Source organism: Entelurus aequoreus, linkage group LG22, assembly GCF_033978785.1.
Source record: "Entelurus aequoreus isolate RoL-2023_Sb linkage group LG22, RoL_Eaeq_v1.1, whole genome shotgun sequence".
Classification (NCBI taxonomy): Eukaryota; Metazoa; Chordata; class Actinopteri; order Syngnathiformes; family Syngnathidae; genus Entelurus; species Entelurus aequoreus.
In genome coordinates, this window is record NC_084752.1 from 14,551,836 (window position 1) to 14,694,335 (window position 142,500).

General features: G+C 38.3%; 2 protein-coding genes across 4 annotated transcripts; both read left to right on the forward strand.

Annotated features, from left to right (window-relative positions):
• The first annotated feature begins 31,172 nt into the window (after positions 1-31,172).
• ldb1b (LIM-domain binding 1b) lies at positions 31,173-90,542 on the forward strand. The gene is made up of 11 exons (XM_062032807.1): positions 31,173-31,318; positions 54,066-54,168; positions 75,343-75,387; positions 75,585-75,660; positions 75,743-75,845; positions 75,955-76,127; positions 78,976-79,098; positions 79,178-79,261; positions 82,872-82,995; positions 83,064-83,212; positions 88,403-90,542. Exons 1-11 carry the CDS (start codon positions 31,285-31,287, stop codon positions 88,631-88,633), a joined length of 1,245 nt encoding a protein of 414 aa, XP_061888791.1. The 5' UTR covers positions 31,173-31,284; the 3' UTR covers positions 88,634-90,542.
• Positions 90,543-95,036: 4,494 nt separating this feature from the next.
• On the forward strand, positions 95,037-140,927 carry armh3 (armadillo like helical domain containing 3). 3 transcript variants are annotated; one of them, XM_062032806.1, is made up of 27 exons: positions 95,037-95,158; positions 101,404-101,513; positions 101,600-101,656; positions 102,039-102,185; positions 102,267-102,374; positions 102,449-102,541; positions 102,625-102,699; positions 106,056-106,142; positions 106,299-106,355; positions 106,470-106,513; positions 106,903-106,963; positions 107,316-107,362; positions 110,902-110,977; positions 111,284-111,377; positions 115,566-115,667; positions 119,214-119,272; positions 119,358-119,423; positions 121,625-121,694; positions 121,861-121,921; positions 126,129-126,217; positions 129,381-129,463; positions 129,580-129,706; positions 129,931-130,006; positions 131,465-131,543; positions 136,715-136,831; positions 140,167-140,262; positions 140,324-140,927. In XM_062032806.1, exons 2-26 carry the CDS (start codon positions 101,412-101,414, stop codon positions 140,257-140,259), a joined length of 2,070 nt encoding a protein of 689 aa, XP_061888790.1. In that variant the 5' UTR covers positions 95,037-95,158; positions 101,404-101,411; the 3' UTR covers positions 140,260-140,262; positions 140,324-140,927. The 3 variants fall into 3 exon arrangements, with proteins under 3 accessions (XP_061888790.1, XP_061888787.1, XP_061888786.1); XM_062032803.1 differs by having other exon boundaries at positions 140,344-140,927; XM_062032802.1 differs by having other exon boundaries at positions 140,167-140,927.
• Positions 140,928-142,500: the final 1,573 nt, after the last annotated feature.

Below are 142,500 nucleotides of genomic sequence, written 5' to 3' on the forward strand. Positions count from 1 at the left end.
GTTAGGTCTTTTGAGCAGAGGATGAATAACCGCTTTTTTGAATGCTAGGGGAACAGTGCCGGAGGAAAGTGATAAGTTTATAATATTTAACACTGATGGACCTAATAATACAAACAGTTCCTTGATAAGTTTCAGCATTGATAACAATGCAATCCAATTCCAAAACCAAACCCGACCCAGCAACACTCAGAACTGCAATAAACAGAGCAATTGAGAGGAGACACAAACACGACACAGAGCAAACCAAAAGTAGTGAAACAAAAATGAATATTATCAACAACAGTATCAATATTAGTTACAATTTCAACATAGCAGTGATTAAAAATCCCTCATTGACATTATCATTAGACATTTAGTTTATGAGATGCGATGCAAGTGTAAGCCACTGTGACACTATTGTTCATTTTTTGTATTTTTTTTTTAATGAATGTTTGTAATGATAATATCAAAGAGAGATTTTTAATCACTGCTATGTTGAAATTGTTACTAATATTGATACTGTTGTTGATAATATTCATTTTTGTCTCACTACTTTTAGATTGTTCCGTGTCATGTTTGTGTGTCCTCAATTGCTCTCAATTGCTTTGTTTATTCCTATTCTGAATGTTGCTGGGTCGGGTTTTGTTTTGAAATTGTATTGCATTATTATGGTATTGTTGTGTATTGTTTTCATTAAAAAAAATAAATTAAAAAAAATAAAAATAAAAAAATTTAAAAAATCGTTTTTGAATCGAGAATCGTGTTGAATTGAAAAAAAAAAATCGATTCTGAATCGAATAGTGACCCCAAGAATCGATTTTGAATCGAATCGTGGGACACCCAAAGATTCCCAGCCCTAGCAAATATTAAAAAATAGTTGGAAATTCATAAGAAAAAGGTCACAATTTCACAAGAAAAACTTAGAATTTTGGCTGTATTATAGTAAAAGTCGTAATTTTACTCAACGCAAGTATGTATGTAATGCACGATTGTACCGTTTTGCCTTAAAGGGAGTGGGAATAAGATAATTTATTTAATCCCACCCCCAGTTTTCCAGTCAGTGATTATTCACATGAGTTTCACTGTTACTTTGTTCAAGGATTATAATACAAATGTTGTATCATAGTGGCATTACCACAGGTAACAATAATTATTACACTGTAACAATAATTTGTATCAACAATGTAGGAATAATGAATATACCAACATTGGTAATAGACAAAATGCCAACAATGGTAATAGACAACATAGCAATAATGGTATGTAAACATTGAGCACATGTTAACACTTTGAGACAGAGTACAACAGCAGGTCAAATTAAAGTTCCTCATCTCTATATTTGAACCAGACCCCATGTTTGTATAATAGTTTAAATCGATTAATATATTGGCATTTCTTGTGTTGTAAGTCCAGTTTGTTCCATAGTTTTACTCCACATACAGACACACAAAAACGTTTACGAGTGGTTTGAGCTCTCGGCAATGAGAAATATCCAAAGCCTCTCAAGTTATGAGCCTGCACTTGTCTTATAAAAAAAACGTTGTAGATTAGGCGGCAATAATGTGTTAAATGCTTTATATAAGATTATTGATGTATTGTATTTAACAAGATCATCAAATTTGAGCAACTTTGATTGCATAAACAGATTATGAGTATGTTCTAAATAACGAACGTTGTGAATGATCCGCACTGCTCTTTTCTGTAATAGGATCACAGGATGAATTGTGTTGTGGTAAGTATTCCCCCATACTTCAACACAGTATGTAAGGTATGGGAGTACCACGGTGCAGTATAGAGTATGGAGTATATTTTCATTGAGGTATAGTTTTGCTTTGTTTATAATTGAGAGTCAAAATGTTACAAGAAAAACTGAACATTTGTGCAATATTATGATAAAAGTTGGGATTTTATTCAACAACACTCGCAATTTTACAAGAAGAGCTTAGAATTTTGGCAATTTTATGAAAAGTGTCGTAATTTTATTCGACAAAAGTCACAATTTTGTAAGAAAACTTAAACATTTTGGCAACACTATTATAATAATCTGACTTTTACTTGGCAAAATGACGACAAAAGTAATAATTTTACTCAAAAAATGTCACTATTTTACAAGAACAACAAAAAAATTGGCAATATGGTGATAAAAGTCTGAATTTGATATGACAAACGTCACCATTTTGCATTAAAAAGTAATAACTTTACATAAAGTAATAATTTTACCGGAAAATATTGCAATATTACAAAAACAGAAAGAATATGCGAAATTGTTCCCAATTTTATAAGAAAAAAGTCGACACACTGTGAGAAAAAGACTGCTTTTAGTAATTATTTTTTTGAATTTTTTGTTTGTAATTGGTTTTTAATCTTCATTAATTACTTCAAGTTATTACAGTATGTCTCTATATACATATTTATTCATTTATTTTTTATTGATTTTGGCCAAAAGGGGCGCATTTCAATTTCTTACACACACTTGTTATTTCATATGTTGGCTAGAGGGGGAGCACTTTTAAAACCGACACACAGTCAATTTGAAAAATCCCTCCTTTTTGGGACCACCCTCATTTTGATAGATTTCACCACCAGGGGTGCAATTGAGATCTCTATTTTTAGTTTTTTGTAATGTGTTGAAGGCCGATGACAAACGGGTCATGGACCACAGATGGCCCCTTTGCCGCACTTTGGGCAACCCAGCTGTAGCAGCTAACTGTTAATGGCCACTATAGTCTTAGTACCGCAGTGTATTTGTTCATCCTACGGTCACATATGGGATGCGGGTTGTCTTATATCAGGACCGGGAGTCGTAAAATCAGCTGTTCACTTGGCGGGTTGTTTCGGGGAGGAACAGGGAAGTCCTTCTTTAGCTGCCGTCTTGTTTTATCATATATTGCCGCCTTTGCACCTGTCAATGTTTACTTTTGTATGCACAATAAATCAACAACAAAAAAATCCTGACTTTGGAGCAATGTTCACGGACTCTAGTATTCGGCTCTCTATTATATGCAATGGTTTTCCGTATTGGGACCGTGATTTCGGTCCTAACTTGTTCACCGGGTCCTCATACGGACGGTACTTTTCCTCGTTGACGTCTCGAGAAGGGTAGAAGTACAAGAACACGCACATTTATAAACACTCAGCCTCTGGTTCCCTCCTTTTCTCTCTCTCCTCCCACCTGAGCTGTAATTTGCAGGGCTGATGAGGGCAGGACTGAATTGTGCTCACTCCATATAACACACACACGCACACACACGCACACACACACATCCACAGTGCTCCACAACTACAGAGTGGATCTGATCCTTTGTGTCTGCCTGTGTGTGGAAGCTCTCTTTTTAACCTTCCTGTCTGTCTCTCTGTTGCTTTTTGTCACTCTTTGGTCCTCCCTCCCTCCATCTCTCTCTGCTCCCTGGCTGTGTGTGTGTGTGTGTGTGTGTGTGTGCGTGTGTGTGTGTGTGTGTGAACCGTGGGGAAAACAGACGCTCATGTGAGCAACAGCAGTGACTGGTGAGAGACAGGAGAGAGGCGAGGAAGAGAGCAGGGATAACAGAGGCAACCGCCACCTTCCTTCTGATCGGATTCCCCCCAGACATGTGAGAAGATGTCCGTGGGCGGCTGCGCGTGTCCCGGTAAGTAGCGGTGCTGACGGTTGCCGTTAACGACAGCTGCAACCGCCGCCACTTTCTCGCTCCGGTTGCTGTATTTAGTGTTTTGGTGGTGTGGCCGAGGCTCACAGGAACAGAGAGACTGGCGCCCTGGGGCCCTGAGCTCTGTTTGCAAAGCCTCATGGGAGGTTTCCTTCTGTGTCGGCCTGCTGGGTCAACATCTTTTAACCCAAACTTTTTTTCTTTTTTTTTTTGTTTGCAGGATTTTGTTTCCTTTAGATGTTAAACGGAAACATGCTTTAGTGGTGCACACCTCCGGTACCTCTAATATTACCTGTTGTTGTTGTTGTTGCATGTACAGTCGCGATCAAAAGTTTACATACACTTGTAAAGAACATAATGTCATGGCTGTCTTGAGTTTCCAATAATTTCTACAACTCTTATTTTTTTGTGATAGAGTGATTGGAGCACATACTTGTTGGTCACAGAAACACATTCATGAAGTTTGGTTCTTTTACGAATTTATTATGGGTCTACTGAAAATGTGGGTCAAAAGTATACATACTGTCATGATCCGTGGCCCGGATCATGTTTTGGTATTTTCGGTTAGTTTTGGACTCCCTCAGTTCCTGTTTTGTGCACCCTTGAGTTTGTTTTGGTTACCATGGTTGCTTATTGTTTTCACCTGCCTCTGATTGGTGTTCGGGACGCTCACCTGTTCCCCGAGCACTAATCAGAGGCATTATTTAAGCCTGCCTTTGCCGGTCAGTCGGCCTGGCTTCTTTGTTTGCTTTTGCTACAGTTACATGAGTATTCCTTGTCTTCTTGCCTATGCTAAGTGTTAGCCTAAGCTTCGAGTGCGATTGGCACATTTTTCCTCCGGCTTGTTTTCTATTTTGGTACTTGTTTGAGTCTTTGAGAATAAATCATGTTCCTACCTGCACGTCCTGTCCGGAGTGGTCCGTTTACATCCCGGGGGAGCGAACCGCGCAGCAAGCTGCGACCCCCCGCACGTAACAAAAAACAGCAATGTTAATATTTGGTTACATGTCCCTTGGCAAGTTTGGCAATATGAAGTATAACCGATACAACACTAAATATTAAGAGTATATGAACCATTTCTACCTTGTTTACTTCCCTGACGATCTCCTTAAACTTTTGTAATCAATCAGAAATATCCATCCATCCATTTTCTATCAATTTTTGATTCATTGGACCATGAGTTTGAAAGGTTGTTTAAATTAGTACCTACAGTCGTGGTCAAAAGTTGACATACACTTGTAAAGAACATAATGTCATGGCTGTCTTGAGTTTCCAATCATTTCTACAACTCTTATTTTTTTGTGATGAAGTGATTAGAGCACATACTTGTTGGTCACAAAAAACATTCATGAAGTTTGGTTCTTTTATGAATTTATTATGGGTCTACTGAAAATGTGACCAAATCTGCTGGATCAAAAGTATACATACAGCAATGTTAATATTTGGTTACATGTCCCTTGGCAAGTTTGGCAATATGAAGTATAACCGATACAACATTAAATATTAAGAGTATATGAACCATTTCTACCTTGTTTACTTCCCTGATGATCTCCTTAAAGTTTTGTAATCAATCAGAAATATCCATCAATCCATTTTCTATCAATGTCCTTCAAGCTACTAAAATGTGTCAAACATGTCAAAGTGTGGAGCGTGTTTTGCATATTACCCATCAGGCCTAAAATGGCTAACTAAATGGATGTGTTTTTAAATTATATCTAGTAATATTAGACATTTTTATAATGGCTACATAGGTTTGTGGGAACGTTGTCTGTTTTGTGTTACATATTTTAACATTCTGTGTTGGTTTTTGATTCATTGGACCATTAGTTTGAAAGGTTGTTTAAATTAGTACCTACAGTCGTGGTCAAAAGTTTACATACACTTGTAAAGAACATAATGTCATGGCTGTCTTGAGTTTCCAATCATTTCTACAACTCTTATTTTTTTGTGATAGAGTGATTGGAGCACATACTTGTGGGTCACAAAAAACATTCATGAAGTTTGGTTCTTTTATGAATTTATTATGGGTCTACTGAAAATGTGACCAAATCTGCTGGGTCAAAAGTATACATACAGCAATGTTAATATTTGGTTACATGTCCCTTGGCAAGTTTCACTGCAATAAGGCGCTTTTGGTAGCCATCCACAAGCTTCTGGTTGAATTTTTGACCACTCTTTGGTGCAGTTCAGCTAAATTTGTTGGTTCTCTGACATGGACTTGTTTCTTCAGCATTGTCCACACGTTTAAGTCAGAACTTTGGGAAGGCCATTCTAAAACCTTAATTGTAGCCTGATTTAGCCAGTCCTTTACCACTTTTGAGTTGTGTTTGGGTCATTGTCCTGTTGGAACACCCAACTGCGCCCAAGACCCAACCTCTGGGCTGATGATTTTAGGTTGTCCTGAAGAATTTGGAGTAATCCTCCTTTTTCATTGTCCCATTTACTGTCTGAAAAGCACCAGTTCCATTGGCAGCAAAAACAGGCCCAGAGCATAATACTACCACCACCATGCTTGACGGTAGGCCTGGTGTTCCTGGGATTAAAGGCCTCACCTTTTCTCCTCCAAACATTTTGCTGGGTATTGTGGCCAAACAGCTAAATTTTTGTTTCATCTGACCACAGAACTTTCCTCCAGAAGGTCTTATCTTTGTCCATGTGATGTCAGTTTGAAATATTAACATTGCTGTATGTATACTTTTTACCCAGCAGATTTGGTCCCATTTTCAGTAGACCTACAATAAATTCGTAAAAGAACCAAACTTCATGAATGTTTTTGTGACCAACAAGTATGTGCTCCAATCACTCTATCACAAAAAATTAAGAGTTGTAGAAATTATTGGAAACTCAAGACAGCCATGACATTATGTTCTTTACAAGTGTATGTAAACTTTTGATCGCGACTGTACTTACTAACTGTGTTCTTTGGAAGTTGGCCTGGATGAATTTCTGTAAGAACTTAAAGTTGAGAGTGTTCAAAGGGAACCAGAGTTTGCAAGAGTCATGCAGGATTAGTTCTCAGTTAAATGTGTGTCTCCAAGTTAAAGGAAACGGCAGGCTGTCTTCTTCTAATGGATTTATTACAATCTTTGCAAGCTGAGTAACGTTTGCTGTGGTCTGGAACAACATGGCACACAAACAACTGACATCTGAAATGCAGCCAATAGATAATGTGTCATGAGGCATGCAGATATAAATTAAATACACAGAGGACATAGAAATTTAAATGAGCTCAAATATACCTACAAGTAAGGTATAATGATGCAATATGTACATAAAGCTAGCCTAAATAGCATGTTAGCACTGATTAGCTTGCATGATTAGCTTGCATGATAAGCACTCCAACAAGTCAATAACATCAACAAAGTGCACCTTTGTGCAGTCATGCACAGCATAAAACGTTTGGTGGACAAAATAAGACAAAGAAGGAGTGGAAGATTTTACATGTAAACAAACTGTTGCCACAGTCCACACTATGGAGAGTTCAAGAACCGCCGAAATTAGTAGGACAAAACGATGTTGACCAAATAGTGTCATCAGTGAAGCATACACACAGACATATTAAACAGTGGGCTTTCTAACAATTGGGAAGGTTTGTGTCATGTTTGTCTTCAAACAAAAAACATACCAAAACCCCAAAAATATTTTTGAACCATCTTTTTCCATTTTCAATCATTTTTAAAAAATGCTCCAGGGAGCCACTAGGGCGGTACCGGTCCAGAGAAAGTAAGCAGATATTAACAGTAAATGAACAAGTAGATTAATAATTCATTTTCTACCGCTTGTCCTTAATATTTTTTACAAAATAATAGAATGGAAAATGACACAATATGTTACTGCATATGTCAGCAGACTAAATTAGGAGCCTTTGTTTGCTTACAAGTTGTCTTGTAAGTTCACTATTTTATTTAAGGACAAACTTGCAATAAGAAACATATGTTTAATGTACCCTAAGATTTTTTGTTAAAATAAAGCCAATAATGCAATTTTTTGTGGTCCCCTTTATTTAGAAAAGTATCGAAAAGTATCAAAATACATTTTGGTATCCGTACTGGTACCAAAATATTAGTATCGGGACAACACTAGTGCAAACTATACTTCAGAATAAAAGTATATCAGTATCAACCTGTATTTTACAACATAAAGTAACAACTTTCAAGAAAAATACAGTCAGTATTTTTTTTTTGTAGATTGTTAGACAGTAGAAGAAAGATATGCGCATGGCGGAAAATATAAATTATTCAAACAACAAATAAAAATGAACTCGATACCGCATCGATAAATTGTCATGTCTGTGTGTTTGTTTTCTTCGTCTCTTGAAAGAGGGTTCATTATGTGCATCAAATCTTTGTTCTATAGTGGAATTAAATAAACAGAGTAAACCCTCTTGTCAGTCATCTACATTCATTGTCTCTGTGGGTGTAGGTGGGACCCCCTAGCTTACACACACAAGAAGCACGGACAACGCCCTGGGGACTTTTCAATCGCTACTGAGAAGCACAAAAAAATTTAAAAGAGAAAAAAATTAGGAGGAAAAAATATGATGAGCGGGAATATTTTTGCTTTAGACCGAATGAGGAAGATGAGCCAGTATGCCAATTTTTTTAGAAAGTGATGACAACAAAAAAGACTCAACCCAGTTTTTTCAACTGGGGGAAAAACTGCACTTTTTTGTTGTTACAATTTTTCCTAAAAGAGAGTGAGAGTCCATTTCTTTACATATTTAGGATAATAAAAGTTATTGACCTTCCAAATACAATGGCAAAAATACTATTAAGGAATCAAAGTTGATTGCATTTTAAAGGGTTATGAGCATTATCATTATGATATCATAATTACATCAGTGCTTAATTTTGTCTTGAAATAATGCTGACAATAATATTGTTTATCGGCAATAATGAGAGGAACAATACAAAATTTGTCATCATCTCAGGCCTGACAAATACTCTACATTTCTTGACTGTTAGATACGAGTTAGAGATATCGTAGGAAAACACAATGATAATAAAAATTTACACAAATTGAGGAAAACAATGCCAACAAACTGCCGTAGTTTGAAAAATGCATTATAATCGCCCATTTTCCCAAAGTCGCAAGTAAATGGTTCCTTTTGGTTTGGGTTAAAACCTGCTCAGTGGCCTTGTGGTTAGAGTGTCGGCCCTGACATCGGTAGGTCGTGAGTTCAAACCCCAGCCGAGTCATACCAAAGACTATAAAAATGGGACCCGTTACCTCCCTGCTTGGCACTCAGCATCAAGGGTTGGAATTGGGGGTTAAATCACCAAAATGACTCTTGAGCGCGGCTACCGCTGCTGCTCACTACTCCCCTCACTTCCCAGGGGGTGGAACGAGGGGATGGGTCAAATGCAGAGGGTAATTTCACCACACCTAGTGAGTACTTTAACTTTAACTTTTATGTCAACGTCAGCCAGTCCTAAGGCCATCGACCCTGTAGACCAGGGGTGTCCAAAGTGCGGCCCGGGGGCCATTTGCGGCCCGCAGCTAATTGTTTACCGGCCCGCCACACATTCTGGAAATGCTATTGCAAAAATTAAAAAAACATTTAAAAAAGTGGAATGAGGTGAAATCTAACTAGAAAAAGTTGCAATGTTGACACAAAGCTGCCATGCAGGCTTTTTTTTTCTTTTGCCTATCTTTCTTTTTTCTTTTTTTGCCATTGCTCAAAAAAAAAAAAAAAAAAAATCAATGTTATAATGAATTATTGACCTATTCAAGGCTCCAATTATTTCAAATATTTCACTTTAAAATGTTTTATGTGGGAAATATTGCATATATTGTGTGGTTGCCATACAAAACATCAACATTTTATTTGACAAAAGAGCATAAAACAAACAAAATAATAGTTCAAACGTAAAATCGACAGATATATCTGAAGTTGAGCTCGTAACTTAAGTGTTGAAAGTAAAAAAACCAACTAATAAAAATGTATCACTTTCTGAGTGGGGCACCTTTTGGATCCCAAATATATTTAATGGGATTTTATTTATCTTTTCACTGTGATTACTCAAAAATAATAATGAATTAAAATCAATGGTGTCCTGCATTATTGATATTTTTAAGGCTCTAATTACTTCACATCAAACATTGCTTTCTGAATGTTTTGGGCAGTGGGGGAAATACTGCATATTTCAGTTTTATTATAAAAAACTAAGTTGTCTTTGCCAGAAAAGGCATAAAACTAGAGATGCCGATATATGCGTTAAAATGTAATATCGGAAATTATCGGTATCCTTTTTTTTTTATTATTGGTATCGTTTTTTTTGTTGTTGTTTTTTTTTAATTAAATCAACATAAAAAACACAAGATACACTTACAATTAGTGCACCAACCCAAAAAACCTCCCTCCCCCATTTACACTCATTCACACAAAAGGGTTGTTTCTTTCTGTTATTAATATTCTGGTTCCTACATTATATATCAATATATATCAATACAGTCTGCAAGGGATACAGTCCGTAAGCACACATGATTGTGCGTGCTGCTGGTCCACTAATAGTACTAACCTTTAACAGTTAATTTTACTAATTTTCATTCATTACTAGTTTCTATGTAACTGTTTTTATATTGTTTTACTTTCTTTTTTATTCAAGAAAATGTTTTTAATTTACTTATCTTATTTTACTAATTTTTTAAAAAAGTACCTTATCTTCACCATACCTGGTTGTCCAAATTAGGCATAATAATGTGTTAATTCCACGACTGCATATATCGGTTGATATCGGTATCGGTTGATATCGGTATCGGTAATTAAAGAGTTGGACAATATCGGAATATCGGATATCGGCAAAAAGCCATTATCGGACATCCCTACATAAAACCTTTTTGTTTTTTTAAACTTTGTATCAACCTGAAGTTGATATACTGTACAGATTTACTGTAAGCGTTATATAATTTAAAAAAAAATAATTTGACTTGTTTTTAACATTTTAATGACTTAGACCCTTTATGGTCCCCGGGAGCCCTAAAGGTAAAAAACAAACAAAATCCATATATTTTGTTATGGTTTGAAAATGAAAAATATCAAAATGGCCCCCGCATGCTTTAATTTTTCCGTGTGCGGCCCTCAGTGGAAAAAGTTTGGACAGCCCTGCTGTAGATGGTTTTGTTGGTTTCTATAGGTACTCTGTGTCTTGAGCTGAAAATAGTTGGAGATTCTGATCTTTACAATACTTGAACTATTTATTTTTAAGGTCTGCGTCCATTTCTTCCCAGAATTCTTCCTAAGTTCACAGAAGGAGGGTCAGAGCGCGCATACCTGACTGGGCAGACATGCACTAAAACCGCCAATAACAACGCCAGAACTGAAAAAGAGAGCATTGCTCTTGACCTTTTTTAATAAAACCGTTATTATTGAGTAAGAGTTGTTTGGTTTCCAGGAGCCGAGCCACAGAGGAAGTAGAATCCGTCAAATTGAAAAGTGCAGCGGCTCGTCCGCCGTCTTTGAAGGATGCGGAACTCCCCGCAGGCTACATATGGTTGTAGTTGGCTGAGGGCAAACAGATAACTTCACTCATTTTATTGACTTTAATCACGCGGCGTCGAGAAGAAAAAGCTGGAATCAAGAGCTAGAACTAAAGCCTGCGCTGCTTTCCCCTCAGGCTATGTATTATTAAGTGTTGCTGCCATTTATGTCCCGCTCCTCATAGCACGTGTACACGTCAACCATGATCCAATAGCTGAAAAAGTACTACTTCATATTACTTGTACTCCGTGGCGGGCCGTGCGTTTCCCACCTAGGCTTCAGTGATGTCCGACTTCAATGATTACCTCTCAAAATACCATCATTTATGTCACCACATGACCATTGCTGGAGAAATACTATACAGAAACACATTTACGCAATACTGGACATTGCTTCATTCGTTAACCGTGTTACAAAAAAAGATCAATTAGACTGATACATAATGTTGGATATAGAGAACATACAAACCCTTTATTTGTTGAGTCAAAAATATTGAAGTTTGATGATTTGGTAAAATTGCAAACAGCTAAAATGATGTACAAAGAAAACTATAACCTGCTACCAAAGAATGTACAACAATTCTTCTCAACTAAAGAGGAGAAATATAACCTTAGAGGAAAATCTAATTGAAAACATTTGTATGCACGTACTACACTTAGAACCTTTAGCATATCAGTATGGGGAATTAAATTATGGAATGGATTAGGTAAAGAAGTTCAACAATGTACTGATATGATCCAGTTTAAGAGGTTGTTCAAATTAATAGGGCTCACAAAGTACAAAGAAGAAGAATTATGAGAAACACTTTCAACCTTATTGAAAACAGGATGTTCTTCATCTCAGTATGTTTATCATTACTGATTTAAAGGCCTACTGAAATGAATTTTTTTTATTCAAACGGGGATAGCAGATCCATTCTATGTGTCATACTTGATCATTTCGCGATATTGCCATATTTTTGCTGAAAGGATTTAGTAGAGAACATCGACGATAAAGTTCGCAACTTTTGGTCGCTGATAAAAAAAAGCCTTGCCTGTACCGGAAGTAGCGTGACGTCACCGGTTGAAAGGCTCCTCACATTTCCCCATTGTTTACGCCAGCAGCGAGAGCGATTCGGACCGAGAAAGCGACGATTACCCCATTAATTTGAGCGAGGATGAAAGATTTGTGGAGGAGGAACGTGAGAGTGAAGGACTAGAGTGCAGTGCAGGACGCATCTTTTTTTGCTCTGACCGTAACGTAGGTACTAGCTGGCTCATTGGATTCCACACTCTCTCCTTTTTCTATTGTGGATCACGGATTTGTATTTTAAACCACCTCGGATACTATATCCTCGTGAAAATGAGAGTCGAGAACGCGAAATGGACATTCACAGTGACTTTTATCTCCACGACAATACATCAGCGAAGCACGTTAGCTCCGTAGCTAAAGTGCTTCGCCGATGTATTGTCATAGCATCGGGCTTAACTGCAGATAGAAACAAAAGAAATAAACCCCTGACTGGAAGGATAGACAGAAAATCAACAATACTATTAAACCCTGGACCTGTAACTACACGGTTAATGCTTTCCAGCCTGGCGAAGCTTAACAATGCTGTTGCTAACGACGCCATTGAAGCTAACTTAGCTACGGGACCTCACAGAGCTATGCTAAAAACATTAGCTATCCACCCACGCCAGCCAGCCCTCATCTGCTCATCAACACCCGTGCTCACCTGCGTTCCAGCGATCGACGGAGCGACGAAGGACTTCACCCGATCATCCGTGCGGTCGGCGGATAGCGTCGGATCGCGCGTCTGCTATCCAAGTCAAAGTCCTCCTGGTTATGTTGCTGCAGCCAGCCGCTAATACACCGATCCCACCTACAACTTTCTTCTTTGCAGTCTTCATTGTTCATTAAACAAATTGCAAAAGATTCACCAACACAGATGTCCAGAATACTGTGGAATTTTGCGATGAAAACAGAGCTGTTTGTATTGGATACAATGTGTCCGAATACTTCCGTTTCAACCATTGACGTCACGCGCATACGTCATCATACATAGACGTTTTCAACCGGAAGTTTAGCGGGAAATTTAAAATTGCACTTTGTAAGTTAACCCGGCCGTATTGGCATGTGTTGCAATGTTAAGATTTCATCATTGATATATAAACTATCAGACTGCGTGGTCGGTAGTAGTGGGTTTCAGTAGGCCTATTACAAAAACTGCTGTATTAATCATTCATGGATGTCATTGGGCTACAAAAAGAAGTCAGTAAATGAACGTATATATTTGTAAACTCTCTGAATGTTATGATCCGCTGCCAGGATCATGTTCTGTTTGTTTTTTGGACTCCCTCAGTTCTTGTTTTTGTGCACCCTTAGGTTTGTTTTCTGTTTCCATGGGTGCTTATTGTCTTCACCTGTCTCTGATAGGTGTTCGGGACGCTCACCTGTTTCCCCAGCACTAATCAGAGCACTATTTAATCCTGCCTTTGCCGGTCAGTCGGTCTGGCTTCCTAGTTTGTTACTCGCGATTGGTAAAGACGGTTAGTTTTTTGATTCCTCTTGATATACTAGCTTCCACGCTAGACTCAACTTGGCTCTGTCTTCCAGTGCTATGTGCACACTTACTTTTTTCCCTGCCCGATTTTTTGTTATAATAAATAATTTTCCTACCTGCACGCTGTGTCCGAAGTCCGTCTGCATCTTGGGAGAACGACCCCCGCATCACTATGCGCCCAGATCGTTACACTGAAGTGGGAAAGGGGTAGGATTAAATAAGCTTTGCTTCTTCCTACTCCTTTTTAGACATGATTTAAAGTGAAATGATATAAGTGTGTTCATGTTCGAAATAGACTAAAGAAAGAAAGAACGAAAGAAAAAGAAAAACAACTTCAATGGAACGAGCGTAATATAACAAAGAGAATGTGAATACTTTTGGATATTTAGGTCAGGTAAATTAAAAAATACTTTTATCTTTAATTATGATCATGACTTCTGGTTATGTTAGGCCAGCAGAGAAGGTATTGCTGGCACACCACTGCTTGTACTGTCATGTAACAAGAAGTGGAAGTCAGTCTCTTGGAGGGTGCAGTATCACCCTGACGTGGCCTCTACTTTCCCTCCTGACTAGCAGACCACAGTTACTGTAGTGGTCAAAAAAACGGGAGAATTGAGCCGCAAGCTTTAATCATGAGAAGGAGCGAAAGACTAAATGTTCTCATGTTTGTGGTTTGGAAACTATTTCACTGGCTGCTACTTCAGTGCAGAGACAACAGGGTTTTCATCCCGAACCGTGAACAACCAGCCAAGCTTTGTCACAGAAAGCGACTATTGGCTTGGTGATTAAATCTCTGTGATTAAAGGTGCACGTGTGTTTCCAATCTCCGCACAGCAAATGGTGCCGCCGCTTCAGCCATTAAACAAGCTTGCACAGCCGAGGCGGGGGTTCTTGTTTAGAATAGGTCCTTGGCTATCTTGCGGTCAGATTGCATACTTAATCAACATGGTCATGGAAATTTCCCTAAAAGACGTCCGACTGTTCTGTGGCGGGCCTCCACTTTTGTTTTCATCATGTTTTCGGCTGATGTTTCGAATGGTCTCTTTTCAGCATGGTTTATTTTTAGCTCATTAGTAGCTCAATCAATTAACTGTTAAGGATTTAGTCGAAGGGTGTCAAACGTACAGCCCGAGGGCCGGATCAGGCCCAAGAACAGGTTTTATCCGGCCCTCGGTGTCATGATCCGTGGTCCGGATCATGTTTTGTATTTTCTGTTAGTTTTGGACTCCTTTAATCCCTGTTTGTGCACCTCTGAGTTTGTTTTGGTTGCTCATTGTGTTCACCTGTCTCTGATTAGTGCTCGCCCGCTCACCTGCTACCCGAGCACTAATCAGAGGCATTATTTAACACTAGAAGTCCCAGCATTTTTCTGTCTACCTAGAAGACCCAGAGAGGGGTCATTTGGCCCGACGCTTTTCCCGAATACACTAATCACTCATTTTGTTATGGTAATGAGGCTGTTAGGGGCAGTTTGTCTAGGTAGACAGAAAAATTATACATGTGGGAAATGCCGAAAGGAGCAATGGCAGTGCCAGGATTGTGAGTGACTGCTCAAATGTATGTCAGTCACGTTTACATGGACATGGTTTTTCATTCTTTGTAAATATGCTTTTTTCTTTGTAAATTTTTTTTTTTAAACTATTTTTGGCACACAAAAATAACAATTGCTTCTGCAACAACCCTCCACACCAAAACTGGGAAAACAGTTGCTTTTTCATTCTTTGTAAATATGTTTTGTTTTGTATTTTTTTTAACAATAAATGTCAGAGTGTTGATCCCTTCATTCTGTTGATCCTTGCAAAAACACACACAACCTACCTCAGAACTAAAGCTTGAGCTGTAAGGTCCCCTCCCCCACACAGGCTCAAGTGGCCCCCTGCCGTGTGCCACTAACAGCCACATTTTCATAACAAAAGGAGTGTCCACAGGGGGGACTAGGGGTCAAATGACCCTCTTGTGTGTTTTCTAGGTAAAAGTGTCAATTGACCCTTCTCTGGGACTTCGCGTGTTAAGCTTGCCTTTGCCAGTCGGTCGGCTGGCGTCATTGTTTGCTTCATGCAACCTGTCATCGTAAGTTTTGCTCGTCTCCTAGCCAATGCTAAGTGGTAGCCTTGTTTACGTAAGTTTAGCTTGTTTCTAGTCCATGCTAAGTGGTAGCTTAGTTTCGAGTGCGATCAGCACATTATTCCTTTTGCTTGTTTTATTTTTGAGAATAAATCATGTTCTTACCTGCACGCTTTGTCCGGAGTGGTCCGTCTGCATTTCGGGAGAACGAACCCCGCAGTAAGCTGCATAAACCCCGACGTGACACCCGGGATGAGTTTGCTAAGTATAAAACCAGAATTTTTGGAATGAAACTGACCCCTCTCTGTCAGTTTACGTGGCCTACCCTACCACTTGGTGACTGAGTTGCTGTTGTTCCCAAACTCTTCACTTCTCTTATAATAAAGTTGACTTTGGAATATTTAGGAGCGAGGAAATTTCACGACTGGATTTGTTGCACAGGTGGCATTCTATGACAGTTTCACGCTGGAAATCACTGAGAGCGGCCCATTCTTTCACAAATGTTTGTAGAAACAGTCTCCATGCCTAAGTGCTTGATTTTATACACCGGGCCAAGTGATTAGGACACCTGATTCTCATCATTTGGATGGGTGGCCAAATACTTTTGGCAATATAGTTGTATATGTGACAGCGACAAGCAAACTAACGCGTCCACAGTGCAATGTACATTTTAGCTAGCGGCTAACGTCCCTCTACAGCGCAAAGCCAGGTCCAAATCAGCAATCCTCGCCTCAACATAGTATGTTTATTGCACATGTTATTGCTGGAGAATGAAGAGTTGCTAAACATGTTACACTACACACAGTGAACAAAGTTGGGCAGATCGATACAAGTATCGACAGTAACAGTACAGAATCTCCTCTCTGGTCAAAAAACCCCGGATTGTAAATAATGTAAATAATGTACCGTATTTTTCAGACTATAAGTCGCATTTTTTTTCATAGTTTGGCCGGGGGTGCGACTTATACTCAGGAGCGACTTATGTGTGAAATTATTAAGACATTACCGTAAAATATCAAATAATATTATTTAGCTCATTCACGTAAGAGACTAGACGTATAAGATTTCATGGGATTTAGCGATTAGGAGTGACAGATTGTTTGGTAAACGTATAGCATGTTCTATATGTTATAGTTATTTGAATGACTCTTACCATAATATGTTACGTTAAAATACCAGGCACGTTCTCAGTTGGTTATTTATGCCTCATATAACGTACACTTATTCAGCCTGTTGTTCACTATTCTTTATTTATTTTAAATTGCCTTTCAAATGTCTATTCTTGGTGTTGGGTTTTATTAAATAAATTTCCCCAAAAAATGCGACTTATATATATGTTTTTTTTCCTTCTTTATTATGCATATTCGGCAGGTGCGACTTATACTCCAGTTCGACTTATACTCCGAAAAATAATGTAAATAATTCAATGTATATACTCTCATGGTTAACTTGTGGGATGACTGTATTATGCTGATAGTATATATTTGTACCATGAATTGATTTACTTGGACCCCGACTTAAACAAGTTGAAAAACTTATTGGGGTGTTACCATTTAGTGGTCAATTGTACGGAATATGTACTGTGCTGTGCAATATACTAAATAAAAGTTTCAATCAATCAATCAAAAACGATGCAAAGTATAGCATCTGATACTACAGTGATTAGATTGATAGTTTTTCAATCAAAATTAGAGATGTCCGATAATATCGGCCAATAATTTGCTTTAAAATGTAATAGCGGAAATTATCGGTATCGTTTTTTTTTTAAATTATCGGTATCATTTTTTAAAATTTAAAAAAAAAAATTAAATCAACATAAAAAACAGAAGATACACTTACAATTAGTGCACCAACCCAAAAAACCTCCCTCCCCCATTTACACTCATTCACACTCATTCACACAATAGGGTTGTTTCTTTCTGTTATTAATATTCTGGTTCCTACATTATATATCAATATACACTACCGTTCAAAAGTTTGGGGTCACATTGAAATGTCCTTATTTTTGAAGGAAAAGCACTGTACTTTTCAATGAAGATAACTTTAAACTAGTCTTAACTTTAGAGAAATACACTCTATACATTGCTAATGTGGTAAATGACTATTCTAGCTGCAAATGTCTGGTTTTTGGTGCAATATCTACATAGGTGTATAGAGGCCCATTTCCAGCAACTATCACTCCAGTGTTCTAATGGTACAATGTGTTTGCTCATTGGCTCCGAAGGCTAATTGATGATTAGAAAACCCTTGTGCAATCATGTTCACACATCTGAAAACAGTTTAGCTCGTTACAGAAGCTACAAAACTGACCTTCCTTTGAGCAGATTGAGTTTCTGGAGCATCACATTTGTGGGGTCAATTAAATGCTCCAAATGGCCAGAAAAAGAGAGCTTTCATCTGAAACTCCACAGTCTATTCTTGTTCTTAGAAATGAAGGCTATTCCACAAAATTGTTTGGGTGACCCCAAACTTTTGAACGGTAGTGTATATCAATACAGTCTGCAAGGGATACAGTCCGTAAGCACATATGCTGCTGGTCCACTAATAGTACTAACCTTTAACAGTCAATTTTACTCATTTTCATTAATTACTAGTTTCTATGTAACTGTTTTTATATTGTTTTACTTTCTTTTTTATTCAAGAAAATGTTTTTAATTTATTTATCTTATTTTATAATTTTTTTTAAAAAGGACCTTATCTTCACCATACCTGGTTGTCCAAATTAGGCATAATAATGTGTTAATTCCACGACTGTATATATTGGTATCGGTAATTAAAGAGTTGGACAATATCGGAATATCGGATATCGGCAAAAAGCCATTATCGGACATCCCTAATCAAAATCTTTGTTTGTCATTTTTGTTATTGTTTAAAAACTCATGAAGATTAAAAAACTAAACAATTGATGAATTAATGAATTCACCTCATCGTTTATTAAGGAAAGACTAAATAGTCCAATGCACACCCCCAAATTTCTCTAAATGAGACACAGCTTGACCATTGCCCGCTGGAATCAAAACACAGGTGATAGCTAGTCTCCCCCTCCTGCTTGTTTACATTCCACTGCCATGTTGAACGTCAAGGGACCCTCCCCTCCTTCTTGTGTGGGCTCTTTTGTGCTCGAGTGTACAATGTGTGTGCGTGTGCACATGTGGGTGACATCACACTTGAGCGGAATGTGTGATGCAGTAGAATTTGTGACGCCGCCATGCATTTTGTTCCTTAGTCTCGCCGATCTTTTGACCTTTATATCATATCCCTGCCCCCAGGCCTCACCTTCCTCTTGTTTCACTCACATCCTCCTCATCCTCCCCCCGCCCCCACTCGCTCTGTGATTGCTAACGTATGTTGCATGGCTGGCTGGGAAAGATGGGGAGGTCGAGGGTGAGAACTCGGAGGGGGAGGGACTTTGCCCTCTCGTGTAGGGTCACACGGCGTCCCTGATTGGAGGAAAATGAGTAACGACCGCAGCCTTGGCTGAAACGGCGAGAGACACACACAAAAAAAAAAGGCACAAAGGCTTAGCTGTTTGAAAACGGGTTGCACAACAAGCCAGCCTGAAGAGGAGGAGCGGCGGGGGGATTATGAAGGGGGGGGGGGGGGGAGAGGGAGTGCAGAAAGATGTGATTCGGGAAAGAAAGAGTCAGAGGGAGGGCCGAAATAGGCGAGTGTGACAGAGGGATGAGGAGCAAATGGGAGATGAAGGCTGCAGGGGTGCAGGAGGAGGGCGGGAGAGGCTGAGAAATCAGACTGTTTCTGTGTTTTCTGCAAGGCTGAGCGCTGACGTGATTGGCTGGAGGGGAAGGCTGGGGGGGGGGGGGGGCAGACCTGACTCTGCGATCAGAGACAGACAAAATGGCTCCCAAAGAACAGAGAACGCAGCATCAGGCCACTGTCATATTCTCCTCACACAGCTGTCAGTTAACACTGACACACACACTTGCACACTCAAAGACTAAGCCACATGTGCACAATTACATACATATATCATCACATCATGCATTTTTTTTTTGTTTAACACAAGCTCGTATTTTCAGGTGCCATCCTTGTGGTTTTGTCTGCAAATCCGAATCCTGAGTACTGATTTAAGCAAGTGGCAGACATGATGTTTGTCCTCCATCAGGATGAAAACAAACACAGTTACACAGGGCGGCCACACGAGGGCGCGCCGAGCAAAAGTCACACAGTCCGCCTCTGGTTGCGTCACAGCTATTCTGGTCTTCTCCATTGATGACGTATGTATGTATGTATGTATGCACTGTGTGTATGTTTGAGTGTGAGTTTATTTGGAACATGCATGCATGCAACATGATGCATCACCATTTCCAGTTTCTCTATTCAACATGTTCAAAAAGGAGTAGGAAGAAGCAGAGCTTATTTAATCCTACCCCCTTTTCTTTTACATAGCAGTTGCTAAAACTTTTGTTCACTTCCTGTTCTCAATTTATTCACAATAGACTCCATAAGTAATAACAATAAAAATAAATAAATAAATAATAATTGGTGAAGTAAGTTATATTTCATATGGTGAGATGAGTAAGATTATCTAGAAAATTAATGGATGGATGAAATAAATTGAGAATGTTTATCATGGTTCTTCTTCTTTGTACTTTGTAAACACTTTAAGTTTGAAGAGTTTCTTGAAGTGGATCATATTAGCACATTGTTAGATTTCTCTGCTTAATCCATTCCATAATTTAATTCCACATACTGATATACTGAAGGTCTTAAGTGTCATACGTGCGTACAAATTAAATTAAATTAAATTTTTCTCTAAGATTATATTTCTCCTTTTTTGTTGAGAAGAATTGTTGTATATTCTTGGGTAGCAGGTTATAGTTTGCTTTGTGTATAATTTTAGCTGTTTGCAAATTCACTATGTCGTGGAATTTCAGTATTTTCGATTAAATAAATAAAGTGTTTGTATGTTCTCTATATTCAACATTATGTATTATTCTAACTGATCTTTTTTGTAACACTGTTAATGAATGAAGTGTACTTTTGTAGTTATTCCCCCATATTTCTGCACAATAACTCAGATAGGGTAACGCTAGTGAGCAGTAGAGAATATGGATTGATTTTTGGTCTAGAATATGTTTTGCTTTGTTCATTATTGACATGTTTATTGGCCCTGTGATGAGGTGGCGACTTGTCCAGGGTGTACCTCGCCTTCCGCCCGAATGCAGCTGAAAAAGGCTCTAGCACCCCCCGTGACCCCAAAAGGGACAAGCGGTAGAAAATGGATGGATGGATGGACGTGTTTATTGCTACTTTATGTTGTTTATTTTTTACATGAGATTTCCAGTTCAATTTATCATCAATCATTATATCTAGAAATTTGTTTCATTTCATACTGTACATACTGTACATATGTACAGTATGTGTATATTTATGTTAAAAGTCCTCAATACAGAAGCAAAGTGATGTTTTCTGCAGCATATAGGCACACGTAATGTCTTCATGATACTTTCCATAATGGTCTTTAATGTAATGGCTGAATATAAATAAGGCCCGACAAACTATATAGTGTTAAATATAATAAAAAATAATTTTACCACAAAAAAGGTGTTTGTAGTTGTAGTTTCTTCATTAAATAAAATACTCCACTTCAAAATAAAAGTATTTTGTCACAGTCTTGCACATATTGATGGGCTGGGCGATGCTGCAAATTTGTTGTCCCTCTGGAAAAGCCTTATCCCTGCAGCTATAGCTGCCCTAATACAAGCCTGTAAATGTGTTGGTCATGTATGATGTCTTTTTCTTATTTTTGTTTGTGATGTGTAATGTCTATCGTTTAAATGTACGGCAGTGAAAATTAATTTCCCCAACGGGGACCAATAAATCTAACCCTAAACCAATAAATCTAACTCTAATCTAAATCTAAATCCAAAAATCTTATCTTGGTTAGTTTGCTCCAGACATGACCACAATAAATGAATCCCCGCACAGTAGGAATCATTCATTATACAACTAACATTTTCATAGCTAAAGTATTAAAGAAATGGTTAATGATCTGCTTAATACATTAAAATAGCACCCTTTAGTCACCTTTGCAATCCAATATAGTAATGCTGCTTGAGGCTGAGCCAATCAGTGGCCCCGATACTGAACAGCGCTCTCTTATTGGTTTGCTCTCCTCTTTATGGCCAATAATACTTTAGTATTGACATTTGTAGTTCATTTAGCCATTTTATGCTTGAACATGCCTAATTTAGGAACAAAGAGTTGTAGAATAAAAATGTACAGAGCATGTATACAAGCATAGTGAGGTTTCCTGCAGCATATAGGCCAGGGGTGTCCAAAGTGCGGCCCGGGGGCCATTTGCGGCCCGCAGCTAATTGTTTACCGGCTCGCCACACATTCTGCAAAAATTGCAAAAATTTAAAAAAAAAAAAATGTAAAAAAACATTTTAAAAAAGTGGAATGAGGTGAAATCTAACAAGAAAAAGTTGCAATGTTGACACAAAGCTGCCATGCAGGCTGGTTTTTTTTCTTTTGTCTTTCTTTTTCTTTTTTTTTGCCATTGCAAAAAAAAAAAAAGACTAAAAATCTATGTTATAATGAATTATTACTTAAAAAATATCACTTTAAAATGTTTTATGTGGAAAAAATATTGCATATATTGTGTGGTTGCCATATAAAAACATCAAAGTTTTATTTGACAAAAGAGCATAAAACAAACAAAATAATAGTTCAAACGTAAAATCGACGGATATATCTGAAGTTGATCTCGTAATTTAAGTGTTAAAAGTAAAAAAAAACTAATAAAAGTGTATCACTTTATTTACCTTTTGGATCCCAAATATATTTAGTAGGATTTTATTTAACTTTTCACTGTGATTACTCAAAAATATTAAAGAATTAAAATCAATGGTGTCCTGCATTATTGATCTTTTAAGGCTCCAATTACTAAATACTGCATATTTCAGTTTTACTATAAAAAAAAAAAAGTTGTCTTTGACAGCAAAGGCATAAAACCTTTTTTTTTTTTTTTTTACTTTATATCAACCTGAAATTAATATAGAGATTTACTGAAAGCGTTAAATAAATAATAATAATAATTTGACTTATTTTTAACATTTTAATGACTGAGACCCTTTATGGTCCCCGGGAGCCCTAAAGGTTAAAAAAAAAAAATCTATATAAATTGTTATGGTTTGAAAATGAAAAATATCAAAATGGCCCCCGCATGCTTACATTTTTCCGTGTGCGGCCCTCAGTGGAAAAAGTTTGGACACCCCTGATATAGGCACACGTAATGTCTTTATGATACTCATTTGCATAAAGCTTTCCATAATGGTCATTAATGTAACGGCTGAATAATAAATAAGGCCCAACATACTATATAGTGTTTAATATAATAAAAAGTAATTTTACTGTTATTATTGTATTTATTGTAATTGTAGTTTCTTCATTAAATAAAATACTCTACTTCAAAATAAAAGTACTTTGTCACGGTCTTGCACATATGGTAGGGCTGGGGCCCTTAGGCGCCGATCCCATGGGTGCTTCGGGGCCCGAGCACCCACGGACAATGCCGAGCACACACGTGGGATTGATGGCAACTTTCAATCTTTAAAATAACTTTAAAAAAAATCAATCTTCTTGTAGTTAATTTTGTGGCGAGTTTGGTCCGTTTTACAAAATAATAAAGCCACAAATCATATGGGATCTTAACTTCGCTGAATGTCTTCTTTTTTTTTTAATACACACACACCGAGCACCCACTGGCAGAAATGTAGATCGGCGCCTATGGGCTGGGCGATAAGCAAATTTGTTGTCCCTCATTTATCTCGCTTAGTTGGCTCCAGACATTCATTATACTTCTAATATTTTCACAGCTAGAGTATTACAGAAATGGTTAATGACCTGCCAAATATTTTTTTTTACATTATGGGAGCCCTCTAGACATAAAATAGCACCCTTTAGTCACCTTTACAATCCAATATAGTAATCAGTGGCCCCGATACTGAACAGTGCTCTCTTATTGGTTTGCTCTCCTCTATATGGTCAATACTACTTTAGTACTGATATTTGTAGTTCATTAAGCCATTTTATGCTTGAACATGTCTAATTTAGGAACAAAAAATTGTAGAATAAAAATGTTTTGGTATCCAAAAATGTTTTTAATGTGATGAAGCCACAATACATGAGGGGCAATGTGGCGAGGGATGACTGTTTAGTTCAGTTCAGTTCAGTTTCAGTTTATTTGGAACATGCATACGATACAATGTAATGCATCACATAGTTCCAGTTGTTTCATTACAGCACGTCCGAAAAGAAGTAGAAAGAAACTGAGCTTATTTAATCCTACCCCTTTTCATACCATAGCAATGTTATCCCATTTCCTTGTTCTCTGTAACAGAACAGTGAATACCAGCACATAATAAATAAATAATACACCATAGTAAGTAAACACATATTTATATACATAATTAATCTTTATCTAAAAATGTTTACTTTGTGAACACTTGTAGTTTGAACAATCTCTTCAACTAAATCATATTGGTGCTTTGTTTGATTTCTTTGCTTAATCCATTCCATAATTTAATTCCACATACTGATATACTAAAGGTTTTAAGTGTTGTACGTGCATACACATGTTTTAAATGAGATTTTCCTCTAAGGTTATATTTCTCCTCTTTTGTTGAGAAGAATTGTTGTACACTCTTGGGTAGCAGGTTATAGTTTGCTTTGTACATCATTTTAGCTGTTTGCAAATGCACCAAATTGTTGAATTTCAATATTTCAACATTATGGGATATAAGTATGTACCAATACTGATATTGACACTTTTTGCTTGAAATGTCTTTCAATCATTTTACTGATTTAGCCTCATACTTATAATCAGAATAAGACAGGACAAAGATTTTTAGGCACAAAAATATTTATGAGCAATTTAACAACAATATAATAGGAGCAAACACTTTACGTCACATTGAGCAAAATAAAATCAATAGTGCAAGGTAAGTAAACAAAAGTAAAAGCCACTGTTGGCTCTCCATCACATCCTTTGGCTTTTTGCCACCAAAGCCTTTTTCTGCATGTTTCCAAGTACTTATTCCCTGAGTTTTTAAACTGTATATTAATAACAATGTAACAATATGAACAACAACAAAAAAAATGTTTTTGCAGAGGCAGGTAATCATGAAAAATAGAAAAAAAAATAATGAAGACATAAAATATATATTTTTCCATTGAACTGTGCTGTAAATGTATTTTCTGAATGATTCCGATGGTTTTTACAATTTTCTTAACTAAAAATAGAACACATTACCTATCCGATATAGTACTATACCAGAGCTGGGCAAATATTTTGACTCGGGGGCCACATTGAGAGAAAAAATGTGTCTGGGGGGGCCAATGTGTTTGTGTGTATAAATTATATATACACATTTAGCTGTAAAAATTTGCTGTATAGTACGTGTGTTTGGGTTCCGTTTTTTCAAGAACACTAATAACAAAAGTCACAATTGTCAGGTTTGTCGCTGACAGTTTAGTTATGTTTTGAGTTTTTCCTCTGTTTGTCTTTATTTCCTGTTGGCGGACAAATAATTATGTTGATTTAATAATAAAATAAAAAATTTTTTTTTTTTTTTTTTTTTCCTTTCATAAAGAAATACAATCATGTGTGCTTACGGACTGTATCCCTGCAGACTGTATTGATCTATATTGATATATAATGTATATATTGTGTTTTTTATGTTGATTTAATAAAAATAAAAATAAAAATAATAATTGTATTTTATTTTATTTTATTTTTTTAATTTCTTGTGCGGCCCGGTACCAATCCGGTGGTTGGGGACCACTGCTATACTGTAGTTCAGATACAATACTTTATAAACGGAGTTGACTGGCCCGTGCCTGTTTCCATGTGTCCGAATGTTGCCAATATATTGCTAGCAGAAATATGTAATGAGTTTATTGTATCTCAAATCATGTTCTCCATTGAAACAATTTGAAATATATTTAATCTGTGGTCGGGCCTCAAAAAACACCACAATTTTAAAATGTCACCTGCTTTTTGTAAGAAAAAATATTTTTTGATCACAAATAAAAAACAATAGAATAGAATGTATTACAAACATAATGTAATAATAATGCTCAGCCTTTGTCTTTTAGAGCAGACTTCTACGGTATCTCCTTCGAGCTGCTTCTCCGTCAAACACACCCTCAGCAGCTTCTCTAAATTGTCATGGATAAATGTCCTGTTTTAGCTGAAGCTTCTCAATGGTGCAGACTAGCAATGCTACGCTTGCACTGTGCTGCTTCGCCAAGACGGCTACATACTCAGTTATGTTTTTTGATTATTTTTTTTTTTTTAATTCAATGAAAATCCTTTAAACTCACTTGCGAGCAACTTGAGGGTTCCAGGTTCGATTCCATCCTAGTCACGGCTGTTGTGTCCTTGGGCAAGACACTTCACCCTTGCTCCTGATGGTTCAGCTTCCGCCATCAGTGTGTGAATGTGTGTGTGAATGATGTGTGTGTAAATGGGTGAATGTGACTGGAAGTTGCTGCCTAACATTCCCACTGTCAGACACGGCACAGGAGCCAAGCGTGCAGGTTTTAACAAGGTTTTAATAATAATGCTTCAACAAAAGTTTTTCTCTCCAGTAGAACGTGACCTTTCAGTCACGTCCGTATCCTCTCTCTCTTCCTTCTGTCATGTCTGTTAATCATGTTTTTGTTTGGCCATGTGCTGTTTGTTTTTTTGACTCTTTTTAGTTCCTGGTTGTGCACTCTTGCTTGTTTTGTTTCCACGTCTACTCATTAGTTTCACCTGTCTCACGTTTTGCACTCGCGCACCTGTCACTAATCATGTCGGTATTATTTAAGCTTGCAGTTGCCAGGCAGTCTGTCTGGCGACATTACCTCCTTGACACCCATGCTATCTGATATCCTTACTACTCATGCCATTGTCATGCTGCCATAGTTTTCATGCTGCTCGTTTCTTTCCACGTGAGTTTTGTGTGTTCTGGTCACATTAAGTGTTTATTTGTTTCATGTTCATAGTTTTTTTGCCCAAGCGCTCATTTTGTTTTCTTAACCAAGTTTGTACTTCCACCTTGTGCGCGCCTTTTGTTTCTTTTGTTAGTGTAAAAAAATAAATATGTCTTTACCTGCACGTCTTGTCCACTCCAACCTTCCTTGCAACTCGGGAAAACGAACAACCCATAGTCCCTTTCTTGACACCTGCTCCCGGCCGCTTACTGTTAAAGACAACAGATGATTTGATTAACACGTACCACCTGTGAAATCTAATCACCTGCCAGCTGTGTCTCGCCGTCAGCACTGCCACGCCCCCGTCTAATGGTGCTCTGTCCTCAGCACCATGGACAGAGGCGGTGACCTTTGCTCCTGCAGGCAGCGCTGACAACATCTCCCTCCACAATGACGTATAATGCTTTGGGTATGATTCCAGGGAGAGTAAAGCGCTATATAAATACAGACCAGCTACGGCTCATAACTTGCAACCTAAAAGATAATTAGCTTCGGCCACCCCTAAGTGGAGGTACCATTGTATATACAGTATGTAGGGATGTCCGATAATGGCTTTTTGCCGATATCCGATATTCCGATATTGTCCAACTCTTTAATTACCGATACCGATATCAACCGATACCGATATCAACCGATACTTATGTATACAGTCGTGGAATTAACACATTATTATGCCTAATTTGGACAACCAGGTATGGTGAAGATAAGGTCCTTTTTAAAAAAAATTAATGAAATAAAATAAGAGAAATAAATTTAAAAAAAATTATTGAATAAAAAAGAAAGTAAAACAATATAAAAACAGTTACATAGAAACTAGTAATTAATGAAAATGAGTCAAATTAACTGTTAAAGGTTAGTACTATTAGTGGACCAGCAGCACGCACAATCATGTGTGCTTACGGACTGTATCCCTTGCAGACTGTATTGATATATAATGTAGGAACCAGAATATTAATAACAGAAAGAAACAACCCTTTTGTGTGAATGAGTGTGAATGAGTGTAAATGGGGGAGGGAGGTTTTTTGGGTTGGTGCACTAATTGTAAGTGTATCTTGTGTTTTTTATGTTGATTTAATAAATACAAAATAAAAACGATACCGATAATTAAAAAAACGATACTGATCATTTCCGATATTACATTTTAAAGCATTTATCGGCCGATAATATCGGCAGGCCGATATTATCGGACATCTCTAACAGTATGTAATCACTGCAATATTTAGTAAGTGTGACATCATTATTAACAATAATTGGATTATTGTCGTACAGCGAGGCTCACAGTATGCTACCATTTTTCTACTGAGAGGAAAAAACAACAACTATAATAAATCAAGGACTTTTACAACACATTGACATCTTTTCATGGAGAACAATGGTGCACTGCTACACTTTTTTGTAGACGGTTGTTGGAATTGGATGCTTGTCGCTACCGTGGGAGTAATAATTGCCTTGTTGTGCTTTGTGTGTTTATCAACTTTTTCTGCACATTGTATTGTTAAGTCAGAATTCTTTGTTGTGGCTCTCCATTGTGTTGTTCAGTTCAGTTGAGTTTAGTGAAGTATTGACTATTGTTCGAACAACTTTCCTAAAAGCAAGCTGAAGTGAATTTAAACAATCCCTTGGTGACTAATGATGGCCACAATACACTACGTGCGTTTTAAAGGTATGTTTATTGCACTATGTGCCCGTATTAGCCTCCTCTGCACTCTCTCTATTCGGAAATCATTACCTATTTGCTCCCTCCCTCCTGTCTCTGCAGTGCACATCACACCGCAGATTGGCATATTTCGTATAAAAGTATACAAGCAAGACCACAAATGTTTTTCAGTTTCATAAAACTAATCAGTCCCTCTAGGATTTTGCAGGTTTTTTTTGTTGTCATTGTTGCGGCCTAACATGCCTAAAATGTTGCCATATTTTGAGGCTTACTTTTGTGATTTTATGAATTGGCTATCGGTGTTATAAGTGTTCCTTGGCAGTAAAATCACACACTCAGATCTCATTGTCAAATTATGTAATAATTATGTCGAATTAATTCTAAGTGATAATTAAAAAATACTTAATTATAATTACAGAAAGAAACACCACCTTATTGTCCACTAGATGCAGACATTATATGTGGATGTTATGCACTTGGGAAATGTTTGTCCTTTTTAAAACATCAATTTATGTTTCAACACATTTACCGCCACACGTTAAGAGCATTTGTGAACTGTTGAGAGCAATCCATAGTGGTGGAGATTATCATCACATGTCAGCATTTCTGTCATGTAGATGCTACTACCTCTTTGCCAGGTTAGCATTGCAAATCGATATGTATTGGATTGTTTTTCTGGCAAATATAGATAAAAAAAACTCAATATCCAAATGTATATACTAGGGCTGTGAATCTTTGGGTGTCCCACGATTCGATTCAATATCGATTCTTGGGGTCACGATTCGATTCAAAAACGATTTTTTTTCCAGATTCAAAAGGATTCTCTATTCATTCAATACATAAGATTTCAGCAGGATCTACCCCAGTCTGCTGACATGCAAGCAGAGTAGTAGATTTTTGTAAAAAGCTTTTATAATTGTAAAGGACAATGTTTTATCAACTGATTGCAACAATGTAAATGTGTCTTAACTATTAAATGAACCAAAAATATGACTTATTTTATCTTTGTGAAAATATTGGACACAGTGTGTTGTCAAGCTTATGAGATGCGATGCTATTGTTCATTTTATTTTTATTTTATAAATGTCTAATGATAATGTCAATGAGAGATTTTTAATCACTGCTATGTTGAAATTGTAACAAATATTGATACTGTTGTTGATAATAATAATTTTTGTTTTACTACTTTTGGTTTGTTCTGTGTCGTGTTTGTGTCTCCTCTCAATTGCTCCGTTTATTGCAGTTCTGAGTGTTGCTGGGTCGGGTTTGGTTTTGGAATTGGATTTCATTGTTATGGTATTGCTGTGTATTGTTTTGTTGGATTGATTAATTAAAAAAAAGAGAAAATAAAAAATGTAAAAAATAAAAAAAAAAGCGATTTTTTAAAAATGAGAATCGATTCTGAATCGCACAACGTGAGAATCGTGATTCGAATTCGAATCGATTTTTTCCCACACCCCAAGTATATAGTATATATGTACAAATGTGTATACAGTATATAGGTATAATTATTTATATATATATATATATATATATATATATATATATATATATATATATATATATATATATATATATATATATATATATATATATATATATATATATATACACTACCGTTCAAAAGTTTGGGGTCACCCAAACAATTTTGTGGAATAGCCTTCATTTCTAAGAACAAGAATAGACTGTCGAGTTTCAGATGAAAGTTCTCTTTTTCTGGCCATTTTGAGCGTTTAATTCACCCCACAAATGTGATGCTCCAGAAACTCAATCTGCTCAAAGGAAGGTCAGTTTTGTAGCTTCTGTAACGAGCTAAACTGTTTTCAGATGTGTGAACATGATTGCACAAGGGCTTTCTAATCATCAATTAGCCTTCTGAGCCAATGAGCAAACACATTGTACCATTAGAACACTGGAGTGATAGTTGCTGGAAATGGGCCTCTATACACCTATGTAGATATTGCACCAAAAACCAGACATTCGCAGCTAGAATAGTCATTTACCACATTAGCAATGTATAGAGTGTATTTCTCTAAAGTTAAGACTAGTTTAAAGTTATTTTCATTGAAAAGTACAGTGCTTTTCCTTCAAAAATAAGGACATTTCAATGTGACCCCAAACTTTTGAACGGTAGTGTATATATAAATAAATACTTGTGAACTAGGAAGTAAATGTTTGTATAGTACATTACACAGAAGGGTTGGCACTGTAGACAGGAACCGGAAATAGGTCTGAGATACACGGGGGATGGGTTTGAGTGATAAAAAGTAGATATATTACATGATGTTCATGTTTCGTCTACACAAGAAAGACACATACGCTTTAATTAGACAGTTGATGCGTGCGTTAGAGTGCCGCTCAGAGACCAATTCAATTAGTGAAAATCACGCTGATTGGCCAAAATGTGCAAGAAAGTTCCAGGCATCGGACAAATTTGCGGGGATTGGTTGAAGTTGCGTGAATAGGCACGATCATCTCGAATTCCTAGAGGGACGACTAATTAAAAAGTATTTGAAAAACAATTTTTGAACCTGAAATTGAGTTATATTCTTTTTCTTGTCATTAATATTTTTAAAAAATGCCGTACATTACTGCACCCTTAGTGTTTACATTGAGTTTGCTCCCCACACAATGAAAAAACACCATCATAATGAAGTCATTTTGGATCGGTCAGCTGACCACAGATGTTGGTAAGAGAGGTGCAATGGGATAGTGGTTATCAGAACCAAGGCAGACGTTCGTGCCGTTCGGTTTCCTGTTGACTAGTGAGTGGAAGCACCCCCCCACCACCACCCCCCCATTGCCTCCGAGCTGATAGTCTGGACAGTGGAGATATGGGCAGAGGCATGAAGAGGCACACTTAGAGTGAGCTGGAGCAGTGTAAAGCAGTCCCGGTGTGTTTACGGGTGACAAAATGGCCATGTCCGAACAGCTAGAGACGGAGGGAGGTAAGATGACCTTTTCATTCTGGCCTCTCGCACAGCTGATTCAGCAGCACGTCACATGGCAAAGAAATGTCGGCGCCCGACTGCTTTTGTTGCGGCTTTGTTGACGCTCCGATGAATTATCAGCTCGCTTTCCACGTGATTATTATGCTGTGATGAAATGACACTCAACAGGTCTCACTTTTAGGTTCACTTGTAAGATCGGGGAAAATATCACTCAGCACATGTTAGAGAGTTTACTTCATGCTCCCTTGAACTTAGTCTGTCAAGTCATGTTCACGTTGCCCTTAAAAGACCGCCTGTAACTTTGAAACCATATAAATGTATCAATTTCACATGATATTATTACACAATTGATTATTATTAGTGCTGCCAATTTGTTTTTGTAGATTAATTGTTGTGTACAGGGGGGAGTAGGCGGCACAGACAATAAGGGTGTGTTATTTAGCTCTAGATTTATTTATATACATACAATATATATATATGTATATATAAATAACAAATAATAATATAATAAACCAAGGGAAATGGAGTGTGACAAAATCCAAGAGAGTGTATGGTGTGTGAGACTATGTGTGGAGATTAGCTGTTGAGTGTGAAGTATAAGTGAAGTGAAGTATATTTATATAGTGCTTTTCTCTAGTGACTCAAAGCGCTTTTACATAGTGAAACCCAATATCTAAATTACATTTAAACCAGTGTGGGTGGCACTGGGAGCAGGTGGGTAAAGTGTCTTGCCCAAGGACACAACGGAAGTGACTAGGATGGCAGAAGCGGGGATCGAACCTGGAGCCCTCAAGTTGCTGGCACGGCCACTCTACCAACCGAGCGTTACCGGTAGTGATGAGCGAGAGGCAAGTCCAAAAGGGGCAGGGCAGGCTCATAGATCCGTGAGACAAGCAGGAAGTCGGGTGCTATAGCGGGGCGTAAGAGGTCCGTGTCCAAGCGGAAGGTCGAGATCCAAGAGACAGTCCGGGAAGCAGAGAAACAAGGAATGATGGGACACACAGCTCATCAACGCGGGAACGGAGGTCTGCAGTTGGAGCGACAAGGAGGACGCGAGACAATCAATAACACGACGGGAGAGAAAACACAGAGAGAGAGCAGGGTTTGCATAGAGCTTGATGATCGCTTACGGTACTCGAACAGATGGTTACGTTCTGGCCCAGAACGCTTGTCTGCACTGGCTTAAGAAGCCCAGGAAGCTCATGAAAACAGGTGCGCTGATTGCTGATTGATTGCAGCTGCTTGCTGCCAAAGAAGATGCGCTTCCCGGGGCTCATTGATGAGTGCGCATTGGCATAAATCACCGTTTATTACTTGCGTGCATAATTTAAATCACGGGTGTCAAACTCATTTTAGATGGGGGGCCACATGGAGAAACATCTGCTCCCAAGTGGGCCGGATTGGTAAAATCACGGCACGATAACTTAAAAATAAAGACAACTTCAGATTGTTTTCTTTGTTTAAAAATAGAACAAGCACATTCTGAAAATGTACAAATCATAATTTTGTTGGGTTTTTTTTACACTTAAATGTTGTGGTTAATCGCATTCTATCTTTGTCGTTATTTATACTTTCTGAATAAATTATGTGATAATGTTCATCAGTCAACTCATTGGTGTTAATTTTCAATATATCAAGATAAAAAAATGTATATCAAAATCAAATTACAGGATGTTATTTATGTAGTTTGATAATTTTCCTCGACCGGTGCACTAACATGTGTTTTATTTTTTTTACATATGCAGCATCATCTACAAAGATACAAATAATTGCTGTTGCGACATCTAGTGGACACATTTAGAACAGCAGCTTCTTTCATTCAAAAATGTCAGCTCATTTTTATACTTAGCAAACTCATCCCGTGTGCCGGATAAAACCTGTTCGCGGGCCTGATCCGGCCCTCGGACCGTACGTTTGACACCCCTGATTTAAATGAACTTGACATGAATACAATTTTAATCTCAGAATGTCATAAATAAGCATTATTTAAAATGTTTTATGCAGATGAACGTCATTTATTTGCTCAAAACTTGGTAAAAATTGTATCCAGAGTCCAGTCAGGGTGTATTTTGTAGTGAAAGTTCACGCCAGTAGGAGTGTCCTCACTCACCTTTGCACAGACCTATGCATCAACTTGATTATTGACATCAGGTAACCAGCCGCGGGTAAGGTAAAGGACATTATGCAGTCAAAATAAATCGAATGATTAATTTGCGTATGTACATGATTAATGCGATCATTTTGTGTGAATAATCACATGAATTAACTTTGTATTTTTGACAGCCCTAATTTTTATCCTTTAGTTTTATGTTGTTTTAACAACAAACTTACCGTATTTTTGGGACCATAGGGCGCACCGAATTATAAGGCGGACTGCCGATGAGCAGGTCTAGTCAAGTCTATTTTTATACAAAAGGCGCACCAGATTATAGGGAGCATTAATGAAATAACAACACCGGAAATGTGTCCAGTGAAAAACCGTCTGACCGGAACTCTCTATTAACTAAACTTCCTTGGGTGAATAATGTAAACTCACTACACCGGTATGTTTTAGCGCTTTCTTGGCGAGTTTACTGACAGATATAAGTAAGAACTTTACACTACTTTATATTAGAAATGGCCACAGCGGAGGATGAATGTCGCATAGCAAGAAGATAGGGAAAAAGAAGAAGCTTATCGACTACGGTGTCGACACAGACTACAAAGGCTGAATCACGCAAATTCTCTTTACTAATGTTGATCCCAAATACAGATCAGCAGGTACCAGAAGGTAAGAAAAGTTGCTTTTGCATAATATTGCAAAACAAAACACCAGATAATATGTCCTACCTTATATACACATCATAATAATACTCGTATGTTGAAGTACATCATGCGGTGCGGCTTCATAGCTTACCAAAGTCGTACTAAAACATTTTAATAGATTTTCTATATTACCATGGAACATATAAAATTTTGGTGCTGTTTACTTGAGTCATATTGCAGTCTACACGTATCTCTTATGTGTGACTGCCATTAAATTGCAGTCTACACGTTTCCTTGTGTGTGACTGCAGGCCTGGCCCTAACCAATCTGGCGCCCTAGGCAAGATTTTAGGTGGCGCCCCCCCACATCGGCAGTGAAGTGTATATACTCACAAGAAACCGAATAGCTTTGTCTTTGACCTTTTGTTTTACTTAAAGAAAGCAAATTAACATATTATATGAGAATGTTATTTTATGATTATCTTTAACCGAATCACAGCAGTGCTCAAATTAAAAAACAGCATTCCCTCTCATGTGATATTGCTTAATTAACATTAATGATGTGCACTTTAACAACTAGGCTTACAACTATACCTAATATATAAAGGGGTGGAAAAGTGACTATTACCTGCAGGGCAAACATTAGCTAACCAGAAGGCAATAACAATGTAAACAAAAAACACCTGCTTAAAAGATCTAATACAAATGTCCCTGAGGAATGTAAGGTGGGAGTACTGTATTTACCTAACGTTACATTATTATTTTCCATAACAATTTAGCCCCCTCCACAATATTAACACGACGTTAAAACAGAACTAGCTATTTATTGATTACCAATTGCCGAATCATGTAACATTAGCTTAATGCTAAAAAGCCAGGTTACTATCACATTCTGTAACAGACAAATAATTTCATGTAGGCTAACGTTACCTACCTGCTACCTCTGTCTTTTTCTCCTTTCTCCTCCTCTTCTTTTCTCTTTTTTCTTTTAATAATGTCCTGCCGAGCTTCTCGGGCAAATCAAATAGCAGATGTAGATGTATCGGCTGTTCAGATTTACTTTACAAAAGAGAAGTGTAGGATACTTCTCTTGTTGCCTTACTTGTATTTTGACTTTATTAAATGTATTTATATATATATGATTTTTTGATGTGGTGACGTCCAAAAAGAGTCATGATACGGGAAGGGAGGGGGCGCACCGTGCGGGGGGAAGGGGGGAGGGGGCGTAATGTTGTAACAAATAATATTTCAATTAAATAGGCTTTACTTTGCATTTTAATTAACGTGGGATTATTTTTTGTATTTAGAAATAATAGTACCAACTTTTTTTTTTTTTTCTCCAACATTTGTGGCACTGGCGTGGCGCCCCCTGATGGACGGCGCCCTTAGCATTTGCCTATACGGCCTATGCCACGGGCCGGCCCTGTGTGACTGCCATCTACTGGTCACACTTATCATTTCACTATGTATTAAATTAAATAGCTTCGAGGTTGGTCAGCACAACCAAAATTATTCCGTACATTAGGCGCACCGGGTTATAAGGCGCACTGTCGAGTTTTGAGAAAATGAAAGGATTTTAAGTGCGCCTTATAGTGCGAAAAATACAGCACTTAAATTCCCGAAAATAATACGTTACAGTAATCGAGACGAGACGTAACGACAAAATGGGACGAATTTTAGCAATATTACGGAGATGAAAGAAGAATGTTTTAGTAACACTCTTAATGTGTGACTCAAACGAGAGGGTAATACCCAGATTCTTTACCGAGTCGCTCTGGGTAATTGTTTGGTTGACTAATGTTAAGGTGGTTTTATTAAATAAGTGTGGATGGAAGACGAACAAAACATACTGGATCACCATCTGGATTCTTAAAGGAGTCTCTACTATTTGAAGATAGGGTCTGCAGAGACCTCTGCTCTCCGAGTGCTCTTCTAGTCTTCTTTCAGTTTTAAAAGTTTCTCAGCTGCTGTAGCTCTCTTTACAAGGACGGCAGCGACAAGCACCTGCCAGCTCACACCCCTGCATTGAGCCATAGCACTGTGCACCTCACCGTATGACATTTCTCTGCAGTTTTATCGTCTGATTAGCTAGAATAATGATGTCATACTTACATTAAATACATTACACATGCTGCATAATAAACGTTTCTGCAAACATATTGGCAACATGCCGACAAACAGCACAGCGCACGCCATTCAACACTATTTATGAAGTATTGTGCAATTAGAGCAGGGCCAAACGTCAAATATATTATACATACAAATACACATATATACCGTACTCACATACACACAATTATTCATACATATATACATACATACGCGTGCGCACACATAGGTATCTACGCTCCCACATACATACACAAATACAGTACATACCTACACACTCAAAGTCCGTAAATCCACACGCACGTTCACTGTACAAACATACATATACACATACTGTACATATACATTCACTGTACAAACATACATATACACATACTGTACATATACAAGCACATATACATACATACACTCATGCATATAATCACGTTTCATCAAACATATATTAATGTTGTTTCCCTAGGGCAGGGGTGTCCAAAGTGCGGCCCGGGAGGCCATTTGCGGCCCGCAGCTAATTGTTTACCAGCCCGCCACACATTCTGGAAATACTATTGTAAAAATAAAAAAGAACATTAAAAAAAGTGGAATGAGGTGAAATCTAACGAGAAAAAGTTGCAATGTTGACACTAAAGCTGCCACGCAGGCTGTTTCTTTTTTCTTTTGTCCTTCATTTTTCTTTTTTTGCCATTGCTCAAAAAAAAAAAAAAAAAAAAAAAAGTAATTATTTTCAGGGCTCCAATTACTTCAAATATTTCACTTTAAAATGTTTTATGTGGTAAATATTGCATATATTGTGTAGTAGCCATATAAAAACATCAACATTTTCTTTGACAAAAGCGCATAAAACAAAGAAAATAATAGTTCCAGCATAAAATCGACAGATATATCTGAAGTTGATCTCGTAACTTAAGTGTTGAAAGTAAAAGAAAAACCTAATAAAAATGTATCACTTTATGAGTGGGGCACCTTTTGGATCCCAAATATATTTAGTGATTTTTTATTTATCTTTTCACTGTGATTACTCAAAAATATGAAATAATTAAAATCAATGGTGTCCTGCATTATTGATCTTTTAGGGCTCTAATTACTAAATACTGCATATTTCCGTTTTACTATAAAAAAAACTAAGTTGTTTTTGACAGAAAAGCCATAAAACATTTTTTTTAAATTTGTATTACTTAATATCAACATGAAGTTGATATAGAGATTTACTGTAAGTGTTAAATAATTTAAAAAAAATAATAATCTGACTTATTTTTAACATTTTAATGACTGAGACCCTTTATGATCCCCGGGACCCCTAAAGGTAAAATAAATAAAAAATCCATATATTTTGTTATGGTTTGAAAATAAAAAATATCAAAATGGCCCCCACATGCTTTAATTTTTCCGTGTGCGGCCCTCAGTGGAAAAAGTTTGGACACCCCTGCCCTAGAGTAAACTGGGTAGCACATGGCACACTGACAAAGCTTCACCTATTGTTACTATAACAATCTACAAGGTTAATATAGTTTGCTTCTCTTGCTTCCCCTCCATTTATCTGCTTTCTTTTGTATCTCAAGTTATTATTATATATATGTATTGTTGCATATAAAACAATTGTATTGTTGATAATAGAGGTTATTATTGTTCTTATTCATTATTAATCGTGCTATTTCTATTGGTATTTGTATTGCTCCATTTGTAGTGTAATAATGCTCATTGTCATTTCTGTGTAAATTAATATTTATTTCACTAACGGCTTCTATGCTATCACTTTTACTATCATAGTTGTACATATCATATTCACTGATGCTGTTCTGTTGTTGTTGTTGTGTTTGTTGTTGTTTTTTGTCTCTCTGTCTTATCCCCCTCCTGTCTCCACAATTTCCCTCTCTGTCTTCCTTTTTTTCTCTTTCTATCACCTCCTGCTCCGGCCCGGCTGCACCAAATAATAATATAAATCCATTTAATAAAGTCAAATACAAATAAGGTAATAAGAGAAATATCCCACACTTCTCTTTTGTAAAGTAAATCTGTACAGCCGATATGGGCATCTACATCAACTATATGATTTGCCTGAGTAGCTGGACAGGACAAAAAAAAAAAAAAAAAAAGAGCAGGGCCAAACTTTTTCCACCAAGTGCCACATTCTGAAAAACGTAAAGGAATTGTAATCTCCATTTAACACACTTCCTTGTGGCCAAGATATTATGTATTGGATATGTTTTAGTATAAATTTTGCTCCACAGTCACACTCATAACCACTTTTTTGAGTCTGTTTGTAAGATGTTCAATTCGAGAGGAGTTCTCAGATTGCAAATGAAACCACACCCCATCCTCTCCAAAAGTATCAGAATGTAGCTTTTAAAAATATTTAAATATGTATCTTGACGTCATCGCCGCTATTTTGAAAATGCTATGATTTTATTGTTAAACATTTTTTGTTTCCTCATAGCCCTAAGGGGGCGCTCCTCCCCCTCTGACTGAGACCTTGACTCAATGTCCAAATAAGTACGTCCATCTCACTGTGACGTCACAATGTACCACCTCACGTACAGAGTCATCCAAAACTGCGTGCAAGCTCAATCAATCAATCAATCAATCAATCAATGTTTATTTATATAGCCATAAATCACAAGTGTCTCAAAGGGCTGCACAAGCCACAATGACAGCTCACACCAAAATGCAAGAACCTTATGATTTAATACTTAGGCATTGTTTAACATGAGTATCCAACAGAGGCAAAGACAAAATTAGTCCAAAAAAAAACAGTTTTGCATGTCAGCTTTGTGTTATTAGCGTCAACATTTCAACTTTTCCATTGCACCTGTTAGATTTTTTATTTAACTTCCATCCATCCATCTTATTTTCTACCGCCTGTCCCTCTTTGGGTCGCGGGGGTGGCTGGAGCCTTTTTTGTTTATATTTCACATTTTTTATATATAAATATATTAGTGTTGTCCCGATACCAAAAAGTATTTCGATACTTTTCTGTACGTTTTGATGCTTTTCTAAAAAAGGGACCACAAAAAATGTAATTATTGGCTTTATTTTAACAACAAATCTTATGGTACATTAAATATATGTTTCTTATTGCAAGTTTGTCCTTAAATAAAATAGTGATTATACAATACAACTTGTCTTATAGTAGTAAGTAAGCAAACAAAGGCTCCTAATTTAGCTGCAGACATATGAGGTAACATATTGTGTCATTTATCATTCTATTATTTTGTCAGCATTATTAAGGACAAGTGGTAGAAAATAATTATTAATTTACTTGTTCATTTACTGTTAATATCTGCTTACTTTCTCTTTTAACATTTTCTATCTACACTTCTGTTAAAATGTAATAATCTGTTGTTTGATACTTTACATTAGTTTTGGATGATACCACAAATTTGGGTATCAATCTGATACCAAGTCGTTACAGGATCATACATTGGTCATATTCAAAGTCGTCATGTGTCCAGGGACATATTTCCTGAGTTTATAAACATAATATACTTTTTTGAAAAACGAAAAAAGATTTTGTGATGCTAAAAAATATCGATGTAATCATAGTAGTATCGACTAGATACGCTCCTGTACTTTGTATCATTACAGTGGATGTCAGGTGTAGATCCACCCATGGCGTTTGTTTACATTCTGACGGCGGTGAGCTACGGGGTGTAGTGAAGCATGTTTAGCTATTCCTCGTCCTGCAGGGATGATACTTGTAAGAAACATACTTTATTTGTCACCATGGAGGCAAAGATTAGTGATTTAGAAGTGGCTAAAACACTGTAGCTGGACGTTAGCCGCTAGCTACCTAGCCATGTCTTAAAAGCATCTCTTCCTGAGGGCGTGTCAGTGTTATAACTTCACCTTTATCGTTCGTTTTTAAGCCAAAATGCGTCCGTTCTCCCTTTTCTGTTTGCACACTTAGTCTGCTTGTAAGTACTCCGTGATTGTGCGCTGCCGAACATGCTCCTCTGCGCGTAAACAAGCAATGAAAGAAGGTGACGACGACGGTGGCGCGGAGGGGAGGGGGGGGGGGGGTGGTTGGCGGACCAGTACTTTTCGGAGACGGCAGTATAGTACCGAATATGATTCATTTGTATCGCGGTACTATACTAATACCGGTATACCGTACAACCCTAGTTCATTCATAGTTTTGATGCCTTCAGTGACAACCTACAATGTAAATAGTCATGAAAATAAAGAAAACGCATTGAATGAAGAGAAGGTGTGTCCAAACTTTTGACTTGTACTGTATGTATATTTTTAGAATATGCCACAGTCCGTTAAAATTTAGCTGTGGGCCTCATATGTCTCCTTTGGACACCCCGTTAGGCTTAGCTTGTGCAGCTTCATCTCAGGTTTCTGCCCTATTATCTGATCAAGAAAACAAATTCAGTCATTTTTACTAAAGAAAATGTTAAACAACTGGAATCCTGCAGAAAATATATTCATAACACAGTTTAATTGATTAATATTCATGTCTACTTTAATGTTATTAGTTTTTTTAGGTTTTGTTTAACCTGTCTTTTGTATCCACTCATCACTGGTTTACATCTGTTGTACACTGTTATTTCAATTAAAATGAGTAATGGTAAAAAAAGAAACTAGGCTGAATGTTACCATAGATACAGACAAATAGAAAATGTTTACACTTTTGTTACATAAATCAAGTTTTGGTTTTTGCCACCCAAGCCCAGAATCATAATTTACAGCCTCGATCTTGTCAGAGCGCACGCTGTTGATTGCACAAACTGCTGTTGGTCACATTGTGGTCGCACAAATAAACACAGACAATCCCCGGTCTGCAGAAGTCCTCGGCATTAAAGTAGACTTTATCCAATAGGGGCTATTCTGGTCTACATGTGCAGGACTGTAAATAATCCATGGCTGTATAGCTGTTGGTGTGAGGGAACTCACTACAGAGAAGGTTAGGCAGTAGTGTGTGTGGGTGAGTGTGTGTGTGTGTGTGTGTGTGTGTGTGTGTGTGTGTGTGTGTGTGTGTGTGTATGTGTGTGTGTGTGTGTGTGTGTGGCTGGCTGGCTAGGGTGCTGCTTGAAGATAAGGCCTGCCCTGTGCCTCATAGCGAAAGAGACAGTGTGTGTGTAAGCCCTTAAAGCCTTATCCTGACACACCTCCCACCCCCACCTCCTCTCCATCACCCAGCACACACACTTGATCTGTGGATTAACCCAGTCATGTAACATTTCAATGGCAGAACCCACAACACACAAACACACACACATACACACGTACACACTCACGGAGGGGATTAACCCTTGTGTGTCCATAGATGATTCTTAGCCTCTCACCAGTTGTGACAGCTTGCTTGTGTTACCATGGCTACTGTGACCACAGAATGTAAGATAGGCAAATCCACATAAACCACACACTGCGGCTACGAGTGACAACAACACCCCCTGGTACGGGACACACAAAGATGTTGCCATAAAGAAGACATGTGTGTGTGTGTGAGACAGACATGTTTGTACAGCAAATATACATAAAGTCAACCTCAGCATCTTTTTGGCCCGAGTGGGTATGTCCAGTTCTGGGACATTCAGCTGATGTATCATCATTTTATCATTCATCTGTAACTGAGAGAATAAATATACACTTTGTTACCACCCATGTACAAAACCCAAAACCAGTGAAGTTGGCACGTTGTGTAAATGGTAAATAAAAACAGATTACAATGATTTGCAAATCCTTTTCAACTTATATTCAATTGAACATACTGCAAAGACAAGATACTTAACGTTCGAACTGGAAAACTTTGTTATTTTTTGCAAATATTAAGTAATTTGGAATTTGATGCCTGCAACATGTTTCAAAGAAGTTGGCACAAGTGGCAAAAAAGACTGAGAAAGTTGAGGTATGCTCATCAAACACTTATTTGGAACATCCCACAGGTGAGCAGGCTAATTAGGAACAGGTGGGTGCCATGATTGGGTATAAAAGCAGCTTCCATGAAATGCTCAGTCATTCACAAACAAGGATGGGGCGAGGGTCACCACTTTGTGAACAAATGCGTGAGCAAATTGTTGAACAGTTTAAGAACAACATTTCTCAACGAGCTATTGCAAGCAATTTAGGGATTTCGCCAACTACTGTCCGTAATATCATCAAAAGGTTCAGAGAATCTGTAGAAATCACTGCACGTAAGCGGCAATGCCCGTGACTTTCGATCCCTGCATCAAAAAGCGACATCAGTGTGTAAAGGATATCACCACATGGGCTCAGGAACACTTCAGAAAACCACTGTCAGTAATTACAGTTGGTCGCTACATCTGTAAGTGCAAGTTAAAACTCTACTATGCAAAGCGAAAGCCAATTATCAACAACACCCAGAAACACCGCCGGCTTCACTGGGCCCGAGCTCATCTATAATGGACTGATGCAAAGTGGAAAAGTGTTCTGTGGTCTGACAAGTCCACATTTCAAATTGTTTTTGGAAACTGTGGACGTCGTGTCCTACGGAACAAAGACAAAAAGAACCTGTACAGAATTACACAGACCCGTCTCCCATTGAAAATGTGTGGCGCATTATGAAGCCTAAAATACCACGACGGACTGTTGAACAAATTAAGCTGGACATCAAGCAAGAATGGGAAAGAATTTCACCTGAAAAGCTTCAAAAATTGGTCTCCTCAGTTCCCAAACGTTTACTGAGTGTTGTTAAAAGGAAAGGCCATGTAACACACTGGTAAAAATGCGCCTGTGCCAACTTTTTTGCAATGTGTTGCTGCCATTAAGGTCTAGGTTAATGATTATTTGCAACAAAAACATTACGTTTCTCAGTTCGAACATTAAATATCTTGTCTTTGCAGTCTATTCAATTGAATATAAGTTGAAAATCATTGTATTCTGTTTTTATTTACAAATTACACAACGTGCCAACTTCACTGGTTTTGGGTTTTGTAGATTTTAAGCACTAATACACAAAATATGCAGCTCTGCTTTGGCTTTTTTTGAGGTTGTCTTTTCTTGTGATGCCACTGGAGAAGATTAAAAGTGATAGAATGTAGGACAAATATGATGACATTTTGACACAACTATGTTTCTGACATAACTGGAGCCAACCACACTCTGGCTACAGTGCCTCGGTCCAATAAACAATGAATGGCAGCTATAGTTGCCGAGGAGATGCTAGTCTGCTTCCTAAATACTGTTTGTCCCTATTTGCACGCCGTTTCATTGAAATGTTTCTTTGCATGAATGTAGTTCTGTGTGGTGTGTAACATGCTATGCTGCACAGCAGGGTGTAAATTGTATGGTGTATTCTAAAAAGTTCTAATCCAACCATGGACACATACTGTACATCTCTATGATAAAATAATGCTGTGGCATTTGGTTTCTTATGTTACATGCATCTCTGTCCAGGCTGCTAAGTACAATATGGCTGACTCGACAATTAGGTGCTAACGATAATTGGAAGTATTTCTTGCTAGTTGCCTTGTGTGTTGGGTGTCATTAAAAGGGGATTGTATGTTATACATAGCAGTTTTCATGCTTTTCTTTTCTTTTTGCATTTGTATGACTGTTAAGAATGTTAAAATGTGACCTATTAACAAAGCCAAAACAACAGCTGAATGGTCCTCCTCCTATGTAGCAGCCCTGCCGACACGCACACACACTATCACTAGCCCTGTGGTGCACTCACAGTTTGAAATCACAAAACTCCTTAACTGTAACGACCAGGTCGCTGCAATGATTAGGAATAAAAAAAATAAATCCACTTTGCCTTGTCTGTTAATCTTCTTTGCCTGTAGCGGAATTAAGAGTCGACAACGCTGTGAATACTACCTATGCACTCAAAGATGATACAGTCTACCAAGTCAAATTTCTTGTGTGTTAAATATATTTGGCCAATAAAGCTGATTCCGATTCTGATAGTGAGCTGGTAAACTAAACAAGTAGCACAGTAGCTAACAGCAGCTATACGCTGACTGAATGACCACCTGTGATCGATCAGCCCGCCCACAATGGATGTGTTGCCAGGCACAAAATGGCTGTGCTGTGAGACACACAACTGGTGGATTAAACATTCGTACACCAAAGCATTTTTTTTTTTTTTGGTCTGTGGTTTGTAAATTGAAGCGCACGTACAATTAGAGGATCATAAACTGTAGCAGGCAAATACCACTTTGTCCTGTCCCAGCAGAATTAGTTTTTAGTTCATTGTCCGAGAAAGCCACTAGCATGGCTGTATGTTATTTTTTTGGTTTAAATAGATGGAAAGTATATGTACTAGAAATATTGCAGAAGGTATATCCCTTCACTATAGCACAAAGCAATGTATTTTTTATTTTTTATAAATTTCTGTTTCAGGTAACGTTTAGCTTCCCAGTATCGTAACTCTTGAAGTCAGCACGCTGCTCTATTAACATACAGTACCGTATTTTCCGGACTGTAAGGCGCACTTAAAATCATTTTTTTGACAGTGCGCCTAATAAGCCGATGCGCCTAATGTATGGATTATTCTGGTTTTGCTAACCGACCCCAAAGCAATTTTAATTGGTACATGAAATTGATTAATGTGGACCCCGACTTAAACAAGTTGAAAAACTTATTCGGGTGTTACTATTTAGTGGTCAATTGTACGAAATATGTACTGTACTGTGCAATCTACTAATAAAAGTCTCAATCAATCAATCAATGGTGTAATGATAAGTGTGACCAGTAGATGGCAGTCAAACAAAAGCGATACACGTAGACTGCACTAAAATGGCATTATGACTCAAGTAAACAAAACCAACATTTTATATGTTCCTTTGAAAATAAAGAACATTACGCACCGTGCTCAAAAAACTATCAAAATGTTTTAGTACGACTTTGGTAAGCTATGAACCCGCACCGCTTGATGGATTGTACTGTGCTTCAACATACGAGTATTATTATGGTGTGTGTATAAGGTAAGACATATTATCTTGCGTTTTGTTTCGCAATATTATGCAAAGCCAACTTTTCTTACCTTCTGGTACCTGCTGATCTGTATTTGGGATCTGCATAAATCCTGAAAAATTGCGCGTGACCGCCTTAGTAGTCCGTGCCGACACCGTAGTCGATAAGCTTCTTCTTTTTCTCTATCTTCTTGTTACGGGACATTCATCCTCCGTTGTTGCCATTTGTAATATAAAGTAGTGTAAAGTTCTTACTTATATCTGTCAGTAAACTCGCCATGAAAGCACTAAAACATACCGGCGTAGTGAGTTTTCATTATTCACCCAAGGAACTTTAGTTATAATAGAGTTTCGGTCGGACGGTTATTCACGGGGCACATTTCCTGTGTTTTTGTTTCCGGATGAGGAGATGCTGCTCCGTTATTGATTGAAGTAAAGTCTGAATGTCATTAAAACAGTTAGCTCCATCTTTTGACACTTCTTCCACTCCCGTCCTTGCACGCTACACCGCTACAATAAAGATGACGGGGAGAAGACACTGCCGAAGGTGAGCCACGTAAATAAGACCGCCCACAAAACGGCGCAACAAGGGTCAGAAAGCGGCTTGAAGATGATCTGTAAAACATAATCTATGCAACATTTTGACCAAAGAACCACCATTACATGTTATGTAGACCACAAGGAAGTGTTTTCCATTTAGAAAAAAATTATAATAATATGACTCCTTTAATGCACCCTATAATACGGTGCACCTTATATATGCAAAAAGATAAAAAAAATAGACCATTCATTGGCAGTGCGCCTTATAATCAGATGCGCCCTATGGTCCGGAAAATACGGTATATGCAAACTTTATTGCTTGTATTCTCAAACCAGACCAAAATAGATTAAAAACATGATGTTACCGTAACATTGCCAGTATGCATGGGTGATCTTGTTTAGAGTTTGCAGAGTACTCTCACAATAACAGCTTTTTTTTTTTCTCAAACAAAGCTTGTATGAAACATGCAGAAATACGGTCTGCATTTGTGCTGCTGGTTCACATGACAGACACACACTTAATACGACTTGTTCTTTTTATATCCCAACCTATTACATATGGGTGAGGTCTTTCTGGCTGTGATCTGAATATCTGATTATATTTTGAGGCGATTTAAGCAGATTTAGAGGCCATGGAATTCTTCTTTTGGGCTTAGTGCTTTGTGTGTGTGTGTGTGTGTGTGTGTGTGTGTGTGTGTGTGTGTGTGTGTGTGTGTGTGTGTGTGTGTGTGTGTGTGTGTGTGTGTGTGTGAGTGTGTTTAAAATAAATGGGTTATACTTGTATAGCGCTTTTCTACCTTCAAGGTACTCAAAGCGCTTTGACAGTATTTCCACATTCACCCATTCACACACACATTCACACACTGATGGCGGGAGCTACCATGCAAGGCGCTAACCAGCAGCCATCAGGAGCAAGGGTGAAGTGTCTTGCCAAAGGACACAACGGACGTGACTAGGATGGTAGAAGGTGGGGATTGAACCCCAGTAACCAGCAACCCTCCGATTGCTGGCACGGCCACTCTACCAACTTTGCCACGCCGTCCCTAAAAGAAAAATACATTCCTTTGCAATACTTCCAGTGGTATCTTTATAGTTCAGTCCTTCTCAAATAGTGGGGGGGATTGAACTCAGGACTACTCAGGACCTTCGTATTGTGTGGCACATGCACTAACCCCTGTTCCACCTTGTTTCCGGAGGAGGTTAGACCCATCCATCCATCCATCCATTTTCTACCGATTGTCCCATTCGGGGTCGCGGGGGGTGCTGGAGCCTATCTCAGCTTCATTCGGGCGGAAGGCGGCATACACCCTGGACAAGTCGCCCCCTCATCACAGGGCCAACACAGATAGACAGACAACATTCACACTCACATTCACACACTAGGGCCAATTAAGTGTTGCCAATCAACCTATCGCCAGATGCATGTCTTTGGAGGTGGGAGGAAGCCGGAGTACCCGGAGGGAACCCACGCAGTCACGGGTAGAACATGCAAACTCCACACAGAAAGATCCAGAGCGCAGGATCGAACCCAGGACGCACCAACCCCTGTACCACCGTGCTGCCCGGAGGTTAGACCATTTAAAAAATAAAAAATACTTGTGTGGATGATTGTTTTAAACCCCATAGTGGGGAAATATCCAAGTTCCTGTGGACTAAAAAACTGGGAAGCGCACTTGAGTACCTACACAGTGGCCTAGTGGTTAGAGTGTCCGCCCTGAGATCGGTAGGTTGTGAGTTCAGATCCCGGCCGAGTCATACCGAAGACTATAAAAATGGGACCCATTGCCTCCCTGCTTGACACTCAGCATCAAGGGTTGGAATTGGGGGTTAAATCACCAAAAATGATTCCCGGGCGCGGCCACCGCTGCTGCCCACTGCTCCCCTCACCTCCCAGGGGGTGAACAAGGGGAAGGGTTAAATGCAGAGGACAAATTTCACCACACCTGTGTGTGTGTGTGTGTGTGACAATCATTGGTACTTTAACTTTAACTTAACTTGAGACCCCCTTGCATCAGGCCAAATTGTCATCTGTGTGGCTTGCCAGCCATGAAGGCATGGGATGAGGATGAAGAGGGTGGAAGATGGGGGAAAAATGCTTAGCAGGCAAGCTTTCTGAGCATCGGTGGGGAGTGAAGAGGAGGGGGGTGGGGGGCTGGCGGTCAGGGTAGAGAAGAGCAAATGTACTGCGGAGAGAGAGGAGGAGGAAGAGGAAGAGGAGGGCCTAGAGCTATTGTTCATGTCCTCCAGTGAACAAAGGGCTCATCGGGGTCCGTATGTAAACCCACAACAGGCTCCAGCCCTCTGACAAGGCCTCATGCGGGACAAAACATAGCCGACACTTTCCCCGGCTTTTTGGGCTTGTTTGGCCTCCTGGATGCTTTGATCGATCGCGTTGATTCGGACGTGTTGTGTTGCTACGCTGCGCCCAGGCGTCCATTCAGCGGGCAGGACCGTCTTTACGCACGGTGCGTACACACAAACACACACACACACACTCACTGGGATCTGTAAACATTATTTTTTCTCATTGGACCTCCACGCAGGTAAACGCTCCCTCGTCTCATCCACACTCTTCTTCGCCTCACGTTCTGCTGATGACAATAATTGCGGCTAATGAGCGAATAAAGTTGTACTTAATTTGGCTAATTTTGCGTGTTTCTCTTTGGGAAAGGGATTTTATGCTAAGGCGCTAGCAAGCTGCTATCCGAGCGAGCTAACGTTAGCTTCGCCGGCATAGGCCCTCTTCTTGGTGTTATGTCAAACTAAAGCGATATTTTTTTTGGTACATCATATAACGCTGTGTTGGCTTCGATATCCATGACTTGCACATGTGGGTAAATGTTTACTTTTGCCCCGAATATGCTGTGTTATTATTTGGGCCTAGCTAACTGCTAGTGGTTAGCATTACGCGCCTGGTGCCTTTTCTAATTGCCTTTGTAACCCTGCAGCCTGTCGTAAAATGTGCGTGGACGGATTTAGAGACAAACATATATATATAGATATTCGTAAAACGCTGACTAACGTTTAACTCAAACAAACCCTTAGGTTTACAGTCACTTTTGTTTTTGAGAAAAGTTGAAAGTGTTGTTTCAGTGCTAGCTGACAACCTATAAACCAGTGTTTTTCAACCTTAAAATAAATAAAGAAAATACGGAGGCACACCACCAGCAGAAAAGGTTAAAAAATGAAACTCCACCAGGTTGTCTTTTTTAGTTTTTTTTGTTAATGTTTTCCTGTGTGTAGTGCTTTAGTTCCTGTCTTGTGCTGTTATTTTGGCTGCCCTTCCTGTTTTGTTGTTATTTTTCATGTAGCAGCTTCACGTCTTCCTTTGAGTGCTATTGCCTGACCTGCTTTCTATTGGTAAACAAGACTATTTAAGTTGTGCCGACGCTATCCTTCTTTGTGGGGACATCGTTGATTGTCATGTCATGTACGGACACACACTGTAAGTCTTTGCTGTCGTCCAGCATTCTGTTTTTGTTTACTTTGTAGCAACTTCAGTTTTACTTTCGTTTTGCATAGCCATCCCTATGCTCCAGTGCCTTTTCCTTTCCCTTTTTGTTAATTTTTGGTTTAAGCATTACATACCTTTTTTACCTGCGCGCCGTCTCCCAATGTGCTCTGCGTATTGTTATCACGACAAACCATCCTCGACGCGTTCCGACTTCTACAAAGCAATTAACTACCTGCTGCCACCTACTGATATGGAGTGCTACATGGTTACCATGCAGAGCTCCAGGCACTCGACAACGGAATATTATTTGCCTATTATAATTGATTTGCAAAAAAATATTTCTCTGACTAATTAGGTGAAGTTGCATCATTTCCCACGGCCCACCAGACAATATCTCACGGCACACTAGTGTGGCGTGGTTGAAAAACACTGACCTAAACCACACTTTATTTATTGAATCAAAAATACTGAAATTCCACGACATAGTGAATTTGCAAACAGCTAAAATTATACACAAAGCAAACTATAATCTGCTACCCAAGAATATACAACAATTCTTCTCAATAAAAGAGGAGAAATATAATCTTAGAGAAAAATGTCATTTAAAACATTTGTACGCACGTACAACACTTAAGACAGTGGTTCTTAACCTGGGTTCGATCGAACCCTAGGGGTTCGGTGAGTCGGGCTCAGGGGTTCGGCGGAGGTGAAGACACACCCGACTCATCGTGTAAATAAAAACTTCTCCCTATCGGCGTATTACGGATACGGCAACAGCAGAAGTCAGACTGATTTGCAGGTGTGTAATTTGTTGTGAGTTTATGCACTGTGTTGGTTTTGTTCTTTGAACAAGGTGATGTACATGCACGGTTCATTTTGTGCACCAGTAAAAAAAAACCTCGTAACACTTTAGTATGGGGAACATATTCACCATTAATTAATTGATCATTAACATGTAAATTAGTAACATATTGGCTCTTAACTAGTCATTATTAAGTACTTATTAATGCCTTATTCTGCATTGCCTTAATATAGCCCTAACCCTCTAACCCTGACCCTAACCCTAACCAAATAACTCAAAATTAAGTCTTTGTTACTTAGAATATGTTTCCCATACTAAAGTGTTACCAAAAACATATAACTTTGTATTGAATTTGAAAAAAAAACCATTTTATTTTTCACTAAAGAAGGGTTCGGTGAATACGCATATGAAACTGGTGGGGTTCGGTACCTCCAACTAGGTTAAAAACCACTGACTTAAGACCTTCAGTATATCAGTATGTGGAATTAAATTATGGAATGGATTTAGCAAAGAAATCCAACAATGTACTAATATGATCCACGTCAAGAAACTCTTCAAACTTAAAGTGTTTACAAAGTACAAAGAAGAAGAACCATGATAAACATTCTGAATTTATCTCATCCATCCATTCATTTTCAAGATAATCTTATTTATCTCACCATATGAAATATAACTTACTTCACCAATTATTATTTATTTATTTTGTATTACCTATGAAGTATATTGTGAATAAATTGAGAACAGGAAGTGAACACAATTGTCAGCAACTGCTACGTAAAGGAAAAGGGGTAGGATTAAATAAGCTCTGCTTCTTCCTACTCCTTTTCGAACATGTAGAATAGAGAAACTGGAAATTGTGATGTATCATGTTGCATGCATGCATGTTCCAAATAAACTCAAACTCAACTCAACACAGTAAATCTATACAAAGTTAATTCTGTGTATATTGTCGGATGTGCGCAGATGTCGCCTCTTAACTTTCACCATTTGTGTTTTGAGCCGACATATTGAGCATATTGTAGTTGTACAGTACAGCGTTTGCTTGTTCGACAGAAATGAGCAAATTCCCAATGGAGGAAGTGGAATCCTGTTGATGTGATTGTGACTGCCTGTCATTAACCGCTAACAGGGGAGGAGAGGAGCTAATGGAGCTCTCACCATCTAATGGACACATAACCATCGATTATTTATTTATTTATTTATCAACTCCATTTGTGTTGTTTTCCCTCACCCCCCCTTTCTCTTGCTGTTGCACTCAGCCCTTTGCATACTAGTGCTAGGTCCTGTTAAGGCATAGTTTTCTACTTGACGTTGAGAAACTTCTTTAAATTCCTGACACAACAATTCTCTCATGGTACATGCTGCTGCCTTTACGTGCAGGTGGTGCAAGTTTGATTCCTGGCCCAAACACCCAGCCATTAAAGATGCCCAGTGCCAGTCCGATGCCTGGATAAATGAGATGATTGAGTGAGGAAGGGTGTAATCTGGTGCAAAAACTCTATGTAATGCAAATGACTCGCTATTGCAAGCCAGAATAGCCGAGAAAAGTTAGATCTAGCATAGTGTTGTTTTACATACACTCACTTATTGAGTTTGAGTTTATTTGGAACGTGCATGCATACAACATGATACATCACAATTTCCAGTTTCTCTATTCAACATGTTGAAAAGGAGTAGGAAGAAGCAGAATTTATTTAATCCTACCCCTTTTCCTTTACATAGCAGTTGCTAAAACTTTTGTTCACTTCCTGTTCTCAATTTATTCACAATATACTCCATAAGAAATTACAATAAAAATAAATAAATAATAATTGGTGAAGTAAGTTATATTTCATATGGTGAGATGAGTAAGATTATCTAGAAAATGAACGGATGGATGAAATACATTCAGAATGTTTATCATGGTTCTTCTTCTTTGTACTTTGTACTTTGATTTCTTTGCTTAATCCATTCCATAATTTAATTCCACATACTGATATACTGAAGGTCTTAAGTGTTGTACGTGCGTACAAATGTTTTAAATTGCATTTTGCTCTAAGATTATATTTCTCCTCTTTTGTTGAGAAGAATTGTTGTACATTCTTGGGTAGCAGATTATAGTTTGCTTTGTGTATCATTTTAGCTGTTTGCAAATTGACTATGTCGTGGAATTTCAGTATTTTTGATTCAATGAATAAAGGGTTTGGTTCTCTATAGCCAACATTATGTATTATTCTAACTGATCTTTGTTGCAACATCGTTAATGAATGAAGTGTACTTTTGTTGTTATTTCCCCATATTTTTACACAATAACTCAGATATGGTAACACTAGCGAGCAGTTGAGAATATGGAGTGATTTTTGGTCTAGAACATGTTTTGCTTTATTAATTATTGATGTGTTTCTTGCTACTTTCTGTTGTTTATTTTTTACATGAGATTTCCAGTTCAATTTATCATCAATCATTGTACCTAGAAATTTGTTTTCATTTACTCTTTCAATTTCTATTCCGTCTATTTGTGTTTGTGTTTGACTTTCTCTTCTATTTGTTGCAACCCGCCTTAAATAATTTTGGACCTTCACAAACAGATTTAGCTCTACCTTTTTGCTGGCAGTCTGCTTTGTAAGACAGTTTTTTAACAGCTCGCTTAGTCTGCCAGAGAATAAGACGACATCACCGGAGGGATCGGGGTTGCAAATATTCAGTGGTTAATAAGACCTCTTTTAGATCAGGAGTTTCAAACGTACGGCCCGAGGGACGGATCCTGCCAGCGAACATGTTTTATCCGGCCCGCGGAATGAGAATGAGATTGCTAAGTATAAAAATTAACCTGAAATTTTTGAATGAAAGAAACAGCTGTTGTAAATGTGTCCAGTGGATGTTCAAATAGCAATTCTTTGTATCTTTGTAGATGATGCTACATATGTACAAAATAAACCACATGATGTTAGTACATTAGTCGAGGAAAATTATCAAACTACATAAATAACATACTGTTATTTGATTTAGATATAATTTTTTTATCTTGATAGTTTGAAAATTAACACCAATGAGTTGACTGATGAACATTATCACATAATTTATTAAAAAAATATAAATAACGACAAATAAAGTGTATATATACTATTAACCGCAAAAGGTAATTGTAAAAAAAACAATAACCAACATTATGATTTGTGCAATTGTGCTTGTTGTATTTTTAAACAAAGAAAATAATCTGAAGTTGTCTTTATTTTTAAGTTATCATGCCGTGATTTTACCAGTCTGGCCCACTTGGGAGTAGATTTTTCTCCATGTGGCCCCTGATCTAAAATGAGTTTGACACCCTTGTTTTAGATACAAGGGCTATAACGGTAAATATTTATTTCATGTTGAGACTTTCTAGTAAAGAGCGATATGTAGGTCTGCCGAATGCCCAAGCAGTGAGACAGGGAGTATTGCTTGTGTCATGTATTTGCTCTGTTATCAAATCCAAACTGTAACGAATGGCAAAGTACTCGCCGCAGGAGCAGAGATCTATACATGCAGGGCACCTCCACAAGTCCAGGGAGTGTGCATTAGGCTAAATAGCAACGAGAAAGTGTGCAGAACACCTACAGTTGTAATAACAGTTTTTGAGCCTTTAAAAAAATACATGCACTTGTGTTATAGCCAACTCAGTTGATGATTATGTCATGTAGGACACTCTCCGCCCACAACCAACCCCCTCAAATAGATTGCAGTCCTGTGGGAAACACTGTCACTAACAATTGGTCATTTTACATTCAGATTTTTTATATTTTAAAATTAGTTTAATGCCTTAATCCAAAGGTGAAATGTGCACCTGTTCGTAATTGTTTTTAGCTTGAAATTGTGTCTTGCGCAAACAGGTTTTATTTTGTTTAGACAAGACAGGGTCATATATGAGGCGGGGCTTCGCCATGGTAACGGCTAGGGTCATGACCTGGAGACTGCGATGCCTGGATCGCCTTTAGAGAGCTGGCCAATTAGAGTAATTCAGGGGGATGAGACTTGTGAGAGACTTCTTGTCGGGCTGTGAGAGCATTGTTACTGAGAAGATTGAGCAACCTTTCATAGCCACAATTATATGTTTTGCTTCAGCTTGTTCATGCTATGTGTGTATGTACTTTGAAATGTACTACTTTTTGGAAATAATCAACATTCTTGTCCTTAACCCACAACAAATAGAAATGACCTTTATATTATCTTTCTAATTCTTGACTTATTTATCTTTCAGGCTGTTCCTCCAAGTCGTTCAAGCTGTACTCCCCCAAGGAGCCTCCAAACGGTAGCACGTTTCCCCCTTTCCATCCCGGCACCATGCTGGACAGAGACGTGGGGTGAGTTTTATATGACTCATATTTATATGACTTTTATAGGACTCTATATTTCTTTTTGGCCTTCACCACATGCATTGCACATATGGTCCTACATTGGAGGTGTATACAAATTCCAGATGGCAGAAAGTATTAATGAAAAGTTTCCCTTTTATTATAAGGACAATATTTTTTTACAAAATTTAATATAAATATAAGAAACAAACAATAGCTGAAAGACATTCAAACCCCCCAAAGACCCTTTATACCTACTGCTTAGGAGTTTTTGTTGAGAAATATCAACACTGTTGAGTGACAGTTAGTCCACTACTGGGGTCTCCAACCTTCATCACCATCAGTTACTTGGAGAAAAAAAATAGACATGTTAGCCATTTGTGTTTTCCTTATACGACTGCCAACATTTAAATTGTAATTTATTTACGAAGCAGATCTCCACTCAAACAATGCAGTCATGGTCTTAATGCTATTTTGTGGTACTTGATCTTTAAACAGAGGCTAAATGTTGGAGTTAAGCAATTAGCACAATAATAGAGAATTTAAGCAAATATTGACCTTTTGGAGAGGTACTCAAACTTAGTTAAGCTACCTGTTGGGGACCACTGGTCTAGCAAACACTGTTGAAGCAATGCAGAGATACTGACATATTTAACTTTGCTAGCCCTATGTGCTCATTTAGTGGCTTGTTCAAAGTCTTATTTTCATGAATGTCAGACTGGTACTATCCAGCACCTATAGTCAATGTGTGTTGGGTATGCATTCCTAACATCCAACAAGACATATTGATGAGGGACGCAGAAGTCATGCTTATGTTTTATATCATTAAAAACACGAAAGTCATAAGGATGTCTGATGCTACTGGCTGGATATCTCCCTGGAGAATACATGCTGCAGAATTTTCTGCTGGTGAAGTGTGAAACACTCCGGATCCGGAAAATCCTGTAGCCTTGCCAACCTGCGATCACTTCTCTGGTAGAAATATTTCACATGTGTGATAATTCCAGTCTTAGCAGAGTGCAAGTTTAGTTTTTGGGTCAAAGTTGTTGCCACATTTTAATACAGTAGATCCCTGCTTGTTTGTGGTTCGGCATTTGTGAGCCTGCATATTTGCACATTTCTGTTCTTTGCATGAAATGTTTTTAATAGAAGCATAAATAGAAAGTGGTTTGATGATGATATCTGCAGTAGAAAAAAACAGTGTTACGGCAATGAATTCAGAAAAGTAGATGCTTTGACAAGACGTGATTGATTTGGCAATACCGAATACTGGATGCTTGTACTAGTTTCTCAATGTTTACAATTGAATTTAACCCCGTGATGCATGAATTCTAACCTACTTCAAGATTTTTCCCATTTGGGTTTTATTACTCTCAAGGTGAGGAAAAAAATAAAACTTTTGTAAAAACATACATTTTTAAAGGAGTTGCGTTAGAGCAGTGCTTCTCAATTATTTTCTGTTTTGCTCCCCTAGGAAGAAGAAAAATGTTGCGCCCCCTACCTGGCCACCACCACTTTAAATAGTATAATTTGTGTATACAATTGTTATAAGTACACTTGCATTACATTGTATCCTTACTAACGTTGAAAAAAACATCAACTTACAACAAGGAATAACTTTGTTACTATTGTTTTTAGTTTGCTACAGAAAATATTTGAATTGCATCCTTATTTAAACTATAAACATTTTTTATTTTTTTCCCAAATATTTTTATTGAATTCTGCAGACAATACAGTATGATGGATCATGGCAACAGCAAGTTGAGGTATCTGCACATTTTTCAATATGTAATATAATAAACCCCATCCCTTACAATACCCACCCACTTAATTCCCAAGGTAATTGTCGCCTAGTGCCCACAACAAATATAGACACACATGAAACTATAAACATTTTTGACCGACTTGAATCATTTGATACTGAAAAATAAAATTAAATAAAGTTAACAAATGAAAATAAATTCAAATTGATCAGGAGCACAATATATAAACACTTTAATAGGGCTGGGCGATTACATGATGATGATCGCGATGCATTTGAGTTTGATCATGGTGATCAGCTGTTAGCATATTTCCTCGATGAAACACGGCGAAAATTTCTGTTTAAAGTTACTGCAGTAGTAAACAGTAAGGAAGCAACAATGCTCGGTATAATCCTTCATGGAACAATCCACCTTTAATGACCGTGATCCTGTGTGTTTGTCTGTGAATGTGTGCGTGTGTTTGTGTACGTTAGCGTGTGTCTGTGTGAAAATGTTTGTGTCGGTGTGTGCACGACCATGCTGTTCCACCGTCGCGAAAGTCAGTCTCATCACGACGTAATTATGTTCAATCAGCCTCTTCTCCTTTACCAGCTGGAAGTGCAGCACAGAAGAACAAAATAAAGAAATATGACTACACTAGCATAGAAGTTGAAACAACATTTAGAAGGAGCGGCGGCTTTAGTGACACACTTTACTTTCACTATCTGCTGCAGCGCACCAGTAATCCTGCCCTGACTGTGGACTTTCAGGCACTCACACTTCTGTGAGTGTATTGGTCCCGACTGGGATAATCAACACACCCACTAATTTAATCAGAAAAGGCACTTTTATATCTAAATATTTTGAATCCAACTTTTTGTTTATGTCTGCAAATATTCCACCCCTTTGATAGAAAAGGTACTTGTGGATAGAAAAAACATTTTGTTCCTGAAATAGTCATTAAACTTGTTTTATCTGTTGGTACACATTATTTTACACATACCTCAAATTCAAACTGCACTTTAATGTATTTTCATTAAATATAAGCTACAGAATTTGAGCTTTAAAAACTCCACAATGTGGGTCACCACTTGTTTGCCAAAGCTCTGGTGAGAAGCACTGATGTATACAAGTAATCAAATAAATTATTAAAAGTGTTGTTTTGTAAATGTTAACTTTAAATAAAAGTTTTATAGTATTAACTACACCACTGATACTTGGTTTACGGCAGAATGTTTGTGATGACAAGCAATAAAACCTAAAGTAACTTTTAAAAAGTTGTTCTTTTTACCCCCCAAAAAAGTACTGAGAAAGAAGCAAGACTGTGGCCCTAAAACCAGGTACTGATCGTGGGTTACCTGTACCATTACACCTCTATTAAGCACAATTATATATATGGACAAAATGACAGTTGTCAGTTTTTAGCATATATTACCTCAATCAAACATGGTGGAAATATTTGTCACAAAGTACTGCAGTAGATAGATAGATAGATAGATAGATAGATAGATAGATAGATAGATAGATAGATAGATAGATAGATAGATAGATAGATTGTACTTTATTGATTCCTTCAGAAAGTTTCCTCAGGAAAATTAAAATTCCAGCAGCAGTGTACAGAATTTTTATTGTAAATAATGGAGGTAAAAATGGAAGTAAAATAGAAAATATAACAATAAGAATAAAAATAAAAAGTAACAATAAGAATAAAAATATAACAGTAAAAATAAGAGTATAACAAGAGAAACTAGGCAGCAGTGACCATGTTATGAAAATGAATGATCGGTTCTCACTTATCTGTGAAGTGCTTTGAGTGTCTAGAAAAGCGCTATATAAATCTAATCCATTATCATCGTGCACAGGACAATGCGCTTTATTAAAAAAATGTGATAATCGAGATCGGACGATATGAAAAAATTAATCGTGATCATTTTTTTGCCATATTGCCAAGCCCTTCACTTGAACTTACAAAACAGAAATTAACAAAACAATTTTCAAGCAAAACATTTTTATTTATTTATTTTTAATCAAAACAACGGAAGTCTGAATTAATGGCTACAATGAGCATGTTTAGTAGTGCAAAGCTTTTCGTTTTTTGAAGCATGATACTGATAAAGCATGTTCTTGGGGATCACAGGTGCCCCCCTGGTATCACACCTTGCACCTTGGAGCGCTGTAGCAACTGACTGTGCAGAAAGTCTTTGCACTATGCGCTTCAGCATCCGCTGACCCCTCTCTGTTAGTTTACATGGCCTACCACTTGGTGGCTGACTTGCTGTTGTTCCCAAACTCTTCACTTGTCTTATAATAAAGTTGACTTTGGAATATTTAGGAGCGAGGAAATTTCACGACTGCATTTATGCACAGGTGGCATCCTATGACAGTTCCACGCTGGAAATCACTGAGAGCGGCACATTCTTTTACAAATGTTTGTAGAAACAGTCTCCATGCCTAAGTGCTTGATTTTATACACCTGTGGCCGGGCCAAGTGATTAGGACACCTGATTCTCATCATTTGGATGGGTGGCCAAATACTTTTGGCAATATAGTGTATCTTTGTGGAAAAATTCATTAATTAATGCACACAAAATATTGCTCCATCCTAATAAAAACTACATTCTAATAAGCTAAATTAATTGATTTGGGATGTAACTAGGGATGTAAAGATTACCAGTATTAATGTTAAACTGCGGTAATTGATGGTTCGTATTGCCGTTTTAAATTAAAATGACCGTAAAACATGATTAATAAACCCACATGGACCCCTTGTGCTGCTCATTTCCTGGAGAATCAAGCCAGCGCACTAATGGCTATGTATTCTAAATGGTAACATGAAAACAAGACACATTAATGTTTTCCCCATTACAAGCGTCATACCTCAATCTAAACTAGGGCTGCAACGGTTAAACCAGACCTGGGCATTCGACGGCCCGCGGGCCACATCCGGCCCTTTGTGCGTCCCTGTCCGGCCCGCGTGAGGCTAATCATAAATTACAAAATACATTTTAAAAAGTATCTTTGTCGAGTGTGCAATACAACGGTGCTGCTTTTGTTTTGAAAAGCGTTATTTGTATTACTTCCGTGTTTGGACATGTTAGGACTGAAATGGGACAAGCTGGCAGGTGTGACAACAGATGGTTGTCTAAATCTGACGGGGAAAAATGTTGGACTTTTAAAGAGGATGCAGGATAAAGTGACAGAAATTGACATTTATGCATTGTATTATACATCAGGAAGTGTTGTGTAAGACAGTGTTAAAAATAAAACCATCAAAAGCAATCTGCTTTTGTATAAAGTTAAGTTAGGTTAAACGAAATTATTATTATTATTTATCTTACGGTATATCAAAAATAATTTGAGCAACATTTAATTGAAAAATTGTCGGTGTGGCCCTCCAGCAGTGCTCAGGTTGCTCATGCGGCCCACGGTAAAAATTAATTGGCAACCCCAAGGTTAATCGATTAATTTGATTTAAAAAAAGCTTCATTTTATAGTATGTTGCTTCAAATAATCGTTTAATGATTAAATGATTTAATGAAAATTGTAAAATCCCGACCACTTGGAGTGCCCTATAGTTTCTGCATAGCCACTGCACTAGAGGGCCTATGAGAGCAGTGGTGTGTCGGTGGCATGATCTGTATGGCGGCGAGCAGCAGAGCATTTTGTTGTGCAAACATATTAAAAGTGCAATTTCAATGTTAAAGATGTGCATTTATCAGTAACAAAAAAAGTAAGGCTATGGCAAGCAGAATTATTTTTGGTTTATTTCAACAACTTTCCCTAAAATATGCATTGAGACATAAAAGTGTGTTTTATCAGATTTCTCAAATAATCGAACAAACTAAACAATACTCGATTGCTAAAATAATTGATAGCCCTAATCTAATCTTGTATAAACACATTACGGTCTGAACAACTAAGCTATTAAACTCTGCATATTGACAGAGTGGTTAGGGATGTGAATCGATAACCGGTTGTTTTTCAGAACGGGTTCCCAGTTTTTAAATTAATTAGAATCGCTTGCCAATTTTTCAAATGATTACCTTAATGATGCCAATGAATGGGATTGCGTTATGACGTCAGACAGCAAAGAGGCGGCGCCCGGGCGGAACAAACGCTCCAAAGTTACAATTTACAAAAAAAGATTGCAACAACGCTACTTGCAATAATTGCAATATTGCTATTTTATCAAGAGGAGGACATACGAGCAATATATTGAAACATTTGAACATACAGCATGCAATAACTATAAATGAAACTCGCGTTTTTGAATCGCGTTTATCTAGATCTCATCCCAGCAGCAGTAACGCTGGCACTTCATCTGCTGTCAATTCAACAGGTACCAACTGAGCGCCCATTATGTTAACACTATTATTTGTTCAATTTAATTGAATGCTTTCTCAATTAGATGAGAAAGACGAGAGACAGATTCTGACTGGCTCTGAGGCGGACAATAAGTACTAGCTCCAGTTCACGTCTGCCGCTAGCTTCTTCACCATGGTGGAGAAGAGTACACAGGACAGACAAGAAATAAATAGGCTTTTGGTCAAAAGCTTGAACCCACTTGCCACGGTGCTCCTAATTTTCAAGAGGTGAATGTTCAATTGCAGTCAGAGAAAAGTTGCATATTTTCCTGCAACCACATTTTCACCCAGGCATTTCCATTATACAGGTGAAACTCATAAAATTAGAATATCGTGCAAAAGTCCATTCATGTCAGCAATTCAACTTAAAATGTGAAACTAATATGTGATATAAATTCATGCAAAGTGTAATGTCAAGCCTTTTTTATAATTTTTATTTTTATTTTAGGACCTCACTGTTGGCTTTGTACCCTAAACAAAATCAGAATCAGAATCAGAATCGTTTTATTGCCATTGTTTGAGAACGGGTTCGCAAACTAGGAATTTTTCTTGGTGCAAACGTGCGACATAAAACACATATAACACATATTTGGTATAAAAAGAGCTGTGACTGAGCTATCAGATAGACTTAGAAGGAATTCAAGGAGCTGCTGTTAGGAGTTATTGTTCATTTGCCTGATGGCCGAGGGGAAAAAAACTGTTCAGGTGGCGGGAGGTGTGGGTCTGGATGGAGCGTAGTCTCCTGCCTGAGGGGAGAGGGGAGAATAGTGTGTGTCCAGGGTGAGAAGAGTCAGCTGTGATCCGACCCACACGCCTCCTGGTCCTGGAGGAGAACAAGTCCTGGAGGGATGGGAGCTTGCAGCCAATCACCTTCTCAGCAGCACGTACGATGCGCTGCAGTCTATTCTTATCCTGGACTGTGGCGCCGGGGAACCACACTGTGATGGAGGAGGTCAGGATGGACTCTATGATGGCTGAGTAAAACTGCACCAGCATCTCTGTCGGCACCTTAAGTTTCCTCAGCTGCCGCAGGAAGTACATCCTCTGCTGGGCCTTCTTGATGAGGGAGCTGATGGTCAGCTCCCACTTGAGGTCCTGGGTGATGGTGGTGCCCAAGAAACGGAAGGAGTCCACAATGGGGACGGGGGTGGGAGAGTCAATCAGGGTGAGGGGGGATGGTGGGGCTGTGACTTTCCTGAAGTCCATGATCATCTCCACTGTTTTCTGGGCGTTCAGCTCCAGGTTGTTGAGGCTGCACCAGGACGTCAGCCGGTCCAGCTCTCTCCTGTAGGCGGACTCATCGCCATTCGAGATGAGCCCGATGAGAGTGGTGTCATCCGCAAACTTGAGCAGTTTTACGGATTGGTGACTGGAGGTGCAGCAGTTTGTATACAGGGAGAAGAGCCAGGGGGAGAGTACACAGCCCTGAGGAGTACCAGTGTTTGTGGTTCGACTGTCCGAGACAATCTTCCCCAGCCGTACGTGCTGTCTTCGGTCTGTCAGGAAGTCATTAATCCAACTGCAGAGGGAGTCGGGCACGCTAAGCTGGTAGAGCTTGTCTCGTAGCAGTCCAGGGAGGATGGTGTTGAAGGCAGAGCTGAAGTCCACAAACAGGATCCTAGCGTAGGTTCCTGGGGAGTCCAGATGCTCCAGGATGAAGTGGAGGGCCAGGTTCACTGCATCATCCACAGACCTGTTGGCTCTGTAGGCGAACTGCAGTGGGTCCAGGAGGGGGGCGGTGATGTCCTTGAGGTGGGGCAGGACCAAGCGCTCAAAGGACTTCATGACCACAGACGTCAGCGCGACCGGCCTGTAGTCATTTAGTCCTGTGATCCGTGCTTTCTTGGGGACAGGGACAATGGTAGAGGTCTTAAAGCAGGACGGCACGCGGCATAGCTCCAGAGAGGTGTTAAAAATGTCAGTGAAGACAGGAGCCAGCTGGTCCGCACAGTGTCTGAGAGTGGAGGGGGAGACACCATCCGGCCCGGGGGCCTTCCGCGTATTCAGCTTCAAGAACTGCCGGCGTACATCCTCTTCTTTGATGGAGAGGGTCTTTACAGTCTTATGATGTTTTTGGAGTCCTGTGAGTCCTTTAACTCCTTTAATGATGTGCTGGCGTTGGTGGGGAGGGTGATGGTGGGGGGAGCATGGCTTTGATGAGCTGAAGGCCGTTCATGACGACAGTAATGTGTGTTGAGGCCCTGAGCGAGAGTCCGGTCACTCAGGGCCTGGGGGGTTTTGGGCTTATAGTTCGTAGGGGCCCTTAGACCTCTCCAAACTGCCGCAGAATCATTGGAGCGGAACTGTTCCTGTAGACGGTTAGAGTACACAGATTTAGCTTTCTCCACTTCCCTGGTGAAGTGGTACTTCGCTTCTCTGTATGTACTTCGGTCCCCGCTTCTCCACGCAGCCTCCTTCTTGCGCAGCTTCGGAGCTTGGGTGTGAACCAGGGCTTGTCGTTGTTATAACAAACCCTGGTGCGCGTTGGAATGATGCGAGCCTCATTGAACTGTATGTATGAGGTCACAGTGTCCGTATACTCGTCCAGATTGTTCGTGGCCGCTCCAATTGCCTCCCAGTCTGTCGTTTCCCAACAAGCACGCAACTCGTCCACAGACTCGGCGGTGAAACACTTAATGTTCCTCATAATAGGTTTAGCCAGTTTCAGTCTCTGTCTGTATGAAGGGATTAAGTGCACCATCACGTGATCTGATAGTCCAAGAGCAGCGCGCGGGACTGCATGAAAAGCCTTGCTCAATGTAGTGTAGCAGTGATCCAGCGTGTTCTCCTCTCTGGTCGGGCATTTAATAAACTGTCTATACTTTGGTAATTCCTGGCTCAAATTTCCCTTGTTAAAGTCACCAAGCACGATAACAAGAGAGTCAGGAAAAGACCGTTCCACATGTAAGATCTGTCCTGCGAGCACGCGCTGAGCGTCACGCATGTCCGCGCCGGGCGGGATGTAAACAGCCACGAGAATGAATGAAACAATCTCACGCGGTGAGTAAAAGGGCTTACAGTGGATGAATAAATATTCCAGAGAAGAAGAACAGTGTCTAAAAATGACAGTCACGTCTGTGCACCAGCTATTGTTGATAAAGAAGCATAGTCCCCCGCCTCTTTTTTTGCCAGAGAGCGCCGCGTCTCGGTCCGCGCGGAGGAGATGAAAGCCCTCCAGTTGAAGCGCGCTGTCCGGGACACTTGCGCTCAGCCAAGTCTCCGTGAAACACAACACACATGATGAGGAGAAGTCCTTGTTCCTTCTCATCAGCAACGCTAGCTCGTCCATCTTGTTGGCAAGTGAGCCGACGTTGGAGAGGAAGATGCCTGGTAGAGGCGTGCGTAATCCCCGTCCGCAAAGACGGACAAGTGCGCCCGCTCTCTTTCCTCGTCGATGCGGTTTCCCTCTTTTGATCGCAGAATGGACCAAATCCGCAGCTGACGCTAAGATGACCGGTAACAAGTCCATAGGGATGGTGGATCTGATGTTCAGTAGCTCTTCACGGGTGTAAGAGCACCCGGAAACACAATTTATGTACAAAAACAAACAAAACAGAGCGCACAAAAGCACTGAGGCAGCCTTCATCGGCGCCATGATGATGACATACAGTGGGGCAAAAAAGTATTTAGTCAGCCACCCATTGATTGTCAATGGGTGGCTGACTAAATACTTTTTTCCCCACTGTATACGTCATCATCATAAAATTGATGCTAATCTACCGTTTTGCATTTTGTTTTCCTAATAAGAATCGATAATGGAACCAAAAAGGAGCCGAATCGTTAAGCAGAATCGAAAGTTGAATCAGAGCTGGAAAAATCTTATTAATTCCCACCCCTACGAGTGTGGTAAATGTGAAGAGCCGTACATGCGACATGTCCACTACACAGCGAACCTGTGAGACATCCCATAACCGGAAGTGAAGCACACCGTTTGGCCTTTATCATTAAAGGGGACTTATTATGAGTTTTCTCTTCTGACTTTTGAATGTTGTTACATTATTAGAGACTCCTTGAACTGAAGCTACAAATAATAAGGTTCATGCATTTGGGCATGAGCTTGCACTCAGTTTTGGATGCCTCCAGGAAATTGCTGTTTATGTTGCAGACACGCGTATTTGATTGACAAAGTGTAGACGTGAATTGACAACAAGTATGCATGTCTGTGTACCAAAGGTAATGCTTGACTGTCCAGTTTGTAGAGTCAGGATTAGACCGAACACATTGAAAGTAGGGCTGCAACTAACGATTATTTTGATTGTTGATTAGTCAACGATTACCTTAACGATTAGTTGACTAATCAGATAATAAAGCGTACACACATTTAATGGCTTTAATTTTTCCATCGACTTCTAAATGCAGCTTAAGTTTAGGGCTGCAACAACTAATCGATTAAATCGATTAAAATCGATTACCAAAATATTTGGCGATTAATTTAGTCATCGATTCGTTGGAACTATGCTATGCGCATGCGCAGAGGCTTTTTTTTTTTGGTTATTTTTATTTTTTTATTTTTATAAACCTTTATTTATAAACTGCAATATTTACAAACAGCTGAGAAACAATAATCAAAATAAGTACAAAAACAGTACAAAACAGCGCCAGGGCGGCGGTTAGGCTACGTCTCATGAGGTGGCGTAAACTAGCCAATGATGTGTCATGTGCAGCTCACGTGACGACGGCGTCTCCTTTGCTGGAAAAATTCGAAAAATGCCGCAGGAAAACACTACCGATAGTTTAGCGGAGAAACATCTTGAGGTTATTGCTTCAATGGAGAAAAGTGTACGACCTAAGTCGTCAAAAGTGTGGGAACACTTTACTTTAAAGACTTCAAAGAAGACCGTTTCCTGCAAAATGGCACGGAAGTACAACATTGCTTCAGGAGCACCTGAAGAAGAAACATGTTGGAGCCATGGATAAAGGGAAGAACTCACAGTACGTAACTTTTTAAGTCCATAGTGGCAACAATCATTCATGAGTTCAGCTTTTTTGTAAGTAACGTTAAAGTTATGCCTTTGTTGCAACGCGGGGCTGATAATGTGTCTCCGGCACATTTGACTCCGTTTTGAGAGAGAAAACGCACGGTTACCAATTTCGAAATAAACGTAACGGACAGAAATATCTCAGGTTGGTTTCATAATAGATCAATGTAGCCGGGCTGATAAAGCTATATAAATATATTTAGATTTGAGTGACGCTTTAGTATAACTAAACGTTATGAAGGTGCTGGAATATTTCATGCTATTATTCAGAGGCAGCCTAAAATGAATCCTTTATTATTCACAACAGAAACGTGTACAATATCTGATTCAGTTCTGATGAGTTACATTTCTGTGTTATTATTGGTGTATGCTGCACCCCCAATGTCCACAACATGGTGCCAGTATGCTGTTTTTTTTCAATAAAATACTGGAAAGGATAGAAATGTAGTTTGTCTCTTTTATCCGATTATCAATCAATTAATCGAAGTAATAATCGACAGATTAATCGATTATCAAATTAATCGTTAGTTGCAGCCCTACTTAAGTTATTTCAGGCATGTGCTTACAAACAACAAAGATGGCTAATTGATTCATATATATGTATTTATACTGTAACTGTGCTGCTCATTCAGCTTTTACAAAAATTAAAATGTTCTCCTTTAAAAAAAAAAGAAAAAAAGGAATGGCAAAGTGCTTGAAAAAAACTATTACTGGTAACCTTGTTTATGTATTTAACAAAACACACAATCTAACTTCCTTAAAAAGAAATAAAGCATTTTGTGATGTTTAAAAAGCTGCACACTGATTTAACTCTTGGCAGTTTTAGCACTCTAAAAGACTCAATGTGTTGAACTGTATCATTGTTTAATTCTTAAAATGTTGGCCATTTAATAGATTTTATGTTGAATCTTATGATACCTCCGCATTAGTGCGTGTGCGTGCGGTTCGCATTACCGTAATTTCCGGACTATAAGCCGCTACTTTTTCCCCTCGTTCTGGTCCCTGCGGCTTATACAACGGTGCGGCTTATTTACGGCCTGTTCTTCTCCGCCACCGACGAAGAGGATTTCGGTGGTTTTAGTACGCAGGAGGAAGACGATGACACAATGATTAAAGACTGACTTTTCATATACCGGTAGGCTGGTTATTTTGATAACGTACAGGCGAGCACTTTGTATTACTTTGCACCGTTGTATTATTTGTACTCTGCACGAATGCTGTTCGCCATGTCAAAGATGTGAAAGTTGAGTTGAGTTTGAGTTGAGTTTGAGTTTATTTCGAACATGCAAGCATACAACATGATACATCACAATTTCCAGTTTCTTTTCGACATGTTCGAAAAGGAGTAGGAAGAAGCAGAGCTTATTTAATCCTACCCCTTTTCTTTACATAACAGTTGCAAAACTTTTTGTTCACTTCCTGTTCACAATTTTTTCACAATAAACTCCATAAGTAATCACAATAAAAATAAATAAATAAATAATAGTAAGAATTTAATAATAATAATTGGTGAAGTAAGTCATATTTCATATGATGAGATAAGTAAGATTACTTTAAGAATGAATGAATGGATGGATGAAATAAATTGAGAATGTTTGTCATGGTTCTTCTTCTTTGTACTTTGTAAACACTTTAAGTTTGAAGAGTTTCTTGAAGTGTATCATATTAGTACATTGTTTGATTGAATGATTGAAAGATTTATTGTTAATAAATGGGACGCTTTGCGTTCCCAAACAGTCATCTTTGTCCCAACAATCCCCTCCGTGGTAGCAGGAACCCCTATATACTACGGTAATTACACATCAAAACCCTGCGGCTTATAGTCAGGTGCGGCTTATATATGGAGCAATCTGTATTTTCCCCTAAATTTAGCTGGTGCGGCTTATAGTCAGGTGCGGCTTATAGTCCGGAAATTACGGTAGTTAAGGTGCCCTTTTTGACTGGATTGCAACTAGACTCAATGTGTAGAATTCTATATTTGTTTACTTCTTAAAATGTTGGCTATTTAATAGATTGTATGTGTAATCTAATGATACCTTTGCATTCGTGCCTGCCTGTCTCTCTGTGTGTGTTTGTGTGTGTTGACGTGCGCCCGGTTCGCGTTGGTAAAGTGCTTTTTTTTCGGCATTGCAAATTGACGCTGCTTTAAAACGTACATGGATCGTTGTAGACAAAGTTTAGCTGGCTGACTTTGGCTAAAATGATAGTTATTTTTCACACAACTTCATCTCACTCTTGTTAGCGAGCTAGCAAGGTAGAAGCTTACAGAGGTTGAGATGCATCCTCCCTCCAAATGTCCGACATCATGTCCCCGCTTTAAATGCTCACGTATCACAGATGTACTGCTTTCAAAACAAGTGCAAGATATTCATACTTTAACAAGAAATATCATCATTCTTTACTTGTTGTCACTGGCGATGTTTTTGCGAGTGACCAACTTCTACCTGGAAAATCACAAGTGATGACTATTGTCAACAAATATAATTGTCGGCGACAAATTTTATTGTCGACAATGTCGACTAATCGTTGCAGCCCTAATTGAAACACAGTAAACACAGCATCTGCAGCTTCTCAGTATTTTTTATAGATAAATGTTTGTCATTTGTGGCCGCCTGCCATGGAAGCTGGCTGCAGCTTGTGTGATGCAGCCGACGCTTGATGGTTGGAGAACTGGCTCAAACGCGCATGTTGACTGTCGAATCATTGTGTAAACAAAGAAACAACAACAACATGCAACAATATATTAAAGCTTTATTGCGTCAACAGTTTTGTTACATGTGTAAATGAAACAGGAACAACTGACAGTGTAAATGCACTTAAATTGAGGTATGCTCGCAATTTAAACCCCAACAAAAAGCTGAAAGACAGCTCGTATCTCAAATTACTCTTTAAGTTAAGGTACTTGTCAGGTGAGGTTCCGCTGTAGTTCACCTTTAAAACTCTCCAAAACCTTTACAAATAAAAATGGAAGAAAATAAACATATTTAAACATTCAAATAACAATAATGTGGCTCTTAAGGTGCAGATAAAAGTATATTGTCTTTCTGTTTATCAATTAATTTAAAAATAACCTTTGTTAAAAGATTTGAGTCTGTGTGCGTACGTGTGCGTACGTGCGTGTGTGCGTGTGTGCGTGCGTGTGTGTGTGTGTGTGTGTGTGTGTGTGTGTGTGTGTGTGTGTGTGTGCGTTTTAAGCACATTCAACAATACCAGGATAATGATAACCGTGATCATTTTGATCACAATAACCGTGATTTGAAATGTTCATATCTTTACGTCCCTATTTGCAACCAAAGCGTTACTGCACACTGAGTGTTTTTATTTAAACAACAAAGTTGCAGCGTTACCATACTTGGCAGTATAAATAAATATATTTTTAATTTCCCTGAGGGAACTCTCCTGAAGGAATCAATAAAGTACTATCTATCTTTCCAAATATATCCAGTGACGCATTTGTCCTATTTAGTGGGCACATGAGTAATCACACTTTTCTCAAATCACATAATCAATACTTAGACATTTGATATTGTTGCTTGTTGTCCCAATACTTTTTTACCTGCAAGGTAGGGGTGTCCTGACCCAATATTGATATTGGCTATCAGTCTGATATGAGCAAAAAACAAATATTGTATTATATCAGCTTGCATATAAACTCTCCAATATAAGCGCTCTGGTACAAGCAGTCCTGCAGCGCGTTCACCTGTGCAAAGCTGGACAGCCAGTTAACATCTAAAAGTTTTCCACTAAGCACACCAGGTTGGTATTTTCTTGTATTTTAGTCAAGTCATTTACCAAAAGTAAACATTGTTGGCTATATGCTACGAGGAGCGAGCAGCTACCCAACAGATAAGCAGAAAATATCACACAAACTATGTAATAAGTGCTCTTAATTGAACAATATTGCAGTCTAAAATATGACATTTGATAACATAACAAGTATCAAATAATTATAGTTGCATATTACTTACAGATAGAACATATGGTTGGTCAATTTGGCCTGAAATACATATCACGATATATCAGGGTTTCCCCTTTATGTAATTGAAATTTGCGTACCGCCACAGCATTCTTATTACTGCCACAACTTGTAAATAAGTTTAGTTTTTTTTTACTTGAAAACTAATTAAAGTAATATAATATATTATAGCACCCAGAAAAAATTAAACAATGTCTGATGCTATTTTTAGCTTTTATTACCAATCTTATAACAAATGGCACAATTCCAACAGGTTTTACCTCCCGTGTACACACTTTCGTCTCTGTGAGTCCGCGCTTGACACAGAACAACACATCCTCATTCTCCGCCAATCACCTTTCAGACACGGATGATGTGTTTGCAAACATGGGGAAAAGTAATATTAAATCCAAACATTAAACATTTACACCAGCAGGTCATTATAGTTTGAATGACTTAGGAATGTAACGGTATCATGACAAACCGTGATAAAATTCCAGACGGTTAGTTATACTGTTTACATTTTTAATTACCGAAAAACCGTCATTTATTAATGCATTTTAGGCAACACTGCTTACTTCCTGAAAACTGGAAGCGTTGTAGCGCCTGCGCACTAGAGCCGAGCAAACATGGCGGAGAGTCCACTGACTTTGCTTTGAAAATGTTTCCTCCGAGTAAACGGAGCCGATCGCTTAGTTTTACTTCATTTCATTCTACTTCCGTGGAGTTTTGGCTCGCGTTTAAGAGCGCAATGCTGTTGGAGGACAAAAATATTTGATGTTGCGATTTCATTTTGAACGTGCAACTAGCATCCTTCCGTCAGCTGCTGAGACTGAGAGTTACCATGCAGTAGTCGATGTGTCGGGAACATTGTTACAACTTGTTTATAAAGTCTTTAGTTTGGTTACTGGTAGGGCTGGGCGATATGGCCTTTTATTAATATCTCGATATTTTAAGGCCATGTCACGATACACGATATATATCTCGATATTTTGCCTTAGCCTTGAATGAACACTTGATGCATATAATCTCACCAGTATGATGATTCTATGTGTCTACATTAAAACATTCTTGTTCATACTGCATTGATATATGCTCATTTTAAACTTTCATGCAGAGAGGGAAATCACAACTAAGTCAATTCACCAAAACTGTATTTATTAAACAGTTACCGTATTAAGCAGTGGCACAAACATCCATGTCATTTCCAAAACAGAAAGTTCAAGATTGTCAGATACATTTTAAAACAAGCTATAAGTGCACTTTTGTGCATGATGTCACTAAGATGACATATCAAAACAACACTAAATTAAAGTTCACTTTTTGTACAGAACGCCACTACAATAGTTTAAAACAAATAAAGTGCACTTTTGTGCTTGATGTCACAAGATATTTCAAAAACTGTCAAATAAAAATGAGCTGCATAATAGGAAATCAAATAGTGTATGTCCTTCGCTATGTGGTAGGTTACTGCGGACGTTATCTCCTTCTGTTGTTGACTATTTTTTTCATACGGTGTTGATGTGGAAATGGTTGCTTGGGCATTTTGTGGGTGTGGCACCGGCCGGAGATGTTGACATGCACTCTTCATTCTCTAGCGGGTGACTTTTCAAATGATGCTACAAATTAGCAGTGCTGCTACTTTTTGTAACAAAACTTTTGCCGCATACTTGACATATTACGGTTGTCTGTTAAACATCTTGCCGCTTGAAGACAAACCACCGCCAGACGATGGACCCCATGCTGTTTTTCTTGGGAATTAATTCTTCCTTCCTTTTTTTACCAGATTCGCATCTTCTCTCTTTCATATTACCACTCGCACCACCTGCCACTGCTAAAGTTATCCATGCTGCTACCTCTCTGCTCCGCGAGAGCGTATGACGTTGCACGCGCGACAGTATGTGACGTATGTAAGAAGGTGCGCGTTTTTTATGTCTCTGTGAGAAGCAGAGACAAGAAAGAGTGAGAAACGGCTGTAGTGTAATGCCCGCAGCTAAAAGCAACTGCGTGAGAACGTATACTCGAATATCACGATATAGTAATTTTCTATATCGCACAGAGACAAACGCGCGATATATCGAGTATATTCGATATATCGCCCAGCCCTAGATACTGGTATGCTCACTCGTCCTTTATTTTAACTACTAACATTGTCAATGTTCCAATAACATCAACACTAGCTAAAATGTTTTGTCATCTCATCGAATTGAACGCAGGCTGAGTTGTCGGTGAGGCACAAAGATTGTGTGTTAGATGTGAAAGGTATCACTCTAGTTTATTTTTGTTGGCCACACTGTTGCACTGAAGTACATGGTTGTTGAAAAACAAAGCATGTTTATTTGACTTTATCTTCATTAGCCAAACTGCTGTGTGTTTTATATTTATATCAAAAAGTAAACACCATGTTTTTTTACATTACTTCTGTTTGTTTCATTCCACAAAGTAATGACTTTTAAAACCATTCATGTGGCATGTTGTTAATGTTTTATGGTGTATAATTAATACCTATACAGGGATGTAATGATAAACGGTATGATGATAAACCACGGTAAAATTCCTGACGGTTAGTTTTACCGTTTAAATTTTTACTTACCGAAAAACCGTCATATATTAATGCATTTGGGCAACACTGCTTACTTCCTGGATACATAGTCAGGGCAGCGCTGGCGCATGCGTCATTCGGCTTGAAGAAACATGGCGGGACACAACTACACAGGTTTTGCTACAGAGATTTCCCCTCAGAGTAAACAGAGCTGAGCGCTTGGTTCAACATCATTTTCCCTCGCTTCATTTCCATGGAGGCTCGGCGTGCATTTAAGAGCGCATTGCTGTTTTTTGATGGCGACGGGTGTGGACAATTTTGGAGACAGACTCATTTGTCTCACATTAAAAGTATACAGTGAAGGAGAAATGTATTTGTTGTTGCTTTTATTTTCTCAATACAGCCTCCATCAGCTGTGACTGCTTGAGGTACATGGAGTGTTTTTATCTACAATAATGTTTCTTCTGCAAAGTAAATCATTTTGAATGTGTCGCTTGTTTTTAGATAAAACTTGGTTAAAATATTTTAGTATAAGTAAGTATAAATTTGAGCACATTTAAAAATGCTGTGATAATAATAACGTGATAAGAAATTTTCATACCGCGACATCCCTAATAGAGATAGATAGTACGTTAAAAATCGTGGTACGACAAAAAATTGTTTTTCATGTCGTAACAAAAACAAACAAAACATTTTTTTCTACAATTTTTTTTGTAGTACTACTTCTTCCATTCTTTCTTGTAGATCATTTCCAGCTCTCTCAGTGTGGATGGTGGACATTGGTATACACTACAGCCATTTTTAGGTCGCTCCAGAGATGCTCAATTGGATTTAGGTCAGGGCTCTGGCTGGGCCAGTCAAGAATGGTCACAGAATTGTTCCAAAACCACTCCTTTGTTATTTTAGCTGTGTGCTTTGCTGTGTGCTTAGGGTCATAGCCTTCGGCCCATTCTGAGGTGTTGAGCACTTTGGAAAAGGTTTTCTTCCAGGATATCTCTGTACTTGGCCGCATTCATCTTTCATTCAATTGCAACCAGTCGTTCTGTCCCTGCAGCTGTTTTCTTCATACATACCGCTGAGAATAACTACAAAAAGTTCACTCTTGGTCTCATCAGACCAAATAATCTTATTTCTCATTATCTGGGAGTCCTTCATGTATATATTTTTTTGCAAACTATGCAGACTTTCATATGTCTTGCACTGAGGAGAGGCTTCCGTTGGGCCACTCTGCCATAAAGCCCCGACTGGTGGAGGAGGGCTTCGTTGACTTTGTGGAACTTTCTCCCATCTTCCTACTGAATCTATGGAGCTCAGCCACAGTGATCTTTGGGTTCTTTACCTCTCTCACCAAGGCTCTTCTCACACGATTGCTCAGTTTGGCTGGGCGGCCAGGTCTAAGAAGAGTTGTGCTCGTCCCAAACTTCTTCCAGTTAGGGATTAGGAGGCCACTGTGCTCTTAGGAACCTTGAGTGCTGCAGAAATTATTTTGCAACCATGGCCAGATCTGTGCTTTGCCACAATTCTGTCTCTGAGCTCTTTGGCCAGTTCCTTCGATCTCACGATTCTCATTTGCTCTGACCTGCACTGTGAGCTGTAAAGTCATACTGTATATAGAAAAGTGTGTGCCTTTCTTAATCAAGTCCAACCAGGTATTTAAACACAGCTGGACTCCAATGAATGAGCAGAACAATCTCAAAGATTAGAAGAAATGGACAGCATCTGTGTAAAATACAGTCGTGGTCAAAAGTTTGCATACACTTGTAAAGAACATAATGTCATGGCTGTCTTGAGTTTCCAATCATTTCTACAGCTCTTACTTTTTTGTGATAGAGTGATTGAAGCACATACTTGTTTGTCACAATAACATTAATGAAGTTTGGTTCTTTTATGAATTCATTATGGGTCTACTGAACATGTGACCAAATCTGCTGGGTCAAAAGTATACATACAGCAATGTTAATATTTGGTTACATGTCCCTTGGCAAGTTTCACTGCAATAAAGCGCTTTTGGTAGCCATCCGCAAGCTTTTGGTTGAATTTTTGACCACTCCTCTTGACAAAATTGGTGCAGTTCAGCTAAATGCGTTGGTTTTCTGACATGAACTTGTTTCTTCAGCATTGTCCACACGTTTAAGTCAGGACTTTGGGGAAGCCATTCTAAAACATTAGTTCTAGCCTGATTTAGCCATTCCTTTACCACTTTTGACGTGTGTTTGGGGTCATTGTCCTGTTGGAACACCCAACTGCGCCCAAGACCCAACCTCCGGGCTGATGAATTTAGGTTGTCCTGAAAAATTTGGAGGTAATCCTCCTTTTTCATTGTCCCATTTACTCTCTGTAAAGCACCAGTTCCATTGGCAGCAAAACAGGCCTGGAGCATAATACTACCACCGCCATGCTCGACGGTAGGGATGGTGTTCCTGGAATTAAAGGCCTCAACTTTTCTCCTCCCAACATATTGCTGGGTATTGTGGCCAAACAGCTCAATTTTTGTTTCATCTGACTACAGAACTTTCCTCCAGAATGTCTTATCTTTGACCATGTGATGTCAGATGAAACAAAAATTGAGCATTAGTAAGATAAGACCTTCTGGAGGAAAGGATTACCTCCAAATTCTTCAGGACAACCTAAAATCATCAGCCCAGAGCTTGGGTCTTGGGCGGAGTTGGGTGTTCCAACAGGACAATGACCCCAAACACAGGTCAACAGTGGTAAAGGAATGGCTAAATCAGGCTAGAATTAAGGTTTTAGAATGGCCTTCCCAAAGTCCTGACTTAAACGTGTGGACAATGCTGAAGAAACAGGTACATGTCAGAAAACCAACAAATTTCGCTGAACTGCACCAATTTTGTCAAGAAGAGTGGTTAAAAATTCAACCAGAAGCTTGCCAGAAGCTTGTGGATGGCTACCAAAAGCGCCTGGTTGCAGTGAAACTTGCCAAGGGACATGTAACCAAATATTAACATTGCTGTATGTATACTTTTGACCCAGCAGATTTGGTCACATTTTCAGTAGATCCATAAGAAATTCATAAAAGAACCAAACTTCATGAATGTTTTTTGTGACCAACAAGTATGTGCTCCAATCACTCTATCACAAAAAATAAGAGTTGTAGAAATTATTGGAAACTCAAGACAGCCATGACATTATGTTCTTTACAAGTGTATGTCAACTTTTGACCACAACTGTTAGTGTCACAGCAAGGGACTGAATACTTATGACCATGTGATATTTGAGTTTTTTCTTTTAATACATTTGCAAAACATTCTACGTATGTTTTTTTTCTGTCAAGATGGGGTGCTGAGTGTACATTAATGAAAAATAAAATTAACTTTTTTGATTTTAGCAAATGGTCTGAATACTTTCCGTACCAACTGTATTAGGTGAAACTGCAATCGTTGTACCTGTGAGGCTTTGTGTTATTAAGGCGAGTGTTCATGATGCTCATTCAGTTAAGGAAAAAAAACATGAGGCTGTATCTTAAGAATCATGTACATGACGTGCTATATTTATGGTCATATCCGATTTGTGACACAGTTTTGTTTTCTAGATTAGTAGCACTATATGTGATTAAACAGATCTCTGTTTCTTGCTTCTCCAGTCCAACCCCAATGTATCCTCCCACATACCTGGAGCCAGGCATTGGGTAAGAGAATGTTAATCTCTATAGATAATGTTGCGGTCTCATCTCGCATCCAATTGAGCATTAAGTCTGACCAGGCTAAATTAGGTTGTTTAACAGCCATGAAAGTACCGAAGCTCCCTTCTGTTTACTGCCCGAAACCAACTGTTCTCAACTGAATTTCCTCCCTTTTTGTTTTCACCTCTTGTTTTATTGTGTAGGAGGCACACGCCATATGGCAACCAGACAGACTACAGAATATTTGAGTTAAACAAACGGCTACAGAACTGGACAGAGGTCTGTAAAATTATCTCGCTCTTTTACACAACAAAGGAACAGTGTTTAATAACATCATATTTGTCCCTTTTCCAAACTCCAGGAGTGCGACAACCTCTGGTGGGATGCATTTACTACAGAGTTTTTTGAAGATGACGCCATGTTGACCATTACTTTCTGTCTGGAGGATGGGCCTAAGCGTTATAGTAAGAAAGAATGCCACATGAACTTATCACTCCGATGACTTGCTGCTTAACCAAGATCCCAAATCAGCTGTATAATCAAACCCCATTTGTTTCCTTTCTTTTTGTGAAGCAATTGGTCGTACGTTGATTCCAAGGTACTTTCGGAGTATATTTGAAGGTGGTGCCACTGAACTCTACTATGTGCTGAAACATCCAAAGGAGTCATTCCACAACAACTTTGTCTCCCTTGACTGCGATCAGTGCACAATGGTCTCCCAGAATGGAAAACCAATGTTCACACAAGTGAGTTAGTGTGTGTGCTTGTGCACGTGCGTGTGTGTATGTGCGCTGTATAAATTGGTAGACTAATTAAATAGACGAGACTAACTAAAGTGATAAAAGTAAACGCCACGCACTTCAACCAAATATTTGGCTCGATAGCTTATGTTGATAAATAAATATAAAAAGATGAGTATAGTACATTTCAGGAGGAATGGACAGAGGAATTTGCCCTTGCGGTTTGTCTAATATGCAATGGTAACATTTTTGCAGTGAAACGGTCAAATGTGAAGCAACACTTATTAAAGGTAAAAAGTATTCAATTCTTTATTGTTCGCTTCAGTATAAAGTTATGAATAATACATTTAGACTTATACTCTAAAACTGTTTATCTTAGTGCTAAAACATGTCATGTGACTCTCACGGAAATGTATTTAAAAATATTTGGGTTTCAAAAGGTTCCCAACCCCTGCTCTAAGTAGACTAAAGTATTGGGATAAGCACTTAAATACATGTACTGATAAAATGGGGAGGGGGGAAGAGTGGCCAATAGAGGTGAAACGATTCATCGAGTAACTTGATTACAAAAAATTATGAAGTACTTTTCTCTGCTTCGAAGAATCTTTTATTTAATGGTAAATTAAAAAGCATGACAACCTTTAACAACAAGGGCTGCAGCTATCGATTATTTTAGTAATCCCGCAATCAATTGATTAGTTTGTTCGATAAATGGAGTAGTCGGATAAAACAAACTTTATAGCCTCAATGTGTAATTTGGGGAAAATAGTTGAAATAAACAACTTTTCTGCTTGTCATAGCAACCATTAAGTTTTTCGAATAAATGCAAATCCTTTATATTGAAATCTCACTTTTAACATGTGTGCTTTATTAATTATGAAAAAAGATCACAACTCCCACACCGCGCAGAAACTACGTCCACATAAATAAAGTTTTGGACTCGCCATGTGGTCTGGATTACATAAATGTTTATTAGTGACACTCATTTAATAGCTCATCAAAGCAACAGAAAATAAATAGATTTTAAAAAATTTAACGATTCAGTCGATAAATCATTGCAGACCTACATCGAACACACTTATGTCACCCTCGCAGAGGAAGAAAGGAGTCGATGCAGTGTTTCCCATTCATTCATTTATTTGTAGCGGACGTTAATAGATGAAATTTGTCCCGCCACCAATAAATATTTGCCCTTTCCGGTTCATCCTCACCCATAAAAAAATTATAATGAAAGTGTGGTGGCATGCATCGTAACTCTGCTTCACAACACACATACACAACAGCTTTGTCAGAGACGTAGAATAAGCGATGTGCGCTTCCAATGTAGCAACTTTGGACCGTGGGTCATTTGTGGAACATGACTCTGTTTTCAGGGCCCATGGCACATTGTAGAAATTAAATAAACAAAAAACCAGCACAAATGGAAAAACTGATTAAGAAGTGTAATTTAAAAGCGAAAAGACGGAAATGTTGATACTAACAAATAAAAACACAAAGTGTTTTCTTAGAATAAATATGTATGGCTTTGATATTTTTATAGTTTTTTAGTATCTCATTTCATAACAAATTACATGATGACTTCAAAACAACGCTGTCAGTTGAAGAGATGAAAAATAAAAACATTTTAGCTCATTCATCAGTAGCTGGTCACGTGTGTGTCTTCGTTTTAGTTCAAACACTATAAAAACTCTACACCTTAAAAATAATATTTGTGTTATATGTAGCCAGCCAGTCTAAGTTCAAGTGGACCTTTTATGCAAAACAAACGTTTCTTACCCACTGGTACCTGTTTTTGTGTATTTGGGAATTGGAATCAGGATAAGTCCCGAAAATTTGAAAACAAACCATGGAGGTATGGCGGAGAGATTAATAAAACAATCTTGCTTTCCTTTATACTTCCTCCAAACGAGCCTTTTGGAGGATCGATTTGTGACGTGTGATGTCAGCAGATATCTCCATATATAATTATGTTTTACCCAAAGAACTTTGCGCTAGTCCGAAATTGTAGTCAATAAGCTTCTTATTTTCTCTATCCTCTTGTTGTGGGGCAAAATGGCTGGTACATGCACATGCATCCTCTGCCATGGTCATTTTTAAAACAAAGTAGCACATAGTTCCAACTTATTTTTGTCTGTAGACTCAATATGGAAGCGCTAAAATCTACAACATGGCTGACGAGGCGAAGTCGAAGTAGAGCCACGTAAATAAAATCACCACATTATGAAAACCGCTTGAAAATCGTCTGTAAAACATATTTTATGAAAAATGTTGACTAAAGAACCAACATTACATGTTATGTAGACCACAATGAAGAGTTTTAAATGTGGGGAAAATAATCATAATTTGACCCTTTTACGCACATCTTAGTCAACACAAAATGAAAAAAAATCGTTTTTTCAATATTAAGTGAATTTTGTTATTTTCTCTTGTGTATTTTTTTACGTGTTAAAAAAGCAAAAATATGTTTTGTCTGATTGCTCAAATACATTTTCAGTAGAATACTTAATCACTAAAATATTCAATAGCTGCAACCCTAGTGACCAATTCTATAATATTTTAAAGTTTGCATGTGGGGATTTCTTTGTCCCTTCATTTAGAAGTTACTGTTACTGGCTCAAAATTGTTGCTATTGTTCACCAAAGTGATTGGTTTAAAGTCTTTTTGTGCTGTGTCATCCAGCAGTGTGTTTGTAGACCTCACTTTGTTTACTGGGACACATTTTTAGTTGTTAATCATCTTATAGTTATTATAATAATCAATTAAATACCAAGCTTAGTTTTTAACACTGGGTGAGATGTACACATGTGGTCATACCTTACTTATCCTAACCTCAATTTTTTTTTAACTTTTGCAGGTTTGTGTAGAGGGACGATTATATTTGGAGTTCATGTTTGATGACATGATGAGGATAAAAACGTGGCACTTCAGCATCAGACAACACCGTGAACTCATCCCTCGCAGTATACTGGCCATGCACGTACGTAGATGGCAACTATTGAAAATGTGTCTTGTTCTCTCTGTGTATTTATTAATTTATTTTGTCTTGTTCATGCCAGGCCCATGACCCTCAGATGTTGGACCAGTTGTCCAAAAATATTACAAGATGTGGCTTGTCAAACTCTACTCTAAACTACCTCCGAGTAAGTTAAATATACAAAAGATGGAATCTCCACCTGATGTTGATCTGTGGTTGCTCCAAACTTCTGTATTTAATTTGATCATATACTGTATCTAAACTATAGAACTGTCCAGGTTAAGACTTTTTCTGTGGAGGCTTAAAGTTGTTTCATAGAGGTTTTGAGTACAAAATGAGTGTAGTATGTTTTGTGAGTGCAAGGAGTGGGAATGGAAAACCTGTTCTTGTTGTAAACAGGTTTTGAGTGTTTCGATTCTTTTTTTTTTTTTTTTTTTGAGTGCTTAGGTAAATTATTTTTTTTTAAAAGGAGAAGTGTATTTTATATGACAAAAATGTTCAACATGTTCCTGGGCATTCTTGTGTAATAACCACAGAATAACTGTGTAATTTGTTAATTTTGATAGACCATTGTATTTCTTATTTTTATTACAATATTAAGGCAGGGATTTTGATAATAGTCATTGTGTTATCATTATTTTATAGTTATTTTAAAAAATATATGTTTTTCTCGCACCCCTCTTAAGATTTCAGTGTTGGGTTTGCAAGCAACCTGTTTGTTTTTTGTTTTTTTTACAAATTAAAATTGTTTAAGAACCGAATCAATAAGCAGTATTGAAAAAAGATAAATTCTAGAGTTGGACCGATTATCAGCCGGGCCATTATTTGGCGTTTTGATTGGTATCGGCCTTTTTTTCTTCTTCTTCTTCAACTACATCAGCAGATACAATATATACCCATATGATACCAGTATTTAGTATTTCACAAAATAATTAGTGAAGTAGAAAGTAATAACTGCTCAAGCACCAGCCCAATTGCCCTGCTTAAGAAAAGTTGCCTTCTTTTTTCACTGCAGTGGGCACGTGGCCACACCCACCATCCAACCATCCACCACTGCTATAAAATTGTATAAAATTAAGTAGATGGTGAATTATTGTGATGTAGAAAAAAATCCTATATTTTTAACAATTTTTGCGAGAGATTTCCCATGTTTTGAAATTTAAATCTTGATTCTCTGGCCTGCAGTTTCCTTAAAATATTGTTAAAACAACTTAAAGTTTTGGCCAGCTGTTTACTACTTCTTACAATATATAATATTCATGTTTGAATAAATTTCACTGCAAATGGATATGGGCTTCAAATATTGGTTATCGGCCCTTACAAGTTTTCTCAAGTAAAAATAAAAGAATAACTTAAGAGCCCACCAAACCTGAACAAAACAGCCAGTGGTGAAGTTACCAAATAGGGATTGGTATTTCAAGACATATTCTTGGTCTATGGTCACTATAAAGTCAAACACAAATACAAATAGACGGAATAGAAATTGAAAGAGTAAATGAAACCAATTTTCTAGATATAATGATTAATGATAAAATGAACTGGAAATCTCATATAAAAAATATACAACATAAAGTGGCAAGAAACACGTCAATAATGAATAAAGCAAAACATGTTCTAGACCAAAAATCACTCTGTATTCTCTACTGCTCGCTAGTGTTACCATATCTGAGTTATTGTGCAGAAATATGGGGAAATAACTAGAAAAGTACACTTCATTCATTAACCGTGTTACAAAAAAGATCAGTTAGAATAATACATAATGTTGGATATAGAGAACATTCAAACCCTTTAATCATTGAATCGAAAATACTGAAATTCCACGACATAGTGAATTTGCAAACAGGTAAAATTATACACAAAACCAACTATAATCTGCTACCCAGGAATGTACAACAATTATTTTCCACAAAAGAGGAGAAATATAATCTTAGAGAAAAATGTAATTTAAAACATTTGTGCGCACATAGAACACTTAAGACCTTCAGTATATCAGTATGTGGAATTAAATTATGGATTAACCAAAGAATTCAAACAATGTGCTAATATGATCCACTTCAAGAAACTCTTCAAACTTAGTGTTTACAAAGTACTAGGGGTGTGGGGAAAAATCGATTCGAATTTGAATCGTGATTCTCACGTTGTGCGATTCAGAATCGATTCCCATTTTTTTAAAATCTATTTTTTTTAAAAATGTATTTAAAAAAAAAAAAATTATTTCTTTCTTTAATTAATCAATCCAACAAAACAATACACAGCAATACCATAGCAATGCAATCCAATTCCAAAACCAAACCCGACCCAGCAACACTCAGAACTGCAATAAACAGAGCAATTAAGAGGAGACACAAACACAACACAGAACAAACCAAAAGTAGTGAAACAAAAATTGATATTATCAACAACAGTATTAGTATTAGTTACAATTTCAACATAGCAGTGATTAAAAATCCCTCATTGACATTATCATTAGACATTTATAAAAATAAATGAACAATAGTGTCACAGTGGCTTACACTTGCATCGCATCTCATAAGCTTGACAGCACACTGTGTCTAATATTTTCACAAAGATAAAATAAGTCATATTTTTGGTTCATTTAATAGTTAAAAGAAATTTACATTATTGCAATCAGTTGATAAAACATTGTCCTTTACAATTATAAAAGCTTTTTACAAAAATCTACTACTCTGCTTGCATGTCAGCAGACTGGGGTAGATCCTGCTGAAATCCTATGTATTGAATGAATAGAGAATGGTTTTTGAATCGAGAATCGTGTTGAATTGAAAAAAAAAATAGATTTTTAATCGAATCGTGACCCGAAGAATCGATATTGAATCGAATCATGGGACACCCAAAGGTTCACAGCCCTACAAAGTACAAAGAAGAACCATGATAAACATTCTGAATTTATTTCAACCATCCATTCATTTTCTAGATAATCTTATTTATTTCACCATATGAAATATAACTTACTTCACTAATTATTATTAATTTATTTTAATGTTATTAGTTATGGAGTATATTGTGAATAAATTGAGAACAGGAAGTGAACAAAAGTTTTAGCAACTGCTATGTAAAGGAAAAGGGTTAGGATTAAAAAAGCTCTACTTCTTCCTACTCCTTTTCGAACATGTTGAATAGAGAAACTAGAAATTGTGACGTATCATGTTGTATGCATGCATGTTTGAAATAAACACCAACTCGAGTCAACTATTTTAGTTTTGGTGAGTTTTCCATGGTGAAAATACTTGAGAAACACACAGACACAAAAACAAATACATTTACTACAATCCACAGCACTTCTCACAACAATTGTACTCTGTAGTCTTGGCTTAAACCAACTAAAAAACCTACAAATACAGAGGACAAATTTCACCACATCTAGTGTGTGTGTGACAATCATTGGTACTTTAATCTTTTTAATCTTTAATAAGCTGGAGAGACCAAAACACAACTTTTCTTCTGCAGTGGTTTAGGATGCACTGTAGACTGTGTTCTCATTTCCTGGCGCCCTCTGCTGGTTGCTACCAAGTAGTGACATTAACTAATGTCTCCATTGGATCGAGTTCACTAGAACACAATCTTATTTTATTCCCAATACGGTTGTGTTCATTCGGTTTACATTGCATCATCTTTTGAACCCTGAACAACCTTGATCCACAACACACAATATTGGATACAGATTTATAAAATGTTAATATATTAAAAACTCCTCAAATAGGAGCTTTTACATTCTCTAAAACAGTAGCATTCTAACCGTGCTTTCTCTGCTCCAGCTGTGTGTGATTCTGGAGCCCATGCAAGAACTGATGTCCCGACACAAGACATACAGCCTTAGCCCCAGAGACTGCCTCAAGACCTGCCTCTTCCAGAAATGGCAGCGAATGGTGGCACCACCAGGTAGATGAACAGTGAGCAGGCATTCAAACAGTACACAATGCCCACACTCTGTGTAACTCTCCCTGTAGCTGAGCCATCAAGACAGGCCCCAAGCAAGCGGCGGAAGCGGAAGATGTCAGGTGGCAGCACCATCAGCGGAGGAGGAGGAACTAATAACAACAATAATAACAAAAAGAAGAGTCCTGGCAGTGGCTTCCCTCTGTCCAGCCAGGTTCCAGTAAGTACATGAGTGTAATAATGTTTTGTGTGCACCATTAGTACCAGAAAACTCCATGTCTACTACATACCAGTGAATAACTTATTTACTCAGCCTGTTCAAGGTGGTGTGAATAGAGGCTGTGCTTATATTTAATTTTCAATTTAGAATGTAATCACTGTACACATCAAACTAGTCCCTCCAGGGTTTCACTGGCTTTTTGGGGATTTTTTTCTAAAAGTTGCATTCAAAGTTGTGATGGTTTAAGGATAATTTGTTCAAATACACTGCGTCCGCTTGTGAGTTTATGAATTTGTCAATGTTTTAAACGTTCTTTGTAACCCTAACCCCAAAAAGCACATGATTTGAACTAGGGCTGGAGGATATGACCTTTTATTAATATCTCGATATTTTTGGGCCATGTCACGACACACGATATATATCGCAATATTTTGCCTTAGCCTTGAATGAACACTTGATGCATATAATCACACCAGTATGATGATTCTATGTGTCTACATTAAAACATTCTTGTTCATACTGCATTAATATATGCTACTTTTAAACTTTCATGCAGAGAGGGAAATCACAAGTAAGTCAATTTAGCAAAACTGTATTTATTCAACAGTTATTAAGCAGTAGCACAAATATTCATGTCATTTCAAAACAGAAAGTGCAAGATTGTCAGATACGTTTTAAAACAAGCTATGAGTGCGCTTTTGTGCATGATGTCACTAAGATGACATGTAAAAACAACACTAAATTAAAGTGCACTTTTTGTACAGAACGCCACTACAATAGTTTAAAACAAATAAAGTGCACTTTTGTGCATGATGTCACACAAGATATTTCAATAGGTGTCAAATAAAAATTAGCTGCATAATAGGAAATCAAATAGCAGTGCTGCTACTTTTTGTAGCAACGCTTTTGCCGCATAATTGTTCAACATCTTCCGCTTGAAGCCAAACCACCGCCAGACGATGCACCCCGTGCTGTTTTCTTGGGAATTAATTATTCCTCCATTTGTTACCAGATTGGCACCTTCTTTCTCTCGTATACCACTCGCAATGCACCGTTAGCATCACAGCTAATGTTACCCATGTAGCTACCTCTCTGCTCGGGGAGGGCGTGTGACGTCGCACGCGTGACATATGTAAGAAGGTGCGCTTGTTTATGTCTCTGTGAGAAGGAGAGACAAGAAAGTGGGAAACCCATGCAGTGTAATGCCCACAGCTAAAAGCAACTGCGTGAGAACATATACTCAAATATCACGATACAGTCATATTCTATATGGCACAGAGACAAACCCGCGATATATTGAGTATATCGATATATCGCCCAGCCCAGGCTTTGAGTTTGACACCCGTGGGTTAGTTATTTGAGTTTTTGGGGCAAATTTATTTGTCGTACACTACCGTTCAAAAGTTTGGGGTCACATTGAAATGTCCTTATTTTTGAAGGAAAAGCACTGTACTTTTCATTGAAGATAACTTTAAACTAGTCTTAACTTTAAAGAAATACACTCTATACATTGCTAATGTGGTAAATGACTATTCTAGCTGCAAATGTCTGGTTTTTGGTGCAATATCTACATAGGTGTATAGAGGCCCATTTCCAGCAACTATCACTCCAGTGTTCTAATGGTACAATGTGTTTGCTCATTGGCTCAGAAGGCTAATTGATTATTAGAAAACCCTTGTGCAATCATGTTCACACATCTGAAAACAGTTTAGCTCGTTACAGAAGCTACAAAACTGACCTTCCTTTGAGCAGATTGAGTTTCTGGAGCATCACATTTGTGGGGTCAATTAAACGCTCAAAATGGCCAGAAAAAGAGAACTTTCATCTGAAACTCGACAGTCTATTCTTGTTCTTAGAAATGAAGGCTATTCCACAAAATTGTTTGGGTGACCCCAAACTTTTGAACGGTAGTGTAAATTTTCACTCTTGTCCAAAATGTGTGTTTAATTTGCATGAATTGGCACAATGGCAATTTTGCTAATTCCTTGAGGGTTTTTCCTATGTTTAATTACCTTGCTTTATGTCACAAAGGTGTTAAGAGTATTTCACAAACTTCCATTGTCCCCGTTTTTTTTAATGTATTGTTGTGAGTGGGTGATGTTTATTTATTTATTTTAATTAGGACAATGCATATTCATCAACATAGAGCAACAATGTAAATATGCCAGAGTTAAGGACAATAGCAAACTTTCATCCGTTGTCCTAAGGCAGGTTAATACAGTAAACATTCAACAGGTCACGATACAAAAGAATACATAAATCACAAGACATTACACATTACAAGTATACCATAAGCACAGACCATGAACAAAAACAAGTGAATAATCTAGTTGTGCGTGTATGTCTAATTACTTTCCAACCACTGTTTCAGTTCAGTTTTAAATGTTGAATAGGTGTCACAGTTTCTGACATGAGCTGGCAGCCTGTTCCATGACTGTATGCCTCTGATAGACCCCACCATTTGGCCAAATTTAGTCCTGCGCCTTTGTACTTTGCAGTCCCCTTTGGTCACTGCTCTGGTGTTTACTTGACTGCTATTTTTTTTAATTAATAAAATCTATCAAGGGAGGGGGAGCAAGTTCATTTAGAACTCTAAAGATGAGGCAAGCACACATGAATATCTGATAATTATCTAAATCCAAAATATTATACTTACTTTGTATGTACTTCTTCTTACCCTTAAAGGGGTCGTATTATGATTTATTTATTTTTACAATGAATAACCTTGCTTGTGGTGACGGTCTGAATAACATGTTAATGGTAGTTCTTTGGTCCAAATTTTGCATAGACTTTGATTTACAGACCATATTCAAGCTGCTTTCTGACTGTCTCTTCAGAAAGAGCTGTTTTGAGAATGGTCTTATTTGCACGTGAAAGCCCTCCTCCAGGCCAAGCTCCCTTTGACTGCGTTGCCAACCCGTCACCCATGTTGTAGTTTTTAATTCTTCCACATAGTCTTCTGACAGATAAGTTAGAACTATAGACTACAATACGCTACTGTAGAGGATTTTAGCATGCATGTATGAGCCAGTTTGCAAAACATCAAGAGGAAGATGGAACTTAATGACTTTGAACTGCAACTGAATACAAATGGTGGACTTGCGCTATGCTCTTCGGGTAAACCTCTGCCATATAAAGCAAACTACATAACTTCCAAACAGCACGTTGGGAGCAAGTTTGAAAGAAGGCAAGATTGTAGTGTTGTCCCGATACCAATATTTTGGTACCAGTACCAAAATTATTGTGTTACTTTTCAGTACTTTTAGATAATTTTCTAAATAAAGGGGACCACAAAAAATAGCAATATTGGCTTTATTTTAACAAAAAATCTTATGGTACATACATATGTTTTGTTATTGCAAGTTTGTCCTTAAATAAAATAGTGAACATACAAGACAACTGGTCTTTTAGTAGTAAGTAAACAAACAAAGGCTCCTAATTTAGTCTGCTGACGTATGCAGTAAGATATTGTCATTTTCCATTCTATTATTTTGTCAAAATTATTAAGGACAAGTGGTAGAAAAGGAATTATTAATCTACTTGTTCATTTACTGTTGATATCTGCTTACTTTCTCTTTTAACATGTTCTATCTACTTTTTTGTTAAAATGCAATAATCACTTATTATTTTGTTGTTTGGATACTTAACATTAGTTTTGGATGATACCACAAATTTGGGTATCAATCCGATACCAAGTCGTTACAGGATCGTACATTGGTCATATTCAAAGTCCTCATGAGTCGAGGGACATATTTCCCGAGTTTATAAACATAATATAAATGTTTTTAAAAAGGAAAGAAGATGAGATGCCAAAATATATTGACGTAATCATAGTAGTATCGACTAGATACGCGCCTGTACTTAAAAGTTAAAGTACCAATGATTGTCACACACACACTAGGTGTGGCGAAATTATTCTCTGCATTTGACCCATCACCCTTGATCACCCCCTGGGAGGTGAGGGGAGCAGCAGCAGTGGCCGTGCCCGGGAATCGTTTTTGGTGATTTAACCCCCAATTCCAACCCTTGATGCTGAGTGCCAAGCAGGGAGGTAATGGGTCCCATTTTTATAGTCTTTGGTATGACTCGGCCGGGGTTTGAACTCACAACCTACCGATCTCAGGGCGGACACTCTAACCACTAGGCCACTGAGTAGGTTGGTATCATTTTAGTGGATGTTTGGTGTGGATCCACCAATGGCGTTTGTTTACATTTTGACGCCGGTGAGCTACGGTGTGTAGTGAAGCATGTTTAGCTATTCCTCGTCCTGCAGGGATGATACTTGTAAGAAACGTACTTTGTGTATATTGCAGCCCGGAAGAGTTAAGGCTGCAAGGTGTTCGGAGTATTTGTTCTGTTGTGTTTATGTTGTGTTACGGTGCGGATGTTCTCCCGAAATGTGTTTGTCATTCTTGTTTGGTGTGGATTCACAGTGTGGCGCATATTTCTAACAGTGTAAAAGTTGTTTATACGGCCACCCCCAGTGTAAACTGTATCGCTGTTGATCAATTATGCGTTGCATTCACGTGTGTGTGCGTACAGAAACCGCACATATCTTGTGACTGGGCCGGCACGTTGTTAGAATGGATGAAAAGCGGACGTGACGACAGCTCGTAGAGGACGTTAAAGGCAGTGCCTTTAAGGCACGCCCCCAAGACTGTGGTCTGGGTGGACTATGAGATATAATGACTGATGGACACCTTCGTTGGATAATGAAGGTTGCCTCAGCTCAAAGCCTGAGCCCTGACATTAATGAACTAGCATCCACGAAAAGATGACAGGTATCTGGCTTGGGCACATCAGATTAGATCAGTGTGTTGCAAACTGAGCAGTTTAAAGTCCTGAATGGTTGGTTTATTCATTGTTATTTTATTTTCAAATTTATTAGCCTGTGGAAAAAGTTAATGTTGATATTTACCTCAGAAGGCTGCAAATAGAAAAGAGGCATTCAATTTTTATTTAAATTGTATTTGATATGTCATTGATATTTTTTAATTATTATTATTATTATTTGAAACTCGATTTTGCATGTCACTATAAAGTTATATAAGCCTTGCCTGTTCAATATTCAATGCAAAACTTGTTTGGGTCCCTATTAAAAGGTTCATTTGTTCAACCTTGGCCCGCGGCTTTGTTCAGTTTAAAATTTTGGCCCACTCTGTATTTGAGTTTGACACTTCTGATTTACAGGATGTGATGGTGGTGGGAGAGCCCACGCTGATGGGAGGGGAGTTTGGTGACGAAGACGAGCGTTTGATCACGCGGCTGGAGAACACACAGTTTGACGCGGCCAACGGCATCGACGACGAGGACAGCTTCAACAACTCCCCGGCTCTGGGATCCAACTCGCCGTGGAACAACAAAGCGCCCTCCAGCCAGGAGAGCAAGAGCGACAACCCCACTTCGCAAGCATCGCAATAAAGTCGGGGCCCCCACGTCCGCAACAGAAATCCCTCGCTCCTTTATCCGACCCCGACCCTAAGCCAAACGTCATGAGAGTAACCGCTTGCTCACCGGCCCCCAACATGCATTTAGAGCTCAGACTCTTCAAACACACGTCGCCTGACAGAGCTCAGTTTGACCTCCTGCCAGCTCTACAGATCTACAGGAAGTATCACAGGGCTTCCCAATTTACAGGCACTCTGGCCCCTCCCCGTCTGGTCCTTTTCCCATTTCTCATACTCAAAATATCCTGACTTCTTAGTGACGACTAAGATGAAGAAATAGGGATTGAAGCCAGGACAGAAGGGTGCACCCTACGCTAAACGCTACAAACAAAGCAGTGTGGCTCTGCAATGGTGGCAAGTTGCTTAGTGACGGCGTGTCCACCCGGCCTCTACAGCGACTCTCTATTATTGGCTGCTCTGATGCATCAAGTCACTTAAAACATTTGCTAATAGTGTGTGTCGGTTGATGTGTGTGAGTGAGCGAGAGAAGGGGAGAGAAGCAGTCTAAACTTGATTGTGGCTTTGTCAAATCAAGCAGATCAGAATTTAGAATCTGTTCTGAAAATGGTCAGAATATTTACACTCCTTATGAGTCAACTCACACTAAACACACCCAAAGCACACACATCTATACACACACACACACACTTGATGGAAGGAGTCTCAGTCTCTCTGAGTGGACTACAGTGTAAGCTGTTCTCCTAAGCCGAGAACATAAACATACACACTTACACCTTTTAAGATTTTTTATACAGTATATATTTCCCTAGACTGCTTTTGTTTTAATTTTTAATAAACATATTCATTTAAACTGTTTTCTTTTTTTTTCTTTTTTTACCAATACTGAAAAGCTACAGACCAAGGAGCAACACAGGACTTTTATTCCTCCCCTAAAATATATTATTTTTATCTTTTGTGTTTATAAAAAGAAAAATTATTTAGTGTGGATGTTTTATTTTGTCTTTTCTGTTCCTTTTGACATTTTGTGTATTTGTGCTTGTATATTTAAGGTAGTAGCAAAGTTCTGTCTGACTGTAATAAGATGTATTCTTACTTAGATAAACCTAAAGCCATCCTGATCTAATGTAAAGAAACAAAAATAGGAAAAATGAGGAAAAACACTCATGAACTTGGACCCTCTATCCTCCCCCAGCTTTATCCCCTCCCTCTTTTTTTAAGGGTAGTGTAAATTGAAGTTACCAAAACCCTAGGGGTACAAAGGCACCATGGGAAGTCTTCTTCTGTCTTGTTTTTCTTCTGTATTTATTTAGACAGAAAGTCACTTTCATGTTTATTTTCTCTCCACATTTGTCACAATTTTCAACCTGATGTCAAGTGAATATGCTGAAATTGTTGCTTTTAACCAGTGATCTTCACGCCGATTACTGGCTTCAAAAGTAATGTTTTTCGATGACTTTTTGTTGCTATTCATTCAAAACTGTTCCAAGACCAGCCTAACATTGTTTATCCATCGTACTTTGTAGCACAGCAGTCTGTCAATTGGGTTAAGTCGCAAAAAACAACAACACTTGTTTGGAGCCAAACAATTCAGGTCAAAGTTCATTGACATGTCCTGCTGTTCTGGATTTAGCCCCTCTGGGATCCATCATGATTACATGTGATGTGGAACATTCTGACTCTTTGTAAATCTCTATTTTGTCAAACACCTACAATTCAGTTTAAATGGTGACTTGTACCTTCCGCAAACCCTGTAGAATCATTGTTTGATATCTATTTTTTGATTTGGTTAGATTCTGCCCTTGCTAATTAATGTATGGTACCAATAAAAAAAAAGATACATTTTCACTTTAAGAAATTGTTTCTGAAGTCTTTACGAAAATTGGATTTAGTACAAATAAAACACTTGAAATAATTGTATACCGTCTGGTGATGGTTTAGTTTGTTTTGGACATGTATTGAACATTACATGTTTACAGAGAAAGGGAGTAGGAGGAAGCCGAGCCTAGATCCAAGCACCCCTTTGTGTCTCAGCACATGATTTAGAACATCACAGATTTTTTATGCATATTCTACAATTTGTTGGTAGTAGACATTTTCAAGCATAAGAATGGCTAAATCAGGGGTCGGCAACCCAAAATGTTAAAAGAGCCATATTGGACCAAAAATACAAAAAACAATTCTGTCTAGAGCCGCAAAAACCTTAAAAGCTGTATGTAAGTCTTATAAAGAAGGCAACACATGATGTAAGTGTCTATATTAGCTATAATAGACTACTATCAAAATGACTATGTCGCAGGCTGAAGCAAATATTCATTGACAGAAATGTTGAAATGTAATATTTATTCTACACATTTTTACAACATTAGAAACCATTAGTAAATCAGAGGTTACTCAGAAGGTGAGATAACTCCTGGAAATGACAGGCTTTTAATGGCCAAAGGTATAGATGTGTGTGTCCAAGTTAAAGGAAACGGCAGGCTGTCTTCTTTTAATAGGTTTATTACAATCTTTGGCAAGCTACGTAATGTTTGCTGTGGTCTGGAACAACATGGCACACAAACATCTATCAGAAATGCAGCCAATATTACATACAGATAATGTGTCATGAGACATGCAAATATAAATTAAATACATAGAGGATATAAGTAAAGGAAATTAAATGAGCTAAAATATACCTACAAATGAGGCATAATGATGCAATATGTACATACAGCTAGCCTAAATAGCATGTTAGCATCGATTAGCTTGCAGTCATGGATTGACCAATTATGCCTGATTAACACTCCAACAAGTCAATAACATCAACAAAGTGCACTTTTGTGCATTCACGCACAGCATAAAATGTTTGGTGGACAAAATGAGACAAAGGAGTGGCGAAAAACACGTATTTCTGTGGCAGCATCGGAGAAAGTTGTACATGTAAACAAACTACGATGAGTTCAAGGATCGCTGAAAATAGTAGGACAAAACGGTGCTTGCCAAATACTCTCATCAATGAAGCATGTTTAACATAAACAGTGGGATTTCTCACAATTAGGAAGGTTTGTGTCATGGTTGTCCTCCTACAGAAAATATATTAAAACAAAACATTTTAAATTTTCTTCATCTTTTTCCATTTTCACACATCTCTGAAAGAGGTCCAGGGAGACACTAGGGCGGCGCTAAAGAGCCGCGTGGGTTGCTGACACCCGGACTCGATAGAGCCAACATATCACTAGTGGTACACACATTGTTAAACGAAGTCAGAAGAGTGGCATGCCGTATTTGACACCAGTTTTCATCTATATCACTACATCGATCTAAATTGGACTAAGAAAAAGTAAAAAAAAAAAAGTATTTTACACCAAGTATTAGAAAAAAACCCATTTATATTTGCTAATAGATTTATTTCCAGGTCTAATGTAGTGACTATTTTAATCCAGCAGAGGGCGACTGACCATAATGAGACACCAACGCAGTATCAGTGCAGTGTCAATACAGCTGGTAAGTGTGCCACACATTCATTCCCTCAGGCGTCATTTACCCATCACTATTTAATAGCTTTTACAGTAATATAAATAAAGAGTAAGCGTTGACAGAAACATTGTAAGTACAGAATCATGTGTGTCTTACCTTAAGAGTCTTAGACTTAGACTTAGACTTCCTTTTATTGTTATTCAAATTTGAACTTTACAGTACAGATAAGAACACATTTTTGTTGCATTAGCTTGTTGTAGTGCAGGATAAAAGAGCAATAAGATGCAGATATAAATAAATAGATTACTGTACAGATAAATATATTGCACCTTTGCATTTGCATCCACGTTTATGGATGTATGTTATATTGTCTTTATATTCCAGCGAGTTAATCCGTTTTTGGTGGGAATTGAGGGGATTATTATGATGCGTTCAAGAGTCTTATGGCCTGAGGGAAGAAGCTGTTACAGAACTTGGAGGTTCTGCTACGGAGGCTGCGGAACCTTTTTCTAGATAAAATAAAAGGATAATGATTAAAACTTACCTTTGACAATGCTAGACATCAGTTAAAAACAAAATAAGTCAAAAAGTACAGTTAACAATGTTAAAAACAGAGGAAAAAGACTTAACAGTGTGGAACCAAAACATTCAACATTTAGAATACTATGTTTATATTTAGGGCAAAACTGTCAAGTGCCACAAGTTGTGTAGATTATTTTGTACTTTCAACACTCATTAATATTATTTATTAATCATATTAATTATTAGGCTTGTACTGGAAACGGGGGTCAGATGTCAGGGCCTATGGAAGTAGAATTGTCTCACATCAACTTATATATATCAATATGATATTAATACATATGCATATATTAATAAATATATAAATGTGATATACAAATAAATAAATAATTTGTATAAATGAACGCATATTTGTAAATATATTTTTGAGATTTGAAAATATATACAAATAAAATGTATAAGTATTAAAATGTGACATACAAATAAATCAAGAATTTGTATAAATAAACATGTATTTGTAAATATATTTTAGAGATTTTAATGTAAATATGCTTGATTTTGTATTTGTATGTGTATTGAATTTGCATATGTGGATCGCTTTTTTGCTCTTGTGTCGATGAGACATTCCTCCCACAAACCAGATGCACAAATAAATGTGACCTACACACTCCGCTGAACAACCAGCAGAGGGCACTGCAGCCAGAGCGGTCTGGGTCACAGAGCATTATATGCATTGTATGCAAAATGCCCGGAGTTCTCTGCACAAAAACAATCCACGTCTTTACAGAGAGAACGCACAACGGGCATGAGCTTGCTCACGTTAGCGTTGTATTAGCTAAAGCTAATTTATCCAGTTAATCTGAAAGACCGTGCTAGCTGCTTATTTCATTGTATCAATGCCGTTTAATGACCTTGTCCCGATGTAGATACTGATCTCTTATCAGGGCAATGTGTGTCAAATCATCATCATATATCAATCATCATATGACCCTCCCTCGTGTGCCTCTGATTGGCTCGCCAGTGTCTGACCACGTCTATGACCGAGACCGCTCTGGCTGCAGTGCCCTCTGCTGGTTGCTCAGGCGAGCGTGTAGGTCACATTTATTTGTGCATCTGGTTTGTGGGAGGAATGTCTCATCGACACAAAAGCAAAAAAGCGATAAACAAAGCAAATTCAATACAAATACAAATACAAAATCAAGCATATTTATATTCAAATCTCAAAAATATATTTACAAATACACGTTTATTTATACAAATTCTTGATTTATTTGTATGTCACATTTTTATATTTATACATTTTATTTGTGTATACTTTGAAATCTCAAAAATATATTTACAAATATGCATTTATGTATACAAATTATTTATTTATCTGTATATCACATTTGTATTTGTATTTGTATATTTATTAATATATGCATATTAGGGGTGTGGGAAAAAATCGATTCGAATTCGAATTGCGATTCTCACGTTGTGCGATTCAGAATCGATTCTCTTTTTTTTTAATGGATTTTTTTATTTTTTATTTTAATTAATCAATCCAAAAAAACAATACACAGCAATACCATAACAATGCAATCCAATTCCAAAACCAAACCCGACCCAGCAACACTCAGAACTGCAATAAACAGAGCAATTGAGAGGAGACACAAACACGACACAGAACAAACCAAAAGTAGTGAAACAAAAATGAATATTATCAACAACAGTATCAATATTAGTTACAATTTCAACATAGCAGTGATTAAAAATCCCCCATTGACATTATCATAAGACATTTATAAAAACAAAAAAACAAAAAAAAAAACAATAGTGTCACAGTGGCTTAGACTTGCATCGCATCTCATAAGCTTGACAACACACTGTGTCCAATATTTTCACAAAGGTAAAATAAGTCATATTTTTGGTTCATTTAATAGTTAAAACAAATTTACATTATTGCAATCAGTCTATAAAACATTGTCCTTTACAATTATAAAAGCTTTTTACAAAAATCTACTACTCTGTTTGCATGTCAGCAGACTGGGGTAGATCCTGCTGAAATCCTATGTATTGAATGAATAGAGAATCATTTTGAATCGGGAAAAAAATCGTTTTTGAATCGAGAATCGCGTTGAATCGAAAAAATAAAAATAAAAAATCGATTTTGAATCGAATCATCACCCCAAGAATCGATATTAAATCGAATCGTGGGACACCCAAAGATTCACAGCCCTAATGCATATGTATTAATATCATATTGATATATATAAGTTGATGTGAGACAATTCTACTTCCATAAGGGCCGAGGTGAACGCACTTTGGACACAAAAAAACCTCAACATTATTCAAAAACAACAAAACGACATAATAATAATAATACCAGTTATTGAAATAGAATAGATGCAGCTTCTAGCAAAGTGCATAAAAATGATTACTGCTCCTTATTATTGTTGCCATGTTTGGGTGCAGGGACACTGTCGACCACTAGGGGGCTGGAGAGTTAGCAGCGTGCTAGCAGAAGCTAGTGCTGTGTGAAGGATTTATGAGCTACAAACACACTCCATACATTGAAAGTGAGGTAAGAATGGAAGACGCTCTTAGAATCTTTATAATAATAACGCAACGCAAGACGCACGTAAATGCGTCCATGTCAACCGTTTTGTCGTCGAAGCTCGCTACGTTAATGATAACAACCTTGTCTGGCCAGGCTTTAGCCGGCTAGCATTAGCTGTGCATTGGGCGACAGATATAATGCAATCGGCTATTAGCAATGCCAAAAGAGGAACACGTCCAACGTTGTGTTGTGTTTGTTTCGCAGACTTATACGTAAGTTAACAAACATTATCGAACAAAGTAACGTTAACTGGTTAGCATCCCATCCCACACATCATGTGTCATGCATGATGTTATTAACCAAACGTTGAAAGTTGATGACAACAAGTTCCATGGCTAACACAAGGTTAGCCTAAATATTAAAACCATAATTTCATGCATTCTGTCCATCTGAAAAGCCCAAAACAGTTATTTGGGCAATAAGGCCTGTTATTAAAATGAATTGAGGCTGGGCGATATGGCCTTTTTTTAATATCTCGATATTTTTAGGCCATATCGCGATACACAATATATATCTCGATATTTTTGCCTTAGCCTTGAATGAACACTTGATGCATATAATCACAGCGGTATGATAATTCTATGTGTCTACATTAAAACATTCTTGTTCATACTGCATTAATATATGCTCATTTTAAACTTTCATGCAGAGAGTGAAATCACAACTAAGTCAATTGACCAATACTGTATTTATTAAACAGTTATTAATGATTTCTGCTGGTGACGTGCTTCCGGATTTTATGTCAACACAAAAAATTAGCCTTGGCGCAAAAAAGGTTAAAACACTAGCAGACTTATATGTAAGTTAACAAACATTACCGAACAAAGTAACGTTAACTGGTTAGCATCCCATCCCACACATCATGTGTCATGCATGATGTTATTAACCAAACGTTGAAAGTTGATGACAACAAGTTCCATGGCTAACACAATGTTAGCCTGAATATTAAAACCACAATTTCATGCATTCTGTCCATCTGAAAAGCCCAAAACAGTTATTTTGGCAATAAGGCCTGTTATTAAAATGAATTGAGGCTGGGCGATATGGCCTTTTTTTAATATCTCGATATTTTTAGGCCATATCGCGATACACAATATATATCTCGATATTTTTGCCTTAGCCTTGAATGAACACTTGATGCATATAATCACAGCAGTATGATAATTCTATGTGTCTACATTAAAACATTCTTGTTCATACTGCATTAATATACACTACCGTTCAAAAGTTTGGGGTCACCCAAACAATTTTGTGGAATAGCCTTCATTTCTAAGAACAAGAATAGACTGTCGAGTTTCAGATGAAAGTTCTCTTTTTCTGGCCATTTTGAGCGTTTAATTGACCCCACAAATGTGATGCTCCAGAAACTCGATCTGCTCAAAGGAAGGTCAGTTTTGTAGCTTCTGTAACGAGCTAAACTGTTTTCAGATGTGTGAACATGATTGCACAAGGGTTTTCTAATCATCAATTAGCCTTCTGAGCCAATGAGCAAACACATTGTACCATTAGAACACTGGAGTGATAGTTGCTGGGAATGAGCCTCTATACACCTATGTAGATATTGCACCAAAAACCAGACATTTGCAGCTAGAATAGTCATTTACCACATTAGCAATGTATAGAGTGTATTTCTTTAAAGTTAAGACTAGTTTAAAGTTATCTTCATTGAAACGTACAGTGCTTTTCCTTCAAAAATAAGGACATTTCAATGTGACCCCAAACTTTTGAACGGTAGTGTATGCTCATTTTAAACTTTCATGCAGAGAATGAAATCACAACTAAGTCAATTGACCAATACTGTATTTATTAAACAGTAATTAATGCTTTAATGATTTCTGCTGGTGACGTGCCTCCGGATTTTATGTCAACACAAAAAATGAGCCTTGGCGCAAAAAAGGTTAAAACACTAGCAGACTTGTACGTATGTTAACAAACATTATCGAACAAAGTAACGTTAACTGGTTAGCATCCCATCCCACACATCATGTGTCATGCATGATGTTATTAACCAAACGTTGAAAGTTGATGACAACAAGTTCCATGGCTAACATAATGTTAGCCTGAATATTAAAACCACAATTTCATGCATTTTGTCCATCTGAAAAGCTCACAACAGTTATTTGGGCAATAAGGTCTGTTATTAAAATGAATGTATTATATTTTGACTCCGGACCTTCTCTAATATTACCTTATATAATCTCCACAACTCGCGTACTTTCCTTTTCTATTGTAATTATTAATATGTACACTACTCACAAAAATTCAAAGATATTTTGAGTGTAATTTTAGGATACAACTAAAGTTTGCCCTTTTATAAACTTTTGTCCAACTGATCCAATGTTTGTCTAGGTTTTGCACGACTTATTGTTTTCTTACAAGGAGCTAAACATCAGAATTCACAACAGTTGTGTGATAAATGAATCTACCAATACATTACTGTGTTTCCCACAGGACTGGAATCTAGCTGCGGCATTGGGTAGTGGGGTGGTGTAAGCGGGCAAATAGGACAGCGGCATAGTGTTTGTTTGGACAGTGGAGAATTGATCTTTTTAATTTGTGTCATAACAAACGTGCCACATGATCTCATGTTTTTAAACCTTATCCAACAATAGAATGTAAAGTTAATGACTTACGTGCACGTTATAACACACACGCATGATTAAAATTTTTTTTATTGGTGTTTATTGGGCTCCATGTGAACATGCGCTGATTTTAAAGACAATACACATACAATTGTACATTTGCCCGATACAGATGATATATGATATAAATAATATACTTTTGGCCGACTATTAAGCCTTTAATACTATCCTTATAATTTCGCCACACCTAGTGTGTGTGTGTGTGTGTGTGTGTGTGTGTGTGTGTGTGTGTGTGTGTGTGTGTGTGTGTGTGTGTGTGTGTGTGTGTGTGTGTGTGTGTGTGTGTGTGTGTGTGTGTGTGACAATCATGGGTACTTTATCTTTAACTTAAATATTGTGATAATGCATGTTGATGACACATTTTAGCTGTGTCCCTCAAATTTGACAGCGACAAGCGGACAAACAAATGCGTCCTCAACAAGTGTCCCGATACCAATATTTTGGTACCGGTACCAAAATATATTTCGGTACTTTTCGATACTTTTCTAAATAAAGGGGACCACAAAAAATTGCATTATTGGCTTTATTTTAACAAAAAACATGTGTTTCTTATTGCAATTTTGTCCTTAAATAAAATAGTAACATATTGTGTCATTTTCCATTCTATTATTTTGTCAAAATTATTAAGGACAAATGGTAGAAAATGAATTAATAATGTACTTGTTCATTTACTGTTAATATCTGCTTACTTTCTCTTTTAACATGTTCTACCTACACTTCTGTTAAAATGTAATAATCATTTATTCTTCTGTTATTTGGATGCTTTACATTATTTTTGGATGATACCACAAATTTGGGTATCAATCTGATACCAAGTCGTTACAGGATCATACATTGGTAGTATTCAAAGTACTCATGTGTCCAGGGACATATTTCCTGAGTTTATATAAACATAATATACAATTTTAAAAAAACGAAAGAAGATGTTGTGATGCCAAAAAATATTGACGTAATCATAGTAGTATCGACTAGATACGCTCCTGTACTTGGTATCATTACAGTGGATGTCAGGTGTAGATCCACCCATGGCGTTTGTTTACATTGTGATGCTGGTCAGCTACGGTGTGTAGTGAAACATGTTTAGCTATTCCTCGTCCTGCAGGGATGATACATGTAAGAAACTTACTTTATTTGTTACCACGGAGGCAAGGATTAGTGATTTAGAAATGTCTACAACACTGCAGACTGCGGATGGACTTTAGCCGCTATGTAGCTAGCCATGTCTTAAAGCACCTCTTCCTGAGGGCGTTTCAGTGTTATAACGTCACCTTTATCTTTAGTTTTTAAGCCAAAATGTGTCCGTTCTCCCTTTTCTGTCCACACACATTGTCTGTTTGTAAGTACTCCGTGATTGTGCGCTGCCGAACATGCTCGTCTGCTCGTAAACCAGCAATGTCATGACCTGACGACGACAGGGTGGGGGACCGGTATGTTTTATTTTAGAGGCGGTATAGTACCGAATATGATTTATTAGTTTTACGGTACTACACTAATACCGGTATACCGTACAACCTTATCCATTCTTGTTAACGACTATTGTCCTTCCACAGTGCAAAGCCACTTCTAAGTCAGCAATCCTCACCTCCATGGCGGCAAATAATGTAACGGTACAGTGGGAGAAGGAGACGGCACGGAGGCAGGGACTTCGTTAGCTTGCAGTGTGTTTATTTGCACAAATGTGTGACGTGTGTAATTAAACCAAATATGTGGTGTGTCACTATGTGAAGCGATTATCTGTTGAGTGTTACCGGGAGGTGTTGGAGGTGCGTGAAGTCCAGGAAGAGCAAGGCAGGCTCGAAAGTCCAGGGACAGGCAGAAGGTCATGGGCTGGAGCGAGGTGTCGTTGTCTGAGGGCAGGCGTGAGGTCGAGATCCAGTAAGGCAGCAGAGAGTCCAGAGGGGATCCAGGAAGACTAGACACACAACTAGAAACCAGGGGATGACAAAGGGCTGCTGGATGGCAACACAGGACAAGACACAATGAGCACAACGGAGGCAAAACACAAGGAGCGAGGAAGCACTTATGCAAGGAAGCTAGCGACGTGTACGGCTAACTGTACAAGTAGCTACGTTCTGGCACTGGAACGCAGGACACGCTGGCTTAAGACGGCAGGGGTCTCATCAGCGTGTGTTGATTGCAAAGTGCGTGCAGCCACGCTGCAGGAGAGGAACGCCCGTGGGCTTGTCCCGAGGCGCACACAGCAGAGTGAGAGGCGGCAGGTGTTTGAACCGTAATAGTAAGAGCGTGCCCAGCGGTGCGCTCAATAGAGCACGTCGAGGAATGCACAGCGGCATTTTTTTTCCTTTTCTCATCAGTGGAGGACGAGGAATAGCTAAACATTCTACACTACACACCGTAGGATATGCTAACTGCAAGCTAGAGGTCTTGAATGTAAACAAAGAGGGGCGTGTCAATAGAAATATCGACAGTAACAATACCAAGTATAGCATCAGTATATGGCTGATACTTCCAGTTGGTTACAGTGGTTTTGTTGTTTTTGTTGTTGTTTACCAGCTCAGGAAATAAGTCCCTTAACACAAAGATTTTAAGGGGGGAAAAAAATTAATGATTTAAATCAGAGCCAATAGTAGAAAATAAATTAGATATTTTATTGATATTCTTTAACCGCTGTCCTGTTTTTGTTCGATTTATAAATTTGATAAAAAATTTAATTGTTCAATGATGACAATCTGAATTATCAGCATTTGTGTGCATTGGTGTGCCCAATACTGTCCCTGTAACTACTTTATTTGATCGATACCCACAATTATGGTATCGCCAAAACTAATTTGAAGTAGCCAAACAACACAGAAGAATAAGTGTGTATTACATTTTAACAGAAGTGTAGATAGAAACATGTTACAAAAGAAAGTAAACAGTTATTAACAGTACATTAGCAACTAGATAAATAATACCAATAGTTTTGAGAAAATACTACAACTGGAAATGACACAATATGTTACCGCATATGTCAGCAGCCAAATTAGGAGCCTTTGTAACCCGTTTTGAAATGGTTCGAGTTATATAGCAAAGAATACATTGTAATATATGTCGTCATCACAGGAGGCTACAATATATATCGCCCATCCCAAGCGGAGTTACAATATCATCCACTGTACAGAGTTTTAACAACAACTCGTCACAAATAAATGTATGGGAACACTACATTTTATACAGTATGCCTTTTATTTGACTCTTCCAGTCTGTAGCTCTGTTGCAATACTGCTGTTGACAATCAAAGATCAGTGGCTACTTGCCTCTGAGAACATTCTTTTTGAAGCCTCGAAATGACGAGATAACGTTGATCAATTCTTAGGTGCTGTCTTGGTCTGATGAGATCAAATGTGGAATGTTTAAATACCAATCCTCATCAAACTAGGACATTTATTGGTCCATTTATGGATCACACACTTGTGATTTGTTTCATTCAGTTCCTTGTTAGAGAACTGCAACTCGTGCAAAAAGTTGCAAAACAGTAAAAAAACAGTTGGATAATACATTTTAGGTTAATCCGAATACACTTAACTCTTTGTCAGTACTGTAGTGTGTATCTGTCCTTGTGCCCAGGCCCAGTCATGTCTCAGGTGGAGAAGAAGGCAGGTTTGCTGAGGAGGACGTCGTCCTCTAAGAAACCTCTAAAGGAGAAGGTGGTGTTGATGTACGATGAGATCTTTGCAGTGAGTATCATGAGCATGACAACTGCAAACTATATTATGAATGTTAAATATGTTTATTGAAACGATGCGTTGTCTGTTAAATTCAGAAAGAAGACCCTGCTAAAAACAGCCCTCGCTTCTGGGATGAGCTGTTTCTAATGAAGGTACAGTAGAGTAATCAGGGTTTCACCTAGAGAAGGTGTGTCCAAACTTTTGGCCTGTACTGTATATGTATACATATGTGTATATATATACACACACAAATAAATAGCCTGGTCCCCGGCCAAATTCTTTCAACCCAATGTGGCCCCCAAGTTTGGGGACCCCTATGTTAGTCTTTCCCAAGTTTTGAACTGAATTTGGGCTGGTGTCATTCCTGGGCCGGATTAGGCAGAGAGTGTGCTGTGTTGTCTGTAGGGAATTAAGAGATGGCCAAGTGAACAATTCCTTCATGCTCAAATGTGTTATCATCCTCCAGTCGTTCGCATGATCACAATTAAGCACTGCTTTTTTGTACATTTTAAAACGACTCCTTTGCTCTTCCAGGTGAACTTAGAGTACCTTGAGTCGAAGCTGGAGAGTGTCGATGGCGAGGAGGTTCAGCGGATCCAGGACAACATTAACTCGTTGTTCCATCACAGCGTTCAGGCTCTTGGAGAGGAGCATCAGATCAAAGTTGTCAATGCTCTCCAGGTGACTACATTTACCATCTTAGCATGTAGAATATGTAACACAGTTCTCTCTTAATGCCACCTGTGTGTGCTTCTCTCCCAGACTCTATGTGCACTTTTTCGTGGGGTTCATCAAAAGAACAAGTCGGCGTCTGGCTTTGACATCATTAATATGCTCATGGGCTTTGACAAAGCCGAGCAAAGGATGAAGGTATACAGAGAATCTCCAGCATGAATACACAGCGTCACGTTAAAGGAATTACAAGTGGTTTGTGCTTGCTGCAGGACTTAATGGAAAGCCTGGATAGCCTCCTTTGTGGAGATGGTTCAGAAAGTCTAAAGAGCCTTTGTCTCAAACTTCTGCTGTGTCTGGTGACGGTGAGACAATATAGAAGACCTTCATGTAACAGATTATTTTACTTAAGTGGGGAAAAAAATCACTTCAACGTATGTGTTTGCAGGTAACCGACAATATCAGTCAGAATACCATCTTGGAATATGTGATGATCAATAGCATATTTGAAGCCATTCTGCAAGTAAGTTCTAAGCAAACCTGCAACTTCACATCTGTATGCCAGTAAAAATACAATTATTTTTTTTTACGTCTATGCATTAACGGCCTATAATTGTGGAATAAAATAAGTATTAAAGTTAGATTATTAAATTATTTTCCTCAATTCTCAAATATAAGTGAATAAAAATATGTATTTCAATAACAAAGTAGTATTAATGAAAACAATAATATTACATTTTAAGATCAGAGGTTTGCCTTGTTGTCATTTAGTCGTTTTTTAGTGTAGTTGCTACTTTTTGTGCAGATGACTCAGGTTCGATTCCCCACCAGTGTCCCAACACTCAGCCATTGGAAAGTTGTAAAAACTAAAATTATTAATGCGAGTATTAATTGACAAAGAAGACATGTTTTAAATTACAAATACTATTTTTATGTGTTGTAGGGATGGGCGAAATGGCCTAACATCTTTATCACAATCTATACTGCAGCCTCCAGCAATAACTTTATATATCATAATATATTATTTGGCATATAAATGATAATAGGACAATTTTTAAAACGAGTTACAAAGGCTCCTAATTTGGCTGCTGACGTATGCGTCAGAACTATAAATAACTTGATAATTTACTGTCAATAGCTGGTTTCTTTCTGTTGTAACATGGTTCTATCTACTCTTCTGTTAAAATGTATAAAGCACGTATTCTTCTGTTGTTTAGGTACTTACATTAGTTTTAGGCTATACTACACATTTGGCTATCAATCCTTCTAATGCCAAGTCATAACAGGGACAGTATCGGTCATACCAATTCTGGAACTTTTCAACATCATTTTATAATTAAATTTTTGATCATTAAATTAATTATTAATCACACCAGACAAGAACACAGGTTGGTGGTGTAACAATAGAAATTAAATAGACTATTTCCTTATATTGGTTTAGATTTTAAATCCTTTTGTTTTTGCCGTTGAATGGATCATATTTAAAACACTTCCTCATGGGAACATGATAGTGCTTTGGTCAAAATTTTGCATAATTATATTTTATAAACTGTTTTCAAGTCACTTTCTGACAGTCTCTTCATGATGCGCCGTTTTATGAGCGGTCTTATTTATGTGCCTCCACTTTGACAGCGACTTCTCCCCGTCAACCATGTTGAAGTTTTTAGCGCTTCCAAATAGAGTTCACTGACATATAAGTAAATGACAACAGCGGAGGATTTTAGAATGTGTGTGTTTATACGAGTCAGTCTGCCCAACAACAGGAGGATAGAGAAAAAGAAGGACCATAACGACTCTGACTCGCCCAAAACTTTACCATACCTGTAAATAGAGATATCCACTGACGTAACTAGTGACAAATACTAACATAGCTACTCAAATTCCAAATGCCTCGTTTGGAGAAAATATGAAAGAAGGCAAGATTGTTTTATGAATATCTCCGCCATGCCTCCATGGTTTGATTGACATTTTCAAGACTTATGGAGATCCCAAATACAAAAAACATGTTCCATCAGGTAAGAACATTGTATTTTGCATAATAGAAAGTCTTTAAAGTCCTTTTGTGTCCAGAGACTTTTTCCCCCCTAAGTTTGTAAAGCAATATAAAGAAATGACACAATTATTTTTGATAGTAAAAGGATATCGATCCAACCACTGAAAATATTTTTGATAATAAAAAATGTCAATTTAATCACTGTAGTATCACCCATGTACTGATACTATAATTTGTATTGTTAATGTTAATATTAGTTTTCATTCAATAGCTCTAGCTTGCGTTAGCATATCCTCTTCCAGTGTATAGTGTAGCATGTTTAGATACCGGTACACTATATTGCCAAAAGTATTTGGCCACCCATCCAAAGGATCAGAATCAGGTGTCCGAATCACTTGGCCCGGCCACAGGTGTATACATTCAAGCACTCCGGCATGGAGACTGTTTCTACAAACATTTGTGAAAGAATGGGCCGCTCTCAGCAGCTCAGTGATTTCCATCGTGGAACTGTCATAGGATGCCACCTGTGCAAAAAAATCCAGTCGTGAAATTTCCTCGCTCCTAAATATTCCAAAGTCAACCGTCGGCTTTATTGTAAGAAAATGGAAGAGTTTGGGAACAACAGCAACTCAGCCACGGAGTGGTAGCCCACGTAAACTGACAGGATGCTGAAGCGCATAATGCAAAGAGGTCACCGACTTTCTGCATAGTCAGTTGCTACAGAGCTCCAAACTTCATGTGACCTTCCAATTAGCCCATGTACAGTATGCAGAGAGCTTCATGGAATGGGTTTCCATGGCCGATCAGCTGCATCTAAGCCATACATCACCAAGTCCAATGCAAAGCGTCGGATGCAGTGGTGTAAAGCACGTCGCCACTGGACTCTAGAGCAGTGGAGACGCGTTCTCTGGAGTGAGAAATCACGCTTTTCCATCTGGCAATCTGATGGACGAGTCTGGTTTTGGAGGATGCCAGGAGAACGGTACATTTCGGACCGCATTGTGCCGAGTGTGAAATTTGGTGGAGGACGAATTATGGTGTGGGGTTGTTTTTCAGGAGTTGGACTTGTCCCCTCAGTTCCAGTGAAATGAACTTTGAATTCTCCAGGATACTAAAAAATATTTTGGACAATTCCATGCTCCCAACCTTGGGGGAACAGTTTGGAGCGGGCCTCTTCCTCTTCCAACATGACTGTGCACCAGTGCACAAAGCAAGGTCCATAAAGACATGGATGACAGAGTCTGGTGTGGATGAACTTGACTGGCCTGCACAGAGCCCTGACCTGAACCCGATAGAACACCTTTGGGATTAATTAGAACGGAAACTGAGAGCCAGGCCTTCTCGACCAACATCAGTGTGTGACCTCACCAATTCGCTTTTGGAAGAATGGTGGAAAAGTCCTATAAACACTCCACAACCTTGTGGACAGCCTTCCTAGAAGAGTTGAAGCTGTGATTGCTGCAAAAGCTGGACTGACATCATATTGAACCTTATGGGTTAGGAATGGGATGGCACTTCAAGTTCATATGTGAGTCAAGGCAGGTGGCCAAATACTTCTGGCAATATAGTGTACTTACAGACTTAGAAGTGGCTTTGCACTGTGGAGTACTATTAGCCGCTAGCAAGAATACTACAGTGCGTTGAGGACGCGTTCATTCGCTTGTCACTGTCAAGTTTGCAAACACAGCTGGAATGTGTCCTCAACATGCATTATCACAATATAGTATTAAAAGCTCTTTCATCGGTCAAATTTATAAAGTTAATGTCATATCTGTATCGCGCAACCCTATTGTGTTGTATATTATACTTTTGAGGAATTGAATGTGTCTAAATGACAGATGGTGGCTTTCAACACTTCTCAGTGCAGCTGTATTTCTACCCAACAGATTCTTTCAGATGCGTCCAGTAGAGGGCAGCATGGTTATGATGCTGTGGTTCTACTGGCCCTTTTGGTCAACTACAGAAAGTATGAGGTTTGTTCTTTGCACATATTGCATATTGTCTGTGTCTTATTATTGGTAATTATATATGTGCACTTTGCAGAAAATAACTTTAGTCCCTGGTCATTAATATTCAATTAACTATTGACATAATGTGCATAAAATTGACCTTTTATTTGTCTCTCTCAGTCTGTAAATCCATATATTGTGAAGCTCTCTATCGTGGATGATGAGCCGACACTGGATGTAAGTATGCTGTTATCACACCCACAATTATAATTGGAGTTTCAATAAACAGCCTGTCTTTATTTGATGTTTCAAAACAAATCAGATTGAAATATAATTGTTTTTCTTCCCCAGGGAATGGGCATGGTTGTTCACCAAGCTTTAACAGAATATAACAGGTGAAAAACAAAAACAAGAGTGTAGAATGATCATGCCGATAGCCCCATGAGTTTGTGTTGATGTTTTAAATTCTATTTCTACTTAACTCATAAAAAATACAAAAAGGTATGCATAGCTAACAGTTCAGTCGTGTGTTTGCATGAGGCAAAATGCTGTTTGTGGAGAAAGATTATTTATGTGATGAGCAACTTTGCATAGTCTGTTGATGAGTGAGTGAGTGAGTGTTTGTTTGTGTGTGTGTGTATTATACAAAAAGCCTCTTTGTTTACTTGCCTGTGTGTGATTTAAAGTTAAAGTACCAATGATTGTCACAACCTGTAATTCTGGAACGTTCATTACCCCCCCCCTTCCTGCTGATTGTTTCTCCTCATTCTCTTATGTACTACAGGCAGTACAAAGACAAAGAAGAAGAGAACCAGGGTGGCTTCTTCTCTACCCTCACTAGTATGGTAGGTGTTGAAAGTAGCAGTGCAACTAAAAACATTGACTTTTTTACCTCATCTTCTACATGTTGAAAATATTGATATCATCAGGTCAGGTTCTCTTGTTTCATGGAGACTATTTACTATTAAAGGAAAATATTTTTAGAGTGCTTTCTAGGCTGAATAGATTAATCCCAGTTACCTGTATTGTTAACTGCCTTGTACTTACAGTTTTTCACTATTTAGAACACACAGAAAACGGACATGCCTCATATAGAGATTGTGGATGATGGGCAAAATGAAACAAAAAAGTGGAGTTGTCCTTTCAAAGTCTGTTTCCTCAAATTGAACAACGCCGTGTTTTTCTAACTGCGTGCAGGTGGGCAACATGTTTATAGCAGATGCAGATGAGAAGCTCTCAGTGCAGTAAGTGCGCCTCTCAAATTACACTTTTTTTTTAAGTGATTCCACCATAAAGCTACAAAACCTTTGCTCACTCAAATCAAATAAAGTGCAACATGAAGAAAAATGAGGACATTTTACACAGTAAAAGTAGTCCTTTGTTTTTTATTGCAATTTCTTTGATTTAGCAAATTTGTAAAATTCAAATTGTCATCAAATGCAAAGAGGGGAGTCATTGTGTGGAAAAACAAAATTAATATTAAAAAACGCACAGACACATATACACTACCGTTCAAAAGTTTGGGGTCACCCAAACAATTTTGTGGAATAGCCTTCATTTCTAAGAACAAGAATAGACTGTCGAGTTTCAGATGAAAGTTCTCTTTTTCTGGCCATTTTGAGCGTTTAATTGAACCCACAAATGTGATGCTCCAGAAACTCAATCTGCTCAAAGGAAGGTCAGTTTTGTAGCTTCTGTAACGAGCTAAACTGTTTTCAGATGTGTGAACATGATTGCACAAGGGTTTTCTAATCATCAATTAGCCTTCTGAGCCAATGAGCAAACACATTGTACCATTTGAACACTGGAGTGATAGTTGCTGGAAATGGGCCTCTATACACCTATGTAGATATTGCACCAAAAACCAGACATTTGCAGCTAGAATAGTCATTTACCACATTAGCAATGTATAGAGTGTATTTCTTTAAAGTTAAGACTAGTTTAAAGTTCTCTTCATTGAAAAGTACAGTGCTTTTCCTTCAAAAATAAGGACATTTCAATGTGACCCCAAACTTTTGAACGGTAGTGTATACACATTATACTGTATATTGTTTCATTCCGTCCAGTACCAGTTATGACCATAGCTTTTTTCATAAATTGACTAACTCCAGGGTTTCCCCAACATGCACTAGATCGTGGTGTGGCGCCATGGCAAAATAAAATAAAAAATAAGTGTATTTTATGTCAAAACAAATCAAAGTAAGACATTGTATGTATAGATATATATGGCTTATTATTTGCGCAGTATTGACTATTGATGCCCCGAAAATTTGGCCACCGAAAAACTTTCATCAACCGTATGCAAGACGCCTTGTTAAAATACATCCTGGCAGCATGTCTGCTATTTGGAGGTACTTTAATATATCCAAGATATACCTGCCCCCCGCACAACAATGTACAAAATGTGCAAAGCGTAAATATTAAGAGGATAGTGGCGTTCTTTGAAAGAGAGAAATGGCGCGGGTGGCTAGTGTCGGCGGTAAGACTGAGGCGCTGCCGGCACCTTAGTTCTCGCGGCTGGCGGCTTGGGCGTTGGGGCAGCGGCTCCTCCAACCACGGCATGCGCACACCCCCACTTCGCACTACAGCCTGACCGACCAGGCCCTTGGAGCCAATCCTTGTCCTGAAGTTACGAATCTGACTTACAGACTTCCCTTACTCACCTTGTTCAAACATTCCACTGAGCGTCTCTGGAAGAGAATGAAGTGGGCTGAGCCTCGACTGGCTTGGACACTGATCTTCTGCATGATAATTGGATGATCTGTTTAAGGCTGAATCCCTTTTTCATTGACAACAAAATGAGCAAAACAGCAATATTGAAATGTGAACCACTGTCAGAATTTTTCAAGTTTCATTCCCTTGTTCTGTGTTGATATGGAGAATTTTACAACCCCTTAAGTGACGTTTTTTTTGTAAAATCTAACATCTTTATATCTTTTATCTGTTATCGGAGACTGGATTCGTGTTTAGAGATTAGCTGAAAATTAGCCTCCCCTTAATTGAAATACCAACAGCCGCCACAGCCTGTTACTCTGAACAAAAATATAAACCCCACACTTTTGTTTTTGCTCCTATTATTCACGAGTTGAACTCAAAAGATCCAAAACTTTTACTGTATTCACAAGACCTGTTCCTCTCAAATAGTGTTAACAAATATGTCTAAATCTGTGTTCGTGAGTATTTCTTGTTTGCCAAGATAAACCATCCCACCTCACAGGTGTGGGATTTTAAGATGCTGATTAAACAACCTGATTATAGCACAGGTGTGCCTTAGGCTGCCCACAATAAAAGGCCACTTGGAAATGTGCAGTTTTATCACACACCACAATGCCACAGATGTTGCAAGTTTTGAGAGAACATGCAGTTGGCATGCTGACTGCAGGAATGTCCACTAAAGCTGTTGCCCGTGAATTGAATGTTCATTTCTCTACCATAAACTGTCTCCAAAGGCGTTTCAGAGAATTTGGCAGTACATCCAACCAGCCTCACAACCGCAGACCATGTGTAATCACACCAGCTCAGGACCTCCACATCCACGTCTGCTGCAACAATTTGTTTGCATAACCAAATAATTTCTGCACAACCTATGAGAAACCGTTTCAGGGAAGCTCAGCTACATGCTCGTCATCATCAACGGGGTCTCGATCTGATTCCAGTTTGTCGTCGTAACCGACTTGAGTGGCCAAATGCTCACATTCGATGGCGTCTGGCACGTTGGAGAGGTGTTCTCTTCACGGATGAATCCCGGTTTTCGCTGTTCAGGGCAGAGGGCAGACAGTGTGTGTGTGGCGTCATGTGGGAGAGCGGCTTGCTGATGTCAACGTTGTGAATCGACTGGCCCATGGTGGGGTTGGGGTTATAGTATGAGCAGGCGTACGTTACGGACAACAAACGCAAGTGCATTTTATTGATGGCATTTTGAATACACAGAGATAGCGTGACAAGATCCTGAGGCCCATTGTGGTGCCATTCACCTAAGACCATCACCTCATGTTGCAACATGACAATGCACAGTCCCATGTTGCAAGGATCTGTATGCAATTCTTGGAAGCTGAAAACAACCCAGTTCTTGCATGGCCAGCATACTCACCGGACATGTCACTCATTGAGCATGTTTAGGATGCTGTGGATCGGCGTATACGACAGCGTGTTTCAGTTCCTGCCAATATCCAACAAATTCACACAACCATTGAAGAGGAATGAACTAACATTCCACAATCAACAATCTGATCAACTCTATGCGAAGGAGATGTGTTGCACTGTGTGAGGCAAATGGTGGTCACACCAAATACTGACTGCTTTTCTGACCCCGCCAGGATCCCAATAATCATCAGCTTCTTGATATATCACACCTGTGAGGTTTATCTTTGCAAAAAATAAGTGCTTACTAACACATATTATTTAGACAGATTTGTGAACAATATTTGAGAGGAATAGGTATTTTGTGTATATACTAGAAGTTTTAGATCTTTTGGGAGCAAAAACAAAAGTGTTGCGTTTATATTTTTGTTCAGTTTACATTGTACAACAATAATAATCATGAAAATAGAGCAAAATGATATGATATAAAACATATATGTTCATGCTAATGACTAATAACACAGATTTGTTAAAAACAAATTTAGCCTTTTGTTCATAAAATATATGCATCATCTGTGATTTTGCAAATTATATGTTGATATCATATTGACCACACCCATAGCCACGCTCCCATCGCCACAAGTATATTGGCAAGCTGGGGGAAACCCTGAACTCTCAATAATCATTTCTGTTTTGCCTGTAGGACCAATGAAGCAATTTTGCTGGCGCTGTATGAAGCTGTGCACCTTAACCGCAACTTCATCACTGTATTAGCACAGGTAACCTTTTTTGTTTACATGTGGGTTTCCTCTGTGTATTTACAAAGTTGTTGATGCAAAATTTACATCATAGTACATTTCATGATTTCACATTTCATGGTGGCAGCATTTACCAAATATTCATTTGTATCTTAATTGCCATTTTTACTGGCAAGGGACAAGATTTAGCTGAAATTGCCTGAAATGTAGTTGTTTTTATGCGAGTCAAATGACAGTTATGTTCTTTTTAGCACGTAGATGGAAAGACTGTTGTTCACTGAGTGACACTTTTGAATAACATCTTCCATGTCTTTGGTCTTGCAACAGAGCCACCCTGAGATTGACATTGTTGTGACCCCTGTCAGCCCCGCTCCAACCACACCAACAACACCACTTGGCACAACGCCACCCTCCCTAGACAGTATGTCACATTCTTTTTCTTGTTGTTACCTACATAGTTCATGGAGTCGCAGCTTAGGTTTTTTATGCCCTAAACCAGAGGTGTCTTAACTTTTACCACCGAGGGCAGCATCATAAAACAATCATGGGACGTGGAGGCCACATTGATATTTATTATTTCTAAAATCAGATTGATCCCACTTTAGAGTTTTGATTAATCCCGATTAATTGCAATACATTTCTTGGTTGCATAATTTTTAATTAATTAAAAAAAAAACGATATTTTTTACACAAATGCAAATTTATTGTGAAAATGTCATACACGAACATGTTTTCATTGCTTTACCTGAATGCATGTCATTTATTTGGGCAAAACTTGGTAACGCATCATCTGAAGCCCTTTCGGAGTGTGTTTTGTTGCAAAATCTGTCACAGAGCACACAAGTCGAAGTCTCCTCAATCATCTTTAGGGGTGCCCAATGCGATATTGATATTGGTCCATTATCCGCAAAAAGATAAGTTTCAGATTATATCAGTTTGCATCTAAAATTTCTCAAATATATTCCGATACAAGCAATCCTCCAGCGCATTTACTTGTGCAAATCTGGACAGCCTGTTAACATCTCAATAATAAGCACATAAGGTTGGTCTTTTCTTGTACCTTAGTGTTTACAAAAGGTAAACATGGCAGGCAATGTAGACTACTAGCAGCTACCATCTAGACAACATCTAACACCACAATAGCACACCAGCGAGACATATCTAATAAGTGTCCTTATTTGAACAATATAGCAGTCTAAAACACCTTATTTGTCAATATAAACAGCTAATTAGAGTTGCATATTACTTACAAATACAGTCTCCAAGACAGAAACTTATTATATCAAGTAACATATGTGTCCCATCATTCAGCTGACTGCGCCATAAATATGGCCACTAGGTGTCGCCAAAACAAATACCACTTCACTTCAAATTAAAGACAGCATAATCCATTTGATTAATAATAAATACATTCTTGTTTCAATTGTCAAGCCTTTTTTTACCATTCCATACTACAAAATAATATTATAGTAAGTAAAAATTTGTCCTGATATCGGTATTGTATCAGAAGTGAAAAAGTTGTATTGTGACATCCTTACTCATTTTTGCACTGGCGTATGCATAATCTTATTACAAGTATGTATAGCAACCTGTGCCGCCTTTCAGGTAACTATCCAATGTTAAGGTAAAGGAGCATGTGCGGTCAAAACAAATTGTGGGATAAATCTGCTTTTGTACATGATTAGTGTGATAGTTTGTGATTAATTTCATGCACATTTTAGTATCATATCTTTAGATTGTGCCTTTTTTTGCTATGTTTTTTCCAATTTTTGCTGTTTTGAACCATGCAACCCTGGGCTGCTCCTTGGACACCCCTGCACTGACTTTAAATTAAAAAAATAACAATTAATTTTTTCCCAATACTAGCAAACTAACTTTTTAAGGACGCTCCACTGTTTCTACATTATGGGCCCTATTCTCCTAGGCTTTTACGTAAAAAAGCTGTTGCGCGGATTCTACCCCTAGACATAAGTCCGTCACTGCGCGCCTTCATCCAGTATGTGCAGTCTGGGTGGAGCAACCCTAAAATGTGGGCGTTCTGTGTCAAATCTGGCATTGCTCATATTCTCCCATCGATTTAAATACTTTTGCTCTTATGCGCTGTGATTAATCCAACCCCCCTGGAAGGTAAAACATTATATTGCGCTTGAAGTTTGGATGCAGTATACACGACACATAATAAAATGATAAAAGTTGACTAAAATATTCTGATCACTTCAATTGGAGACACCTGTAAACATCTATTTAGATGCGCATAAAGGGACCACAATGTAACTCTGTATTAACTATCAAAATCTAAATGCTCATTGTTTACCTGGTTTTGTCTCATCTGCTTGAGTGGAAGAGAAGGAAGGCCGTGGATTGAGAAGCCATCACAGAACTATGTGACTATTGAATAAAAATATAATGTAGTGTCTGAGAGATGCCATAAAAATAATTTATTTTTGGACAGTTAATGTCAAACTGTCAGTTGTCACTCTCCCCTTCACACACACACACACATACACCCACACACACACACACAGACGCACAGACACACAAGCAGCTGTCTGAGCCTCTCTAATGTGTAAAGGCTTTACGAACATTTGTAACAGAACTCTTAATATCACACAATCCTTTAGAGTGGCGGCACTAAATAATACATCCATGAAATTACATCCAGCCAGGATGAAGACGCTGTTGCACACGCATACACACACACTCAAATGACCATTGGCCTCTTCGAATTTAAAGTGTTATCTTTTTCATGGATTTCAATGACATTCACAAGTGCTAGTAAAGCTCCATGTTACATAGTTTTCTCACAGCCAAAAAAAGGGTCATGAGAAAGTCTGCTCCTCCAAGTTACCGTAATTTCCGGACTATAAGCCGCACCTGACTATAAGCCGCACCAGCTAAATTTAGGGGAAAATACAGATTGCTCCATATATAAGCCGCACCCGACTATAAGCCGCAGGGTTTTGATGTGTAATTACCGTAGTATATAGGGGTTCCTGCTACCACGGAGGGGATTGTCGGGACAGAGATGACTGTTTGGGAACGCAAAGCGTCCCCTTTATTAACAATAAATATTTCAATCATTCAATCAAACTTTCACATCTTTGACATGGCGAACAGCATTCGTGCAGAGTACAAATAATACAACGGTCTAAAGTAATACAAAGTGCTCGCCTGTACGTTATCAAAATAACCAGCCTACCGGTATATGAAAAGTCAGTCTTTAATCATTGTGTCATCGTCTTCCTCCTGCGTACTAAAACCACCGAAATCCTCTTCGTCGGTGTCGGAGAAGAACAGGCCGTAAATAAGCCGCACCCTTGTATAAGCCGCAGGGACCAGAATGAGGGGAAAAAGTAGCGGCTTATAGTCCGGAAATTACGGTAAATGAATGTTATGAGACCGCCTTCATTCGTAACATACGTGCATGTCTTATTTATGCAGGGTGGGCATGTCCAGGGTCTTGATGGGAAAATTTGAATAAGAGAAACGTGCGTAAATCCAAATGTGTACAAAAACACTTTAACGCAAACGAGAGAATAGGGCTCTTAGTGCTTAGAGAAGTGTAAAACCACAACACACCTTTTAAACAATTTGAAGCATCTGAAGTGGTAGCCAAATGCAACAATGAATTTAAAAGCTGCATCTTTGTTTCAGTTTGAGCTAAACTTAGTTGTTACATCCATTTTTTTTATAAGTACCTCACAAAACACGGCAACTTTCTCCAGCCACAGGCAAGATCTCTTTTAACACACACATTTTTTTACCAGGAACCTTTTCAAATATTACCTCTTTTTTTTTTGTATAAAAAAAGTTGGTTGAGTTAAATGCACTTTGACAGGAGTAAGACACCTTTAATGCTCACGTTGTTCCTAAAACCAAACACATTTTATCTTTTTGAAGTGTGATGCATGACAGTTGCTTCAGCTTTCCTCTTTACACATATATACCATTTGGGATGCACAAACCCTGTTGCTTTTAATAGGTACACGTTTCTATTTCAGGCTCGTTCTCTGTGGCTGCTTCAAACACGAGAGCCATTTTCTATATGAAATATTAACACCTGTTAAGATGAACCTGTCACATGCATGCTTTGCTAGTTGCAACCTGGTCACACGTGTACTCTTGTCATGGATGTTGAAGCACACTACATCTCCCTGTGATGGATGTGTACAGACAGCGGGAAATGCTTTTCTCTTGTGGGTCTGCAGTAATCTAAAATAACGGCAAAAACAGATAAAGGTTTTAGGAAAGGAAGGGAATATAAATGTTGACTTCTTCATGTATGAAACAATCTGTAGCGAGCATAAATTGTCTGGATGACACAGAAGCTTCAATGAAAAAGTACAGATGTTCCTTCCTCTGTCAATGTTTGCTTGAATGAGCACAACCGCTAGAAAAGGGTTTTCTCATTTTTAGAAGCCCAGTTTAAGGTGCAGGGATTTTTTTAAAGAGGTTATTGAAACAGTATATTAAATCAATAGCTGACCTGGAACTGACTTGACAGTCTTTGGGTGAAGCGTTGGTCTTTTTTAAGCTCATGTACTATATTCATTATAGTTTTTGTGCACTTTTGTTGGCTAAAAGTTTTAATTGTTGGTTCTCTGTGTAGTGATGAACAACCCTGAGCTACCACTAGATCCAAACCTGCAGACGAGCAACCTTCTCATCACCTTCCTCAAGTACGCATCAATTGTAATGCAGGATACTAAAGGTAAACAAATAAATTGTTTATCTTCATGGTTAATCTGCTTTCTTTAAGTGCTTCCCTTTTCCCTCTTTCATTATTTATCCTCAGTGTTTTCCACAGTACTGCAATCTGTTTGTGGCGGTGGTGGGTATTTGGGTGGGGGCAACAAAATGGCATAATTGTCTATTTTGCCTAATTGGCAATAATGCATTTAAAAAAAGTAAAACATTTAAACAAAAATGTTAAAACAGACCAACTTTCATATGTTGCTACTTTTTCTATTGTATGAGTGTTGTAGCAACCTGGCACTTATGTGTAGTGTAAGAGTTCTGTGATTTCCAAATGTCTTAGAGGCTGTGAACATGAACAGGGCCTAGGAGGACAGCTGCGTGTAGAGAGGAGAGTTGTGTTTTCTGATGTTGTTGTGGCTGAAAGTAGCCTGTTTTGTTTTTGCAATGTGAATGGTCATACTCGCCCCCCCCAACCACGCCCACGGTGGTTGGGGGGAGGGCGGGGTTTGGTGGTAGCGGGGGTGTATATTGTAGCGTCCCGGAAGAGTTAGTACTGCAAAGGGTTCTGGGTATTTGTTCTGTTGTGTTTATGTTGTGTTACGGTTCGGATGTTCTCCTGAAATGTGTTTGTCATTCTTGTTTGGTGTGGGTTTACAATGTGGCGCATATTTGTAACAGTGTTAAAGTTGTTTATACGGCCACCCTCAGTGTGACCTGTATGGCTGTTGATCAAGTATGCCTTGCATTCACTTATGTGTGTGTTAAAGCCGCATATATTATGTGACTGGGTCGGCACGCTGTTTGTATGGAGGAAAAGTGGACGTGACTACAGGTTGTAGAGGACGCTAAAGGCAGTGCCTCTAAGGCACGCCCCCAATATTGTTGTCCGGGTGGAAATCTGGAAGAAATTCGGGAGAATGGTTGCCCCGGGAGATTTACGGGAGGGGCACTGAAATTCGGGTGTCTCCCGGGAAAATCGGGAGGGTTGGCAAGTATGTGAATGGTAGACATTACAGTGCTTTTACATTAGAGAGGGGCCCACAGCAGCACCCAGTGCTTGTTCAGAAAAGTGATAGACTCATTCATTTCAGAGTCTCCAAAAGTATCCACAAAATGTGTTGTTAGTTGCTTTTTGATATAGAGTATCTACAGGGCTATAATTATTCACTGAATATAGCAACAAAGTCGCTAATTTGGCAATGCTAATGATCCCTCATGCGCCGTCATCTCATGCTCTGTCTTCTTTTGCTCCGGCAGACCAGGGCCCTCATGTAACAGCAGTTGTGTGGGTTTTCCTACTAAATATGGACATATGATCAAATCCATAAAATTGCGTACGCAAGTAAAAATTCAGATGTATTAAAGTGTTCGCACGCACAAATCCGAGCACATTTCTTTGCTACATTTCAATCTACTTGTAATCCACCTCAGGCGTGTGCATGGCTTGGCACGCGACCACGCCCAGACCATGACCCTTATAAATATGCAAATCGTATTGAAAATAGGCATGTGCTTGAGCTCAGCACGGCTTCTTTCTCGTGTTTCGAGTGAACGGCAGAGCGATTGTGTGCCTGTCATTGCTGTGTCTCGGAGAACTGAACACAGGCGAAAAAAAAAGAAAAAGAAACGGTCGAGTCAGTAAGAAAGGGAAAAAGAAGATAGATGTGCGTGTCTAAAACTGACTCGGAGAAATTAGTGCTGCACTCCATCTGAAAATATAGTCGCTACAATGATAAGTAACTTTACAATAGGTGGGTGAGTGATTACCCCATAAATAAATGAATAATAAACAAAAATGATTGTTGTAATTTACACCAAAATTGTCCCTCTCGATCTTGAGAGATACAATTGTGGTAGAAAATGGATGGATATATTTGTTTGACATCTTTTAAACGTAAACATGCCAGCATATCACGAAAGATACAAAATAATTTGACTCTTGATCGATTACACAATTTATTAATAGGGATGATGTTTAAGAAATTATCGATTTCGATGCCATTATCGAATCCTCTTATCGAACCGATTATTTATCGATTCTCTTATCGAATCCAGATACTTGGTAAATCCAATAAATCCAATACTTGGTTTAACAAAAGCTCACTTTTATTTTTTAAGAAAAAAATAAAATAAATAGAGCAAACACTGCCCTGGTCACTCTGGCTATCATGAATGTCATCATCTGAAATAGGATAACGTTAACATTGTCTTAATTCACATCTTGCAAGCACTAGTTTATTAGACAGACCTGCAAACTCTGGAGTGGTGTAGGCTACAAGATACCGTTAACGTTATCAGACACATACAAAAAAGATAACATTACCGTTAGCCACTGACTATGCTTAGGTAACGTTAGTCTAGCTAACATTACTGCAGTCCTGGTTGACATAAGAGGTAACGTTATTTTAGCCTAAAGGCTACAAGTGAGCAGATATGGAAATTAACCGGCAACAGTTAACGTTAGTTACTCACCGGCACTATCACTGGGACTGCAGGTTGAAGCAGAGGAAGAGGGGCGTGCTTTGTCATCTCTTGTCGCTGCTTCTCCACGTGTCAAAGACACGACACGTTTCTCTAACCTTCAGGTTATTGTATGGCCTGAACATGTTTGTTGTACTGCTCCCCTTACAGGAAAGCGAAGCCTGGCAATAATTGCAGATAGCCGTTTCCTCGTCGTATTTTTTAGTAAAATGAAGCCATGCCTTGGAGCTACTACTAAGGAATGACTGAGCTACAACATTTCCCATGTCACGGGATTCGTTCCCAGGGATTCGAATAAAAAACCAAAATCTTTTTCTTTACTATAGTGACTTCGATAATGGGAACCGTTTCTCAAAAAGGGATTTGAATCCATGGAATCGGTTCTTTTATTATCGAACAATCGGGAGAACCGGTTTTCGAACATCATCCCTATTTATTAATAAAATAAAGAAGAGCGTCTTGCGGTAGCAGCTGTATACTTAACATCCTCCTTGGTCTCCGGTGCCGCTGTTGCTGTCTGCTTGACATGGCCATGGAGTCACAGGATCATGACAACAATAGGTGGCAAAATGATCGCCTAGATAAATTAATATATGTCCTTACAAATAATAATATGATAATGAAGCATTAAATGCATTGGCCAAAAAGTTAATATTGTGTCCTTGCCTCAATCTTTTTTGCATTGTAAAAATCAAATGTGGTCAGGGGCGCCGAAAAGGGGGGGTAAAGGAGACGGATTCTAGGGGCCCATGATGAAGGGGGGCCCAGAGAGGCCCCTAATGATGATGAAATGGGGCCCAAAATCCCTAGCGGCGCCCCTGAATGTGGCCATGCAGAGTGCAGTTTTTTGTGCGTACGCAAGCTTGATACATGAGGGCCCAGGTTGTTATAATGCGTTTATCAGTTAAGACGAAAACATAGCGCCAAAATCTCTTTGTGGTACTCCAACTCTGCTGCCACAAATAAATGATTGTCTGGGAAACACAGACCTTTTGATAGTGTTCAAATTTAACAAGATCCCTCAAAGCCTTTAACAACCAAGTTTGGCTCATTTGCTTTAATGTTTCTGTGATTTCAGATGAACATCGTCTGAACAGTGCCAGACTATGCCTAATCATCCTCACATGTATAGCTGAAGTAGGACCAGTGTGCATACTTTCACATTCTCCAACCTACTGAGCCATACATCTTATTTGTCTTTACTGCATTGTGTGTGTTACAGGACCAGTATGCTGATGCCTTTCTGCATGATGACAATATCAACTTCAGGGTCAGTCTACATAAAATGGTGAGTCTCAGGCAGGGGTCGCCAACCCGTAGATCGCCATCGACCGGTCGATCTTTGGGACCCTACCGGTTGATTGCGAAAATATTAGAAAGAAAAAGAATATAGCATCAGCGACACCCCCAACCGGAAAATGACCAACAGAACCGCAAACAGGCACGCATTTTAACCCCCGAACACACCCGCACGCCCCTGTCTCTCTTCGGCCTCAGATCACGCGGCTCTCGACACCACGGCCACACACCCCGAGTGCTGCCGTGCGCTACACCCTCTCGTTTTACAAACGCGCATCGCATGACATGCTCATAAATCATCGCGCTGCAACAGTGACTGTCTTGCAAACGCGCATTGAATGACGTGCTCATAAATCATTGCGCTCCAACAATGACTGAAGGTCTAACTGTTGCAACAAATCAGCCTTTTTTTAGCATCCAACATCGAACAACTCTTCCCTCAACCATGAGTCCTCGACTATCCTCGCTCAACTGCTACGGGAAGCATACAAAACTCTGTGAACATTGCACCAAAGTACGGATTTTGTGTTGATTTATTGTGAATACAAAACTAAACATTGACATGTACAAAAGCAGTAGTATATAAGACAAAAAAGTTGGCAGCCAGAGAAAGACTTCCCATTTATCCCCTCTTTATCACAAAGGAAAAACCCGCCAGGTGAACAGCTAATTTTACTAATTTTAATGCTGACGTTAAAACCATGTGATTCGCGTGTGACCAAAACAAATATACTACGGTACAAAGACTATTTTGACCATAAACAGTTAGCTTCTACATCAGCGGTGCCCAAATACCATATACACATACTCTATATAAAACATAGTTGACGTGGGGGTAGCTCTTGCTTTGGTTTTTGGCTGAGACCAGACCAGGGATCTTGGGCTTAAAAAAGTTGGTGACCACTGGTCTAAGGTCTGGAGAAGAAAGAAACTTGTACTGTTTCTGAACAGGACTGCAATCTATCTGTGGCTTTAGGTTATGTGCGTGTGTCTGTGGGGTGTAGGGGTGGCAGTAGACGACGCTATTTTTTATTTTGCATAATTATCCGTGAACAATATGTGCTTTCTCAAAGTGTCCTATAAAACCAGAAAATGTTGCTGATCACCTGTATGAAAAAGACAATCTCGAGGGGTCTGATTAAATTCAAGATTAATTAATTAACCTTGGGTCCAAGACACAATTACAATATAACAGTATTTAAAAAAAATATTTGTAAAATGTAAAAAAGGAATCAGATGCATAGGCATCAATAAATTAATACATTGATATAAACACAGATATTGCCACTTCTTGCCTCCCGCTGTATAACAAGTCTGCCTACATGGTAACATGTTTCCCAACACAACATTCTCTTAGTAATTTGGGTGGATCTCAGAAGGCGTACATAGTCCATATTGTTGTCCAGAGAGCAAATATTGGCCAGGATAATTTAAGGACTAAGCCGACTTGTATGGATTAGCCATGAGCGTGGAGGAATGCGGGCTATGCTATCACAATATAATAAAATCAATCAATCAATCAATGTTTATTTATATAGCCCTAAATTACAATTGTCTCAAAGGGCTGTACAAGCCACAACGACATCCTCTGTAAACACATTGGGGGAGAGAGAGGGGCGTTGCTGTGCATTAAGGACTATTGTCAGTGAATACAAATTGTTGCAAAGCATTCACTCCTCTAGTGTTTTTATTTTTGACGGGAGAAAAATATGAATGACAGATCAGCGACCTGGTTGATGCCGACTTGACTATCATGTTCGTCAACTTCATAAAAAATGAGAAGTAAGACAATCCCTAATCATAACTAAAACGCTCTCAAATAAGTTGGCAACACTGATCCCTGATCTTATCCGTGTGTTAATGAGCACAGTTATGATGCCATTTACTGTACACAGTTCTAACAACAAGCTGCATAATAGTTACATAATAATGTGCCAATTCTCATTGTGGCGGTTCAAATTTGTTTGTGGCAGGCCGCCCCAAATAAATAAATGCATGGAAAGCGCTGTGCTTAGTGTGTCACCTTTTTAAGTGTTCTCATGGTCATAAGACAGTAGTAAATGTACATGTATAATACAAATAGTAACAGTCATATTTTTGTGTACATTGCTCAAGTAACTGCCATCTTTAGCATGTGCACTGCAGTCTACTCATGTATATACTTCCATGCAATTTGTACATCTTTTGCAGCCCATGAGGCACAGAAAAAAAGCAGTGGACAAGAACATCCCTTCTAGGCCACTGGTGTGTGCAGTGCTAGGTATGTAGATCATGTGGTTTAACGTTTTTATCTTCATTTCCAATTTAAATTAGAAACTGTTGTTGGCGTCTCCTAGTTATTATTTGCATAAAACGTACATTTGTGCTTCAAAATGTTTTAGTTTTAATTGGTGTATGATATTTATATTTATTTTTACATTTTCCAGATTTGATGGTAGAATTTGTCGTCACACATATGATGAAAGAATTTCCCATGGATTTATACTTGTGAGTACACACACGCACACACACACACACACACACACACACACACACACACACACACACACACACACACACACACACACACACACACACACACACACCCACATTCTTGTATTTGTTACCTCTTTAAGACCACCCTTTCTAGATATATAAAGATGTGTATTTACAACATTAATATGTACAAAGTATGCAAATATAAAAAAGCTTGTGAAAAATTTGTCGTAATTTCACAAGAAAAAGGTCACAATTTCATGAAGAAAAACTTAGAATGTTGGCAGTATTATAATAAAAGTCGTAATTTTACCTAACGCAAGTGAAAAGTTTACAAGAAAAACGGAACATTTGTGCAATATTATGATAAAAGTTGGAATTTTACTCAATAACAGTCGCAATTTTACAAGAAAAGCTTAAAATGTTGGCAATTTTATGAAAAGACTCGTAATTTTACTCGACAAAAGTCAAAATTTTATAAGAAAACTCACAATTTTGGCAATATTATAATAATAATCTGAATTTTACTTGGCAAAATGATGACAAAAGTCATAATTTTACTCAAAAAATGTTACTATTTTACAAGAACAACAAAAAAATGGGCAATATTGTGATTAAAGGCCTACTGAAATGAAATTTTCTTATTTAAACGGGGATAGCGGGTCCATTATATGTGTCATACTTAATCATTTCGCGATATTGCCATATTTTTGCTGAAAGGATTTAGTAGAGAACATTGATGATAAAGTTCGCAACTTTTGGTTGCTGATAAAAAAGCCTTGCCTGTACCGGAAGTAGCGTGACGTCACAGGTTGTGGAGCGCCTCACATCTGCACATTGTTTACAATCATGGCCAGCAGCAGGGAGAGCGATTCGGACCGAGAAAGCGACGATTACCCCATTATTTTGAGCGAGGATGAAAGATTTGTGGATGAGGAAAGTGAGAGTGAAGGATTAGATAGATAGATAGATAGTACTTTATTGATTCCTTAGAGGGCAGTGGAAGCGATTCAGATAGGGAAGATGCTGTGAGAGGCGGGTGGGACCTGATATTCAGCTGGGAATTACTAAAACAGTAAATAAACACAAGACATAAATATACCTTATTAGCCACAACACAACCAGGCTTATGTTTAATATGCCACAAATTAATCCGCATAACAAACACCTCCCCCCTCCCGTCCATATAACCCACCAATACAACTCAAACACCCGCATAACGCACTCATTCCCACAGCCCAAAGTACCGTTCACCTCCGTAAAGTTCTTACGGCACATATATTTCCCCAAAGTTACGAACGTGACATGCACATAGCGGCACGCACGTACGGGCAAGCGATCAAATGTTTGAAAGCCAAAGCTGTACTCACGGTAACGCGTCTGCTATCCAACTCAAAGTCCTCCTGGTTGCGTTGCTGTAGCCAGCCGCTAATACACCGATCCCACCTACAGCTTTCTTCTTTGCTGTCTTCATTGTTCATTAAACAAGTTGCAAAAGATTCACCAACACAGATGTCCAGAATACTGTGGAATTTTGCGATGAAAACAGACTACTTAATAGCTGGCCACAATGGTGTCCCAATATGTCTGCACAATCCGTGACGTCACGCGCAAACGTCATCATACCGAGACGTTTTCAGCAGAATATTTTGCGGGAAATTTAAAATTGCACTTTACTAATCTAACCCGGCCGTATTGGCATGTGTTGCAATGTTAAGATTTCATCATTGATATATAAACTATCAGACTGCGTGGTCGGTAGTAGTGGGTTTCAGTAGGCCTTTAAAGTCAGAATTTTTATGACAAATATCAACATTTTGCATTAAAAAATAATAATTTTACGAGAAAATATTGCAATATTACAGAAACTGAAAGACTATGAGAAATTGTTCCCAATTTTATAAGAAAGAAGTCGACACATTGTGAGAAAAAGACTGCTTTTAGTTAATTTATTTAAATGTTTTAAATGTTTTGTTTTGTAACTGGTTTTTAATCATCATTATTTACTTCAAGTTATTACAGTATGTCTTTATATACAAAATTATTTAATTTTTTTCATACATTTGACCAAAGGGAGCGCATTTCAATTTCTTACACACACTTGTTATTACATATATTGGCCAGAGGGGGAGCACTTAAAATGTTTACTCACACTTGTTATTTTATATGTTGACCAGAGGGGGAGCACTTTTAAAACCGACACACAGTCAATTTGGGACCACCCTAATTTTGATAGATTTCACCACCAGGGGTAGTGACCTTGTGTGTCAGCATGTCTGTGATCTTCTTTTAATTCTTTTTAAAAAAAATATATTTAATTATTTATTTATTTTAATTTTTTAAATATATTTTATTAATTTTATTTTTTCCCCTACCTCAGGGGGGGGGGACTCTGTGGGGCGGTTGCTGGTTGTTCCATCTCCATCGTTGGGGTCCCTGCGGGTGGGGTGGGTGGTTCCCGTGGCCCCGTGCTGGGTGGTCCTGTGGCGGCCAACTTGGGTGGGGTGGCCGGGGGCTGGCCGGGGGCTGGCCTCGCCGCGCTCTCCGGGGGTGGGGGGTGGGCTCGTGGGGGCCCGGTTGCCGGTGGGGCGGGGGCAGTCTTCCCGTCCGGTTGCGGGGGGTCTCCGGGCCCCTCGGGCGGGGCGTCTCGCCTTTCTGCCCGTGTGGGGTGTGGTCTCTCGCTGGCTTGGTGTCTGGCTGTCCCCTGCTTTTTTCGTGCCTTGTCCTCTGCCGGGTGCGTCTGTCTGCGGCCTGCTGCTGGCCCTTGTGGGCGGCGCGGTGGGCCGGGCTCTGGGGTTCCTGTCGCTGTCTGGCTTGGCTGCGTGGGGGCGGTGGTCCTTGGTTCCCTGGGCACCACACCTACTGTTTTTGGGTTGGGCTCTCGGGGAGGCTGGGGCCGTACTCTGGCTCCCACACACACTGGGAGTCAAATGTATTGTACCCACAAATTCACATATACTCACATACATACATACACACATACATAGGTACCTACGCTCCCACATACATATACAAATACAGTACATATTTACACACTCAAAGTTCGTACATGCACACGCACATTCATTATACAAACATACACATACACATACTGTACATATACATTCACTGTACAAACATACATATACACATTCTGTACATATACACTCACTGTACAAACACATATACACATACTGTACATATACATTCACTGTACAAACACACATACTGTATACACATACTGTACATATACATTCACTGTACAAACACACACATACTATACATATACACATACTGTACATATACACATACTGTACATATACAAGTACATATGCACTCATGCACATAATCACGTTTCATCAAACATATATTCATGTTGTTGCCCTAGGGTAAACTCGGTATAACACATGGCACTCTGACAAAGCTTAACCTATTGTTACTATAACAATCTACAAGGTTAATGTAGGTTGCTTCTCTTTCTTCCCCTCCATTTTCTGCATTCTTTCATATCTCAAGTTATCATTACGTATATGTATTGTTGCATTTGAACAACTGTATTGTTGATAATAAAGGTAAAGTATTGGTATTGTTCATTATCAATAGCGCTATTTCTATTGGTATTTGTATTGCTCCATTTTTAGTGTAATAATGCTCATTGTCATTTCTGTATTATTTTTTATTTTCGCTAACTGCTTATTTGCTATTACTTTTACCATCATGTTTGTACATGTCGTATTTGCTGATGTTGCTCTATTGTTGTTGTTGTTGTTGTTGTGTTTGCTGTTGTTGTTTTTGTCTCTGTGTCTAATCCCCCTCTTGTCCCCACAATTCCCCCCTCTGCCTTCCTTTTTTTCTCTTTCTATCCCCTCCTGCTCCGGCCCGGCTGCACCAAATGATAATATAAATACATTTAATAAAGTCAAATACAAATAAGGCAACAAGAGAAGTATCCTACTCTTCTCTTTTGTAAAGTAAATCTGAACAGCCGATATGGGCATCTACATCAACTATATGATTTGCCTGGGAAGCTGGACAGGACAAAAAAAAAAAAAAAAGATTTCACCACCAGTGGGGCAAATGATATCGGTCCTAACTTGTTCACCGGTCCTCATATAGAAGGTACCTTTCCTTGTTGATGTCTCAAGAAGGGTAGAAATACAAGAACACACACATACACACACACAAGTCTATTCATTGCATCCATCCATTACATTTTTGTGTTTCTATCCATTCTTAACAGGCGCTGTGTTCAGATCATTCATAAACTCCTCTGCTACCAGAAGAAGTGTCGGATCAGGTTACACTACACTTGGAGAGAGCTCTGGTCAGGTATGAACCGTTCAAATCCATTTTACCTGGAACATTACCTACTTGACCACTATTTTTTTTAAATAACTATTCTCATTGGAACAAAATACAAGGTTCTATTTCTAGGATGTGCATCGTAAACCTCTTGATGTTTCTCTTTGCTGGGCATCAGTGTGTTAAGAGTTTACACCCTCTTCGAGCTGAAAGTAATTTCCTTCCGAAGTCGTTGTCATGCGCATTTGGAAATATATTGCACCATTGACTTTGGATAATGAGTCTCTAAAGGAAGCACAATCCATCATGGTGGCCTCGGTTTCAGCCTGGTCAACACAAAGCAAGATCACATTGCACTCTTTAATGGTCCCATTGCATTGTGTCTCATTAAAATACTGATTCGTCTAATCAAACCCATAATCAGCCTCATTCCCTGAGTGCTCTCCTTGTGGTGGTGATAATGGGACACCATCACATGCGAGTAAATAGAACGAGTCAAATGAATCTGGGAGACACTTGTATTTATTCAGTATGTTTATAAAACCTATTTATTTAATGCTTTATCACTTTGGCTTTTCGTTTTTCCTCTGTTATTTACTGCTATATGGTTTAATAACAACGTGCGGGAGGTACTAAGTCTTCTTGCAAGTTCTGTTCCTACAACTGTGTTGTAAGTCAAGTTTTAATGTAAATCGGAACTCATCTAAATTGTACCTGCATCAATACTCACACTACACAGAACATATGGATTGCATACAAAATACCATAATAAAAAGATTAAATACAACAATTAATAAATCAATAATGGTGCACCATTTGTTGTTTTGATTATAGTACATGCTGATATTTGATTGTAATCTCAGGGCATTCAATCGATTGAAACAATTGAATGCGCTGAGATTACAATGAACTATATGAATGAGAACATTTGTAGACATTTGATTGTAATGTTTGTTTGTACCTAATGTGAAGCACTTTGTGAGTTTCTATTTTATACAAATACAATATACTTAGGTTGGACTTTTTTTGTTTTCCTTTGTGTACATCATTCCCTTGAAAGACACTTATTTTGTATCACGGCTTCTTGTGTTTATGATGCCAATTAGAATAAGTTGTTAGCACAATACGCACAGTTGGGTCAAAGCTGCCTACTTGTGCCTCAGCTGTACTCTCTTGCCAGCCTGTGTATTTTTGTTGCACTTTGTAACTCACACATTTGAGCAGCCTGCTCCTCCTTGCAAGCGTTCCTGTTTTTCCTAAATACCGTATTTTTCGGACCATAGGGTGCACCGGATTATAAGGAGCACTACCGATGAGCGGGTCTAGTCAGGTCTGTTTTCATACAAAAGGCGCACCATATTATAGGGCGCATTAAAGGGGTCATTATTATTATTTTTTTCTAAATTGAAAACACTTCCTTGTGGTCTACATAACATGTAATGGTGGTTCTTTGATCAAAATGTTGCATAGATTATGTTGTACAGATCATCTTCAAGCCGCCTTTTGACAGTCGCCTCATTATGCGCCGTTTTGTGGGCGGTCTTATTTACGTGGCTCACCTTCGGCAGTGTCTTTTCTCCGTCATCTTTGTTGTAGCGGTGTAGCGTGCAAGGACGGGAGTGGAAGAAGTGTCAAAAGATGCAGCTAACTGTTTTAATGACATTCAGACTACTTAAATCAATAACAGAGCAGCATCTCCTCATCCGTGGCTCACAACGCCGGAAATGTGTCCCGTGAAAAGACGTCCGACTGTTTTAGCACTTTCATGGCAAGTTTACTGACAGATATAAGTAAGAACTTTACACTACTTTATATTAGAAATGGCAACAGCGGAGGATGAATGTCCCATGACAAGAAGATAGAGAAAAAGAATGTCCAAACTCCAATCAAAATTACCATTTTGATGGAGTTTTATCATTCATAGTTAATATTGTAAATCCCGCGTTCTTTATTTTCATGTACATTCTGGGTGTCCCATTCAGTAAAAAAAATTTAAATACATTTTTTTTAAGGCGATCTGTCGTAACGTTTTTAGTAGGGCTGCAAATCTTTGGGTGTCCCATTATTCGATTCAATATCGATTCTTGGGGTCATGGTTCGATTCAAAATCGATTTTTTTTCGATTCAACACGGTTCTCGATTCAAAAATGATATTTTCCCGATTCAAAAGGATTCTCTATTCATTCAATACATAGGATTTCAGCAGGATCTACCCCAGTCTGCTGACATGCAAGCAGAGTAGTAGATTTTTGTAAAAAGCTTTTATAATTGTAAAGGACAATGTTTTATCAACTGATTGCAATAATGTCAATTTGTTTTAACTATTAAATGAACCAAAAATATGACTTATTTTATCTTTGTGAAAATATTGGACACAGTGTGTAGTCAAGCTTATGAGATGCAATGCAAATGTAAGCCGCTGTGACACTATTGTTCTTTTTTTTAATTTTTTTTTTTTTATAAATGTCTAATGATAATGTCAATGAGGGATTTTTAATCACTGCTATGTTGAAATTGTAACTAATATTGATACTGTTGTTGATAATATTCATTTTTGTTTCACTACTTTTGGTTTGTTCTGTGTCGTGTTTGTGTCTCCTCAATTGCTCTGTTTATTGCAGTTCTGAGTGTTGCTGGGTCGGGTTTGGTTTTGTAATTGAATTGCATTGTTATGGTATTGTTGTGTATTGTTTTGTTGGATTGATTAATAAAAATAAAAAAAATGGGAAAAAAAATTATAATAAAAAAAAGCGATTTAAAAAAATGAGAATCGATTCTGAATCGCACAACGTGAGAATAGCGATTCGAATTTGAATCTATTTTTTCCCACACCCCTAGTTTTTAGCATTCAATCAGACATTATTGTGAGGTTTTGTATTAGTGTTCCTAAAAATAGGACCCAATCACACATACACAGCAGATTTTGAGCATTTACAATGTCTAATTACACTTCACGTTTCGCTTTCCTTTTTTTTACGCACTGCCTATAAAAGAAAAGCGTTACACTTGGGAGATATAATGAAAGGACAGTTTGAGTGAAAAGTGCAAAAGTGTCATGCGCCTGCTTATTCTTACGCTTACGTATTTCTTAAAAATGAAAAAAATGAGCGATTTACCATAAGTTCCTGCTCGTAAACATCTCAATCATCAAAATTGTTTAATTAACGCGTGCACATCTCTCTCTTTGCAGCATTAATCAACCTGCTCAAGTTTCTCCTGTCAAATGAAACCACACTGCTGTCCAAGCACAACATTTTTCAGCTGGCTCTCCTGGTGAGAAGCACACACTTGCACATTCCCAAGAATATTTATTCACTTTGTGGAAATTATTTGTGCATCTACTGAAAGATGTTGGTTGGCTTGCTCTCTCTCTCTCTCTCTCCATCCAGGTGGTAAACCTGTTCAACATGTTCATCACATACGGCGACACATTTCTGCCCACTTCCAACAGCTATGACGAACTCTACTATGAGGTTGTACGAATGCACCAAGTTTTCGACAACCTCTACTGTATGGGTATGTTAGTTCTGAGAACATTTTTTAAAACATGAGTCAAGATGAAGGCCTCGAGCAGTTGGGTCAAGTCACTCTGTCACAGCCCTGACACCTATATGTTTTGTGGAAGCATAATAGACTGGCTCCAGATTATGCTATGTGTTAATTATTTTAAAAAATGTAATTTTAAAATAAATAAAAACAGCAATTCTGTTAATGGTCCTAAATATACATTTGCATTTCAGTGCTGAGAGTGTCAACAAACACCGGCCAGTGGAAGGAAGCTGCCAGTAAAGTCACACATGCCCTTATTAACATTCGGTAAGAACACTCTTCCAGACATTTAGACAGTAAGTATTGTGTGCATCTTGCAAAGGAGAAAAGAGCCATATATGATTGGAGGAATTGCACACAAACATAGGCTGGAGAAAAGGTATTTTTAATTTAATTACCGGTATGTTTGTTTACCCTGACCTCATCCAACTTTGCACTTCTTCCATGAAAGTAGAGACAGATAAAGAGCTGAGATAGTTCTCATCCTGTTCCAACAATTCACTAGCCTACCTGACAAAGGATAGAATATAATTTTTCTTTGTTGCTGTCACCATCATTTATTTTATATCAATCGCAAGTATAAGTTAAGCCTTTCTATCTCACGGCTCTGCTTATGGCATCATAAAGTTGTTTATTCCGAATATATTAATGCTAATGCAGGAAAATATTGTCTTTGAAATTCCCTAGTGAGCTGGCACGATATGAAACGGGCAAATCCAATCAAATGGTAATCAAAAGAAACGAGGTGTGTAACTAACCAACTGTTATATAACCTCCTCAAATGTCTTGTCTACATTCCAAAACTGCACAGGTCCCCATATCGCAGATTTTTTTTAAAGCATAATCTATAATATGTAATGTATAAATGTAGCATTTTCAAGCAAAACAATGGCTAAATGAACTAAAATTATCAATACAATAGTAGAATTGGCCGCTAGGAGAGACCAAACCAATCAGAGCACGCTGTTCTGTATTGGGGCCACTGATTGGCTAAGCCTCAGGAAGCAGTACTATATTGGATTAAACAAGTGTAAAGGTGATTTAATGTGTTATTTCATGTCTAGAGGGCTCTCATAATGTTAAAAAATATACTGAGATGGTAGAAAAATTGTTTTAATGCTCTAGTTATGAAAATATTCTATTTATAATGAATGATTCCTACTTGGCGGATATTTTTTTTTCGCGGTTATGTCCGGAACCAATTAACCACAATAAGGGAGGGATGACGGTATTTATTACCTTAATCAAATAATTTCACTTGCTAGCTGCACTTTAATAAATGTGCATTATTAACACACCATCATTTCCTCCTACATTTCAGTGCAGGTCAAATTTAGACGTAGCCAATCAGGATAACTGATCGCTGTTTAGTGACTTTACATTCAATCGAGACCGCACCAAGGTAGTCGATTGATCATTTGCAAGCTGAAATGTAATTTAAAAAATGTTCATCTCTGTCTGGACAGTCCAAATTTCAATGTGCAAAGTGGCCACTCTGCTGGAGTCTTGACCTCATCTCCCACTTCTGAGATAAATTGGTATCAGACTGTAAGCCAGGTCTTCATCAGTGCCCTGTGTTCTTAATGCTCCTGTTGGTGTTTTGGAGGAGTATATCTGCAGCTTGCTTCCAAAAGCTTACGCAGAGGATTACATTTTGTAGATTTGGAATGAGTTCACATACAGCTGTCCACCTTGTGTAAAGTCCATAATTATTTTGTCTTCAAGGGCGATCATAAACCATTTTAATCCGAAGATTGAATCGTATGCTTCTGTGAACCACATCTCCCAACTGTCAGAGGAGCAGGTAACTGAACACATTCACACAAAAACATCAATATCTCATACATATTTGGGCTAAATGGGGTGTTTCAATACAGATGTACTTAATCACATATTATAGTTAATATACTTAACATATCCATACTTGATCAAGTCTTGGCTTTTCACACACACTGGATGTTTGATCTCTTTGGTATAATTTTGATTCAGTGTGAAAACCACCCACCCATCTGGCACCGACATCCCTTCCACATTTCTAAGTCAGCTTTATGACACTCTCAAAAGGGGAACTCCACTTTTTTTGGAATTTATCTTATCGTTCACAATCATTATGAAAGCCATGAGGACGGATGGATTTTTTTAATGCATTCTTGTAAATAAACTTAAATAAAAGTCCGCTTACGGCGGAGCCAATGGAAGGTCCTCTAATTATCCCATAAAATCCAATAAATAGTCATTCAAAAACCGCCAACAATACCCCATTTACATTTCGTGATTTGAATATTAACGCGGACAAACTATTTATAGCGACGCTGTGCTCACAACCCTGTGTACAATTTCGGCATGATCAACTGGCAAGGTGTTTCCTCGCTTCCTTGCTCCCTGGAAGTTTATTGTAGATCATAAATCATGCGTTTCACCTGGACAGAAGTAGTCCAAGGACATATTCTGACAAGTTGGTACACTTTAACAGCCATTTAGGACCCGGAAATGGCGAGAACGAGATGAGAAGACGGCAATAAGTGATGTTTTATTATATTTGTTGGCTCTCATGAAGTCTGCAGTGAGCAGTAATCAATGATGAAAAAAAAAAAAAAGCAAACGATGTGATGCGTTTTTTAAATTATTGCGCCGCGTATGCTTAAAATGATTAAAATACTTAAATATTAAATGTTATTATGAATGTACCCGTTACTACATTACATATATACATGAAGGTGTTTGGATGTTTTTATAGGGCTCTATAGGCGGAATAAAGTGGCTCCCATAGGCTCCATTTTAGGCAGACCTTTGATCGCATTTATTTAATATTTAGAATGCAAAAAAATCATCCATCGTCATGTCTCTCATAATGATTTTGAACGATAGGCACAAAAAAGAAAGAAAAAAAGTGCAGTTCCCCTTTAAGTAGACCGCAAGCACCATACCCCAAAGTATTGATTGCTACATTAGATATTAGCTTTAATGAACAGGAGTATCTAATGTTAGCGTCCATTAGTACACAACACAAACCCACACTGATTTAGTCTGTTTAAAAGCACAAATTAAAGTGTTTGCCAACATAAACTGAATGACTTCTTTGTCATTAAGTCTGAATGCACTGATGAAGAGTGTTAAGACTTCATTAAAGTCAAATGAGAGCGCACAAGGATAGGTTACGAGATGGAAGTGTCTTTTTACCGAATGATAGAAGTGATAGATTTGGTCATTATGCTGCCTTTGTACTCGTATCTGCTTGAATTGACAAGCAAGCAAGAGAAAAGGGAACTTTGGTGTCTGAGCTACTTGGTATTGTGTGACAGTCTCGAAATAAATACTCTGTAATAATGGTCTCTCAAACGATACTTTTATCAGCGTCAAACCTGGAAGTCACATCATTTTACATTTCCAGGCCCTGGAAAAGTAATGGAAAATGATATTTTTTCAAAAGTCTTGAACAGTTATTGAAATATATCATTGTGCCGTGATTAAATGTGAATTGCAATGGGTCGTCATGTTTTGGTAGTGTTAAAAATGTATTCAGCCTAGTCTGTGTTCGCATGTGGCGTGCAAGAGCCTCGACCTGCAGACACGCCCACTACCTTCAATAATACATGTTTTTTTTACATGTTTGGCACTTTCAGAGGTCATTGCAGCGATGAGTTCTTGTACTAAACAAAATATGAATGCAACAATTTTGGTTTAGCTCCTGACATTTCATCAACTGATCATGTATTTTTGTGGTTGGCAAAAGACACTGACCCAAGACGTGCTAAATGCAAACTGTGCTGTGAAACATTTGACATTTGGACTGTGGGTGAGACTACTAGTTTGCCACTTGAAGGGGGGAACGTATGAAACTGTAGCCACAGTTGCTAGCAGTGCAATACTCAGAGGTCAGTGAATGCTGATCCTGTGAGAACAGCTAGCAACTTTACTGCAGTTTCCACAACAAAAAAAACAGACAACTTTGGGGAAAAAATTAAGTTCTCAAAGCTGAGATACACTTAAATGTGTGAATTTCTGAAACTTATTCAAGTAATCCGAGGAGAGAGCTGCCTTTTCTTCGCTTTGTTCCCAGACAGACTGATTGCAGCGAAATGTACCTGTGGTGAGAACAAGTGTGCCTATTTCTGTGCTTTTGGACTTGGCTCTGCACTTTCAAAGCCTTTTACTCCCATTAGTGTCCCAACCAAAGAGCCCATATTATGCTGTTATGAAAATTGTGACTAAAGAATGTTAATTTGAGTGCAGTTTAGGCCTGCAAAAAACAGCAATCAATCAATCAATGTTTATTTATATAGCCCTAAATCACAAAAGTCTCAAAGGGCTGCACAAGCCACAAAGACATCCTCGACACAGAGCCCACACAAGGGACGTCGATGTGAATGACTATGAGAAACAAAATATGAATGCAACACTTTTGTTTTTGCTCCTACCTTTTCATCAACTGAACTAAAATGTTTCGTACACAAAAGACGTATTTCCCACAAATATTGCTGACAAATCTATGTAGAATTCTGTTTAGCTGAGATATTGCATCTACCTAACAGATCTAACATATAAAAATGCTGATTAAACAGCATGATTATTGCATAGGTGTGCCTTAGGCCAGTGTTTCCTAGCCATAAGGCCGGGCCTATTGTTGGGGTGCAAGCGCCCTCTAGAGGGCAGCCCAAAAATATCTGTTTCTCAGCTGTGGTCTGTAAGTTGCAATACACTTTTCCATCAATTGTGGCAGTAATGACAATATCAAATAAACAGAAGAAGTCTGGAGCTAAAGTCATAGAGAAGTTTCTTAAGCGCAAAAAATGTGACTAAATTGAAGCTGTATTTTCATTTGCACATTGATTTTATTGACAGTTTAGTTAAGAAATGTATTATTAATTTAGATTATTTATTTTAGCACAACATAATTGTATGTAATTATTTTTGTATCATTTATTTATGAGTCCCTTCTTATGCAAAATTTGATTAGTACTTATTTTTTTAATCAGCTTGACCTAAGCCTAAGTTTGTGTTAAATAAATAATAATATTTTTAATTAACACATGCTTTCATGTGTTATTTATCATTTTTGGACAAGGTTGTAAGTAAGTTAGATATGATTAATGAATATGATTAAAATCAAGATTTTAATCAGATCACTAATTCAGTGTTAATATTTGAGTGGGCCCCAGGCACCTCCTCTGTAGTGGAAAAGTTGTGCCCCGACCTCAAGATTAAACAGTCCTACCTTAGGCTGTCCATGATCAAAGGTGCAGTTTATTGAAGACATTTAGAATGCACAAAGATACCATCATCCATCACCTCATGTTGCAGCATGATAATGCACAGCCCCATGTTGTACGGATCTGTACACGATCGCTGGAAGCTAAAACATCCCAGTTTTACTTACCTGACACGTCACCCATTTAGCATGTCTAGGATACTTTGAGTTGGTGTGTATGACAACATCTTCCAGTTGCTGCCAATATTGAGCAACATGCCACAATGAACCACCTGATTAAATGGTAAATGGTAAATGGGTTGTACTTGTGTAGCGCTTTTCTACCTTTTTTTTTTTTAACACTATTTCCACATTCACCCATACACACACTGATTGCGGGAGCTGCCATGCAAGGCGCTAACCAGGATCCATCAGGAGCAAGGGTGAAGTGTCTTGTTCAAGGACACAACAGACGTGACTAGGATGGTAGAAGGTGGGGATTGAACCAGTAACCCTCAGATTACTGGCACGGCCACTCTCCCATCTTCGCCACGCCGTCCCCCTGATTAAGGCAGGAGAAGTGTTGCACTGCCTCAGGCAGATCTTCCCCGGTTGTCTGATGCCGTCGACCCCCCATCCATAAAATCAACTTTACATTTGGTCGTTGCCTTTTAATTTGTGCCAGCCTCAGTCCCCAGGTGGGCACAAAAACAAAAATGTTTTTATTTTTTGTGAAGTGTAAATGCAGCGGTGGGACTTTCTTTGCATGCAAACACACCATCCTGTAGCATCTTCATTCCATGCAGTTACACAAGAAGAAAAATGGCAGCCAGAACCATTTTTGCACATAGATAACAATTAGATAAAAAACATGATCCAGTATGAGGCTAGTTTTGTTGTTGTAATTTGAGATAACACACTTGTTATTCGTGTGCCTGATTGATAATGTGGAAGGTTGCATCACAGACTGTATTTGTGGGCGAAAGCCTTTTCGTTAGGCCAGGTTTCATCCTCTTTGTATTTTCTCCATTCCTCTTTCATGCTCTGTTCATTTTCAATTTTTCACTTTTGTCCTTCCGACCTCTTTTGTCAGAGCCACGCTTTCCATTTGTCTATCTGGGAGGTGGGGAAGAAGTGTAAACACACATTAACCGAGCTTATCATTCAAACCTGTCTCCACATTTTCTAGTGCAAAAACAGAGATGGCAGGACATTTCCATTACAATAGCAGCCTACAAATAAAAAATAGGTGCGAAAATGCCGATTAATAAAAAAAAAAAAACAGATGACTCAGCTGCAGTAGACAATGCTGTGCGTGCATACACTTAATGGCACAAGACCTACACGTAATTTAACTTGGACATGTTGTCCACATGAAAGTGTTTGTGTCTTTGTGAGAAGTACAAGAAGCTTCCCGTCCTGAACACATCATGCTGTGTTCAAGGGTCATTAAAAACATCTTGACAAGCATCCAAGTTGGCCTCTATTTAATGGCTGAGGAGGTTGTGCAGAATATTTGCATAGTTAGCTCTGATTTCACTCCGGCTTCACACACAAGTTTATCAAGTTTTTCATTAACAAAAAAAGAATAGACACCATGGCTGATGGAGAGAGTAGTGCAAAAAAGGAAAACAACCATACAGATACTGTAAGAGCTGTAAATATCCACAAATATCCACTCGTACACGTGTTATATATTCAACACTGACGAATATTCAACTGTCTCAGGTCTCACTAGCAGATCTTTGTCATGCAACGTCTCATCTTGGTCTCTCTCGCTGTGTTAGGTGTTGGAGGTGGTGCGCTCCAACTATGACACGCTGACACTCAAACTGCAGGATGGTCTGGACCAGTTTGAGAGATACTCAGAGCAGCCCAAAGAAGCGGCTTTCTTCAAGGAGCTGGTAAGGGAACACAGAGACAAAAGCAGCAAGTACTAGCAGTGTCGGCGCTAGGAATTTTCAAAATGGGTTCCTAGGGACCCCATCAAGTCATAAAAATGGGGTCCCACAGTAAATTTTTGGGGCCCCACTTTTTTGTAACCGTTGAAAAAAAAAAAAAAGATAAATGTATGCATTATCCAGTTATATCTCACATTCTATATTGTGTTTTGGAAAAAGGTTGTCATAAACGTTACTTAACTCATTAAAAAAATTATAGAAAAGAAAACACATTTTTATGCATATGTAAATGTATTCAGTTATAAACATTCATTCACGTTCTTCTTTCCTTCATGGATCTAAACTTTACTGCTGCCTGAGAGATAAATGTGAAGTTTCCATGGACTCACAAAGACTAAAACAACTCATTTACTGGAGACATGGCGCAGGATGAAGTTAAAACGGTTGACTTTACACTCACCTTAGTGTTTACCATGAAGTCTTTCTTTTGACAGCCCCTCACGGTAAAGTTGTCTGACTGCAAACTGAGGCAGTATTTGTGATTGATAAAACTTTCGGCGAATCAAAATGTAAGACATTGTACCGGAAAGTTAATTACTTTGAAGACGACCAATAAAAACGCAATAAAGAGGGAAGGAAATTTGACCCGGCAAATATAAACAAAACAAAACACAGACGGAAAGCAATAATCGATAAAAAGGATCGGTAAAAAATTCATAAAATAAATCCGCGTCCCAGGGACGCGCGGACATCCGGAAATGCGCGTCCTTTCCGAATTCAATGCGTAAAAAGAAACAAAAAGTGCGTTAACGCCAACAATGTACTAGTGTCAAACCTAATTGTCATTGATTATACCTGTGGAAACTGCTTCAGTCAATAAGTCAATGTGACCAACTCACCTGGTCCAAGTCCACCTTGTTCTTCTGCTTGTTAAGATAAGTCCACCGCACAAGGAATGCGGAGTGGAGGCACTTTAATACATTTAGGGCCTGATTTATAAAAGGTTTGCGTGTATTAAAACACGTGCAAATCTAATTGCACACGCAAAGTTGATATACTAAACGTGTGCAATGTGAATTGCCATCTGTTAAGTGAGCAGAATAAGGCGTGCAATCCATTTTGCGCCTCTGTCTTCATTAATATGCAAAATATATGCTGATCATCAAAACACCCACAATACTATTTAGCACGCGCAATGTGATTTATCAACAGAGTTCTTTGTCCTACGTGTGTGTGTGTGTGTGTGTGTGTGTGTCTGTGTGTCAACATTTTGGATGCTCAGAAATAAATATTAGACACATTGTCTATTCAGCAACATAATTTTATAGCTGCCAAAGGACTTTGGAGGCTGATTAAAATTCAATTGATGCCTTTTGGTGTCCCTTAGTATTTTTTTAATGATGTTCATTTTTTTCACAAAGAATACATACTATATTACTAAAATATTTCTTACATAAGAATAACTACTTGAAGTATGCATTTTTTTGCCTCTTGGCGGAGTAAGTGCAGCTTCTCTCCAACAATAAAGGTGAAAAAAAATATCAAAGGACTGATTGTAAAATGTCTATAAAAAAGTAGAAGAGGTCTTCTGCTTGTTTGAATGTGCAGTATCTCAAACGTTTACTGAGTGTTGTTAAAAGGAAAGGCCATGTAACACAGTGGTAAAAATGCCCCTGTGACAACTTTTTTGCAATGTGTTGCTGCCATTAAATTCTAAGTTAATGATTATTTGCAAGAAAAAAATTAAGTTTCTCAGTTCGAACAATAAATATCTTGTCTTTGCAGTCTATTCAATTGAATATAAGTTGAAAAGGATTTGCAAATCATTGTATTGTTTTTATTTACGAATTACACAACGTGCCAACTTCACTGGTTTTGGGTTTTGTACATGATGGGCAAAATTCCCAAAGATGTGCAGTTCTCCTTTAGGGGGCATTCACACATTGCCATGAACCATATTGCCTCTTCAATAACCATCATTCCCTGGCGGTGACAGAAGCTAACAAGCTAAATAGTCGATGGGAGTCCTGCTTGCTCACCGAGTAGACGCACATCATGCATTTAACTTTGACAAGCAGGGGGTTCAAAGTCTTAGCTTGTTTTTTATTGAACTGTGGCACATAGAAAAACAACAAAAATGGGAAATTTTACATAATGTAAAGAGAAAAAGCTAAAATGTTGAGCAGGTGCCTCAGCCATTTTATTTGAAGTGGTTTGATGAATAATGTGGACTGGATGAAAACTTACCGTACTTTTCGGACTATAAGGCGGACTGTCGATTTTTGAGAAAATTAAAGGATTTTAAGTGCGCCTAATGTACGGCATAATTGTGGTTGTGCTTACTGACCTCAAAGCAATTTTATTTGGTACATGGTGTAATGATAAGTGTGACCAGTAGATGGCAGTCATACATAAGAGATACGTGTAGACTGCAATACACCAAAACTTTAAATGTTCCATTGAGAATATAGAACATTACACACGGCGCTCAAAAACCTGTCAAAATGTTTTTAAGTACGACTTCGGTAAGCTATGAAGCCACACCGCTTGATGGATTGTCGACGCATTAAACATACGAGTATTACTGTGGTATGTATAAGGACAGCAAAATGGCACCTATTACCAGACATATTATCTGGCGTTTTGTTTCGCAGTATTATGCAAAACCAACTTTTCTTACATTCTGGTACCTGCTGATCTGTATTTGGGATCTGCATAAGTCCTGAAAATGTGCGCGTGTCCGCAATTGTAGTCCGTGCCGACGCCGTAGTCGATGAGCTTCTTCTTTTTCTCTATCTTCTTGAAGTAAAGTCTGAATGTCATTAAAACAGTAAGCTCCATCTTTTGACACTTCTTCCACTCCCATCCTTGCACGCTACACCGCTACAACAAAGATGACGGAGAAAAGATGCTGTCGAAGGTGAGCCACGTAAATAAGACCGCCCACAAAGCGGCGCATCCTGAAGAGACGCTCAGAAAGCTACGTGAAGATGATCTGTAAAACATAATCTATGCAACATTTTGACCAAAGAACCACCATAACATGTTATGTAGACCACAAGGAAGTGTTTTAAAAAATCATAATATGACCCCTTTAATGCGCCTTATAATCTGGTGCGCCTTTTGTATGAAAAAAGAACAGAATAGACCCGCTCATCGGCAGTGCACCTTTTAATCCGGTGCGCCCTATGGTCCGAAAAATACGGTATATAGTATGTACACTTTGGACTTTTGACCAACTTTTGATTATTGTTGTGCAACAGTTCCTAAAACATACTGCCAAGAGGTATAAATAATAAAAATTGTACATTCTTCTGGTTGTAAACGTGTGTCTTCAGGTACGCTCCATCAGCCTGAATGTGAGGAAGAACGTGTCTCTGAACACGTTGAGTCAGGATGTTCTCCTCAAAGAATTCTCCACCATCTCCTGAGAGGTGAACATAGACCTTCATCCACATGTAACGTACAGTACATGATCATGTCCTGTACATGCAGCACATGTTATATGCACACAGTGGACGGTGTCGTCTTCATTTCTCCTCTACTGCCCCTCTCGGACTATACTCTGCAAGGCTGGAAGCTCCATCACTACGACGACGCTGGTGCGTGTGCGTGTTCTTGCACTGGTTCCTGGTTTGCAAGCTGCAATACTGGCTGGACTGTTAACAGACGTGAATGTTTGTATTCCAAATAGTACAACGACAATGTCTTTTTAACCTAATGTTAGTAACTTCTGCTGTGTAAGTGATTGATGTGTAATTTATTTCTTCTCTTTGCCATTTCTGACAGAGTGACACTTCATTGTCACTTTGTATGAAAAACTTCGACTTTTTTTTCCCATGTAGCGGAACCATTGTGAGAACGTTAACTTAGTCGCACGTTCAATAAAAATTCAGTATTTTAAATAAACACACTTTGCTAATGGATTGTTGTGACCAGTGAAGAAGTGATTAAAAAGGAAGCCGTGACAAACTACTGTATGCTGTTTCCTGCTTCACTTAAACAGAACTTTTTTTTTTTTTGCTTAATATGTCTGTAATATTGCCACAAAGATTTATACCTACTAAATAATAAAAATGTACAATACATTTTTCATTTATTGATTTTTCTTTTCTTTTGTTGGCCCTGTGAGTAGGTGACGACTTATCCAGGGTGTACCCCGCCTACAGCCCGAATGCAGCTGGGATAGACTCCAGCACCCCCCACCACCCCGAAGGGGAAAAGCGGTAGAAAATGGATGGAATAATCCATAGGATTTTTTTCCTTCATGTAAGTAAAATGACTGCCAGCAGAGAACAGAAAATAATTCATTTTAATTCATACACACAAATTCAGGGAAATTAAAAAAAAAAAGATTAATCCAGTTTTGTCCTCATCTTAAATATTAAAATATGTATTCTATGTAATTAAAAAACATTACAAAAAATATAAATGTATACTGTATGTCATGCATATGCAATATATCTTCTGTATAATATAGGAAAAATATTGTAATATTTAAGATGTCTATTACAGTACAACGGCATAGATGAAAAAACAAAAATTACACAATTGTAGCATTTGAATTTATTTAAAAAAAAAATCATAAACCTATATTACATTAAAATTTTATTACTGTATATAGGTAGAGAAAATGAGAAACTATATAGGATTGTGACAATACATAACAAATTCTTGATATTGATACCTTCCCTTAAAGACCTCGAAGGAAAATAATAAAAAAAATTAACAAAACTCATACATAAATCTAAATGTAGTGAAAATTCACATGCTCTGGGACAGTTTATCGTTTACATAAACAAAAAAAAATTGCCAGTGTGTTGCCCAATAAAATAGCTTACAGGTGCACAAAAGTGGCTTTATGTGGATTGGTATGATCTAATAATCGGTGGTATTGATACCGATGTAGTATCAGTATTACATCAATACTGAAAAAAAAAAAAAACATCACAGTTTTTGTTGTTCATATTATTAATTAGACGCAATGGGGCAGGGGTCGGCAACCCAAAATGTTGAAATGGCCATATTGGACCAAAAATAAAATTTAATCTGTCTGGAGCCGCAAAAAATGTAAAGCCTTTTATAAGTCTTATGATGATGGCAACACATGATGTAGGTGTATATATTAGCCTACTGTCAAAGGCTGACGCAAATCTTCGTTGACAGAAATGTAGTATTTTTTTTTTTTCTAAACATTTTTGCAACATTGGAAATCATTAGTAAAATGGAGGCTTCTCACAGGATGAGATAACTTCTGGAAATTACTGGCTCAGAATGGCCAAAGGTATAGATGTGTGTGTCCAAGTTAAAGGAAACTGCAGGCTGTCTTCTTCTAATGGATTTATTACAATCTTTGCAAGCTGGGTGACGTTTGCTGTGTAGCACACAAACAACTATGAGAAATGCAGCCAATATTACATACAGATAATGTGTCATGGGCCATGCAAATATAAATTAAATACACAGAGGACATAAGTAAAGGAAATTAAATGAGCTCAAATATACCTACAAACGAGGCATAGTGATGCAATATGTACACACAGCTAGCCTAAATAGCATGTTAGCATCAATGATCTTGCAGTCATGCAGTGACCAAATATGCTTGATTAGCACTCCAGCAAATCAATAACATCAACAAACCTCACCTTTGTGCATTCATGCACAGTATACAA

Bases quoted from the DNA above. Each gene is read 5' to 3' on its own strand.
- ldb1b (XM_062032807.1), top strand. From the start codon at position 31,285: ATGGCCATGTCCGAACAGCTAGAGACGGAGGGAG. The intron at 31,319-54,065 runs GTAAGATGACCT...TTTATCTTTCAG, and splicing joins ACAGCTAGAGACGGAGGGAG to GCTGTTCCTCCAAGTCGTTC. The intron at 75,388-75,584 runs GTAAGAGAATGT...TTTATTGTGTAG, and splicing joins TACCTGGAGCCAGGCATTGG to GAGGCACACGCCATATGGCA.
- armh3 (XM_062032802.1), top strand. From the start codon at position 101,412: ATGTCTCAGGTGGAGAAGAAGGCAGGTTTGCTGAGGAGGACGTCGTCC. The intron at 101,514-101,599 runs GTGAGTATCATG...TGTTAAATTCAG, and splicing joins TGTACGATGAGATCTTTGCA to AAAGAAGACCCTGCTAAAAA. The intron at 101,657-102,038 runs GTACAGTAGAGT...TTGCTCTTCCAG, and splicing joins ATGAGCTGTTTCTAATGAAG to GTGAACTTAGAGTACCTTGA.